This window comes from Meriones unguiculatus, chromosome X, assembly GCF_030254825.1.
Source record: "Meriones unguiculatus strain TT.TT164.6M chromosome X, Bangor_MerUng_6.1, whole genome shotgun sequence".
Classification (NCBI taxonomy): Eukaryota; Metazoa; Chordata; class Mammalia; order Rodentia; family Muridae; genus Meriones; species Meriones unguiculatus.
In genome coordinates this window covers 76,981,552-77,125,730 of record NC_083369.1, presented here as the reverse complement: position 1 = coordinate 77,125,730, position 144,179 = coordinate 76,981,552, and the positions used below count along the sequence as shown (strand labels likewise).

General features: G+C 42.8%; 1 protein-coding gene across 1 annotated transcript; it reads left to right on the top strand.

Moving 5' to 3' along the window:
* Positions 1-33,284: 33,284 nt before the first annotated feature.
* On the top strand, positions 33,285-130,620 carry LOC110544647 (rhox homeobox family member 1-like). The gene is made up of 6 exons (XM_060374599.1): positions 33,285-33,593; positions 44,277-44,376; positions 76,413-76,520; positions 128,183-128,606; positions 129,195-129,240; positions 130,430-130,620. Exons 4-6 carry the CDS (start codon positions 128,362-128,364, stop codon positions 130,523-130,525), a joined length of 387 nt encoding a protein of 128 aa, XP_060230582.1. The 5' UTR covers positions 33,285-33,593; positions 44,277-44,376; positions 76,413-76,520; positions 128,183-128,361; the 3' UTR covers positions 130,526-130,620.
* The last annotated feature ends 13,559 nt before the right edge of the window (positions 130,621-144,179 follow it).

Genomic DNA, 144,179 nt, shown 5'->3' with positions numbered 1-144,179 from the left:
CATCCTTCTTTTCCCCCTATGCCCCTCCCCTAGTCTACTGATAGGAGAGGTCCTCATCCCATTCTATCTGACCTTATCATCAGGTCCCATTAAGGCTCGGTGCATTGCGTTCCTCTGTTGCCTGGCAAGGCTGCACCACCCAGAGTGAGGTGATTAAAGAGATAAACATTGAGTTCATGTCAGACACAGCCCCTGCTGCCCTTTCTAAGGAAACTAGTTGGAAACTGAGCAGCCTATGAGCTTCCTCTGAGCAGGGGGTCTGTCTATCCATGATCCTTGATTGGTTCTGTTGGTCTCCTTGTGGAGGTCCTGTCCCCTCCAGATCTTTTTATCCCTTTCTTCTTCCATATGGTTTCCTGCACTCTGCCCAAAGTTTGGCTATGAGTCTCAATAACTCCTTCGATACCTTGATGAGCAGAGTCTTTCAGAGGCTCCTGTGGAAGGCTCCTGTCCTGTTCCTGTCTTCTACTTCCGATGTCTATCCTCTTTGCCCTTCTGAGTGAGGTTTCAGCCTCTTCCCTAGGGCACTCATTGTTGTTTAGCTTCTTTAAGACTACAGATTTTAGTATGTTTATCCTATATTATATGTCTAATATCCACTTAAATGAGAGTGAATACTGTATGTGTCTTCCGGCTTCAGGAATCCTCACTCAGGGTGATCTTTTCTAGTTCATGCAAATTTCATTATTTCCTTGATTTAAATTATTGAGTAGTATTCCATTTTGTAAGTGTACCACAATTTCTGTATCCATTCTTCAATTGAGGGACATCTGGGTTGTTCCCAGATTCTGGCTATTATGAATACAGCTGCTATGAACATGGTTGAGCAAATGTCCTTGTTGTGTGCTTGAGCATATTTTGGATATATGCTTAGGAGTGGTATCCCTGGATCTTGAGGTAGAATTATTTCTAATTTTCTGAAAAAGTGCCAAATTGATTTCCAAAGTGGTTGTATAAGTTTACATTCCCACCACCAACGGAAGAGGGTTTCACTTTCTCCACATTCTCTCCAGCATGTGTCATCCCTTGAGTTTTTTATCTTAGCCATTCTGATGGGTGTGAGGTGGAATTTCAGGGTTGTTATGATTTGCATTTCATAGATAACTAAGGACGTTGAGCATTGCTTTAAGTGTTTCTCTGCCATTTGATATTCCTCTACAAAGAATTCTCTGTTTAGCTCTATACCCCATTTTTAAATTGAATTATTTGTTTTGTTGGTGTTTAATTTCTTGAGTTCTTTAGATATTCTGGATATTAGCTCTCTGTCAGATATAGGGTTGGTGAAGATCCTTTCCCAGTCTGTTGTTATGTTCTGATGACAGTGTCCTTTGCTTTACAGTAACTTTTCAATTTCGTGAGGTCCTATTTATTGATTGTTGAGCTTAGAGCCTCTACTGTTGGTGTTTTGTTCAAGAAGTTGTTTCCTCTGCCAATGAGTTCAACTGTCATCCCCACTTTTTCTTCTACCAGATGTAGTGTGTCTTATTTTATGTTGAGGTCTTTGATCTACTTAGACTTTACTTTTGGGCAGGGCCATAAACATGGACATATTTGATTTTTCTACGTGTAAACAGCCAGTTATACCAGCACCATTTGTTGAAGATGTTGTCTTTTTTCCATTGTATGGTTTTTGGCTTCTCTGTCAAAAATTAAGTTTCAGAAGATGTGTGGGTTTGTTTCTGAGTCTTCTATTTTATTCCATTGATACACCATTCTGTTTCTATGCTAGTACCATGCGGTTTTTGTTACTGTTGGTCTATAGTACAACTTGAGGTCAGAGATGGAGATACCTCCAGAAGATCTGTTGTTGTACAGGACTGTTTTAGCAATTCTGGGTTTTGTGTTTCTAAATGAGGTTGAGAATTGCTCTTTCAAGTTCTGTAAAGAATTATGTTGGTATTTGATGGGAATTGCATCGAATCTGTAGATTGCGTTGGTTGTTCTTGTTTATTAAAACTAGCTCAAAAAGAATACATACTGTGTCAAGCAGAAATGGGACAGTGTGTAAATATGCTACCAGAATGAGCTCACTAAACCACTTCTAACAACTTACTAGAATATCTGCTTCTGTTTATATGATGGTTTGAATGAGACTAGCTCAAACAGGCTCATATATTTAAATGCTTGGCCCCCAGTTGGTGGAAGTATTTGAGAAGGATTAGGATGTGTGGCCTTATAGAAGGAAATGTGTTACTGGGGGTGGGCTTTGAGGTTTCAAAAGCTCACACTATTCGCTGTTTGCTTTCTTTCTGCCTTATTCTTCTGGATAAGAAAGTAAGCTCTCAGCTTCTGTTCCTGCATCATACCTGTCTGAATGCAGCCATACTCCCTGCAATGTAGGCCATTATAGCCCTCTGAAACTGTGATTCCCAAATACACTTTTTCCTCTTTTAAAAGAAAGAAAAAAGAAAAAGGGAACCTCTACTAAGAACATCTCCCCACCAGATTACCTTGTGGGCCAACATTAGTGCATTTTCTTGATTAGTGATTGATGTGGTTTCTCTGCCATTCGATATTCCTCTATTGAGAATTCTCTGTTTAGCTCTGTACCACATGTTTTAATTGGATTACTTGATTTTTTTGCTGTTTAACTTCCTGACTTCTCAATATATTCTGGATATTCGCCCTCTGTCAGATATAGGGTTGGTGAAGATCCTTTCTCAGTCTGTAGGCTGTTTTGTTCTCACCACAGTGTCCTTTGCTTTACAGATAATTTTCAGTTTCATGAGGTCCCATTTATTGATTGTTGATCTTAGAGCCTATGCTGTTGGTGTTCTATTCAGGAAGTTGTCTCCTGTGCCAAGGAGCTCAAGGCAGGAAAATGCAAATCAAAACAAACCTGAGATTTCATCTTACACCCATCAGAATGGCTAAGACCAAGAACTCAAGTGACAACACATGCTGGAGAGGATGTGGAGAAAGTGAAACCCTCCTCCGTTGGTGGTGGGAATGTAAAATTCTACAACCAATTTAGAAATCAATTTGATGCTTTCTCAGACAATTGGGCATAGTGTTTCCTCAAGATCCAGCTATACTACTCTTAGGCCTATATCTAAAAGATGCTAGTGTCCACAACAAGGACATTTGCTCAACCATGTTCATAGCAGCTTTATTCGGAATAGCAAGAATCTGGAAACAACCCAGATGTCCCTTGATTGAGAAATGGATACAGAGATTGTAGCACTTTTACACAGTGGAATATTACTCAGCAATTAAAAACAAGAAATTATGAAATTTGCAGATGTATAGTGGGAACTAGAAAAGATCATCCTGAGTCAGGTATCCCAGAAGCAGAAAGACACACATGGTATATACTCACTTATAGGTGGATATTAGACATATAATATAGGATAATCATACTAAAATCTGTACACCTAAATAAGTTACGCAAGAAGGAGGACCCTGGGTAAGATGCTCCATATTCATTCAGAAAAGCAAATGGGATAGACATTGGAAGAAGTTGATAATAAGTAAGAAGATAGGAGCCTACCACAGAGGGCCTCTGGAAGACTCTACCAAGCAGTATATTAAAGCACATGCTGAGAATCACAGCCAAACTTTGGGCAGAGTGCAGGGAATCTTATGAAGGAAGGGGGAGATAGAAAGACCTGGAAGGGTTTAGAGATATCCAAGGAAAACAACAGAACCAAAAAATTCCAAGCCTATTTGTCTTTTCTGAGACTGATACTCCAACCAAGGTACGTTCTTGGAAATAACCTGGACCCTTGCACAAAGGTCCTCCCTGTGGCAGCTCAGTCTCCAAATGGGCTCCCTAATAAGGGGAGCAGGGGTTGTCTCTGAAATGAACTCATTGGCTAGCTCTTTGATCACTTACCTATGAAGGGTGAAAAGCCTTACCAGGCCACAGAGGAGGACAATGCAGGCAGTTCTGATGAGACCTGATAGGATAGGGTTAGATGGAAGGGGAGGAGGTCCTCCACTATCAGTTGACTGGGAAAGCAGAGTGGGAAGAAATGAGGGAGGGAGGGCAGGATTGGTAGGGGATGAGTGTGGGGCTACAGCTGGGATACAAAGTGAATAAATTGTTATAAATAAAAAAATATATTAAAAATGATTGATATGGGAGGGCCCGGGTCAATGTAGACAGTTCCACCCCTGGGCTGCTGATCCTAGGTGCCACAAGAGCAATGCTGAGAAAGGCGTGTGGAGCAAGCCAGTAAACACCACTCCTACATGTTCTCTGTATCAGCTTCTGCCCCCAGTTTCCTGTCCTGTTTATGTTTCTGCCCCGACATCCTCAGTGATGAATTCTGATGTACAACTGTAAGCTGAGAGAAGCCATTTTGTCCTCAAATTGCTTTGGTTATGGTGTTTTATCGTAGCAATAGAAACCCTAACTAAAACAAACACCACCGCCACTCAGCTTGCTGCTGCTGCTGCTGCTGCTGTTGCTGCTGCTTGGGGCCTCTGGTCCTGAGTAAGGTCTGGGCAATATTTTATATGTATTTACCTCTACATATATAATCACCACATTCTAGGAATGAGAGTCATTCACATCTGGAGAGAAGTAAAAGTGTAGAGAAAGACAGAAATAGAGGCTAGAGTAAAGGATCAATGTGTCAGAGGACCAAGTATACTGGAAAGAAGATTCCAGGAACTGAAAATTCAGAGCAGTACAGGAAAGAACACTATGTGTCAAAGGAAAAAGCTGTTTCTTGTTCCCCAAACTTCACCAGAGCATCTGTTTCAGTTTTGGCTATATCCAGAAGCGATCCCTTGACTTCCTTGACTCTCAGGCTGCTGCATATAGTGTCAAAGGTCCCTTCCCTTGGGTTGAGGCTCCATGGGCTCAGTGTGGTGTAAGAGTTGTGTGCCTCAGAGGACTCTAGGCTGTGGGGCACAGCAACCTGCAGTCTGGACTAGAGGGCTAGTGAGCAACAGGCTCAGGTATTCTGCAGGTCTTATCACCTTGCTTTGGCTGTTTCCAGTTTAATGGCAGTCATCCTTCTCGGCTCCATCAGTGGTCATGTACTAGTCATGGTCTAGTACTTATGTTGCCATAGGGTTAAGTTGCTTGGATGTTCGGTGAAGAAAGCCAGGGTACCTGCTGAGAAAGTGCAAGGATCTTGGTGAATAAATTACTTAGCAAACACATGTGGATTCCTGGTCAGTGTTTACATCATCCAAACACACACACACACACACACACACACACACACACACACACACTGCCTTGCCTAGATAGACATCAGAAATTGTAGAAGTAGAGGAAAGAGGATGGGAGCCTACTATAGAAAGAGTCCACCAAACAGGGTATAGAAGCAGGTGCTGAGGCTGATGGCCAAACTTTAGGGAAAGAGCAGGGAGTCTTATGGAGGAAAAGGAGGTAGGGTTAGAGGGATACGGAGGGGACAGAAGCTTCACAAGGAGACAAACAAAGCTAAAGGATCTGAGCCTAAGGGCTCCTGCAGAGATAATGCACACCACCAAAGACCATGCATGGAGAAGATTTAGAACCCTTGCTCAGATGTGAAAGCTCAGTCTCCATGTTCTTTCCTGAGTAAGGGGAACAAGGACTGCCTCTGTCATGAATTCAGTTGCCCACTCTGATCACTTGTCCCTGGCGATATGGCCTTGTCCGGCCACAGAAGAATGAGATCCAGGCAGTCCTGATGAGGCTTGATAATTTATGTGCAGATGGCAAAGGAAGAGAACACCGCCTTTCAACAAACTAAGGCAAGGGAGTAGTGGGGGAAGTGTGATGGGGGTGGAACTGGGAGGACTTGAGGGAGAGAGCCTCAATCGGGATATGTAATGAATAAATAGTGGGGAAAAAAAAGGAAAAAATTAAAAATGGCAATTTTTCTTAAAGCAACAGGGAACAAAGATTGAGGGAAGGTCCAACCAACAATTGGCACAACCTGGGACCCACCCCATGGTAGAGATCCAGCCCCTGACACTATCAATGATGCTCTGCTGTGCTTGCAAACAAGGAGCCTAACTTGACTGTTCTCTGGGAGGCTCCAGCCAACAGTGGATAAAGACAGATGCTGGGACTTGCAGCCAAGCATGGGATGGTGCTCTGGGTGTCCTGTGCAAGTATTTGGGGAAAGATGGAAGGACCTGGATGGGGACAGGAGCCTCACAAGAAGACCAATAGAGATAACTAGCTGAGTTCCATGGGGCTTACAGAGACTGAGACATCAACTAAGGAGTATGCATGATCTTGGCTTAGGCCTCTTGCACATATATGGATGATGGGTAACTTGGTCTTTACATGGGGCACCTGGTAAGTGGAGGGGGTGGGGCTTTTTCTAAAGTGGACTCTAGTGCCTGCCTTTTGATCACTTCCACCTGGATGACTTGCCTTGCCTCAGGGGATAAAGATATGCTCAGCCCTGAAGTGACTTTAATATGATGGGGAGGGTTAATACGGGGGGGGGGAGCTCCCCTTTGATGCAGGGAAGGGGAGAGGGGAAGGAAGAAGGCAGGGACAGGGGAGGGAGCTGGAAGGAGAGGAGGGAGGAGCATATTTGGGATATAAAGTAAATAAACTGAAATATAATAAACACAGACACACAAGAAAGAAATGTTCAGCATCCTTAGCCACCAGAGAAATGCAAATCAAAATTATTGAGTGTCCATCTTTCACCAGTCAGAAAGGCTGAGATCAAAAACTCAAGTGACAGAGCATGCTGGTGAGGGTGTGGAGCAAGCGCAATACTCTTCCATTACTGTTGGACATCCTAACATGCACAACCACTGTGGAAAACAACCTAAAGGGTTATCAGAAAATTGGGACTATCTACCTCAAGACACAGCTATGCTACTCCTGGGCATATACCCAAGAGATGCTCCACCACACCACAAGGGCACTTGCTCAGCCATGTCCATGGAAATCTTATTTGTAAGAGCCAGAAATTAAAAAAAAAAACAAACCAAAAAACAACAACAACAACAACTAAATGTTCCTCAACTGAAGAATGAATGAAGAAAATGTGATATATTTACACAAGAGCATACTATATTTACACAAGAGCATACTACTCTGATACTAAAAACAACCACATGCCATTTACAGGCAACTGGGTGGAACTAGAAAAGATCATACTGAGTGAGGTAACACGGACCCAGTAAGACATGAAAGGTATGTGGATATTAGCCACAAAATACAGAATAAACTGCTACAATCCACAGACCCAAAGAAGCCAAGGAGGTCCCAAATGAAGATGTTGCCTCTCAGTCAGATCAGGAAATAAAGCACACATCTGAAAGAGATGGAGGGAGGGAATTAGATGAGAGAGGGGGTGGGAGGGTGGGGATCAGGAATTCATACAGCAGGTCCGTATATGGGGCAGACTGGGAGTATGAGACACCAATTGAAATTAAATGGTCTTTTCTGAGACTGACATTCAACCAAGGACCATGTATGGATATAACCTAGAACCTCTGCTCGGATGTGGCCTGTGGTAGCTCAGTAACCAATTGGTTTCCCATAGTGAGGGGAACAAGGACTATTTCTAACAGGAACTCAATGGCTGGCTCTTTGAGCTCCCCACCCCCCAAGGGAGGAGCAGTCCTGTTAGGCCACAGAGGAAGGCTTTGCAGCCAGTCCTGAAGATACCTGATAAAACAGGATCAGATGAATGGGGAGGAGGTCCCCCCATCAGTGGACTTGGAAATGGGCACGGTGGAGATGAGGGAGGGAGGGTGGGATTGGGAGGGAATGAGGGAGCAGGATATAGCTGGGATACAGAGTTAATAAAATGTAACTGATAAGAAAAAAAAAAATTAAAAAAAAAAAGGAAAAGAAATTAAAGCTCCATTTGAAACCTCACTATATTTTAACATAGGCTTACTCCATGACAGGCCTCAGTTCACTGTCAAAAGGAGCAGGCCTAAGTTTCCATTTCCCTAAAGTGAGTGATCATTTACTGGGGGAAAAAAAAACACAGAAAATGGGCAGCCAATATGAGGCCATCTCTTCCCCTGCTGGACTGTCTGCTGGACCATCTGACAGGAAAAGTAAGGCTGCTTAACTAGTGACCAGCCCAAAAGTTTGCTGACCACCTCAAAAAGTTGCCCACACTTTTTTGCCCGTGCTTGTAAGTTTGAATCTTCCAATCATACTCAAGATTACCTAACCCAGCCTGAAATTTCCCTTGAGTACCTGTAAAAGAAACCTCTGAGGTCAATTTGGGGTTCTTCACCAGTTTGCTTTGCATAGGCGAGGACCCGGTGCACTGGATTTCTGCAGAATAAAACATTCATTGCTGTTTGCATACTATTACAGTCTGGGTATTTTCTTCAACAAGCTCTGGACAGTAACACCAGGGGCAAACGTATTTCTCTCCCAATTTCATGTCCCCCTTTTTCAATAGCCCATGGATTATGCCCATATAGGCATTGGTGTAGAAAATTTCACAAATCATATTAAATCTGCAAATCAATTAAGTATTACAGATATTTTAGCAGTATATGCTCTTCCAATCCCTCAAAACAGAGATTGCGGCTTAAAGCCTGTTCTTTCCTCTTTTGCTCACTGATAGTCAAATACAAGCGAATTAAATTCCCCCAAACAGAGTAGCAGCATGAGCTTTTAAAAAGATTGGATTATATACTTCTTACAAGTGTCTCTTCCAGTGATTAATGATATTTATGGGTTTACTAGAACTTATTGATGCTTTTTTGCTTTCATCTGTTTTACAGATTTTATTATATTTTTGAATAATATTCTCTTTATTTGTGAGATATGATGTTCTTTTTTTCAGTTTATTTATTTTAAACACTGAGGGTGACTCCTCCCTCCTCTCCTCTCATCCCAGTCCCCCTTCTCCTTCTGGTCCCTTCCCCTCTCCCCTTCAACCCAGAAAAGGAGAGCCCGTTGCCCTGTATCAACCCTCCCCAGCAAATCAAGTCACATCAGGACTGAGCATATCCTCATCCCCTGAGGCCAGGCAAGGCATCCCAGTCAGGGGGAAGTGATCCAAAAGCAGATAATAGAGTCCAAGTTATAAACAGCTCTGCCCTGTCAATTCCCAAGTGACCCACATGAAGACCAAGCCTCTCATCAGCCACATATGTGCAGGAGGCCTAGGTCCAGTTTATGCATGCTCCTTACTCAATGTCTCAGTCTCTGTAAGCTCCCATGGGACTGGGTTAGTTGTTTCTTTTGGTCTTCCTGTGAGGTTCCTGTCCCCTCCAGGTTGTTCTATCTTTCCCCAGCACTTCCTCAGGACACCTGGACCTCTGCTCTATGCTTGGTGACAAGTCCCAGAATCTGTCCAGATCCACTGCTGGCTGGAGCTTCCCAGACAACTGTCAAGTTAGGCTCCTGTCTGCAAGCATAGCAGAACATCATTAATAGTGTCAGGGACTTGATCTCTACAGTAGGGTGGGTCTCTGGTTGGGCCAATTATTGGTTGGACTTTCCCTCAATCTTGTTCCCTCTTTATCCCTGCACTTCTTATAGGCAGAGTATTTTTTGGATCAAAGGTTCTGTAGGTTGGGTTGTTGCTCCCCTCAGTAATGCCAGGTTCATGGGACCCTCAGAGACCACCAGGAGAAGACTCAATGCAATAGCAAGAGAACTTTGTTACAAGAGCGATAAAACTTGGGACCCAAGTCTCACTGACACAGCAGTAGAGAAGTGGGACCTCGAGCTTTGAGTGAGCACGTTTTTAAAGGGAAAGTCTGTGTGCAGGGGGTTTCCATGACAGCAAGCAAGGGGACACATGTTTCCATGACAGCAAATGGGGGGGGCACATGCCTTGACCTTACAGGATTAGGTAAAAGTTAGAGGGGCAAGAGATTCCTTTTCTGAGGCACTTAATCACAATTTCTAAGGCACTTAATCACAATGGCTAAGGCATATAATCACAATGGCTATTTTTCTAAACTATATCTGAAACATTGGAGAGAATTTTCCCACCCGATTCTCCACCGTTTCCCATTGATTATTGCCAGGAGTGTGTCTCTATTTTCTATGAAGCATTTATTCTGTGATATTTCCTGAAGGCTGTTGCTAGAAGAGTTAATTTTGTTTTCTGCCAGGTGCACATTCTGTGATATTTCCTGGTACCTGAATTCAGCTCCCAGTCAAGATGGCTATCTATTTCAAAATGGAGTTAGACCCAGGCTAACTTGAACTCTTCACCTCCTTCTACTATTCCTGCCTGGATAGGAGGTGGTCACTTCAGTCTTCATGTCTCCCCCGCCCCCACTGCACCCTGTTAGGAGTCTCAGCTCGAGTCACCCCCATGTCCTCCCTGGAGCCTACTCTGTCGAAGGCCTCCAGAATGACAAAGAGATGCCCCCCTCAGTTTCCCTTTTTGTTCCCAGTCCTCTCACCTCCCACCCCCATTCTCCCCACATCTGATCCCCACCCTTGTTTCTGTCCCCATTCATCTCTTGCCCAGTTTCCTCTCTTCATCCACTTCTGCTGGCTATTATATGTCCCCTTCTGAGGGACATTCTGGCACCCTCCCTTGTGCCCTCCTTGTCACTTAGCTTCTTTGGGTCTGTGGATTTTAGTATGGCTATCCTGTACTGTAGGTCTCATATCTTTTTATAAGTGAGTATGTAACATGTGTGCCTTTCTGGGTCTGGGTTACCTCACTTAGGGTGATCTTTTCTAGTTCCATCCATTTGCCTGCAAATTTCATGATTTCCTTGTGTTTAATAGCAGAGTAGTAATCCGTCATGTGAATGTACCACAATTTCTGTATCCATTCCTCAACTGAGGGACATCTGGGCTATTTCCAGGTTCTTGTTATTATGAATAAAGCTGCTATGGACATGGCTGAGCAAATGTCCTTGTTTTATAGTGGAGCATCTTTCAGGTGTATGCCCAGGAGTGGTAGAGCTGGGTCTTTGAGGTATGGCTAATTCCCAGTTTTCTGAGAAACCTCCAGAATTATTTCCAAAGTGGATATACAAGTTTTCATTCCCACCAGCAATGGAGGAGGGTTCCCCTTTTTCCACATCCTCTCCAGCATGTGTTGTCAGCTGATTTTTTATCTTAGCCATTATGGCTGGTGTAAGATGAAATCTTAGAGTCGTTTTGATTTGTATTTCTCTGATGGCTAAGGACATTGAACATTTCTTTAAGTGCTTCTCCACCATTTGAGATTCCTCTGTTGTGAATTCTCGGTTTAGCTCTATGCCCCACTTTTTAATTGGATTATTTGATTTGTTATGTTTAATTCTTACGTTCTTTGTATATTTTGGATATTAGATACTATTATTCTTATCATTCCCTCTACTTTCCTACTTTTGACATTAGGTGATTTTTCTCTAGTGGTATGATATGACCTTCAATTGTGTATTTCATAGGTGTTTTCTCATGATTTCCATATGGCTTACAAAAATGTCTTATAAAGCTGATAATAAATGTCCGTTTTTCTGCTATAAACATGTATTTTATTACAGTACCACCTGAATATATGGTTAATGATGTCACAATTTGTTCATTCTTATTTTGTATATTTAAACACATTATAACATGTATTGTAATTAATATATAAAGTTTGTTAACATTAATAGTCAGAAGTAATGTATTGATTATTGATATTGTGTAAATGATTTCCAAATTGATTAAGAAGCCAGAACTACCAAATCCAGACAAGGCGACTATGAAAGATACAAATTAGATGTCAGTATCTTTACTGTGCATACAATCCATAGAAATTTCTTACTGCATTACATTCAGCAACACATTCAATTTTTTTTATTTTTTTCTTTATTAATTACACTTTATTGACTTTGTATCTAACCTGTGGTTCTCTCCCTCCTCTTGTCTCAATCCCTCCCTTCCTCCACCCTCAGCATGCATGCCCCTCCCCAAGTCCACTGTTAGGGGAGTACTTCTTTTCCTTCCTTCTGATCCTAGTCAATTAGGTCTCATCAGAAGTGGCTGCATTTTCTTCTTCTGTGGCCTGGTAATGCTGTTTCCCCTTCAGGGGGAGGTAACTAAAGAGCAGGCCAAACAGTTCATGTCAGAGACAGTCCCTGTTTCTATTACAATGGAACCCACTTGGATAGTGAACTGCCATGGGTTACATCTGTGCAGGGGTCTTAGGTTATCTCCGTACATAGTCCTTGGTTGGAATAGCAGTCTCAGGAAAGACCCCTGTGCTCAGATTTTTTGGTTCTGTTGCTCTACTTGTGGAGCAACAGTTCCTGTCCTCTCCAGATCTTACTGTTTCGAACTTCTTTCATAAGATTCCCTGCACTCTGCCCAAAGGTTGCCCATAAGTCTCAGCATCTACATTGATAGTCTGCAGAGCAGAACTTTTCAGAGGTCCTCTGTTTCAGGCTCCTGACTTGTTCTCTCTTTTCTCCTTCTGAGGTCCATTCTCTTTGCCTTTCTGGATAAGAATTGAGCATTTTAGCAAGAGTCCTCCCTCTTCATTAGTTTCTTTAGCTGTACAGATTTTAGTAGGTTTATCCTATATTATATGTCTCTATGAGTGAGTACATACCATGTGTGTCTTTCTGATTCTGGGATAGCTCACTCAGGATGATCTTTTCCAGAACCCACCATTTACCTGCAAATTTCATGATTTCCTTGTTTTTTATTGCTGAGTAATATTCCATTGTGTAGATGTACCACAATTTGTGCATCCATTCCTCCACTGAGAGATATCTGGGCTGTTTCCAGCTTCTGGCTATTGCAAATAAGGCTGCTACACACATGGTTGAGCAAATGTCCTTATTGTGTACTTGAGAATCTTTTGGATATATGCCTAGGAGTGGTATAGCTGGATCTTGAGTTGTCTGAGAAATCGCCAGATTGATTGCCAGAGTGGTTGTACAAGTTTACATTCCCACCAGCAGTGGAAGAGGGTTCCCCTTTCTACACAACCTCTCCAGAATGTGTTGTCTCTTGAGTTTTTTATCTTAGCCATTCTGATGGGTGTAAGGTGAAATCTTAGGGTCGTTTTAATTTGCATTTCTCTGGTGGCTAATGAGGTTGAGCATTTCTTTAAGTGTTTCTCTGCCATTCGATATTCCTCTGCAGAGAATTCTCTGTTTAGCTCTATGCCCCATTTTTTAATTGGATTACTTGATTTTTTGCTGTTTAACTTCTTTAGTTCTTTATATATACTGGATATTAGCCCTCTGTCAGATAAAGGGTTGGTGAAGATCCTTTCCCAATCTGTAGGCTGTCGTTTTATTCTGAGGACAGTGTCCTTTGCTTTACAGCAGCTTTTCAGTTTCATGAGGTCCCATTTATTGATTGTTGCTCTTAGAGCCTGTATTGTTCGTGTTCTGTTCAGGAAGTTGTCTCCTGTGCTAATGAATTCAAGGGTATTCCCCAACTTTTTCTTCTAAGTGGTTTAGTGTTTCAGGTTTTATGTTGAGGTATTTGATCCACTTGGACGTTAGTTTTGTGCAGGGTGACGAGTATAGATCTATTTCCATTTTTCTACATGTAGACTTCCAGTTATACCAGCACCATTTGTTGAAGATGCTGTCTTTTTTTCCTTTGAATAGTTTTGTCATCTTTGTCAAAATCAGGTGTCCATAAGTGTGTGGATTTATGTCAGGGTCTTCTATTAGATTCAATTGATCCAGCAGTCTGTTTCTATGCCAGTACCATGCAGTTTTTAGTATTGTTGCTCTATAGTATAGCTTGAGATCAGGGATGGAGATACCTTCTGAAGATCTTTTACTGTAGAGAATTGTTTTAGCAATTCTGGGTTTCTTGTTGTTCCATATGAAGGTGAGAATTTTTCTTTCAAGATCTGTAAAGAATCGTGTTGGTAATTTGATGGGAATTGCATTGAATCTATAGATTGCTTTTGGTAAGATGGCCATTTTTACTATATTATTCCTTCCAAGCCATGAGCATGGAAGATCTTTCCATCTTCTGATATTTCTTCTAATTCTTTCTTCAGAGATTGGAAAATTTTTTTCAAACAAGTCTTTGACTTGCTTGGTTAGGTTCACACCAAGGTACTTTATGTCATTTGTGGCTATTGTGAAGGATGTTGTTTCCCTATTTTCTTTCTCGGCTCTTTTGTCTTTTGTATACAGAAAGGCTACCGATTTTTTGAGTTAATTTTGTATCCAGCCACTATGCTGAAAGTGTTAATCAGCTCTAGGAGTTCCCTGGTTGAATTATTTGGTGTCACTCAGGTATACTATCATATCATCTGCAAATAGTGATACTTTGACTTCTTCCTTTCCAATCTGTATCTCCTTGATCTCCTTCAATTGTCTTATTGCTCTAGCTAGGACTTCAAGAACAATATTGAAGAGATATGGAGAGAGTGGACAGCCTTGCCTTGTGCCTGATTTCAGTGGGAATGATTTAAGTTTCTCCCCATTGAGTTTGATGTTGGCTATAGGCTTGCTGTATATTGCCTTTACTATGTTTAGATATGTGACTTGTATCCCTGATCTCTCCAATACTTTAAACATGAATGGATGTTGGATTTTGTCAAATGCTTTTTCAGCATCTAAGGAGATGATCATGTGGTTTTTACCCCTTCAGTTTGTTTATGTGGTGGATCACATTGATGGATTTCCATATATTGAACCACCCCTGCATGCCTGGGATGAAACCTACTTGGTCATAGTGGATGATATTTTGATGTGTTCTTGGATTAAGTTTGCAAGCATTTTGTTGAGTATTTTTGCATCAATGTTCATGAGGGAGATTGGCCTGAAATTCTCTTTCTTTGTTGGGTCTTTGTGAGGTTTAGGTACCAAGGTGACTGTGGCTTCATAGAATGAGTTTGGTAGTGTTCCTTCTGTTTCTATCTTGTGGAATAGTTTGAAGAGTATTGGTGTTAGCTCCTCTTTGAAGGTCTGGTAGAATTCGGCGCTGAAACCATCTGGCCCTGGGCTTTTTTTGCATGGTAGACTTTTGATGCTAGCTTCTATTTCCTTAGGGGATATAGGACTATTTAATTGGTTTACCTGGTTTCGATTCAGCTTTGGCATGTAGAATCAGTCAAGAAAATTGTCCATTTCATTTCAATTTTCCAAATTTTATGGCATATAGGTTTTTGAAGTAAGACCTAATTATCATTTGGATTTCTTCAGTGTCTGTGGTTATGTCCCCCTTCTCGTTTCTGATTTTGTTGATTTGGATAGTTTCTCTCTGCCTTTTAGTTAGTTTGGCTAAGGGTTTGTCTATCTTGTTGATTTTCTCAAAGAACCAGCTCTTGGTTTCATTGATTCTTTTAATTGTTTTATTTGGTTCTAATTGATTGATTTCAGCCCTGAGTTTGATTATTTCCAGCCGTCTACTCCTCTTTGGTGTGTCTGCTTCTTTTTTTTTTCTAGGGCTTTTAAGGGAGCCATTAAGTTGCTTGCATGAGATGTTTCGAATTTCTTTTTGAAGGCACTTAGTGCTATGAACTTTCCTCTTAGCACTGCTTTCATTGTGTCTTATAAGTTTGGGTATGTTGTGCCTTCATTTTCATTGAATTCTAGGAAGTCTTTAATTTCTATCATTATTTCTTCTCTGACCCAGCAGTCATTTAGAAGCTAGTTGTTCAGTTTCCATGTGTGTGTAGGCCTTTTGCTATTTTTGTCATTGAGGTCCAGTCTTAGTCCATGGTGATCAGATAGGATACAAGGGATTATTTCAATCTTCTTGTATCTGTTGAGGCTTGCTTTGTGACCAACTATATGCTATAATCAACGTGAATTTATCTCAAGTATACATGAGTTCAAGATATACAAAACTAAATTTGTTTGTGGTTTTTTTTGTTTGTTTGTTTGTTTGGTTGCTTTTGCTTTGTCAAGACAGGATTTCTCTGTGTAACCTTGGCTGTCCTGGACTTTGTAGACAAGTCTGACCTTGAACTCACAGAGATCTGCCTGCCCCTTCTTCCCTGAAAGCTGGGTTACAGGTATGTACCATCTCATCTGGCTACAAAACTGCAGATTTGATGACCAATATGCATAGAATACATGCCAGAACAATATGATCATCGTAATACATACAAAACAATCATTTGACAAAGAATAGATAAAGTTATGTGTTTAAATTCAGCAGGAGATGGCTAATACAACATGAACTCAATGGTACTTTTAGAAATGTTTTTGGAAGGCAGCTATGGAATATCGAATGGCAGAGAAACACTTAAAGAAATGCTGAACCTCATTAGCCATTAGGGAAATGCAAATCAAAACAACCCTGAGATTTTACTTTACACTCATCAGAATGGCCAAGATCAAAAACTCAAGTGACAACACATGCTGGAGAGGTTGTGGAGAAAGGGGAACCCTTCTCCACTGCTGGTGGGAATGTAAACTTGTACAAACACTCTGGAAATCAATCTGGCCCTTTCTCAGAGAACTAGGAATAGCGCTTCCTCCAGGTCCATCCATACCACTCCTAGGCATATACCCAAAAGAGGCTCAAGTACACAAAAAGGACATTTGCTCAACCATGTTTGTAGCAGCTTTATTTGTAATAGCCAGAAGCTGGAAGCAGCCCAGATGCCCCTCAACTGAAGAATGGATGCAGAAACTGTGGTACATCTATACAATGGAGTATTACTCAGCAATGAAAAATAAGGAAATCATGAAATTTGCAGGTAAATGGTGGGACCTGGAAAGGATCATCCTGAGTGAGTTGTCCCAGAAGCAAAAAGACACACACAGTATATACTCACTCATATAAACATACAACATAGAATAAACCCACTACAATCTGTACATCTAAACATACTAAGCAAAAGAGAAGACCCTTACTAATATGTTCAATCCCCATCCTGAAAGGCAAAGAGGATGGACATCAGAAGAAGAAGAAAACAGGAAACAACCTAGGAACCTGCTACAGAGGGCCTCTGAAAGCCAGAAGAAGAAAACAGGAAACAACCTCGGAACCTGCCACAGAGGGCTTCTGAAAGCCTCTGCCATGCAGATTGTGAAAGCAGATGCTGAGCCTGATGGCCAACTGATGGGCAGAGTGAATGGAATTGTATGTAAGAAGTGGGAAATAGTAAGTGCTGGAGAGGACAGGAACTCCACAAGGAGAGCAACAGAACAAGAAAATTTGAACACAGGGAACTTCCCAGAGACTCATACTCCAACCAAGGACTATTCATGGAGATTACCTAGAACCCTGACAATGCAGCCACTTCTGATGAGAACTGATAGACTAAGATCAGAAAGAAGGAGAGGAGGACCTCCCCTATCAGTGGACTTGGGAAGGGGCATGCATGCAGAAAGGGGGGAAGGGTGGGACAAGGAGGGGAGGTGGGAGGGGCTTATGGGGGATACAAAATGAATAAAGTGTAATTAATAAAAGTTAAATAAAAAAATAAAAATAAAGAAATGTTTTTGTCTTATAATGCTTTGTCTGGGCATTTTTTTTTTAATCCTTACAGGTCTTTTGCTTATATATTATGGATTCTGATTTTATGGACTTTCTGTGTGCATGTCTCTGTATCTATATGTCTTTCTTGTGCTTTTTATTTGGCTCTTTTTTTCTATTATTGTTTGGTTGGTTTTGTCCGATTCTGGTTTCTTTGTTATTATTTAATCTTATTTCATTGTGTTTTTGATACCTATTTGTATTCTAATAAGAGAAAGAAATGGTGAGGATTGGGATGGGTGGGGAGGATCTATTAGAAGTTTGTATAGGAGAAACCATAATCAGAATATATTGTAAGAAACAATTATCAATTAGACAAATTTCTGTGATACAGGAGACAGAGTTTATGACTAGAATTGAAGGAAAAAAAATCAGTGTTAAAAACTTAAAGCCTTTCATCTATAAAGAATAATACAAGGAAACTCACTCTCTCCACTTATTTTCTACATGGTAACCAAAAATCTTGGTCTTGGAAATTAGACAAGAGATAAGAAAAACAACCTGTCCCCATCCCCCAAATAAACCCAAAACTCCTGATGGTTACAATATAAATAATCCTGGAGGACATGGTAGGAGAATAACTCTGACACAAAAGGAAGAATACTACATGCTTCTACATGTATGTAAAAGTGGAACATATAAATAAAGTAGAAAGTTATTTCATGTAACTCAGTTAATTATTGGCAAAAAGAATGCTAAATTTCAGTTTGTTAGTAAGAATGAGTACAAGCAAACAATTGTATAACATGGTCTAATAAGCTAAGTCTGTACATGTATGCATACTACACTTACATATTACAATAGAACTTTTAAATTAATGTGACATGATGGGTTTTTTCCTACATCTGCTTATTCACTCTTATATTCTCCTCCTGTGGGACTCATTCAGTCTACCAAACGGTCAGTCTCCTTTCTGCTTTCCTATCACATAGATTCCACTATCTTCTCTTCCTTTCAATTTCTTAATATCTCTTAATTTCCTGCTCACTTTTCTTATTGCATGAGATACACACACATACACACCTGTACATACAAATTCATTAATGAATCTAGGTTCAACATGAGACTATGAGACCAAGTATGTATAGTATTTGTCTTCATGTATAGCAGAATGATTTCCATATGTATAAAAAACATATTATCTAAGAAAAATACATACAGATTTATTTGCCAATTTTAGGCATTCATAAAAAATTTAAATGGTTGTGGGAAACTGAAAAACAGAGATCAGAAGGAGTTTATAATTTTAACATTAGACAACTTAAAGTTTTAGGGAAAAATCGATTCAGGGAATGAGCAAAAATGAATGGAGCAGGGAATTGCTACATCCAGAAGTTTACTCTTTGAAAAAGCTATATGATTTCATAAGGTATAGTATGCTTCTGGATGATAAACTCTAAAAGGTTGAAGGAATCCTTCTAACAAAACATACATTAGTTTGGCACAATAACAGTGATCAATGGAGCCAGAAGTAGAAGGGTCGATGTGATTCTAGGAGAAGCCAGTCAGATCTTGAGACACACACCTATTATACAATCATGTGTGAAGCCAAGACAAGCAGATTACAAGTTGCAAGCTAGCATGGCCTACATAGAAAGAGACTGAAACAAAGTGAGAGAGCAGGAGGATTTATTTAAAAAAAAAAGAAGAAGAAGAAAGATGGAAAGAAAAAGACAGGGTGAGGCCAAATGCACATTAAGAGCACACAGGGGAGACTATGCAATCTAATGTTGGGGACACTGAATGTTTGGATTTGGGTGGGTGTTTTAAGGAAGTGTTGCCCATAAAAAAAAACCCCACTCTGAACTATACACTTAAGATTTATGAAATTAACTCTGTATGCTCAGTTTTACTCCTGACTCTCCCCTCACTCCATTTTACATAAATTAAGGATGAAGTTTGGCTGTATATAATAATTTGAAACAGTAAACACACTAAGACTTAACAATTTAAGACATAGTCATATATGACTGTGGAAAAAGTTAAGCAGATTCACTAGAAAGAGGATACATGTACATTTAGCACTTGGCTCAGACATTTACCAGAATGGGAGACAGATATTCATTTAACAAAATAAAACCAAAGTCCTTAAAATGAATTAACTAAAGCCATTTATCAGCAGGAAGAAAACTCAAGAACATGATTTTAATTTAAAAGGTAAATGCACAGCACTTATACAAACAACATTTGCAAAACATTTAACACACTATTGAGTGATATAGATATGTATATGGGTGGATATACATATACTTATGGGTGGGCATATATGTATATATAATCTATGTAGTGGGCTCTGAGAATACAAACTCATGATGGCAATAGTGTGCTTGCTGCTGGAATATGATAGGGTAATTTCTTTTTACCATAGTGATGTTTTATATATGATATCTCAAAAACATGGAAATATCTGGAACAGAAGGAATAAACATATTTGTTAATTTTAAGGGGCTGTTGCATGGGTGAGTATGTTGTATGGCTATCTGATGTGTCTCTTTATGTAGTTGTCAGCGTTTGTTTCAACTTCTCAAGATCATAAAATGGAAGAGATGATGATGAAAACAAGTTGAAAGAAGGTTGGAACAGGTGGGAGAGGCCCCCAGGCTAGAATGTTTACAAGCAAGCTTCAGAGACAGAGAAAGCAGCTTAGCTAGAGGGATTCTGAAGAGACCTTTGCCTCCGTGAAGACTGTCAGCATTTGCTCTCTGTAAAAACAGAAGGAAAGAAAGCTGAAGTTGAAACCCTATTGGGGGGGGGGGGTTCTACAACTTTAGCATGCACCAAAGTCATCTGAAGTGGTTGTAAGAAACACACTCTGGACCTTTCTTGGGAACCTGTGAGAAATGAATGTTTTATGAGGCGCGTTCTTGCTATAGCCAAGGCTGGCTTGAATCTGCATAAACCAGGATGGTCTTGTACTCACAGCAATTCTTTTGTCTCAACCACCTAAGGAGTTTTAAAAGGTGTGTACCACCACAACTACCAAATTCTACTGCAAATGATTTACCATTTCAAACAGCATTAATAACATTCATGATTCACAGGACTAGATCAAAATATCAATACTAGAAAAAAAGAAAGAAAATGATGTCAGCATAGAACTGAACATTTCTTTTGGGCTTCATGAGTACCAGTATGTGTGCGCAGACATACATGCAAGCAAATCACCCACACATATAATAAATTTTTGAATTAATTTTAATGAAAATTCTTTAAAAAGAAAATGAGTTTAAGTACTTTGTATTGGTACCCTGGTTGCAAGGAGGCAAAGAACTTATTTCTCAGTTGAGGACTGTCCAGACTTATCTTCTTACCAAGAGGTTGGAGAAAGAGTTGCCTACAGGTCGTCTTGGTAATGTATACTAAATGGTGTTTTACCTGTGCAATAGTCCCCAAACCTGTGTCTCCAGTCCAATCATTATTGAAACAGGAGACAAAACACAGCAAAACGTTATTCTATATGACCTCACAAACACTTTGTTAAATTGTGAGGGTCCATAGAAAAATGACATATAATAAAAAATTATCTGTATAGTAGAATCCTACATTGGAAACAGACAAACAACAACAAGAAACAACAGGTTAACAAAATGACTATATAGGTTCGTGAATTTTGATAAATGCAGTGAACTGATATAAGATATTAATAACAGGTAAGACTGATTGTGCATGTCCTCTCTACTTTTTCCCATTTGGGCGGGTCAATTTCAATTATTCTAAAATTAATATTTCATCTGAAAATATGAGTTTAGAGTTAAATCCTCAGTTTTCTCCCTATTTTTAGAGCCTAATGGCATGGTTTGTGAAGAATGAACAATTTCTAAACATGAGTTTTTTTGTTCAGAAATTTGTTCACTAATGTTTCAATTAAAGAACAGCAGTTGATTCCCCAGGTCTGATTGTTCAGAGCAAACAGAAACTAAAAATAGACAAAGGGGGATGTGCGTGATAAGATGGTAAAGCCTAAAAACAGTATCTATTCTGCCAAAGAGACAAAGCAGAATGTTCTTTTCTGTGTTGTAGAAAATGGTAGACAGAAGTATTGACTTGGTGGCTACTTCTCTGTTAATGTTGTATTACAAATAATTCAGGAATCCCAAGTGTATTCATTCCCTAGGTCTTAGTGCTCAACATGATGTACTAGGAGGTGAAAATCTGCTGCATGTAGAAGTATGTTGAGCAGAAATTACTCTGAATACAAAAATAACGGTAATTAACTCAACTTGCCTACTCAAGATATTAGTCAATGCTCTCAGAATTAGTGAAATGTGTAATTGTAGAGGTGTCAGGGGAGATAGAAAATTTAAAAACATGCACAGAGTATAAAAACTGTAGTTCATTTTCTGCCTGATATGGAATATTAAATACTTGTCTTTTTTATTTTGTGCACAGACAAGAGCTGGCAGAGGTCATGAATGTGGATGAGGAGAAAGTGAAGATGACGCAGCCTGCATGAGAAGTTTAGCAAGGTGTTCCATCTCACACCTGACCTAGGCCGTGGATGGCTTTGTTGTATGCACTGTGCAATTGCCGCGGTTTTTACTTACATTTTTTATGCTGACAAAGATTTAGACTATGGGGCCTTGGCAAGTAGAAAATAGAAAAAGAAAACTCTAGCTGCTGTTTTCTTCCCCGTGACCAGAAGTCACCGGTGTTCATAAAGTAAAAGCAAAACAAAATAACATCAATTCTCTAAGCATACACATATATATTTATACACGTATATCATAAATACGTGTCCTATAATTAATATTTGACTCTGTGACAAACAGGAGTCCTTCACAGGAGTGCTCTGTGTAGAGGCATATGGAACCTCGGGGTGACTTGGAAATTCTCACATGATTATAGGAAGGAGCAGGGTTGCAAGGGATTATGGCTATATTGTTACTAGACACCAGGTATATAAAGTTGGCAAAAATGAATGAATGGATGAGCGACTATGGAGGCAAGGGAATAAGGAAATTGTAAAACACACCTTTAGAAACTAAAGCCTGCTCAGCTAAGGTGAGTGTGAGGTGGGAATAAAGCTTGAAGGCCGGCAGGTTGGTCCTGCTTTCCTTGGAAAGGTCTTGCTGACTGGATGTGGCAGTTCTCAATATAAGTTTCTGGCATTATTCTCTCTTGTGTGCAGGAGAAACCATTGCCAAAGATTCCTATTAGGTTGATTGATCAGAAGGATCTATGGCTACAGAGTTCACGATCAGCCTGGAAGAGGTGAGAACTTGCTAAGGAGATAAAAATAAATAAATAAATAAAAATTGACCCTGAGCCTTTGCAGAGAGAGCTTGGTAACTACCTGAAGTTCATGTTGTAGAGGGTGTTAAATTATGTTTGTGGTGGTGGGTTGGAAACTAGGAATTATACAAGTTGGACTTGGGCTCTTTTGGTGTCCCAACTTGGTTACCTTTTCTGGTCATAACAGCCATACACCTTTTCTTGCATTCACAATAAGATACAGAATTTTCAATAAACTTTCATGTGTTCTTTTCCTTTACAGAAAAGGAAATGTTTTTACTAAATTTCTGCAAAAGGCAGATCAGGAGCAGGTGCTAGAACATATAATGGCCAAACCCTCTCGGAATAACTAGGGAGGACATTGTCCCTTAGTCTTTCTGGACAGCGTTATTCACTTTCCTTATTGTGTTGCAGCCTCTAGGCTCTCTGTCACCACCTTCCCTAGTACTTCTGTGGTCAATGTCCTAGCCTGCTGCCTCTCCATGTGGTTCCGGTGAAGAGTGTCTTGGGAGAAGATAAATGTGAGCTGGGATAGGAGGTCATGAAGATCATGAAATGAACATTTGGCTCTAACAGCTGCAATAGTTATATGCATCTAAGAAACAAGCATTTAAGATAAAACAATAACTCTGACCAGAACAAAATATGGACTCGGAACCTTGGAGGCATAGAGAGGGCCTAGAAACTTCTTGTTTCTAGTGCCCCAGCAAATGGAAGCAGCTTAGAGTGGGGTAGGGAGGGTGAGAGGCTGGTCTGATGTAGATGCCTTGCTTAAGGCACTCTTGGAGACACCCTGTTATCTTACACTCCAGTGTTCTTTCTTACTCATTACTGACTTCACAATGAAGGTGACCTCTTCAAAGAAGGCCCTTTGCTCACTTATGCATATAAACTTTAAATAGGAGGACATTCCATGACTTCTGTATTCTTCCTAACATAAGTGAACACATTTTAAGAGTAGCAAAGGCCCTGGGCATGGTGGTGCATGCCAGTAATCCCACCACTCAGGGAGGCAATGGCAGGCAAATCTCTGTGAGTTTGAGTCCAGCCTGGTCTACAAAGAGAGTCCAGGACAGCCAAGGCTACACATAGAAACTCTGCCTAGAAAACAAACAAGCAAATACAAAGACAAAAAAATGAGTAGCAAGGGGCAGCTGCACATCAGGTGGTCAGATGTCAGTATCCTATTGTGAGGTAATGGGACACTGTCAAGGACTTAGAGCCACTCATAACCTAGACATGCCATTCATTCCTGGAAAAAACATTAGAACTATTACAATTGTAGGGGAGAGGCTCCGGAATCAGCTGACTGTCTACTCTGACACACAGCTGATGCTCACTACGGGAGAGTCAGCAGCATGTGACCATAGATATTTTTAATGCCTTCTTTCCCTGTGGCTCTGGGAATGGAATCCAGTGTCACAGTTAGGAAGCCATCTACCACTGAACAATGCTAATAGCCATAAAGTATTTGAACCACAAGAAAACAGCTTCTACATCACAGCTTCACGTCTCAGGGCATCTGAGTGCTTGCTTGTTTTCTGCATGGTGATATTTATTATTCAACATGCTAAGCTGACCCCTTCCCCCTTGTGATTTCAGGCACAGTTTAATAACAGGACCTCCATATGGTGTGGGTAAAATAGGAGAAGCCAGTGCTTGCTTAAGTGTATAGGGGCTGAGTCTCAGGACACACTTTCTTGGTTGTCATGAAGGATCCCTAGAGAGCCATCCTTGTAGCCCCCATCCTAATGGTGCTTTCTGTGACTGATAAGAAATGTGAAGAGTAGGTCCTTATGCCTGGGAGCCAGGAACCAGTAGCTTTAGGCCACAGATCCCCTTTAATGGTGGTCCGCAGAGCCACACTGATGGAAGCACACCTGTTTTGTACATTTTACCTTCACTGTTAGTGTAGCTGGGGCTTTATTGGACTAGAGTTTTCATAAACGCCTGTGGTGAGAATTCTGTGGTGAGAATTCTCAGAAGCCCTGGGGTGGAGGAGGAAGTCTTCTCCCAGGAGAAGTCTCACCTCACAGCTCTGAGGAGAGTTTCACAGTGAATCCACATATGCCTGTGCCCCTCCCTTTGTTCTCTCTTGGGTCTTCTCTAGTTTTGGCTGACAGCTCCCTGGTAAACAAGGCAGCTCTTGACACCTTGAGTCATTCACACCGCTCATCATAGGGTCCATGTTCACAGGAATCATCACAGTGTCCTGCATATCGACTCCATTACCATGGATCCCACTTGGATACTGAATAGCCATAAGCTACCTCTGAACATTAATTTCTTATTTGAAATCATGATTAGTAGGGACAAATAAGGATTAACTAGCCTGAAAGCTGACTCTAACCCAAGGATAAAGTTTTCAAAGCTCTCAGACAGCGATTCTGCCCACTGCTCCAACAGCTGTGTCACATAGGTGCAGTTGGAGGCTCTGGCTCAAATACCACACCAGATTCTGGCATCAGTGTGCCCTGAGTTAACTCTACTCTCTCTAGTGAATGTTGGCACACTGGATCCCTTTGGCCTGGCTCTATTAGTCTATACCACAGCACTTACCATCCTCTAGCCCATTTGCTGTTTGCTCATATACTCTGCTACTGTCTATCAGTACCCTACAGTTGAAATGGAATTTCCATTTTCACATGTTTCATCACCTGTTGTTCTCCTAGTTGACACTTAGTCAGTATTCGGAGAGCCAGTGAATGCTGTAAACAGTCTATGGGTGACACCACCTGAAGGGCCCTCCTGTCAGTGGGCCTCCTTGTTTAATTTCTTAACTTGACCACTTGGAAGCTGTGCCCAAATATGTTTTGCATCTTTCTGATCCTTCTGAAGTTTACTTGTTACTTGCTCACAGCCTCTGGTGAGGGATTCAGGGAAAATAGATAGAAATTCACCCTGACATAGCCTCAGGTCTTTCTCCACCTTTGAAGGTATGGTAAACCTGTATTCTCGATAAACCAGTCACTAGGAAACGACAATGCTATCATTAATGCACCATTTCATGTGACATGTTGACACAATTTATAATAATATCATGTCATGAAAGCCATAAAAATCTGTTTGGGGAAGAATTGTTTCTCCCTCAGTAGAGGATTGCTCTTATAATTCCTTTCAGCATTAGCATGGAAGGGCTGGGGCTGATAATCCGTGTTCCTACTCAGTGAGCCCTGGTGCCTTCATTGTTTATCACATCCACTTCCTCCCTTAAAAATATTTTTTAAAACAATCCCCGTTATGCCTTTACCAAAAATAGTCAATAAATAATAATAATATCATTGGCTATCATAACACCACAAATCCCAGCCCAGTGACATCAGAGGCAGCAGAATCTAATCAATGATTAACATTAAGTGTGACAGTGCAATGATGCTGAAGAATCCAGCTCTGTGGTCCAGAAATGCTTCCCGAAGGCCACAGCTTGGAAAGGGCTTCCTCTGGGGCAGGGGCGGCTCTAAATATTCTTACCTACACACTTGAACCCTGGAGCTTCCTGACATTCCAGGTGCATGAGCCCCCTACCAAAGAGATGCTGCCTACACCTCCAAGGGAATGGTTGAGTTACTGGTAGTTTCCACCCCTATTACATGAGAAGAAGCAGCATTACAGGACTTGTAAACAGAATTGCCTCCCTGGATACTTAAGGACTGTGCACCTTCTATAACTTTAGGGAAGGAGTTTTCAACGTGTAGGTCGCAATCCCTTTGGGGGTGGCATACCGGATATCTTGCATATCAGATATTTACATTACAATTCATAATGTTAGCAAAATTACAGTTATAGAGAAGCAACAGAATAAATTTATGGTTGGGGGTCACCAGAACATGAGGAACTATGTTAAAGGGTTGCAGCGTTAGGAAGGTTGAGAATCACTGTTTTAGGAAAAGAAGCAAGAAGACTCTAGGAGACCACTGTAATCTGTGTGCTCTTGAGGCTGAGACAGGAGGATCACTCTGGGACCTAGGCTACCTGGTGAGACCCTGTCTCAAATAAGCAAATAAGTAAATAAACAAACAGAAAGACTTTGGATTCTGGTTGAAAGACTAATTGAATTTTCGACCTGCTTCTTGCAACACAGAAAACAAGGAAGCAAACAGTCCTGCTAAAAATTTCACAGAAAGAAAAACAGAAACCATTTCCAGGAGGGATCAAGAAAGACCTGGGCTGATCTCTGACAACAGCTCCATTTTCAGTTCTGTAATGTACAATCAGAATTCATGCTCACAACCATGACCCCACAACACCCTGAATTCTGAAACTCCAAGGAAAGAGTCAATTGCCTTCCTGACACTCTCTCTAGGATAGCAAAGGAAACCACACAGCTTAAAAAAATTGATACACTGCTAGGTAGAGTCTTTCAGAGGCCCTCTGTGGTAGGCTCCTGTCCTGTTACTTGTTTTCTCCTACTTCCAATATCCAACCCCATTGTCTTTCTAAGTGAGGATTGATCATCTAACCCCGGGTCCTCTTTCTTGTTTATCTTCTTTAGGTGTATAGATTTCAGTATGTTTGTCCTATCTTATAGGTCTAATACCCACTTATAAGTGAGTATATGCTATGTGTGTCTTTCTGCTTCTGGGATACCTCACTCAGGATGATCTTTTCTAGATACCACCATTTTCCTGCAAATTTAATGATTTCCTTGTTTTAAATCGCTGAGTAGTATTCCATTGTGTAAAAGTACCACAATTTCTGTATCCGTTCCTTTGTTGATGGACATATGGGTTGTTTCCAGTTTCTGGCTATTACGAATAAAGCAGCAAATGTCCTTGCTGTATTCTTGAGCATATTTCGGATATATGCCTAGGAGTGGTATAGCTGGATCTTGAGGAAGCACTTTTCCTAATTGTCTGAGAAAGTGCAAGATTGATTTCCAGAGCGACTGTACAAGTTTACATTCCCACAAGCAATGGAGGAGGGTTCCCCTTTCTCCACAACCTCTCCAGCATGTGTTGTCACTTGAATTTTTGATCTTAGACATTTTGATGGGTGTAAGGTTAAATCTCAAGGTCGTTTTGATTTGCATCTCTCTGATGGCTAAGACGTTGAGCATCTCTTTAAGTGTTTCTCTGCCATTCTATATTCCTCTACAGAGAATTCTCTGTTTAGCTCTGTACCCCATTTTTAATTGGATTGGGTTAGGGTAAGAGAAGTATCAATGTTAAAATAAAATAAAAATAAATTGGATGGCATTTGGGGGAAGACACGTGACATTGAACTATGGCTCCACATGCGCACACATTCATGTATACAGATGCCCATATATGACAATGTATACACACAGTAGCATTTTTTAAATGGAGCTCATGTTATGTGCATATAGTTGTCAATAACATCCAAATCAGTGAGTCTTTTCAATGTCAGACAACAAGATCCTAAATGCAAAATGAGGACTTTAGAGGGAAATAAAACTGTGCCCCTTTATCTGACATTGACCAGAGAATGGTCCATGGGCTTTTCTCACTTGCATTCTGAAGGTTAACTTCAGACCTAGGTGACTTTGTTTCCAACAGTGATTAAGCTGTTTCCACAAGTCGTCTGTACATTGCTATCCACAGACACAGTTCTGGCTATTAACATACATCTCTGCATCTTACTTTAGGAGTCTCCTTGGCCTCAAAGGGGTGTGCTGTGCCCCCCCACTCCTATATATGTGCCCTGAACAGTCAAGAGGAGGAGTGTTGCCTGAACCCACTTCTGCACAGGCACCAGCCATACTGTCATGTTAGAAACAGGCATTTTCTAAAGTTCAGGACTCCTTGCAACAACAATAAATTTTGGAAAACAGACAGAGGGTGTGCCAGAAGTGTTTTAGCCACTCAGGTCTTAAATTCTTGATTAATAATTCAATTCTTTATAAGAAATTAGGATGAAGCAATAGAAAGCTTATCCAAACTATCATGAAATGCATTTTCTAAAATTATTCCATTGCATTTTTAAAGGGTATATTTGTAAATGGTTTTATGAGCAATTTACCAGAAAATTAAAGTCTTTCAGTTAAAAAAAAAATCACTCCATCTCTCTGGAAAAGATATTTTCCCAGCCAGAGAAACTATCATTCATTCAGTATAGAGGGTAATCTGAAAATTCATTTCTAGAAAATTTGCCATACCCCTGGGTAAGAGAACCTTCCAGAAAGTGAATCAGCAAGAACTGGTGAGAAGAAGGGAAGAGACAGAGTTCCAAAGTAGAGATTTATGCAGTTTTAGTCTCCCTCTAGTTGCAGAAGTAGGCAGGCCCTGTTAACTGATGCTACAGTCATTCTCAGCTGAGCTCCCAAGGGCTTGTCCCTCAGTCCCATCCCAGATTTTCAATGTTAACCCTATCCTTTGGTTTCGATTTCTTTTCTCTTAGGTTGGCCGGCCCTGACAGCCTTGCACACTGGCACCAAGAACATGGTACTCAGCCCTATGAGGGTAACTCTAGTGATGTACAATGCATAAGCTGCTGGCATGCATAGTTCCTAACAACATTTATGTCACAAAGATCACAGCTTCTCCAAGTCCCTGAGATCCTTTTTAAATTAAAGATTCGTGGGTTTATTTTCCACTTTATTTTTACTTGCCATGTTGCTTCTTGCCTGTTTATTTATTATTTATTTATTTTTTTCTTCTGCATCTTTCCTGGTACTGTACAGATGGAGCTGAATGACACCAGCCATCATTAATACTTTCTAGAAAATGGAAGGGTTTCATTTAGACTGCTACCATTCCTTGGAGTTGTAAGGAGCACAGGGAGATCAGCTTCCAGATTATAAAACCACACATCTGATTTGGAAAGCCCAAACATTGAAAGCCTCTAATCCGTTCATACTTAGAGTCCCAGGACATAGGAATTTAGCAATAGCCTCAAGTCTACCCAGATAATGTCTCATGAGGTCACATCAATGTCATAAGAATACACACACAATCCCTGTCGACTCCAAGAATCTGCTGGCTGGAAATAAGCTCTCAAAGCACAGTGGAAAATACCTCCCAAGTTGAAAAGCTTGCCTTTCACTGAGGACCTCCATTCCATGAGAAGGAACAGGCTAATTTTTGAAGTGGTGATGTTTGCTTTGTTTTGAGTCTGTGTCTTTATGGTTTAAGTATTTAGGAGGCATAACCACCTAGTGTGTCGGTTTATTTTTGATATTGTAATTTATGCAACATTAATATGGGATGCCAGCTTCAGCTCTTATGCTTACACTCCAGGAGCCAAGTTGCATATTCTGCCAACTCCATTACATCATCTAAAAACCCAAACATTTTCCATTTGCACCTCACTACTGCCCAGCATACTTACAGTCCCTTCTTCTCCCAGGGTGCATGCTTGTGGCTCTCTCTCTCCCTTTCTTTCTCTCTCTCCACACACACACACACACACACACACACACACACACACTCCACAAGACTAGCGCACCTGAAAAGTAGACACTATATTTGAGGTCAAGGTTTGTAACTGCAAGTAATATCTAGAAGATATTACTACTGCTGTGTTGGCTAAAGGATGCCTCCATGTCTGACTTTCCTTTTTTTTTTTTTATTTTCCATTCAGACTGTTATGTAACCTAGTGCATGCCTGCAGCATATGAGTAGAGTGTCTGGGCCTTACTTGCCTCATTCCCATTAAATCTCCTCTGAGCAACACACAGGGGTTTCTTCAAGGAATGGTGGTGGGGGCTCTAGGAGGTTGAGGTATATGAGTTAGCAGGTCATCTTGTAAGATACACATTGCTTCTACTTTGAGTTTTTGAGCTTGGAGGGGGGGTTATACCAAATTCCCCGGCTTTATATAATTTGCAGTAACAGCAAGTTAGGGATTGTACTGGGTTCTGCAGCCTGCCACCCCATCTATTGCAAGAACACACCTTCTGGCAGAAACAACACCTGAAGATGGGGATGTTGTGCCCAGATCTTAGGGTCTCCAAAGACCACCAGTTGCTGGACCATGTATCCAAAAGCAAAGAGCTTATGTTTAAGCTCGGTCTCTCCACCATCACCAATGCAGTGGATCAGCGAGGACAGCCTGGAACAACTACATGGCAGGATTTTTATTTGGGTCTTGAGCAAGAACCCGGAATTCTCAGCCTAGCATTTACACAATTGGATGATATTTAGCAAGAGCAAGCTTGTTACAGAGTGATTGGCTAACTAACATAGCTAACATTAAGTGAGCTATTTACAGACCTCAGGAGTGTTAGGTCAGTGGGCTGCCCAGCACAGACGCCCCACCCTGAGATAAGATTCCTTCCCATCCTAGTGATTACCTCCAGGCTATTCCTTGGGTAGGGAATTTTGTGGTTTTCTTATTCCTGGGACTGGTGACCTAAGGCCTAATTCTTGGGACTGATGACTTTTGGTGGAAGGGGGTCAGGCCTGGTCCTTTCAGGGAGAGTCTAAAGGAAAAGGAAAGACACAAACTAGAAATCAGAGCCACTTCCTAGATACTCTGCCCCCATTCTTAAAAAAAAAAAAATCCAAACACAGGAAGGGGGTTTTCTCCAGCCTTTCTGATTAACAGTTACATAACCCACTCGCATTCCAAATAGACACTTTGCAGCTAAAAGCTCTGCACACAAACTTGCAGATCTATCTGGTAGTCCACTGAGGCCACTCCCCCACCCCCACCACAAGCCTTCACCTGGTTTTCCTTTCTTCCCCGTCCTTGTTGCCCCCAGTCCTCCGGTTCAAATTGAGCTTCAGTGCAGTCATTCCTAATTAATTAAATGGTGCCCCCCCCCGACTTCCTCCAGCACATATCATCCTGATGGCTTTTACTGTACTCAATTCCATGAATGGGAAAGTACCAGGACAGGAGGTGTGGCAAAGGTGGGGCGGGAGGGGAGGAATACTGTAAAACAGCCTGCAAGTGATCAGCCAAGTTCCTACCTCTAACTAGCACATCCAAGAAAAAGCAGCTCTCATTTCCTTTTCACTTTCCCCCCAGACTCCCTAGCACCAAACCTGACTGGAGAGACACTGAGTCTCAAGCCTCTGGGTGGCTAGCAGGAACCTGCTTCCTCCAGAGTGACAAGCTGTTGTGCTCAGTTCGTGAGAACTCCAAAGATCAGGAATAGACTCCGCTGTAAATACATGAGGGTTTTTATTATTGTTGTATATGTGTTAGAACATTGGACACAAACTTCCTGCAGCAGAAGAAGAATGAAGCCTGAAGTCTAGGGGAACAAGGTTGTTAAAGGGCAAAACCGCAAGCAGGGACTTACATGCTTTGGGGTAACATGATTGGGTAAGGGAAACTGACTTTTGAAATGATTGGTTTACTTTAGGCGCCAAACTTGGCCATCTGGGCCTGTTTCCTAGCAACTGTATAACTAGTGGGCAGGGAAAGGATGCATTAAGACTAGTTTCTTTTCCCACTGGACTTAATCTCCATTTGGCAGGCCTTTGTTCAGGCTTGTGCTTTAAACTTTAAAGGCATACCCATTGATTTTTAATTCTTTTGTCTCTCAATACATTATTTACAACCATAATTAAAGCTGCAGCTTCCTCCTGATCTTTACAAACTCAGGGAGCATTCAAATAAACAATCCCTGAAAAAGTGGGTGGGGATCCCACAGCAGCTTCTGACACCTTTTTTTGGGGTGTGTGTGTGTGCAAGTTTTAAACTTTTTATTTTTCTTTCTTTTTTCCATTTTTTATTTTTATTAATTAGAGTTTATTCACTTTGTATCCCCCCTGTAGCTCCCTCCCTCCTCCCATGACACCTTTAAGAAAGGAGTCATTCTTTCTCCCCTTCCCTCCCCCTCCCCAGGCCCATGCTGCAAGGCTGGGTCACTGCATGCACCACTTTAGGAAAATGCCTGGAAAGCAGCAAGCACTCTTTTCTCCCTGGTCTCCTCCTTCAGACACTCCAGACATCAACACAGAATAAACCAATGGCCTGGGGAGGGCTCCTCCTTAGCCCTGGCCAACCAGCTTTGAACTCTGATCACTCCCAACGTCCCCGCAGAAAAGCTGGGAATCGCAGAGAGGGTAGGATTCCCAGACAGAAATAAGTTTGGGTGCTTTTCTATGTTTGTTTGCTGTCGCAGTCGCTCCCTCCAATCATAGGTGGAGCACTCTACTACATAGCCGCCCTCCACAGGCTGCACACGCTCCCTGACAACCCTCTTTTAGGGCTGCGGGCTCTGAACCTCTTGCTACAAAGTTGCGCTTCTCAGGCACTCTGCTCCCCGCTGAGCAACACCACTGCATGCAGCGCCTGGGAACCCAGATTTCTCGGGCTTCTTCTTCAAACACAGCTCCAGCGCTACGGAGAAAAAGCTATCTGCATCTCCCCCTCTTAGCCCTGAGAGCGCCCCCTTTCCGCCCGTCCCCTGAGAGGGGGGACTCAAACAAAAGCCTGGACTCTTGCTGCTGGGGAAGGGGGAGTAGGTGAGCAAGAAACTCAAACAAAAATGGTAATGGAGGAAGCAAGTAGCCACAAACAGACCACCTCCCCTTTCTTAAAAGGACATTACCACTTTAAAGTTTCTTTAACCCCACTTCTCCATCGTAGTTTCTTTTTGGTGGGGGCAAAATCGTATTTAATTTGGACAACCCATCTTAACAGAAAACAAAATATAATCAAGGGGAGGTGGGGTTTGAGGCTCCCTGCTATCAACACTCTGGTCCATCCTACAAGCTTAGCACTGGCTTGCAAAAGTTTGCAACATTTGTTGATGTCCGCAGGGGAGGGGGAGGAGTGACGGCCCCTCAGGGCACGGCCAAGGGGTGGCAGGCGCGTGCACCGGTCCAGGGAACCCCAAGGTCGCCCGCTGACCAGGCGCTCCTCAGGGCTCCCAGTCTCCTCCGGACTTGGTGCACTGCCACCTCCGCTCCGCTATTGGCAGCAGGGTCACAGCTGTCTCCTACCTCGGCTGGAGCACACATAGCTCTGCGGGCGCCCAGTGCCCAGCGCCTCTTTCTTGCTGTCCGTGTTCTGGGTCAGCGGCGTCTCCCTGCAGCAGACTGCTGCTCCCTGGCCGGCAGGCTGCGTGGTCCGGAGGTGCAGGAGCTGACTCCATGGTACCCCACACACACCCGCCCTCGCAACGTAGAGTTCAGCAGAGATGGTGAGTTCTGAGATTTCCTCTATCTTCTATTTCCAGAGCGACTCTAAGGCACCAAAAAAAAAAAAAAAAGAAAGAAAAGAAAAGGAGACGGGCAAGAGCAGGAGGGGCCTAGACAGGCGAGAGCGCGAGAGACCACCCCAGTGGCAGTGGACGCATGTGATGCCAGGGGACGTGAGACTGGTTTGTCCACAGGCAGCACTAGCTAGAGCGTCTCCAGCTGGCTCCCCGCACCCACGTTCCAGACCCCAGACCAGGAGCCACCCAAGGCTGCCAAATTTGGGAGGTGGGGAAGAGAGAGGGAGTAGAAAGAAGGGTTGCCTCCTGCACCCCAATCTGCCATCTCCACTTTAACCCAGCTACAAAAAGGAAAGGTTGGAGAAGTGTGGCTCTGTCTACTTTCCTACTTTGGAGGGCAGTAACTGTGTGTCCCCTATCAGCAGCTAGCTTGGGAGGAGGAGACAAATCTGGTCTCCTTGGGGCACTTGCTGGTAACTGCAGCTCTCTGCACTCCTGGTCTGAGCCTGGGGAGAAACTAAAAGGGAATTACAAGCTGACTGACACCCCCAGGAAGGAGGAAGGTAGGAGGACAGAGGAAGGACATGGCCCTTTTTACTTTGGGATGCAACAGTCTGGGGTTTCCAGTCATAGATATGACTAGGTCTACAATAAATTTCTATGATTTTAGAATGCGTATGGCTAGTCAGTAACTAATGTTATGGAAAGATGTTTCTTTCAGCTTGTTTGCTGTTTTTCTCCGTGAATGATCCAGAAAATATTTGGCATTGCACTATTTTGTGAAGTAAACTTTGGCCAGTTTGGTGAAGGACTCTCTGAGCGCATGAAACAGGCCAAGCTGCATCTGGACTCCAGTGTGCCTGCAAGTTTTCGATTCTCATTGGTACTTTTGATATTAAAAGCACAGGCTCATCCACAGCAGACAGACATCCTGTAGAGGTATTACTATCATTTGGATAACAAAAAAAATCCAGATAATTAAAAAGTCTTATCTTTATAAGGCTTGATTCTGCATTTTCCTCCCTTTGGAGGACACGCTGGCTGATACCTAAGGAAAGCTGAGAATTAAATCTGAGTGCCTCCACCCCAAACTCCAGTGTGCAGTCCCACTACTAATGAGAGGGGTGGTGAAAAGGGAGAACGGATTTCTCTCCCTCAATAGTGAAGCCACCGTTTCCTTTTATTTCCAAAGGCTCTGATAAAATCAGAGCAGTTTTATAACCCCACCTGCTAAGTCTCTTTCTGTTGTTGGTGTGTATATGGTTTCAAAGCTGACCACTCTTCATTGGACAAGGAATAAAGGGTTCATCCCTGAGAGAGGCTAATTCTCCATTTCAGCAGTTGTCTGTAGTTCAGTGTCTTGAAACAGGACCTCTTCCACATTAACCTGTCCATTGATATCCCTATTGTTCTAGTCATGTTTATGTCATTTCTAAGAGAGGATGTTTCATAGCAGAGTTCTTGGATATTACAGAGTTTCTGTCCCTCTTCCACAATGTAACCTAAGCCATAAATACAGGAGCTGTGATGTAGATGTATCCATGGGGGCTGGCTTCCCCATGATCAATTGGTCTCTGCATTGTGTCCAGTTGTGGTTTTCTAAGTAGATCTATAATTGCTGTAAAGAGAAACTTCATTGATGAGGCTGGTGGTAGCTACAGTTACCTGTGTTTTTAAGGATAATATATAGAACGTAGTGATGAATTATGCAGTTGCAGCAAAGTGTTGGCAATAGATTCTGGTTCTATTCATTTGGTTCTTTTATGGTTCTCATTCAACCAATTGGAATAGGTCACTCTAGAAACATCTTCCAGAAAAGATAGATCAGGGAGGCCCTGCCGGCCTTCATCAATTAAGAGGCAGATCTCTGTGAGTTTTAGGGAAGCTTGGTCTGTACAGTGAGTTCCAGATTAGCCAGGACTACATAGAGAAACACTTTTTCAAAACAAAATGAAAAAATGACATAGAATCTGTTCCATGGGATCAGAGAAATATCCCAGAGGGATATGGAGGTAAATTTCTCCTAACTCAACATAGTCACTGCTTCTGCAGTTTAAAACAATGGGAAACTCAAGTGCTGTTCCCCAGGGAAAAAGTAAAAGTGAACTAGACACTCTTGACTGTCAGTCATTATTACTATAAGTCACCAGGATTGGTGAAGCATTTGAACCGGGAAGAGCACAGTGATTAGGTTTATTTTCTTTCCCTTCCTGGTGTCCTTTTGTGATCACTAACTAAGATTTTCCAGTTTCCCAGATATTTGGAGATACAAGAGCCTCCTTTAGACCCTGCTCATGGACAATGTTTGTTTAAAATGTTTGTTTAAATGTTTTAAACAATGTTTGTTTAAAATGATTATTTTTCCTTACACTTAGTTCTCTGATAGGCTCTGACTCAAAAAAGCTACTCTCTGTAGAAGAAATAAGTCTAAAGCCACTCTTTTGCTTTTCTGTTTCTTCTCCCCCCATCACTTCCCATCCAGGAGTCTAGGAACACCTCACCAGTCACAGGCTCCCCTCCTGATGTTGACACCACTTTTCCCTATGTTAAGGTAATTACAGAAAACCTTCGAGTTCATTTAGAGTCCTCTCACACTCCAGGCTCTAACTGTCTCATCCTAATGTATTTGCTAGGTTCCTTTAGTTCTTGGCTCTGACATCTGCATCTCTTTTTTGCAGTATTCTGTGGAGAGCTGTTTGTTTGTCAAGCTTCTTTGTTATTGAGTATTCAGTGAAAAACATATTTTCACCCTGGCCTTCATCTTGAGACAGAGATAAGAGGATGTTCCTCAAAGTTCCTTAAAACATGTTTGTGTGACCTTGGACCATATGTTCTACAGGGAAGTAGTTTTAGAAAACAAGTTTGGCAGTCCCACGAACTTCTTTCTTGTATTGATGTGGCTTGTTTTTGCTTTGCTTATCAAAAAGAATTGTGGAATAAACTCAAGGTTGCAGTCTTACTGACAGCCCTCTCGAGCTGATCCTGAGTGTAGTGTGACTTGTTTTAATTATTTCAGTCCTCACTCCCACCTCAGGAACTGTTCAACTCTGCCCTCAGGCTCTGGCAGTATTCATTCAGTATCAAACATGATTGCTCCCCACAAATCTTTGCAGTAACCTTCCAGATAACTGGCCTTCAGTCTCCTAACCACTCGAATCCATTCATTCTAAATAGCACTGCCAAGTTAATTACCCTGAACTACAAGCTCTCATTTCCCACCATGTCACTCCTATGCTTATAAGACTTTAATGGCTCCCCATTGCCTATCCAATTAGTTACAAACTACAAGGTACTCATGGTTCTACCTCACTTACCTTTTTATTTGTTGTGTATACAATGTTGTGTCTGCATGTACACCTGCATGCCAGAACAGAGCACCAGATCTCATTGTAGATAACTGTGAGCCACCAAGAGGTTGTTGAGAATTGACCTCAGGACCTCTGGAAAGCAGCCAGTGCTCTTAACCTCTGAGCCATTCTCCAACATATCTACCTTACTTATCTTGGCACTCCTGCACCAAGGATGGAAAACAAATCTCATCTCAGGTTGGTTGAAAAGGTATAGGCTGGGACTGATAATTGTTGTCTCCCATGGGTCGAAGAATAGGAAGTGTGGCAAGCATGCAAGTTTGAGTTTGCCAAACTGACTTCCATAATTCCTACATTAAGTCTACAAGACAGGGTGGGCAATGATGCTTCCTTCTGCCTCCTTGGTGTCCAGGTTGCATGTCTATTTTCTCTGAGTGCCTTCCCTGCTTCCCTGCTTTCTCTATTTACTGGCAGCTACCTTTTATTCAAGCTCCAGTTACATACCAATATTTAATCTATCTTGATGCTTCTTTTGATCTGTTGTTACAGGGTCTCTTGGAGTTGAATCTGGTCCCAGACTCCAGAATGACCTTGAATGTCTGATTCTCCTCCCTCTACTTCCTGAGTTCTAGGATAACTGGTATACATGGTCACATATAGATTATATGGTATTAGGCAGTGAAACCAGAAATTGATGCATGGTGTCCAAGTACTCTGCTAACTGAACCATATCTCCCTGTACCTCTTTTCGTTGTTCTCATCTTTATACTTTTAATTATTCTTTAAAATTTTCTTATGACAGTTCCATATATCTTAATCAGACCCACCTCCCCAACTCTCCTCTTCCATTAACCCCTCAAAGCTCCCTTTCTAACAAAGCTTGCCTCAGACTTTCATGTCCTTCTTTTAACAAACTGCCAGTTAGTGTCTTCCATATGCATATTAGTGTGGAGCCATCCACCAGCTTTTGGGCAACCTACTAGGAGCCACATCCCTGAAGCTAATGTCCTTCCTCAGCTGCTAACTGCCAATAGCTCCTCAGTTAGGGGAGGGGCTCACAAAACCCCATCAATGTGTAGCTTTCTTTCAGCATGCATGCTGGTGTTGGTCAGCTTGATCTTTGACTGGTCATCATAGAGGCTATGAGTCCATAAGTTCAATAGTCATGTCAAGCCAGAAGACGGCATTGCACAAAACTCTCACCCACCTTCCATCTTCCATGGTGTTTCCTCAGCCTTTGGGTACCTGAGTTGTAGTACCTAGCTGTACCCCTCCTAACACATCTAATACTGTCTTTGTAGGTGTTTCAGGATTATTTGAACATTTATATTATCTTCCCTGGGAGATGATAACCATTCTTTTTTGTTGTTTGTTTGTTTTTGTTTTTCAAGACAGGGTTTCTCTGTGTAGCCTTGGCTCTTGGCTGTCCTGGACTTGCTTTGTAGACCAGGCTGGCCTAGAACTTGAGACCCGCCTGCCTCTGCTGGTATTATAGGCGCTCGCCACCAAGCCTGGCTATGATAACAGTTCTTAAAGAGAATCACCTTGCCCTTGTAGGTAGTAGGCAGCCATTACAGTTAGTGGGTTTGGGAAATGGAACTGAACTATTCAGAAAATAACGTGTCCACACAGTGATCCCATTACACAACAAGAATGAGAGCCTGCACATTGCAAATTTCCATCACTTGGAATAAGACTTTCCTTCCTGGATGAAAGATTAGCTGACATGTATGGGCTGTTAAAATTTATATATGCAAAAACATTTACAGTTATTTTCTTGCATTTTTTTGGAGAGAGAGGAGAAAATAAAAATGATGGCAGCATATATCAGAATTTTCTTGGGAGTACGGAGCTTTCTACAACACTCACAAATACAAAGGACTCAGAAAATTAAAACTGAATGCCTAGACAAGTTTCTTTCCTTCTTTTTCTTTTCCTTTTTTTAAAATATATTTATTATGTATAATGTTCTGCTTGAATGTACTCCTGCCACCTGAAGAGAGTACCAGATCTTATTATAAATGGTTGTGAGCCACCATCTGGTTGCTGGGAATTGAACTCAGGACCTTGAAAGAGCAGCCGGTGATGCTCTCAACCTCTGAGCCATGTCTCCAGCCCCAGTTTCTCAAAATAGCTTCGAAAAGCTGAAGTAGAGCCATGTGCTGAAGTAGAATCTAATGAGAATGTAGTCCTCCTGGGCGTGTGACAAACCGCTTTCTGCTCCTGTAGAGGGTGTGGTCGATACCCAAGGCCACAAGAGCCCTTAGCCTAAACCCAAAAAGCAAAGCTTGGGCTGGATAACCTTTGTATTAATGTGATCTGACTGGCCCTTACAGCCTCAGGTTTTGGTATTCAGTCTTCAGCTGGCCATGGTATTTTGAGAGGCTTTTGAATCTATAAGAGGTGAGGTCTAGCTGGGGCAATTAGATCATGAGGTGTTGGCCTCTGGAAGCTATGGTGGGCACCTACTTCCTGCTGTATTTCTCTGCTTCGGTATCCATTATCATGGAAACAGCTTCCATCATGCAATCTTGCTGCCACAAAGGGAGCTACCTCACCCAGTTGTGTCTGGCCTGATGGTCTGAAACCCTGAGCCAAAATATATCTCTTCTTAAAAAAATATTTTCTTCATGTGTATTAGTCCTTTTGGTGGTAAGAGCAAACTCAAGCATGGTAGACTCACAGACTTGAAGAGGTAGAAAAGGAAATGGAAGCCTGCAGTAATCACGTGGGAAGAGCGGCCCACTCCATCTGATCCCACTGTTACCAGTGAGGAAACTAAAGTACAGAGAAGTGACTTCCTCATGGTAACCCAACTGATCAGGAACATTAATTAATTTTATAGGGATTGGTTGTTGAAATGACAATGGCTTAGATATGCTGGGTTAAATAAAAATATATTTGAATTATACTTAATTTCAGCTCTTTCACCCTTATTTAAAAGCTGACCAATATGAGCTGGAGAGATGGTACTTTTTCTTCTTGCAGACAGCCCAGGTTCACTCCTTAACACCCATTTGGTGTCTCACAACTATCTGTCAGTTTAGTTCCAGGAAATCCAGTGTCCTCTTCTGAGTTCTGAGGGAACTCAGCATGCATCTGGTACTCATACATACATTCAGGCAAAACACTCAGACACATAAGAGAAAGTTAAAAAAAAAAGTTAATCTGACCAGGAGAACATTTAGATTACTGTATGATTGACATTCTAGATCTATGAAGCAGGGCAGTGTAGACTGTTTCTGGCACACAGTAGGTATCTTAAAGATTTATTGAGAGTCACTGTGAAGGCTCAGCTACAGACACCCTTGAGTTAACACCTGTCTTTTCCTTTCTTAAAACTCTAATCGTGCTTCTGCAGTTTGCAAGGTATCTGGCTGGGTGCTAGGAGATGAAGCTCCTGTGTGTGACATGTAAGGAAGGTGAGACCTTCAGGCAATAGAGCTCCCTGCCCACCTTAGCAGTGCTCAGGGTTGAGGCTGAAGTCTGCTATCAATCAATTGGTAATGGTCTTCAGGGCTTGTGGCAGGGAGGGATGGGTCCTGGGCAGCTGGTTCCCTCTGATAATTTCTGGAGCCAGTGCTGTGGCGTTCCAAAACAGAAAAGCCTTTGACAGCATGTTGCCTTTCCTCCCCTGGTGAAGATCAGCTTATTGTGTGCATGTGAGTCCATTTCTGGACTGCCTATTCTGTTCCCGTTTGTCTGTTCTTTTGCAAATACCACACAGTCTGGTTGACTGCAGTTTCGAACTGCATTTTTTACTCCACACCATTGGTAAGGAGGGAAATATGAATGCTCCATATGGCTAATGGTCATTTTATTTGACAGTGCAGACTGCTCATTTCACATTTTAGTCTTTCACCTTCTGAGCCTCCTTTCCAGGGATATTCATTGATAGATATTTAGCTTCATAGACATTTAGCTTTTATGACCAGTTATTTCATTTAAAAAACACATGAAAGGCACAATAGAAGATTCTAAGACAAGTCAGGCAGACCATCTGCCCTCTGTAAGGACATAAGACAAGTTCATATGCACTTGAGCTTTAAGTCATGAGTTATTCAGAGCCAGGGTGTTGCTGGGCTGGTAGAATGATTGCCTAACATGCACGGGGCTTTGGGCTTTGTTCCCAACAGTGTATAAACGAGGGTATGACACCTGTAATCGTAGCACTTAGGCATGGGAGATAGATCAGAAATGCAAGGTAATCCTCAGCTACATATTGAGTTCCAGGCAAGCCTGAGCTACATTGGGCCCTATCTCTGAAACAAACAAACAAGTCAGCATTAAATACCACAGAATAGATTTAGGTAAAGTGTCTGAAAAATAGGTCAGTATAATAAAGCTTTTTTGAAAAACAAGCATTTCATGATTGGTATGCAAAATAATAAAAAGAATATAAAGTTGAGAAATAGTTATGTTTATTAAAAAGATGGGCTTTTTGAAAGAAGATTTGAGGTAGCTGGCTCTATTTTTATCCTCCAAATATGCTGGTTCATGTTAATTATCAGCTTGACAGAATCTACAATCACCTGGGAAATGGACCACTGGACACACTTTTGGGGAATAATCTTGATTACCTGAATGAAGAGGTATCACAGTTGGATCACAGCCTGTCTAAGATGAAGAAGGGAGGTTGGACACACATGCATCCATCCCTTGCTCTCTGTTTCTTTATTGTGGAGATAAAGCTGCCTCGGGCTCCTAAGGGTGTGTCCTCCCTCTCATTGACTGAGTCTTGAACTGTGAGCTCAAGTAAACCCTGTCTCCCTTATGTTGCTTTTATCAGAGTATTGTATATAGTGACAGAAAAGAAATTAATCATAGAATTGTAAGCATACACACACTTGTCTACTAAAAAACTGTGGACGGATTGTTCCTTGGCCAAGGGATGTATTGTTGCCTTTAGTATAGGTCAGGGCGATCAACTTAGAAATGCAGATTCTCGGGTCTCAACCTAATTTTCTGAGACTGAAAAGTCTTGAAGACATGCTTTCGAAATCTGTGCCTGGAACCAGACACTTCAGGTGTCAGTTCTTCCCAAAAGTTTGAGAAACACTATTGTAGGTCCAAGGGCATCTGAACCATAAAAACACAGATGCAGACACATGAATGCTCTAAGAGTGAGGTCCACACCTCTGCACCTGATGATTATTTGACTTGTACTTCCATAAGCTCCAGAATTCCCTGCAGCACACAAGGAATCTACTACAGTTGGGTCTAGGATAACTAATTATTTGGGTGGTAATTACACATAAAGAGCTTTTGAAAATTGTATTATCCTGGAGAGATTTGGGTAGAGATAAATTTGAATATGAGAGAGAGAGAATCACTATCAAACTTGCCTGCAGCACTAATGAATCAGGATATCGCTTTCATATTGAAAAGCTAGCAATTTAGGTGGAAGCCTGGTGAAACTGATGAAGAAATCAACAAGAAATATTTTCTACTTACTCGTTAGAAGGGTTACAAAGACTGCAGCTCTCATCCCAAAGTCTACATCAGGAGAACCATTATGGGTCAAACTTACCTTTAGAAATATTTCAACTGGGACTCTGTTTCCCCATAAAAGCATCCCTTCACCTGAAATAGGTTGACCATCTCATTATTTTTTTTTTTAAAAACTCCTTTCATGAATTTTTAAAGATATAATAATTCATTTAAAAATTTTTATATGTGTATCTCTACATATACACACAAGCATGTGAGTGCCCACAGAGGCCATTAGAGGATGTTCTAGAGGTATCTTGGGGACGGAGTGATCTCTGGAAACTGAATTCTGGTTATCAGCAAGGTCAGAAAGCAATGTTAACTGTTGAGCCATTTCTACAGCCCTCATCACATTTTAAGATATATTTTAGTTACCTCAAATACTTGTCTGTGTATGTGCTGTCATGATCATGTCTATGGAAATGCATTTATGTGTTCCAGCATGTTTACACATGTGTGGAAGCTAGAAAACAGTGTTATGGTTAGATACTACCAACGTTTCTTCTCTCCCTCTCTCTTTTTCTTAGTATCTCCCTGTGCTCTCTCACTCTCTTTTTCCCCTTTTGGAATTCCTTTTTGGCCTGCCAGAAGCCTGTCTCTGCCTCCTCAGAGTTAGGATTACAAGTGAGTGCCACCACACCTCGCTTTAGTATGTGAGTTCTGGGAATCAGACTCAGGCTGCCTCGCTTGCAACGCAAGTCTTTTACTCCAATTGAGCTATGGCCTCAGTCTGCAGCATGTAATTCTTATACACAACAAACATGTTCTCCCCACCCCTCAAACTTTTCAGCTTGCATCCTAAGCACTGACTCTCTCTCTCTCTCTCCCTCCCTCCCTTCCTCCCTCTCAGCAATCCCCATCCCCGCCAGTATGTGTCTGTGTGTTTCTTAGGCTTGGTTCTGTGTGTTGACTCAATTTTCTTTTTTCTTTATCGCTCTTGTTCTTTTCCATGTAGTGGTTGACTGAAGTATTCATTTCTCATAGTAAAAGCACATTGCACTAGAGAGGAAGTCCGTCTTCCAGGTAAACCTTACCTCTCTTCACGTTATGGAAGTCCACTGGCCTAAAGAAGTCCTCTGGTTTAATCCAGAATTAAAGAGTAGAGAAGTCATTTGTGATCACCTGGAGGCATTGCCCATCTCTGCCACCATGAAGTCAGTGATCTACAGCACCAGTAGGAGGAGAGCCAGTGGTAGAGGCCAACAGTCCAATCACTCCCGTGACTTATCTCTTACATCATTACCTTTCAAGCTTGGCTGAAACTAAGCATCTGAGAAATAATAGAAAGCACTGGTGCCTTGGTCCCACAACTTTGGATTTTATTGGCTTGGGGAGCAGCCTAAGCAGGGGCATAGGGAAATCTCCTTAGGTGATCTGTTGAGTAGTTGCCTGCCAAGTCTGAGAATCACTATTGTCCATCCAAAAGGTATCAAGGAGCCCAGGCTGGCCAAGACATGGCCATGTAGCCAAGGATTACCTTTAACTCCTGATTCTTCTGCCTCTACTTCATAAATTCTGGGATTATGTGTGTAGACCTCGCTGCCTGATTATGCTTTGCTGGAGATAGAACTCAGGGCTTTGTGGAGGCTAAGCAAGCAGTTTGGCAATCAAGCTGTGTCCTCAGGCTCTCAAGTGTTATTGATTAAACAAACATAACTTTGAGCACCGCTTTGGGGAGGACCCTTTTCCCATTCATTTTCACAGCTTCTCTTTTAAGACCTGGAAAAATGAAAGCACATTTCAGGTGTAATTTCGTTTCATTCTGGGGAGCAGCCTCAGGTCAAATTCATGAAAAATATCATTGGGCATTTTCTTAGTATTGAATTTTAATGAATGCTGGTGACTGTGTTGGTTTCTTATCCATTGCCAGAGTGAAGATTACAGTGTGGTACTCATGGTTCCATTTCTCCATTTATGGAGAAGCTGTGAAAACTTCCGGAAAAGTGGAGACTTAACTACAGCATCTGGAGGTAGGTTCTGCATTCTGCAGTCATCAGCCAATCAGAGGACTGAATGATTTCCCCAAGCCCTCTAGAAATTCCTTTTAGCTGCCTAAAGAAAATCTGGTGCTACAGAAGACTTGGGCTGCTGCTGTAGCTCGCTTGAGTGTGTGCCTGACATGCCCAAAGCCCTGGGTTTGATTCCCAGAACTGTGTAAAGCAGGTGTGGTGGCACCTACCTTTTAATCCCAGCACTCAGTATGTGAAGACCGGAGAGTCAGATGTTCAAGGTCATTTTTGGCCACAGAGGGTGTTCAAGGCCCACCTGGGACACATGCAACCCTGTATCAAAACCAAAAGAAACAAAAAAAAAAAATGTTGAAGGGTGCTGTGTTATAAGCTAAGACTAAAGTCATGAGTAGATTTAGTAGTCTGAATTTCACACTTCATATATATGTGAACCTTAGAGATGGTGTCCTCCCCCTCCCTCTTTTCTTTCCTCTTTCCCTCTCTCCTTCCTTCCTTTTTCCTACCCTCCCTTTTTTCAGTGCCTTCTGAAATTCCAGCTACTGTGCATATGTGAAAATTATGTGACCATTACAAAGGTTCATATAACTATTTTTGAGGTCCATGTAAAGATTTCTTCCTGGGAAGTTGTTTTCTGCTGTCTGTTAGGTTAATTGATCTCAGGGCAGAGCCAAAACAGAACCTTCACCATCCTTTGCAAGCCAGGCTTCCTCCCAGGGGACTTGCTGTCACTTCCAGACCTCAGAAAAGCTGCTGTTTAAATCTCCCTTATCCCATCACTACTTTTGTTTTGTTTTACAACTTTCAGTTGGGATCTTTGTAAATTCTCTGTATGATACCCCCAAAGCAAAGCTATTGCATTATACTCAATTTTCTGATTGTTTATCTCTGTGAAAAAAAACAAAAAAACAAAAAAACTTGCTTTCACATTTACTTGTGAGCATGTGAGAGCATGCTCACACCATGGCATGAATATGTCCCTTGAGGACAACTTGTGGGAGCCTGTTCTCTCCTACCTTTATGTGCTGAGCCATCTCACTGATCAGGAAAAATAATAACTTAAGGACCTGATTCTGCTTTAGAAAATTACAAGGTTCTTTGAGAGAGCGTCTAGACATGGTGAGAGAGCGGCAGCTTCTACAGTTTCCCCGAATGCTGTCTGGTTGACAATAAATCTTCATTTTGCATATTATTTCCCCTCTCAATTGATGGGTGGCTATAAGGATGCATGAGATTCTGAATAACCAATCAAATCATTAATTTTTGGATGAAATTCCAGGATGGGTGTCTAATTAGCAATGCATATGCTGATTTGGGGGAAGGGAGCTGGCTGTAGAGCCATAAAAATGTTGCTGTCTAAGAAGAGGAGGGGAAAGTATCTGTCTCCTCCATGAGTCACCTTGAACATACTGGATGCACCACTAAGTCAGTGACATTCAGCTTGACACCTATTTCACATCCAAAAGTTAAATCCACAGATATTTTATTCCTTAGGACATGTTGTCTGCCTTGGGTCTACTCAGCTGTCACCCTTCACATTATTCTGTTATGATAACATGACAAAAAAGGCTGCACTGATGAGCTGTTACCACCCAGCTTGTTGTGGTGAGAGTGGGATAAGGGAAGAGTAGGAGTGGGGGTAGGGGTGGAGAACAAAGGTGGGGATTGGAGAACTGACAAAGCGAAAGCTGTATGACTTTGGAGAAGTTACTGAAAATCTCTGAGTTTTAACTCCATATTCATGCCTCCACCCCTGCTCCCACCCCCACCATGAGATGGATTCAGTGATTTCCAAGCCCCTCTTGCAAGTCAACGTCCTAATGAAAGTGTAGTTGGACTGGAGGGATGGCTCAGCCAGTAAAGTGCTTGCTGTGCAAGTACCAGGACCTGAGTTCAACCCCTAGCACCCATGTAAAACAACCCAGGAGAAGTGTGGGGAGTTTCTATTGTGTAAGAGCAGTGCCTTGTCTGTATCTCAGCACCTACCTGTATAGACACCCAAGAATTGATGGATAACAAGAAGTGCTAATACTCCATGCTCAGCTCTTTTATAAACCTTATTAGAGTCTTTGACTTGATGCTTACTGTGACATCACAGAAAAGATGCAGCAAGGATTCCAGCTTTATAGATGGGTAAAGTGGAGCACAGAGGCAAAAAACCTATCAAGAGTGGAAGTAAGACTTAAACTAGATAATCAACCAGGCATGATCAACTTTTCATATTGCAACAAGAGACTGTAGTTCAAGATTGACAACTATGCAAATGAGCTACAAAAACATCACAAAGAAATCTCAGCAATGAGGTCTCTAGCTCATAATGTTTCCATATATTTTATAAAACTGGAGATGATCCCAGAATGGCATGGTACCGTTTAATCTTAAACTCCTTTGCTCATCTGGCTGAAATCCCTGCAGTGGGAACAGGGGAACATGTCACTTCTTTCAGCTCCCAGTGGGATAGAGGACATTTGAACAGCAGGTCCCAATGATTCAGAGTTTTCTTAGGCTTGGTGGCAGTCCTAGAAGCTTTCAGCAGGACCTAGAGCTTGGGTGTTTAAGCATCTCTTTAAGAATGTTCCTTCTCACTCCTCTGTGGCAAATAACTTCCCCAAACCACTCCATTCTATAGACTCTTCATAAGGATGAGATATGGTACATGTATTGTGGTGTGCAAACATCAAATGGTAAGAGACCCTCACAGAAAAGGCTGTGTCAGCTTCAGTGTTCACTGTGGGTCAATAGTCTGCCTTTCAGTTGCTCCCAGTCACTGCAGGCCACCAGACCAGGGGAGATCATGTATGGCCTCTTACAACTTCTACTTGAGAGGTACTCTTTGCCGGTCCTGTCTGCATTGACTGAGCTGAGTCACAAAAGCACGTCTGACTCAAGGGAGCAGGAAGGATGTGTCCTTGGATTCATGGGCAATGGTTGGGAAAGCAACATTAACAATACGCCACAATGGATATCCTTGTGTAGGGATTTTTTTAAGAGTGGTTTCCAATCATATTCCTAAGTGTACATGGAGAAACAATGAGTGATGAGTATATCTTCGTGTGTGTGTCTGTGTGTGTGCACACACACGAGCGTGCATGCAAGCGCATGTGTACATATGCATGTATGTGTGTTTTAGAACTGAAGATGGACCCACACTTCCCTCTTTTTGATAGTAAAAAATTTTGGATCTATGTCCATTAAAAAAATTCACATTGCCATAATAACAAATCTAAAGGTAAAAGAAGGGAATTGAGGTTTCCATTCAGATGACCTACATCATGTCAGATCAGATGTTCCATAATAGAGGCACAAATAAAAATGAGGAATTGCTACTACTCTTGAGACTAATGAATGTAAAAGCCAATGAAAGACATAGTCAAGTTAGTAAACATATTTATTATAAAATCTTATGGCATAATGACCAAGTACATACACTTTAAAATGAGGAATAAAAGAATATCTGAATTTGCATTCCCCTCATGACACATTTGTAATCATAGTGGTTTCCAACACAGGGTATAAGAGAGTCAAAGCAGACAACCCATGGGAAGCGTTGTATTGGCTTTCTCTTTGTTTATCAAAATACCTGACAGAAGCAAGGTGAGGGAGAAAAAAGTTACATTGACTCCTGGTTCATGGGGTACAGTCCACCATGTTGGGAGAGCATGGCAGTAGGCAACCATTCCACTGGCAGCAGAAGTTTCTGACAGGGCTTGCTCCCTGCTCAGTGTCCTGCTCAGAAAGCAGGAAGTTTGTACTGGAAGAGGCTCCTGGCTGTAATTCTGAAGGCCTCTCCTCAGTGACCCACTTCCCCAAAGTCAGTCCTCACCTAAAGCTCTCACAGCCTCTGAAAGCAATATGCCACCTGCTACTGAACCAAGGGCTCAAACACAAGAGCCTACAGGGACATTTTATAGTAAAATCACAACAAACATTTTTGCCACATATTAAGCATCCTGTTCAAGGGACTTATTCCGGTCACAGGGGTCCTGAGGGCCCAGGATTGGAAGCAAGAAGGACAGTTTCCTGGCAAAAGAGTTCTTGATTGTGTTTCAGAAGGTAAATGGGTAAAGAAATAAGAAAGTTAGAGATTTTCTCTTTGGCAAAAGTAAAAATAAACAAAAAACAAGACCAAACAAACCAACAAACCTGAATAAAACAACAAACAAGAAAGACAACACACTAACCAGGCTAAGTGTGAATCATAATCAGAACTTTCTGGGTATTAACCAACCATGCTACTTGCAAGTGTTGGGACCTGGGGTGAGTAATTTCAACTCTCAAAACTTCCATCTCCCAACACATCCATCAACCACCCATCAGGACAACGTCATTCTATGCCATGTTGGATTGACTGTGGTGGCAATGAAGAACTGCTGAGCTCCTACAGGGAAGGCTCTCTGTGCATACTGAAATGTCCCCCATGCCTCAGTCTCACAAGCTTGGAACATTCACTTCCATTCTACACATTGTGAGTTGAGGGGAAAAAGCAGATTCATTGCCTAGGATTGGGGCCATGGAAGAAATTGTTACATTTGTCTTGAGTCTTAAGTGTTAGCCTCCTTGGGTGCAAAAAAAAAGGTAGCTGATTTATAGTTCTCATTAAAGTTAAGAAGCTGTGGTTTGTGCCAGATGAAAATTAAATAATTAGCATGGGATGTTCAATTCTAGCATCCCTGGCCAACTGTCTTTTTTTCTATAAATGTGGGCCCCAGGGGATTAGTGAAGGATGTAACTGCAATTAAATAAGGGTATAAACTTTGCAGAGAGCTGTCAGGGCAGAGCCAGAGCTTGGCTGGGATCTAGTCAAGAGCATCCACCTCTCATGATGTACGCCAAGAAAAAGGGTACCTGAGTGCTGTGCATCCCTCAGGTGCATCCATTCTGAAGGCACGAGAAATCAAAGGAAAGAGGTCCTTCCAAAATGCTATCTATGAGGACAATTGTTGTAGAAAATATCCCCAAGGAGTATGAAGTTTCCTTTAGGGATCCAAAGTCACAGAAAAGTCAAAACACAAAAGACATAACGAAGAATGTGTGTATGTCAGATTATCTGGCTGTTGAAAATCTCGGCAAGTAAAGTTGCTTGCCACCAAACCTGATGACCTGAGTTCAATTGTGGGCATAAGGTGGTACAAGAAGAGAACTGACTCCTATAAGGGTTGTCCTGTGTCCTCCACACACACTGTATTGCATAACCCACCATACACAAAAATACACATAAAACAAATTAACTAAAATTTCATACTTACTTCTATCAAGCCTGAACATGGAAATATATCCCCTGTACAAACATTTATTGAATGTTTATCTTGTTCTAGGCCCAGTGTCAAAGTCCTGTGGATATAACACTGAATAAAACATGGGTTTTCCTTGTGTTATATTCCTCTGTATAATTGAGACTAGACTCAGCTTTAAGTAACAGAAATCCAAATTTAAAAAAGAAAACCACATCTTACTCTAGTTAAAAGATAATTCTGTTTATTCAGTTATCAGTTTCATGAGAAGATACCTGTTTCTTGGGTTATATATTTCATGAAGTCAGGGATCAGGCTTCAAGTGCCCTATTGATCTGGTCTTTTTATCATGGTGCCTTCAAATTCAATGAAAGTTACCCGCATTGTTTCCTTTTAAACTCACCCCACATGGTCCAGATGTTTCCCAGCTCCAGGGCTAATATCTGTCGGGTATTTATTGTCAATGGTCACAGACCATACCAAGAATTTAGGCCTCTATTTCTAGGAAGGAAGGTGGGAACTGATTTGGATAGATAATTAATTACTTTGCTTTAGATTAAAAAGCTGACTTTGCAGTCTCATTTATAACCAAGTCACTGAAGTAGACATTTTCCTGTGGCAGGAAGACATAGCCCTGGGCACACATGCCTTGCATGGGAATTTTATCTTGATTACTTCCATTCAGATTCCTAACAGCTAAAAATCCCATCTGAAAAGCATGTCAGAAGATAATTAAAAGACCAGTGGAAAGGCTAGAGCGATGGCTCAGTGGTTAAAAGCACTTGCTACTCTTCCAAAGGATACAGGAATCAGTTTCCAGCACACAGGGCAGCTCACATCAGCTTGTAACTCCAGTTCCAGGAGATCCAAAGCACTTTTCAGGCCTCTGTAGATACTTGTATGCAAGTGGTGCACATACATACATGCAGGCTTTCCTTCCCTTCCGGCCCCTTTTCTCTTTACTTCCAAGGATATCCCTCTGAGAGACAACAATTATTTAACCTCTTAGAAGAAAAGAAACTTAAATATTTACCTCATTCTATGTATAAACATGAATCTCATAGACATTAAAAATAAAACATAAGAAACCATGAGTGTTTTCTGTAATTAAATTTAAGATTTTACATATCTTAAATTTAGTGGTAGAGAATGTTACAATAGTGCCACAATCTAGTAGCAGATAGCACACAATATACACAAATATAATGAGAGCACAGTCAGGGATCACAATTAGGAAATATGTTAAATGTATGTATATGAATATGTCTATATATGATACACATGTAGGATTATCCTTAATGGAAGAAAAAGATAAATATTCCACAATGAGAAATGACTACAACAATTCATGTAATATTTACATTTAACTTATAAGAATTCAAACAGCTCAGAAAAGAAAAGAAGAAAATAAAAATGGGGACCCCTTTGTCTATTGTCCCACTAGATAGGCCATGGATTAGAGTGTGCATGAGACACAGCTGGTGGTAGTTTTTGAATGTGAAAAGACCCACAAAGGCTAGTGTGTTTAGACACTTACTTGCTCTCAAGCTGGGGCCATTATTTGATAAGCTTGTGGAACCTTTAGGTGGTGAAGCTTTGCTGGAGAAAATGAGTCACTAAGCCAGGCCTTGAGATATTTGTAGCCCTGCCCCACTTCCTGTTCATTAGCCCCACTTCCTGAATGAGGATGCAATGTGACGGATGCCTGTTGCTCCTGTCACCATTCCTTCACTGCCTGTCGCCGTGCCTTCCAGCCATGATAGGCTTTAGTCCAACCTGTGAGCCAAAGATTGTTTTTGTTAGGATTGCTTATCACACATACCAGAAAAGAAACTCCAATAAATGGCAACCTGCCTCTTATGTGCACTGTAAAGGACCAATGGTCTTCAGAAGTCATCTGGACTTCATTCAGCTTTATACTTTTTGTTTGAACTTAAAAATTGTCAAGTGGGTACACTGTACAACACCCCTGCCACACAGAACTGTAGAGGAATCAGGCATGCAGAATTTTCCAGTCGTAGCCAATGAGAAATCTAATTTGATGGGAGATCCCCCCCTCTCTCTCTCTCTCTCTGTGTGTGTGTGTGTGTGTGTGTGTGTGTGTGTGTTGGGAGGAGCGTGCATGTGGAGGTTCAAGTACAATCTCAAATATTAATCCTTAGAAGCCATTCACCATGGTTTTTGAGGGCTTTTGATTGGCCCAGGACTCTCAAATAGGATAGGTTGGCTATTGGAATGAACTCACCCAGTGTTTGGGATTATAATGGTCATCACCACACATGTTTTTTAACATGGGCACCAGGTGTTGAAATTTTCAAATTTTCATGCTTTACACAGGAAGTGCTTTATCAGCAGAGCCATTTTCTTAGCCCAAGGCTTATTGATGGCCATGGGATAATGGGTGAACTTCAACAACCCAGGAGTCACATGAGAACTATAGCTTGTTCTACAGGCAGAGAACTGATTGCAGCAAAGTTGAGTACAAGTCCATGAAGCATTTCAAAGATATGTGTGAACAATAGGTACAGCTATAAACCAGAAAAGTGTGCCATCTGACCAAACCTAAGCACTGCAATTGTGCATCTCAGTGGGGCTGTGAATCTATAAACAAGGCCACTTACTCTTTTGGCTGGTGTTCACCAGGCCTTTGTGGCTTTGGAGAAAAAAATAATTAAGCCAATTCTGTCTGTATATGTTTAAGTCTGAGCTTAAGTGGGATTTTCTGGACATATAGTTCCAATGTTAATAGTCAGTACCATTCTTACATATTGGCTAGGCAGTACTAAGCTTGTATCATTCCATCCTCAATGACTTATTCATTTCCCAAGATTTATTTTGAGTATGAATATTTTGCCTCTACATGTGTCTATAAACCATACATGTGTCTGGTACTCATGGAGGATAGATGGTCACTCCAAAGTGCTACCCACCATACACTACACCCCACATGTCAACACTGCAAGTCACACCTTCTCTCTCCTGGCTCCCATGTTTATCTCCCTCAGAGTCCTAGACCACAACACTCTCCGTGCTGCACAAGGCAGGCTGTTATCAGCTGGCAAAGGCCATGATCCAAAGGAGACAGTTATCAGCTATGGACAAACTAAAGCCCAAATTAAAATTCCACAGTTGGGATTAAAACAAAAGCATATTTACATAACGTAACTGAGTTTAGAAAGAAACCCAAACTCCCATTACAAACATCTCTATTAAATGTTTTCTTCTATAAGTTGTCTCCGTCACTGTGTCTCTTCCCAGCAATAGAACAGTGGCTAAAACACACAGCAAGTTCCCCATAGGAGTGTTGTAAAGATTAAATGAGATCTTCCATGCCAACCATGTCTGCACACACACCATCCAAACAAAGGATAAAAACAATAACTTTGCACCAGGACTGGTGATGAATATTTCCAGTACCTGACTCTAGATGTGAGAATAGAAGAGAAACTCATGAGCTGAAGGGTGACAGGCTTTGATAAAGCAGGATGAAGTGTGAAATGTGATAGAAGAAAGAGACAGGAAGATACAAAGGAAGTAGGTATTATGTAGGTTACAAATGGGGGCAAAGTGACATAACCTAAATTGTAAGAGGAATTCCAAGATGCTACAGGAAGTGTTAAAATATCACAATAAAGGTCCAAATCTTTTATATTGCCTCATAAAGCCAAAAAAATACAACATAATATCCCAGTAATTAGAAGTAAGATATGGCAGAAGTCCAAATAGTATAGTCATATATCTAAAAGTGAACAGGTATTTCTTGCCCATTAAAGGGAAAATGTTTTTAAAATCACATATACTGTAAAATCAACTGCATGCTATCCAAAAGATACACTTTTAAAACTAAGAAATTTAACACAATGATCCTTAAAAAATGACTCAACCAGGTAAAAGGAGACAATTGGAAAAGAGAGATTGCATTCTCAGTAGCAAAGTCATCTTCAAGGCAGACAGCATTAAAGGAGGCTAAGAAAGACACAGTATAATGTTAAAGCCACATTCTACAGGGACCGTGGGGCAGGTTGGAATACTTTGTTCTTGCAAAATGTACAGGAAGGCAAGAAGAAAAAAGTCAGTAGCAATAATTATTGCAGGCCCTTTAAAACAGTGTTTTCTCCCAATGTGAGATGGATCAAGTGGATAAAGTACAGGAAAGATATATAAAAGTCTAATGTTTCAACAGTAACGGTCTGTGTTGCATGCATATATACATATGTAATGTTTGCGTGTGCACATGCATGCATACATATAGCATATAATATTATACCTACCTATAGACAGTATATGTTCTTTTCAAGTATATGTGCAAATTTCACCCAACAATCACCTACTTAAGCCCAAAGCTGGTCAATAAAACAGAAATATTAAAAACCATGCTGATCAATCACAATTTAATTCAGCTATGAAATAATGTCCTCCACTCCCCTGAAACATGCACTAAACAACTAGTTGGTTGTAGGAGTAATACTCATGGCAGTCCTGGAAAAGAATGGCATCATTACATTACATACAACATTACATACGTTACAACATTACATATAAGAATATTGGCATAACTGAAGTAATGAATTACAGGAAACTAAATGTCTACTGTCATAAATGTCTAGATTAATAAATAGAAAAGAAAGAATGAAAATGCATTAAATTTCTGACTGTGAAAGCTAGAATAAAAACAAAATAAACAAATAAAAGAAATCATGATAAAGGCATAATTAAAGGGACAGTAAATCTGAACAATAACTCAAAATTTTGGCTCTTTGGGAGGGGGCAAAGAAAAATTTAAAAAAACACCAACAGACAATAAAATATAAGAAAATGGGAAATTCAGATATAAAACAGGAAATAACTAGATAATCTCTGTACCAATATAGAGAAAATCACTAAAAACCACGAGACAACACTTTATACCTCTAGGCAGACAGAGGTGAAAAAATAGAGGGCTTTAAGAATCTATTAGACAAACATAGTTTAATAAACTGAGTTCAGTGGTCATAACAGCTTACAAAAACAACTTTTCATAGAAGTGGCAAAAATCAAATAGCTATACTCAAAGAAGCATGAGACATATATAATTTTAAGAAATTCTAGTAAGCCTGTAGAAACTGGATACTTCCAAAGCAATAGAATTGATTTAGAGTTACAGTAAATAAAGATCACCTCTCGAGGGCTGTGGTGAAGGAATACTGATATACTAATACTAAAATATACTTTTTAAAGCTTAAATAAAATGTTTACAGTTTATGCTGTTCTGCTGTGAATAGGATATTCCCCCCAACAGGCATGGACCCTAGGTGGAAAAAGTAGGCACTCAGGAGTGTGTTTCAGAGTTCTACTTTTAAAATATGTATATATATATATATACATATATTTATTTTTTAAATTATGTGTGTGTATAAGTGATTCCAGTATCCAAGGCAGCCATCAAATGTCCTGGAGCCAATGGGAACTGACCTCAGGTCCTCTGAAAGAGCATATGCTCTCCTAAGAGCTGAGCCATCATCTTTCCAAGCACTTCAAAATCCAGTCTTCATTTAAAGGAACTCTTATAAAAATATGAATGAATGGAAAGTTCCTTAGTATATCAAGTGGCATATAGAATTGATTGTTGGTCAGAGTTCTTCAAGACAGAGTTTCGAATGTCATATTAAAATGAAAAGAAGTTCAGAATCTCAAGTTCTCCAAATCACAGCCTCAAGATATAAAAATTCTAAATGTTAAAATCTTGAACCACAATCCTGAAAACTCAATGTGCATGGGGTGGGATTGGGTCAGAAAGGTTATATAAGAGGGATAAAAAGTGAATCGTGGGGAAGGAGTTGGCTGCGGCACATGGCAATGATGAGCAATTCAGTCTAAAAATGTTTCATTTGTCTGCACTGGCATTCTTTCCAGATGAGGGAATTCCAGAAGCTTTGAATGAATTCAAACCCCATTTGCCTGAAAAAGCCCGAGTTGTTACTGCCTGGCCCCTGGATTATTTTGTGTATGGTAGGTTGATCAGGGAGACGCTTCTGCAGTGGTGCTGCCGTCCCATCACCAGTGTCGCTCTCGCTCTGGCCAGTTTTGTGCTCTGTGTTTAAGCACCCGTGGAATGGAGTTCTGAGGTCCAAGCACAACACAGAGCATGGCACCGGAGACAAAGGGCTTTGGACTTCCTAGGTACCAGATTCCAAGTGCTAACTTCTAAGGAATAGATATACAATCACTATAAATTTCATGCATTTTTTTCCACAATTCACAACACAGGATCCCCATGTGAAATGTTTAACCAATTCTACACACTCTAATTAATGTGCTGCTGTATGGAGCTAAGTACATAATTTTAATCTTGTTGGCTAAAAATATTTAAATTGTATAACTTGGTTGTACTCTTTGTAACAGCACATAGACAGTGAAGAACACTTTCAAAAAGTAGAAAGAGCAAGAATAAGAATGACCTATGTGCCGACAGCAAAAGAGTTAGCACACTTAAAGGATATAAAAATGAGCCTAGAGCTACTGCACTGAACACATTTCAATTCTGGGAAGAGAATCATGGCTGGGATATTCTTTTTCCTTATGTATTCAGTAGAGTGTTCTAGTATTCCAAGGATATATAACTAAATACAATAAGCCACCTAATCACTATAATATGCTGCAAATACTAACAGACATATGGACTGGTGTCCTAGTTTCCAGGGCGAGGCTCTGTCACATAGAAAGCTGTGGCTTCTTCAGTGTCTGAGTAGTACACCCACAATATCCATGGTCATCCATCTATTAATTTGTTCAATAAATATTTATTGACTTAGAGATGTCAGACATTCTAATAAATACAGGTGGTGAAGCTTCAATACAACATAAGTATTCCTCCACAAAACTCATATCCTAATTGCCATGAAAGAAATAGCAAGGGCTAAAGGAAGCATACGTTTGGGAAAGAACACAAAGCTTAGGCCATTTTGGAATTGGAACGCCAAACACAAAACAAAAGTGGTTCTAAAAACAAAAACTCAAAATACTAACCAGTTAAGAAAACATACTAAACTTCTGAAAGCCAGATACAACAGCAGATGGGTGCTGAACACACTGTTTATTGAAATCAGTTAATCACCTTAAAGAAGGTGATGGTTGTTTGGTAGATGTGGGTATATGGTATAAGGGGCTATAACAATCACCAGAGGATACTAAGTTTTAGAGTAAGAGCCATGGCTATAGAGGACTGTGCCAACAGCACTTCCAAGGCAGATTTTGGTCATTGACTCAAGAGGAAGAGTGACGTGTATGAGTTTCCTGTTTCCGAAAGGGAATCTTGAGATGGGGATCACAGCACACACTACACAGAATACAAGAAGCTGAGGGTGTGAAATAAGGGAACACTTCCTTCACTTTGCTAAATTCAGTCAGTCAACCTATCACTGTGGGGAACTGGGTCAGCTCCAGTGGATTCTGGACAAGCAGAAGGTCACCCATATGGCACCTATTCCTTGGCTTATCTTATTTGCACACCCATCACTGACTCTTAGAAGCCAACGTAAACCCTCAGTCAGAGATATGCAGAGAGTAACTGACACATTCTGGAATCTCCTATGAGTGGCCCCAGGAGAAGTAGGTGTATCCAAGTGGGGAATCCTACGGGGTCTACCCATGGGCAGATGGGGAGTGAACACAAAAGCCCCAAATGGACCATTATACTCAGTGCTGGATTCCTCTGTGGTGACTTCCTACAGCCACCTCTGGGCATCTGGAACAGCTTCTTTTCCATGGACCAAAACAATGGCATGTTTGAAATTTATACATTGCCTATGAATCAATGAGGCTGATGTTCTATCACTATTCATAAAGTGCATGCAATAATCACTTGCATAACAGAGAACTTATGTTGCATAGAAAAGCTGCCTAAAGTTATAAAGTGAGAATCCTGTAATTGTGGTTTCTTTTAGAAAAACAGAAATTTATAAGACTACTGTTTGAATTTAATCCCAGGTTTGAAAATAAGGGGCTGCTTCACAGCAGGTGACTATGATTTGCTTTGTCCTCTAGCAGAGGTGTAGTTTACCCAGCTGCAGATTGTTTATCTGAGCATGTGATGTTTGGAATTCTGGGAACTTTTTTGTGGATAGATAAATGCGAGGGCCTGGAGAAGCAGGGTTGCTGTTGGTAGCTGGTTGGTGATTGGATGCTGTTGGTTGCTGTTTTCAAGTAGTTGTGTGCAAAGAAATGACAGGAAGAAATTATATATCCTGACGGCAAAGATCAAACTTAGTCCATGGAACTCAATACTCAGCAGGAAGTCGTCTAATGATAATTTTGCCCCCTTTCCCAGGCAAATGCCAACTTCATTGAGACCACCTCCAAATGGGTGTCTTTTGTAGGGAATCTGCAGCCAGAGTCTACACTCCAGTGTTGCAAGTGCTGTGGCAGAGTGAGTTACAAGATGCAGTGTGTCCCCAGAGGCAGTTCCCAACTCCTCTGGGACTATAGTAGTTTTCCATTCTTGTGACCCCAATATCTGATATAATCAAATAAGATTTATTTGGATTCACCACAGTCCATTGTGAACAGGATATGATGGAAGAGCTATGGTGGAAAGAGTGTGTGAAGAGGAGGTGTCTTTGCTGGTTCTCCAGTAGTTCCCCTTACCGTTTCTTCTGTTCAAGTCTCCAGCTCCTCCTGGAAACACCCTCACAAACATGCTTAGAGGAGCCCATAATTCTAAAGCCAGTTACACCGACAACAAAGACTAACCGTGACAGAGGCTCGGGGAAGAGATAAGGGAAGTCATGTCCTGAAAGAGGTGGTAGTAACAGGCAGATGTGTGGAGGGGAATAAATATGTGAGGACCCATGAAGATATATGGTCCCACTATGTGAAGATAGATCACTAAGACCCTTGGACTTCAAGCCTTTGGCATAAGAAAACAGAACATGAGGACCCCAGAATTTAGGTCCCGAGAGAACCAACTGCAGCCCTAAGGTCCCAGATCCATCTCAGCTCAACCGAAGAGCTCAAGTGGCTGCAAGCACTGAGAATAGCGACAGCCCCTCCTGTCTCTGAGATCAGGGTCCTGCCGTGACCTTGCCTATCAGATTAGGTAGGAATCTGAAGTTCTATTTACCGTATGTGGTCAGCACATTTCCCATGGCGCTTTCCATGAGAGGCTCAGGCTGCTTTCCTGGCCATTCTCCAGGTAGGTAATTATCTTGCCTCCTGTTCTAACACCTCTGTGGTTTCAATTGTAGGAGAAAGCCTTCCTCAATCCCATGGGATAGACTGCTGCTACCCAAAGGCTGCATTCCAGAAATCTGTTAACTTCTGCCCCAGAGCTTGGTTGCCATTCACAAGTGGGAGAGGATGTCTGAGGACAACTTGGCCATATGCCTGTCTTTCCTATGAGAAGTGGAGAATTGGGACTAATTTTCTGATCAGTTAAATATAACATGTAATTTCCCCCCCACGTCCCCTGCTGACTTCATTTAAAAAATACAAAAACATGAATTATTCTGAGGAAAATAAAACAATCCTAATTCAAAATTACTAATATAAAGCCTGTATTCTTTAGTCTTGCTGTAGGAGCATACTGTTTGGGTAAAGTGGCCAGGAATACATATGATGGTCAAATTTTCTGCCTTTGACATATCTGAGAACAGGATACCTGAGCTAAGATGAAAATAGAAAAGCTGTTTATATGTCTTCAGGACTGGAGGTATTTCAAATTTCAGATATTTTGAATTTTGAAATATTAGCAAAGAAAGAATGAGATGTCTTGGGCATGGTAGCCAAGTCTAAGCACAAAGTTAATTTACATTTCATATATTCTTTATGTACACTGTACAAAATTGTCAAAATATGATAATAGTGTTGTGCAATACTTTTAGCACACCTACATTCTGATGATGACCCATTGCATGAGGTCAGGTGAGGAGTTTTTTGTCTGTGATATTATAGTGACAACAAAATGTTCTAAAGTTTGAAGCATGTTAGAGTTTAGATTTGGGAAATATATATGCACAACTTGTACACTTATCATCTATGTATATAAGTCATCTACTTATCTATTTTTATCTACTCATCATCATCTAACACCTGCCTATTATCTATCATTTACCTACCGATTCACCACCCACCTATACCTATTATTTGTTTACCGTTTTTCTCTATCTATATTATCTATCATCAATCTATTGTCTATTTCTATTAAATATCTTCCAATTATTTATCATCTATCTTCTGTGTATCTAGCTATCATCTATCTTTATTACTATATATCCATTTACATACCTACCTATCATCTCTCACTCTTGCATAATAGTCTCTCAACTCCTACAAGGAACTGTTAATGTGTGGCTGTCAGAACTTAACTTGGACCCTGTTGCTCTTGACAGTTTAGTTAGTCAGGGAATAGTTTTCAAGTTCCTAAAACTGCTTGGGAGTGAGTTACCTAGGAGACACTATGTATGAAGGCCACACATGCCTCTGGTCTCCATTCACATTCAAGCTATAAAACAGCCTAAAAGAACAAGCTCTGAAAGCAGCCCTGGGTTTCAGTTCTGATGCTGCTTCCTCTGTGACCCCGTACAAGCTTGCAGTCTTCTCAGCTCCACAACTTTGTCATCTGTGAAATTCAGGCAATAATGTTTGCATTTTTGAAGAATTCAAAGAGTAATAGATTCCAGGCGGTACTAAAACAGTCTGTCACTCAATGAGTGTTTACAGTCAGCACTATTCTAAAAGCCACCAGACATGCATACAGAACATGACCCATGGCTAGTCCCTCTTTCATCCCCAGCAGCATAGTGAAGGTCTGGCACTGTGCAGCCATGTGCTTGTTTGTTCAGAGGTTTGGTTCTGTAGCCAGACAAACCTAGACTAGAAGCCCATCTTAGTTTTGTTACTTGTAAGCTCTATGGCTCTAGACAAAGTAAACTAACCTCTCAGAGTCTTGGTATAGAATATATTCCTATTAGTAATGCAGTCTTAACAGCACTTGCCACCAAAAAAGCATGAAGCAGGGCTTGGAGAGGTATCTGAGCAGTTAAGAGCAAGTACAGCTCCACAGAGGTTCCCAACACCCACAACAGGTAGCTGATGGGAGTCTGTAACTCTAGTTCTCAGGGAGATGACACCCTCTTCTGGCTCTGAAGGCAAATGCACTCATTTGCAAATACACAGAGACATAAAATAATAATAAAAATATATCATGAAACAAATTGCTACTAGAGTAAAACAAAGAATATTTGTGTAGACATAGGAATTACTCAAAGATATTTTTTAACTTGTTATTAGGTTAAAAAGTATTGTCTGGGCTCGTGAAATGGCTTAGTGCCTAAATGAGCTTACTCCCAAGCCAAAAGACCTGACTTCGATCTCTGGGATCCACATAGCAGAAAAAGAGAACCAGCTCACAAAAGCTGCCCTCTGCATCCATGTGGAGGCATACATGTACATACAATGGCATACATTTACACACACACACACACATACACACACACACACACACACACACACACACACACTATTAAAATGTATGGCCAAAAGTATGAAATTCCCTGTAATAATATAATAACCCAGTATGTCATGAAAGGCAGCAGTCTTGGGACAAGGCTAGGCCACCTTAATGTCAAAGCACACATGTGCCGATTTGTCTGCTGGCAGTGCTGGTGGTTTTCACTAGGGATTGCATAATTTATTTGCATGAAAATCTAGGAACATTACTGAAATAAAATCATCCCTCTACACATCAGCTTCTTGAAAGCCCGGATAATGCTCTTCAGTAACTGTACATTTTTAACACTTCCAAGTTTTTAATTTAAATTTATTTTTTATAATTTATTCATTTTACATCCCGAATGTAGCCTCTTCCTTCATATCCTTCCAATCTTTTCCTCCCTCCCTCTTCCCCCCTCTTCCCCTCCCTAAAGGGGGAGTCCTCCTCCCCTACCATCTGACCCCAGCTTATCAAGTCCTTTAGGACTGCCTGCATCTTCTTTCTTTGTGCCCTGGCAATGCCTCCCCTCCCAACCAGGGGGAAGTGATCAAAGAGCTGCAACAGAGTTCATGTCAGAGATAGCCCCTGCTCGCCTTAGTAGAGGACCCACATGGAGACTGAGCTGCCTATTGGGTACATCTGATCAGGGCATCTAGGTCCTCTTTGTGCATGGTCCTGAGAGAATGCATCAGTATCTGCAGACCTCCATGGGCCCAGATTTGTTGGCTTTGTTGGTCTCCTATCCACTCTAGGTCCTTCTATTCCCCCACTCTTTCCTATGACTCTCTGCTCTCTACCCAAACTTTGACTGTGAGTCTTAGCATCTGCTTCTATACCCTGATGGGTGGAGTCTTTCAGAGAACTTTTACGGTAGGCTTCCATCCTGTACCCTAGGGCTCCTCCATGTCCATCATGCAAATGTAGTCCTGAATCCCAGGTAGCATGCTCTCGAGCACTGCTTTCTGCTTACTGGCCCTCTGCCTGGCTCTCCTAATGTTAAACCACATCTGAATGCAAGGAACAGGGACTGTCTCAGTGTGCTGAACACACTGATATTCTGAGCTGCACAGCAGAAGCTATTGTCTTTTATTAATATATTATTATTATGTCATCATCATCAGTGTGTGTGTGTGTGTGTCTGTGTGTCTGTGTGTCTATGTGTCTGTGTGTCTGTGTGTGCACGCACATGTACACTAGAACAACTTGCTACAGGGCATGCTTTTATTCCCCTGCTCTCCAGAACTCATGGAGAGGAGAATCCTAATTTTAAACACCCACAATTCTCAGTACTGACAGAGATGTCAAAGGCCAGGCTCTTCAAGGTCTCCCCTGAGTACCTTGAGACTAGGCCTGGACTCTGAACTTCTGACTTTGTGTCTACCTGGTCCAGGTTTAGCTCAGTCAGTTGCGCTGTCCTGCATAGCCGAGCACTCTCAACGTCCTCACCATTGTAGACACCCAGCAGAAGTCTGGAAATGCTGGCCTGACTGGGGCCAAGTCCTGTTAGCTTTGTTCACCCAGAATGCTCGTTACAGAGGTAGTTTTCTGCCTACAGACCCCCTCCCCCGCTGCCCCACCTTGTTGTTGTCTATGAATTCCACTTTCTCATGCTGCATTTTAGTGAGTGCCTTCAATCTTGGCCCATGCTTTAAGTCCTAACTGAAAAACTTGCTAGTCTGATCTCTTCTTACACCACCCCAGGCCACAGATCTTACAGTCCAGTGTCTAGTCAGGATTCAGAGGTAGGCTGTATGCTCTAACCTTGGGCTAGCCCTGACCCTGAGCTCAGTTTCCCTTCCTGTACTTATCTTGATAGCTCCCTGGGAATACAGCATCCCATTCCACTGCTGATTAAAACATAGGAAATGTTTTCCTTTCATGCTGCTTTGCTGTGACTTTGAGAGAATCTGACGAACTATAGTGGGCATCTCAACCCTAGTCCTTCATTCTTGTCCATTGACTTAATACCTACCAAGTAATCAAATTCCTATAGGATCACTCCAGTCAGCTTATGTGAAATCTGCCTAGGACAGACTTGACTCTCAAGGTGTTCTTGAAGTCTATGTTTATGAGTGTTTGTCTGCATGAATGTCTGTGCACCAGGAGACCAGAAAAGGATATCTGATCTTTTGCAACTCAAATTGCAGATGGATGGAAGCTGTCCTGTAGGTGCTGGGAACTGGACCGTGCATGTCTGCAAGAGCAGCAGGTGCTCTTAATCAGCACCATCACTCCATCTCCTTTGTTGGCTGAGCTTTTTCTGTGTCTGATTCCATTGCAGCAGAACTTGAAGCACCCAGCTCTGTCTTAAATGTGTTAGCCTTCTCTAAACCTGTAGCAAGAATTCAATGAGTATTGTGAATGTCTACTATATATCACACACCTACTGTTTGTTTTCATGTTCTAAATATAGTGTTAGAGCAGACTCACTCTAGAGGAGCAAACTCACTTCACAAGACAGATTTCTTACTAACATTGGTAAGTGCACGTTTATAAGCATGCCACTGTCCTCGATCTGTTTCTTAGAAATATAAGGCTGATGGGGAGGGGCCACTGGATTGCTGAACTTTCTGAGACTTATGTCCATAACTGGGCTTTGATGAGCATCAAATACAGCTGGAGTATTCCAAGTGGCAAGAACATGAAAGCTGCCAGACATGGTAGCACATATCAGTTGGGAGATGGAGGTAGGAGGATCAGGAATTCAAGATGGTTTTTCAGCTCTATAGCAAATTTGAGACGGTAAGGGCTACATGAGCCCATATCTCAGGAAACAAAGAAAATCGTTAGGTTCAAAGGAGACTCCAATTCCCCAAACTCCAAAAGGCAGTCCAAATATCCAGAAGCGGGCTCATTCTGGACGATAGGAGGATTTTTAGTGGTTAGATAAAAGCCCCAGGATTCTTTGGTCCTCCATGGCTCAAAGATTTTCTTTTTGGATCTTCCATATGTGGGCATTATTTCCTGACTCCCAAAGCTGGAGTGACTTTCCTTGGCCTTAGGCCTTTCTGCTTCACGTGGTCTGAACAGGAGATCACTAGCTTCATGAAACTGCTTTTTGAACTTCACTGACCTTTTCCTACTGATTTCCTACACTTTGGCAAGATGTTTTTGAGGGTAATATGTCAAAGGCCAGCTTTGACTTCACAAGGTAAACTGAGGTGGGGCATAGAGTTGGTGCCTGACCTCTCAGTAGATGTTTCTCTGAGAATGCAAAGCTTGATTCTCAGGGCCAAAACTCCCTGTGGTTGATGGCTGCGGGCTAGTACTGCTTGTAGCAGGGGGTGGGGGAAAGAAACAAGAAAAGAAAAGGGGGCAACGATCATACACTCATACATACATACTTGGTGGATGAAGTAAGCTTCAACAAGCTCCAACAACTTTATTTTTTTCTCGAACAGCTTGTATATTTTATCTTCTAAGCAGATAAAAATTATGATGTGATGACATTTTATTTTTTCTTTCAGTGAATGATCATGAAAAGAACAGTATGTTTTACAATATCTTTACATGAAAAACATTTTATGTATTACAGGTGAAGAAAACAAATTATTCCCAAGAACCCCATACATTCATAACTAAGCAACCTGTTATAGGTTAACAAAGTGTAAGCAAGCAAGGTAAATTTTTTTCATCTAGTTTCTCATTACTGGCAAGCTGCAATTTGTGATTACAAGAAAGGGTTAATTATCTTAAAGAGCAGTCTCATAAAAATTGTAAAATAATTGCAAATCTACCCTAATTACTAGAAGAAATCATGAGAAGAAAACTTGTTATGAACAGCATGGGTGGCTAATTTTTTAGGTATGTGAAAAAATTCCCTTTTGTCTTTCTCCAGAGCAAGGATGAACCCTAGACATGGTCCAAACTACTCAGCAAAAGGTGTTCTGGTTACCAGGTAGGGTACCACTGAACACTGATTCTTTCTTGTCTTTCCTGTATCTAGTTTTCCTAGAATTAAACCAACCCTGCCATCAGGAGAAAGCACTTGCTTAAATAATAAACTTTTAGTATCATCTAAAAGTATCACATGTGTACATTTATATGCCAACAAGATTTTACTGAGGTTTTCTTTTCCTGTCACGGGTACTGGAAAATACTGTTTCATTGTAGTTGTCCACTGCCTCTGGCCCTTACAGCTTTTCCATCCCCTCTTCCATGATGATTCCTGAGCACAGGGAGGAGTGGGTATGATATAGATAGCCATTGTTGTGGAGAAGTGTCTAAAGACGCCTACTCTCCAAGTGTTTGTAAACTAATAAAAGAAAACAAGTGATGTTCTGCCCCCTCAGTGCCTTACTTGATGAGGTTTCCACAGGCTCACCCATGTGGACTCTCTCAAAGGCTTCTTCTTTCTGATTGCCTCCTTTCTCTCTCTCTTTTATATTATTAATTGGAGTCTTTTCCCTTGTAACTATGTTGTCTGAAAAGTCCACAGCAACAGTGTATTCATGTTAGCAGTGGTCACAAGTGGAGAACCACAACCAATTCTCCAGGGAGATAATTGTGGTGCAGCTAGGCTTAGCACCTTGATTTCCATGCTTTAAAAAAATACATGTGTGTGTATGGCATTTGTCTCTCTGTGTAATTATGTGTAGTGTGTATGTGCTATGTGTGGTGTGTGGGTTATGGTGTGTGGATGTTGTTTGGTGTGTGGATGTATGTGTGTTTGGTGTTTCTGTGTTTGTGGTGTAGTGTGGGTTGTGATGTGTGTGTGGGTTCGTGTGTGTGTGGTATATGGCTTTTGGTGTTTGTGGTATGCCTTGTGTGTGTGTGTCAAGGTGTGGTGTGGTGTGCTGTGATGTCGTGTGGTGTGTGTGTGTAGTATGTGATGTGTGATGCTTCTGTGTGTGGTCCGGTCTGTATGTTTTTTTTCTGTGTTTGTGGTGTGGTGTCAGCTTTGTGGTGTGTGTGGTGTGTGTGTATACTGTGTGTTTGTGTGGTGTTTCTGTGTTTGTGGTGTATTTTGTGTGGTGTGCTGTTTTGTGGTGTATTATGTGGTTTGGTGTATGGATTGTGGTGTGTGTGGTACATATGTGGAGTGGTGTGTGTGGCTTTTCTGTTTGTGGTATGGTATGTGGGTTATGGTGTGTGTGTGGTGTGTGGGTTTGGTGTGTGTTTGTGTGTATAGTTTCTGTGATGTGACTTGTATGGTGTTTCTCTTTTGTGGTGTGCTGTGTTATGTATGTGGTGTGGTGTGTGGATGTGTGTGTGCTCTTTCTGAGTTTGTGGTGTATTTTGTGTGGTGTTTTGCTTGTGTGGTGTGTGTGTGCTGTATTGTGGTGTATGGGTATGGTGTGTGTGTGTGTGAGTGTGTGTGTGTGTAGCTTCTGTTTGTGATGTGACTTGTATGGTATTTCTGTTTTGTGGTGTGCTGTGTGTGTTCTGTTATGTGTGTGGTGTGGATGTGGAGTGTGTGTGGTCTTTCTGTGTTTGTGGTGTGTTTTATGTGGTGTGTTGCTTGTGTGGTGTGGTGTATGGTGTGGAGTGTGTGGTGTAGGGTGTCTGTCGTGTGGTATGAGAGTTGTGGTTTGTGGCCTGTGTGGTTTTACTGTGTCTGTGGTATTTTTGTGCTGTATGTTGCTTATGTGGTATGTTGTTTGTGTGGTGTATATGTGGTGTGTTTGTGGTGTGTGTGTGTGTGGTGAGGTGTGTGTTTGTTAAGTGTGTGGCGTCTCTGTGTTTGTGCTGTGGTGTGTGGGTATGTTGTGTGTGTGGTGTGGTATGTAGGCTGTGGTGTGTGTGGTGTGTTTGTTAGGGTAGAGTGATGCTAAAAGAGGGACCAAACTTGAGTAGCAAGCAGACAACAAAAGGCATTTATTATGCAGGAGACCAGAATGCTTCCACCTTTACAACAAGGTGTCTCCAGCTCTAGAGTGCTGGGATTATATTCATGGCTACTACATTCAACAGCTCTTGCAATCTTTTATAAGAAAGTTTTTGGCATTGAGCCTGGCATGCCTGGGGACTATATCCTTGGCCTTGTGCTTTCTATGCAAGTGCTCTTAGACCTGAACCTGCAGCCACTGGGTCGTGCTAGCTCTTACGTAATTCTCGCTATAACTATAAAGTAGCATCTAATGCAAGTGTACACAGATATAAAGTTTACCTGAAATTAGACAAAAGTGGTGCGCGCCTATAATCCCAGAACGTGAGAGATAAAGATAGGAGGCTCACATATTTGAGACCAGCCTGAGCTTCATAGCACATTCAAGGCCAACTGTGTCAGGTATGTGCAAACTTTTGACATTGTTACCTGATGTTGTCATCTGCAAATATGTTGGTAGATTTCTTGGGGTGCATGCAGTTTATAGGCTACATGTTGGACACACCTGGAACTCAGTATGTACTTAGTTGGAGTAGCTTGTAGCTTGCTGTTGGCTTCTGCAGATTCTGAGTTGGAGAGCCCTGCAGTTCCGGAGGTGGAGGTAGAGCTTCTCACCCATGAATCACTCTCTTCCCTATCCAGGGTCCCATAGTCTACATTAGCATGTATCCAATCATGGGTCGGCATCCTGGTTTTCCGGTTGACATCCTGTTGCTATGGGCTGGGCACCCAAGGTGGAAAAGTGAAAGCTTAAGTGAGCAGGAGGTGTTTGGAAGGAAGGCATGGATGGCCCGTGGGCAAGTAGGGCATAGAAGGAGCCTTCCAATTTGCAATGCAAGGAGTACTTTTGCCCTGGTGAATTATCTTCCTAGGGAAGGAGTGGTGATCGAATACGGGAAACGATTGGTAAGAAATAACAGTAGATCCCCAATAGCTTTGGAGGCTTTGCAGAAATGTGTGGGAATACCTCAACCTTTTTTACTCAGGAGTAAGAAAATATTTCCCCCATAGCTCTGGAGTCCTTGCAGAAATCTGTGGGCAATACCTCCTGGTCTAGTGCTCCACACTGGGTCCCTGCTACTTGGCACAGAGCTGACTTTAAGCTAACATGTTTATCGGGGGGTGGGGGGGCGGGGTGGGGGTGGGGAAGATCTTCCTTTGCGCTTTCACAAAAGCGAAGTTAGAGTGTGTTGAGATGAGGAAGTGAGGGGTCTGAGCAGAAGATTAAGTGTAAGTGGCAGGGCCAACAGTCTGATGGGGCAGATCCTGAGTGCTGCCAGGTCTGCATGGATGGGCATGCCCACTGTGTGACTAATTCAAACCCTTCATGGCTATGAGATAGGGTCAAAAGACATCCAGTTCCTATTGAATGTCCCTCTGCACCACTGGGTGCAGAGTTGTATTTAGAAAGTTGTGACAGGAAGTTCTCTGGGTGCCACCCAAAGCCAGAAGAGTGGACACAATAGTACTGTAGCTCACTGGGTGTTTCTTGAAATTGTAAGTGATGATAACTTAGTCAGGAACTGTTTTAAGAAATTGCAAGAGTAAAAAAAATATTTTAAATATTAGTCTGTTTCTGAAACCTTGAGGAGGGGATAATTTAGAAATACAACTTTTAAAGTGTCAGCTCCTCGGGGGGAGAAAATTGTGCTAGGAGTAGGAGGCAAGAGAAAGGTGCTTCTTTCTGGTCTGGATTCTTCTGTTCTCTTTGAAGCAGGAGGACCTCTGGAAAAGCGGCTGCCAGTGCCCTATAGTTTCCACAAATTGGAGGACAGTAAGTGAACCTGGGAATTGCCTAAATGAATGCACTTTGTTGTTTCCCAAGAAAACTGACAGTAGTTTCTTGGAAATTTCTCCCAGAATTCATCTGGGTATGAAATCCAATGTGGCTAGACCAAGGTCTGTCTGGATAAATGCTGTCTTTCTGGATTGTCCTTGTCCTTCTTAAACATCTGTAGTGCAATATGGTCAGGGTGAAGATGAAGACGTCATAACAGGGGAAAAGAGAATGTAAGGGTCAGTGCAAACCTATGGTGTCGTTTGACAAGCTTCTGTGATACTAAAAGCCTATGGATGGTCACTCGGTGATGTCACCCACAGGATACCTTGTCATTCTGTTTAAAGGGCATTTCCTTGATGACTGCCACACATACTGAACTACTCCACAAGACACATGAGGCAAATAAACTGAGAATCTATTTATTTCAAACACAAGTGCTTAGGGATAAAGATGTAATAACATGTTGGTAGAGAAAATATGCAACTGCAAGCAGCTCCTGGTCAGGGGCATCACACCAGGGCTCCTGCACGATCTCAGAGAGAGCTGGAGTCGGTCCCAGGAGGATCACCACCACTAGGCTCTGGCTGACCCTGCCCTCTCCACATCTGCTTTCTTCTCTTCCTAAACCATCTCTACAAGGAGAGGAAGATGGATTTATTTGGGATAGTAATTGGGATTAATCACAAAGTATTCAGTTAGTTAATTACTCAATTAAATATTCAGTCAAAAAACACATGGTGTCCCATTAGTTAACTGCAATAATTTATATTAATATAATTTAAGTATTATATGTCACAGAAGATCCTGGGTTCTCAGTCCTCTAATTCTGTGAGGGGCCAAGGGCTAGCACAGGGTCCAGCTCATGTCTAGAATGGGGGGGGACTGGCTTCTGTCCCCAACACTGCAAAACAGTCGCTGGACAAATGTGCAAACATTGCATGCTTTAATTCTCTCTGTATACCATACCATACCATACCATACCATACCATACCATACCATACCACAGCACACCACACCACACCACACCATAGCGTACCATACCATAGTCTGGAGGACATTAGCAGAATTTTCAGGCAGACGCACTGGCACTCTACAGAGAACTATAATACCACATTATCTGTGTGGCTTCACTTGACACATCAAAACAGCAGGAGGGCGAGGCATATGGACTCTATGCTTTCCCCATTCCCATCAGTCTCTTCCTAACCATCAGCTCTATGGGAGCTGAGTTCCACCTGTGAACTAACCACATACTCAAACTGACCCTGTAAGTTATGTGCCACAGTACATGTGCGCATGCTGCATAGCGAGCCTTCTAATTCCATTTTCTATGCACACAGACCACAGGCTTCAAATCTCTTTGGGGAAGCTGCAGAGATGACCCAAGGATTAAGAGCATTTGCTGTTCTTGAGGACCTGAACTCATTTCCCAGCACTTATGCCTCGTGGCTCACAGTCACTTGTAACTCCAGTTATGGGGTAACAAATATAGGTGTGTGTCACACACACATCTGGCAAACACACAAACACACACACACACTTTCAAAGAAATCTGTCTTAAAGAGTCATTTTGGGGCATGGTGAGACAAACACAACAGTACAACCTCAGTAACAGGGCAAACATGTCCTAGACCTGAGGGAGCATTCGAGAGGCCATGTTGTCAAACGGCTTTCTGTTGCTTACTCACCTGCAGTTTGTCCTCCGTCACACCCATTAATAATGCAAGATGTTTCCTGAGTGAAAAATGGCATATGGTCAGTGTTTGGCATCACAGAAGAAGTAAAGCATGAAAAAGACTCTTAGTAAAAAGTTTGTCTCAATCTCCTACCCTCTAAGACAGTCAATTTCTACAGGCCAGTTTAATACTACAGCAAGGTGCTATCAATAGATATAAACTCTAAGCACATATCTAACATGCAATTTAAAAACACTACTAGAGAGAGCAAAATCCTCTAAAGAAATGCTCCCAACACTGGGTGTGGGGGAGCATAAGACAACCTCCAAATAAAACACAATACAAAAGAAGAGCTACAAAAACAAACGCACACATGAAGAACCCTTGTGAGGATGTTCACCATGGTGGAAGGATAAACACAAATAAAATAAAATGGGTTCTTGGAAATTACCTGAGGATACCTAAAGTTCAGTTTATACATAATGATATCCAACATGGTGATCATTATGAGGAGCAAATGATGTTTCATTTGCTTCATTTAGTGTGTGTCCTTCTGTGAGAGTGTGTGTGCCTGTGTGCCTGTGTGCCTGTGTGCGTGGGTGCGTGTGTGTGTGTGTGTGTGTGTGTGTGTGTGTGTGTGCATGATTGCCCATGGCCAAAATGTACTTGTGGAAATCAGAGCAGAAAGGACTTGGTTCTCTCTGGATCCCAGGCCAGCTTAAGCCTTTACCTGCTGAGCCTTCTTGTCAGTCCCAGAAAATAGAGTGTTAAAATCACACCAGGCACAACATGAAGGTTATATAATCTCTCAATGCTGACCACACAATTCTGAATTTCCAGCTAGAGAGAGACTTAAACAAGAGGTTCCCTGCAGGTTCCAGGTCATCCTGGCTACAGAGTAAGACCCTGCATAAGAAAATCAGAAGAAAAACAAAACAAAACAACAGAACAAAACCCAGGACTAAAGCATTGGTGAAAGGGTCTCCTGGGGAGTGGGCTGGCTTTAGTCACATAATTGAGGATGACCTTGAATGTCAGTGCTAGCTCCCTCTACCTTCAAGGACTGGGATGACACACATGTGTGGTTTGATAAACATAGATTATTTTTTCTGTGATGAGATAGGGTTCTTCTCTGTAGCTCAGGGCTTTAGGAACTCACTCTCCCATCACACACGCTGTATCTCAGGGTTGGCCTTCTCCATGCTAAGATTACTGGGAGAAGTCACCATGGCCAACACTGATTTTACCTTTATGGACAATTGTCTTTGGACAGGACACAAAAAATGTCCAGAAAAATGCCAAAAACAGCAATGAAGTGAAATGTGCTGATGTGTTTACAATTGAGAAACATAAAGCAAAAATATACACTTGTACAAACTTGTCAGCATTGTAAACAAAGACAGAATGTCACCCCGTATTATCCCAACCACACCTCAGTTTCTTGGGCCTGTCCTACCAGGACCTTACTTAGATCCATGGACACTGACAAAGGTTTTGACTTGGTCCACCTAGACACCACATGAGAATAGTTCCACTTCCAGTTTGCATAGCTCCCACTCCCATTCCTGAACCCAAGGAGAGTAAGGCGGGGCTCTGGCAGGCCGGCTTTTGTGGGTGGCTTCTAGTTCTAGAGGGCAAAATGGACACCGACCAGATTACTCAGCAGATAAAGGTGCTAGCCTGCTAGCCTGGTTTTGAACTTCTAATGCACACCTCGGAAGGAGAGAACCAAGTCATTCAAAGCTGTCCACTGACCTGCAAACATGAGGCACAGATCCTCCCCCCAAGAAAAGACCCTCAGACAAAAACACTTTAAAAAGTAATTGAAACTGTGCAATAAGTAAAGACAAGAAGGACAACTGCCAGAGAGCCTGAGGCCTCTCTGTACCAGCTTGCTCCTCCTCTAATGACCTGAGGCCACACAATCTGCTTACCTTTCTTCAGCACGGAGATAGTGATTTCTCTGGAAAATGCGCTCCAGGTCCTGCAACTGCTGCTCAGTAAACCTGTCATGGAGGCGGCGGCAGGGCACCAGCACTGGCATAGGCTGGACCGTGGACACCGAAACTGGCAAAGGCTGTGCAGGGGGCCCTGCAGTTGGTGTGGACTGCATACAGGCCATGCAGACCGGCATTGGCTGTGCACCACATGCTGGCATATGTGGCATGCGCGGCACCCTAACTGGCATAGGCTGGGCATGGAGTACAGAAACTGGCATAAGCTGGGCATGGGGCACAGGAACAGGCATAGGCTGTGCCCAGAGCACAATTACTATCACACACTGTACATTTGGCACAGTAAATGGCATAGGCTGCACATGGGGCACAATAACTGGCATAGGCTGTGCCCAGGGCACAATAACTGGCATTTGCTGTACATTTGGCACAGTGAATGGCATAGGCTGTGCATGGGACACAGGTTCCGGCATAGGCTGAAGCCGGGGCATAGTGATTGGCATTCGCTGTACCTGGTGCCCCATAATTGGCATTTGGTGTACATGACATACAGGAACAGGCATAGGCTGTATCCGGAGCACAGTGATTGGCATAGGCTGCACCTGGTGGACAGGAACGGGCAAATGCTGTGCCCGGGGCACATTAACTGGCACAGGAATGGCCACAGACCGTACACGAGGTACCCTCACTGACATAGACTGTGCACTTGGTACCACAAGTGGCACATGCTGAACACGAGGCACCAGCCCTCGCACAGGCTGCATACCCTTGGTGCCCGACATACCCTTCCGGACTGGCCTGCGAGGCCGACGCTTATTCTCCTGCCTAATGTGGCTGGCACCCTTTTGGGTCCAGGCGTCCCTGAAGCCCGAAGCGCCAGCAGCAGAGGGACCTCCTCCACTTTCCCCCGCCGTCCCCAGTTCTTCTACTCCTCCCCCTTCTGCTGCTAGGGGATCACACCCTGGGGAGTCCTGACCACCATCTTCCCCATTTCTTCCCTCTCCAGCAGTCGAGAGCATCTGTGCCTTCGGACCTGAAAGTGAGGAAACAGAGAAAGATCATGTGCGAAGCCGCCATGATGTCAAGGCGGGATAAGCCAGCAGCGCCTGTCCAGTCAGCTCTGAGGGATCCCTTCCCTCACGGGCAAGGCCAACTCACCACTCCTGACACCCACTGACCTTCACAGTTTTCCTCCTCAGACTCCACACTAGGCGGGCAGTTGATATCTCCACGCTCCATGAGCTAACGGCTGTTGAAGTCACTTCAGGCTTACAGTTGCTCGAGCATCGACAGCCTCGGAGCCGGAGCTCCCCACAGTTCCGGTTGGAGAGCTTCTCTACCCGCTAGGATCTTTTCCCGCTAGGGGACAGTCAGGGCGGGACTTCCGGGCTTCCAGGGTTAATTGACAGTTGCCGTTGGTTGACTCTCAGAGGTGGAAAATTCTGAGAATATTTGGAGCTGTGATCAGTAGGATGTGTTTTCAGGGAGAGGACAAGTTGGATGTGAAAGGGGCCCTCCAATTGGCAACTCCATGAGTTCTTTTGCCTTGCTGAAATATTTAACAAAGAAATGGGTGGCAATCAACTACGGGGACTGGATTGGCTGGAAGTAACAGGAGATACCCCCTTAGTTCTGGGGTCCTTGCAGAAATGTGTCCGCAAGACCTCCTGGTCTAGTGCTCCACATTGGGTCCCTGCTACTTGGCACAGAACTGACATTAAGCTAACGTGTTTATCGGGGGTGGGGGTGGGGCCTTCCTTTGGGCGTTCACAGAAAGTGAAGTTACTTTTTTTTTTTTCATCGGTGCTCTCCCTAAATTATAGGAGCTTGGGCAGGGCTGCAGGGCCTGCTGGCTGCTCAGAGAGAGCAGACTGCGGTGCATCCTCACCAGGGCTGCTGGGGAGTTCAGCCGCTCTGCTTATGCTTTGAGAAGTGCTGGTGAAAGTTGTCAGAATTGACATACCTCTGCTGAGGGTCCTCATATTTGTCTCAAAACATAAACACACACACACACACACACACACACACACACACACACACACACACACAGTTAGGTTCCAGAGCTTGCTGAACAAAACACCCCAGATTCAAATAGTATGCAAACAGCAAACAGCAATGCGTGTTTTATTCTGCACTGGGTTCCCTGCCTATGCAAAGCAAAATGGCGAAGAACCCAGAAGTTCACGGGTTTCTATTATAGGTTCTCAGAGGAAATTTCAGGCTGGGTTAGGTAAACCAAAATATGATTGGACCATTCAAACTTGTAAGTGTGGGCAACTTTGAGGTGGTCAGTAAACTCTTGGGCTAGTCATGAGTTAAGCAACCTTATCATTCCTGCCAGAAGGTCCAGCAGAGGGTCCGGCAGAGGGTCAGGCAGCCTCTGCCATTTTCTGTTTGTTTTTTTTTTTTTTTTTTTCCAGTAAATGTTAACTCACTTCAGGGAAATAGAAACTTAGGCCTGCTCCTTTGGACAGTGAACTGAGGCCTGTCATGGAGTAAGCCCAGATCCTATCCAGTGGGTCCTCAAATAGGGCTTTAATTTCAGTTGAGGACACACACACGCACACGCACACGCACACGCACACACACTGCTAATGTCTTCTCTGAGTAGTCAAAATGTGAAGAGCTGGCCCTTTATGCCCTGGTCTTCATCTCAGAACTGCCAGGCAAGCAGGCCCTTCAGTGAAATGTGGCTAGCCTGATCACATGACAGCCACCTTTTCCAACATGTTCTGTTCACTCTAAAAATAGACCGGTCTTAAATGTGAGTGCCCTTGTATTTGGGGCATAGATGTTCAGGTTTGTGATGTCTTCTTGATGGAATTTTCCTTTGATGACTACCAAGTGACCTTCCCCATGTCTTTTGATTAATTTTGGTTTAAAGTCTATTTTATTAGATATTAGAATGGCTACTCCTGCTTGCTTTTTTGGTGCATTTGCTTGGAAAACTGTCTTCCAGCCCTTTACTCTCAGGTAATGTCTATCTTTGAGACTTAGGTGTATTTCCTGTATGCAGCAGGTTATTGGATCTTGTTTACACATCCATTCTGTTAGTCTGTGTCTTTTTATTGGAGAATTGAGTCCATTGATGTTGAGAGAGATTAATGACCAGTGGCTGTTAGAACCTTTGATTTTGTTGTTGGTTGTGGTAGTGTGTTTGTGTTCTTGGCCACTTTTAGTTTTGCTGTAGTGAGGTTATTTATTTCCTCTGTTTTCCTGAGTGTAGTTAAGTCTATTGGGTTGTATTTTTCCTTCTAGTATCTTCTGTGAGGCTGGATTTATGGATAGGTATTGTTAGGATTTTGGAACCAAACCTGCTTCTGGGTTGCCTATCAACCTATGATGTCATCATGTGTTGCTGGCCAGGTGGCCACACCTGGAAGGTGTGGTTACCTTGTCTCTTAAAGAGCCCAACTGGCCATGTGGTCCCCCTCTTGGTCTCTCTTGCTCCTGGCCTCTTCTCTCTTGGTCTCTTGGCCTTCTCCCCTTTCTCTATCAGGGTGCCCCCACTCTCTCTTTCCCCTCTCTCGCTCTTTCTCCCCATTATGTCCTGCTCTCCCTTCTCTTCCTTTCTTCCTATCCATCTAATAAACCTTCTTCATATAAAAGATCTGTTGTATGCCTAATCGCCATGATTTACTATATCCCATAACATTACATTGGTGCTTTGACTCAGATGGGTCCACTGGCTTTGCCAGACCCTTTTAAACTCCTCTGGGACAGAATGGATGGCTACAATGGATCTTTTTTGCTCTATGTCTAAAAATTTTTACTTTTCCTCAACTGTCTTGCTGTGCACAGCATATGTGTCCTACTGCCTACAGCCGAAGGTGGCCTCTCAGCTCCTGCCATGGTGCTACCTGCTGCTTGAACTTGTTCCAGGCCCACAGCTATGGCTGCTGGGCTCCCCCTGAGGTGGCAGGGTGCAGTGGTGGCAGCAGCAGCTACTCAGACTTGTCCCCTGCCAGTTTGCCGAGCCCTGGAGATTCACGCCTTGCCAAAATCGACTTAAAAAGGTCACTGGCGCTCCCTAACCTCAGCCTAAAAACCTTTATTTTCTCTCACTGCTTTTATGCGCACACCTGCTCTGGTGGTGGCTGCAGCGGCAACTCGCCACTGTGCGGCGTGGACTTGCTCTTCACCAGTGTTCTGACTCCCAGAGACTCGCACAGCGTGAAAAATCGGCTTAAAAATCTGTCGAGCTGCTTCAGGTAAGAAATCTCTAAATAAATTTGCACAGCTGCCAGAGCTCCCTTAATCAAGGTTTTAAATCTTCTTCAAGATGATTGTTGCCATGTTGGTTTCGGGAAGAAATGGGCGGAACCATAACTTCACTGTGACTCCACATATCTTTGCCCACCATTTTGACTCAGGGCAATTGGGCTCCGCCTTGCCATGCACTCGCCCGTCCCCCACCAAGCCACTTTCCTTTCGCACTCTGGCTCTCAATAGTCTAACTACTCTAAGGTGTTACTTTCAAGCTTTAAAAATATCTTTTCTTCCTGGTTTCTGTATGTTCTGCTCTTAAAAATTATATATATATTTTAAATGCTTTAAATCCTTATCTAATGATTTATATAATTTTCTCACTGGGTTTACATTTACAAGACTTCCTTAATCATAACTGTTTATCATTTAGACTAGGCCTCAGCAACAAGCCTCATTTTAAATTGGTATGGATTTTTATAAAAATTCAAAGTTACATTTTACTATCTATAATTCAACCCTGCTTCAAAATAAATTTTATATAATAATAAAATTTCAGAGTTATAAATACCTATTCCAATTAAGTTGGTTTAAAATATATATCTAACTGCCTATGTCTTTTCAGTTTCTAAATTAATAAATGCTGTTGCTGTTTCCCCTGGTTTGTGCTGCCTATGATCTGGATTCACCACTAGGCTTTTTGGCTAATGGGTTTGCTTTAATAAATTCAAATGTAATTTTAAAATTGCTTTATACTGTTCTGCTAAATTGTTAGTTTTAAAACTCATAACTCAGGTTCATTACCACATACAGCATTTTGCCAATATTCTAAATTAAGATCTATTAATTTTAGAAGATTTATTTAAGTTAAAACTTGGTCGTTGTGCTGTATCTTTACTATCAAAAAGTTAAAATATGCTTGGTCTTGTTTTCTTAAAATGATATTGTTGTTGATCTATATTATAGCCTTAGACTTGTATAAGCTATAAACTTTTTATATACTAAATCCTACAAAAAACTCTTGTGCTCTCACTTTCATGGACTATATTTATGGCAGCTGCCTCAACAAGCTATGACTGTTTGCTGGAAGACTAGCCTCTGGAAGTCAAAATGCTCCCATGCAGGTTTGTCCTCTGTGCCCAACCATGGAGGTTCAACCAGCACAAGAGCCATTGACACTTCCAGCTTTTCAGCTCATTGGCCTGGCAGAGGACAAATATATGGCTCCTTGATTCAGCGACCTCCACCTCTCTCACACAGCCCAGAGTAACATTACAGGTCTCTTTTGGCCTCACAGTGAGGTCCCACAGACATATTGACTACTTCTGTGTTGGGAGACTTCAGATGCCTTCCCAGTTCTCTTTATATGCAAGAGACCAGGCCTTACACCTAAGTCGTAGAGCTGCTAGTGTCAGGCCTACACACAATATGCTTTGTTACCAGACTCAAGAAACAGGCCTAAATGTAACCTTGTACCATCCCTTTATTTAACTAAAGAACGATAAATGTAATAAATGTTCATAACAGTCTCACCTATGTCTCATGGTAAATAACTAGATACAAAGCCCCCCTCCCCCACCAAAGCCACCTGGCTGGCGACACATGATGACATCATATGTTACTAGGCAACAAAGAAGCAGGTTTGGTTCCAAAATCCTAACATTCCTCCCTTTTTCTGTAATTAAAAAATGAGGAACTTGGGCTGCTTCTCATGTAAGGTAAGTTAAAGTATATACATTTAGGTTCATTGGAAGCAGCTCTTGGTTGTCGTGCAAGGGATTAAGAGAGAGAGAAGAAATAATAGCAACAAAATGGTCAGATTATATGGTCGAGAAGAGGAGGGGAAGCCTCTGCCCTGGAAAATTTAGGGTAGAAGGTTGCCAGTAGAGCCATGCAACGCAGCAGGTAGGGACTGAGGACTGCTGGGAGAACCTGGAGCTGCTTGTCTTGGTCCTGAAGCACAGCATTTCAGCCTTTTGTTAATAATAAGTGAATAATGGGTGTAGATTCTCTTCTGGCTACTTCCTGCTGACACTGGGGGCGGTGTAGGGAGGTCAAAAGCTGAAATGCTGGCCAAGTTCAGGAAGAACAGGCTGCTTTGATGCTGTCCAGGGTCTGTGAGAACATTCATGGCTGGAAGGAAAAGTGCAGGTCCCGTTTGTTGGAAGTCTGTGAGGTCACACTAGAACACTTGTAGCTGCTTTGGTGCTGATGTGGATGTAGGAAACATCTGGGTCTGACAGGACACTGAAATATATATATATATATATGAAAAAGATGAAGTTAAGGAGGTTATGGAGAAAATCCTTTAGGTATATGTTTGGGAGCGAACAGATATGGATGGTTTGGATCAAAGAGACTTGAGCATGGGAACCTCCATTTACCTGGGTTGACCTTCATTTCCCCAATCACTGGCAGTAATTAAAAAGTATTTGCTCTGGATCTATCATTGAGGCAAGGTTTGGTTACAGAAGTGTGTAAACTTAGAGGCCCTAGTGCTAGTAAGCACCAGGTGTAGAAACCTGAAATTCTCCAGAAGACATCCCAGAGGAGAATCTGGAGGAACAGGCATCTGGACATTTCTCATTGGGAGGCAGAGAAGTCAGTGACATTCCAGAGGCATCCCAAAGGCAAGATATGACTCAGTAGAGATGGTCCTACCTGGTCCAATAGCTCATCAGCTTTTAGCCAGAGACCAGGGGCACAGTTGCCTGAGGGAGCACAGTCCACCTAGGGCTAGGATTTTCCTGTGCGAGTAAGAGTGGGGAGAAGGGACTGTGTGCGAGTGGGAAGCTCTCCCAAGAGAAAAGAAGCCCTAAATGTATGTCAGCAGAGAGTCAACCATAGCCAGCGAAGACTATGTCTGAGGGGGGATCCCTCCGTCTCAAAAGATAATGGTAAGTTGCTGGATGTTGAACAGTCAAGATACCCCTACAAAGAGAGGCATTTTATGCTGATAAATGAAATGAACTCACCAATCCAGTGGCTGGTCAATGAGGAGAAGTCACCAATCCAGCCTGTGTTGCATGCAGCAGATAGCAATCTGGTAACCAGGAAAGGAAAGTTCCAAAACCAGGGAATGGGGAAGAATCCCACATTTTGAGATAGGCAGTAAGTGTAGTACTTATCTGGAGCCCAATTGACGTGAGAGGTGGATTTAGGTGATTTACTGCAGATCATAAGAATTACTCTTAAGTTTTATAAAGGGGATAAAACTTTAGACATGTTAACATCACAATTGTAATCTGCACTGAAATATACATTGTAGAAAAAGCAGTGGACATATACATTTGTGTTAACAGCATAAGCATTCTTTAAGGTGAGCTCTGAAAAGGCACAAGCCTTACATGAATTAAAAGGGAAACTCACTTGATCTTAACTTTTATTATAAGCATCATTATGGAGATTTAAAATCTTGAGCTTGGAACCATGATGGTGGTTGGTTTCTTGAAATTTTTTTGTATTAGACTTAGATTAATAAATTAGAGCTGCACTGATAAAGGTCAAAGTTCTGGACAGTCAATATAACAGTAGCATAGCAACAGGAGGAACTATTAAGCAATTTTAGCTATTTAAGATATCTTAAAATACCTTAGACCTTGTAGCCATTATAATTTGCATTTATCAATCTTAAAACATTTTTTAGGCATTTAAGTATTTATAACTTGTATTTGCCAACCTTAAGATGCTTTTTTAGACTCTCAATCATACATAGCTTACGTTTACCAATCTTAAGGCATTTTCTTAGACTCTCCCTTATATAAAAGATCTGTTGTATGCCTAATCGTCATGATTTAATATGTCCCATAACATTACAGGTATTGCTCAAATTTGTTTTTGTCATTGAATATCTTGTTTTCTCCATCTATGATCACTGAGAGTTTTGCTAATGTAGTAGCCTGGGCTGACGTTTGTTTTCACTTAAGGTCTGCATGATATCTGTCCAGCCCCTTCTGGCTTTCATAGTCTCTGTTGAGAAGTCAGGTGTGATTCTGATGGGTTTGCCATTATATGTTACATGGCCTTTTTCCCTTGCAGCTTTAGTATTTTTCTTTGCTCTGTATACTTACTCTTTTGATTATTATGTGGTAGCAGGATTTTCTTTTCTTTGGGTGTTCTGTAGACCTCTTGAATGCTTATAAGTCTCTCCTTTAAATTGAGGAAATTTTCTTCTATATTATTGCTGAAAATATTTTCAGGACCTTGAAGGCAGGAATCTATTTTTTTTTCACTTCTATTCCTGTTATTCTTAGGTTTTGTCTTTTAATGTTGTCTTGGATTTCTTCGATGGTTTGTGTCAGGAATATATTTAGATTTAACATTTTCTTTCATGGATACATAGATTTCTTCAAACATATCTTCCACACCTGAGATTCTTTCTTCCATCTCTTGTTGTCTGTTGGTTATGCTTACCTCTGTAGTTCCTGTTTTCTTTCCTAAGTTTTCCCTCTTCATGATTTCCTCCGTTTGTGTTTTCTTTAATTTTTCCAATTCTATTTTCAGATCTTGAAACATTTTGTTAATTTCCTTCACCTTTCTGACTGTATTCTCCTCTTTTTCTTTCAATTCTTTCATCTGTTTGTTTAAACATGCCTCTATTTCTTTTATTTCTTTCAGCGACTTAACTATTTCCTCCCTGAAAGCTGCAAACTGACTGTGTCTTCCTGTATTTCTTTATGGATGGCCACACTCTGTCTGACTTTATCTTCCTCTATTTCTTTACAGGTGGCCCTAATATGTTTGGCTTTATGTTCCTCTATATCTTTACAGAATACCATAATCTGTTTGATTTTATTTTCCTTTGTTTCTTTATGCATTTTATTTGTTTCCTCAATTATCCTCTTCATAAGCATAGATGTAACATAATCTTCTTGAATTTAACTTATCTTAGGGTGTCCATGGCTACTTGACTCTAGATAACTGGGTTCTGGAGATAGGATATTGATTTTGCTTATGTTGGTTATGCTTTTACTCTGGCCTCTACCCATCCAGCTGTCTCAGGTGGTGGCTGTTAGTTTCTGGTTCCTGCTAAGATCCTGGGGTGGGGAGAATCCCTTTGGCAGGAAAATGCTTGTTCCTAAGAAAGGCCTCCTCAGCTTTTTGAGTATAGTCACCAAATGACCAGTGCATTTCAAGAATTGCCACAGCTCACCTCGGGCATATGGACCTATGTGGTAACTGTGGTTGTTGGTAGTCAGAGGGGCTCTCTTCTCACCAGGAAAAGTCCTGGACACAGCTGCCCTGATGCTGGGTTTCTGGCTCTGAATTTAGTGAACTGCTGCTGCTGCAGATCTTACAGTGTGTTTTCTGGGCACAGCCCCCTTGAAGAACCAGAGAGCCCCATGGTTTGCTCAGTTTGGCTAGCAAGACAGGTTGTGCCTTGGGGCAGTGTCTGTGTGCTGATTCCGTGGATCCAGGTTTTAAAAATAGACCATATAGTTGATCAAAAAGCAAGCCTCAACAGATACAAAAAGATTGAAATAATCCCTTGTATCCTATCTGACCACCATGGACTAAAGCTGGACTCAACAACAACAGAAATAGCAAAAAGCCTACACACATATGGAAACTGAACAACTCGCTATTCAATGACAGCTGGGTTAGGGAGGAAATAAAGAAAGAAATTAAAGACTTCCTAGAATTCAATGAAAATGAAGGCACAACAAACCCAAACTTTTGGGACACAATGAAAGCAGTGCTAAGAGGAAAGTTCAGAGCATAAAGTGCTCTCAAAAGAAAATTCAAAACATCTCATACAAGCAAAGTACGTGCTCACCTGAAGGCCCTAGAAAAAACAAAAAGCAGACACATTCAAGAAGAGCAGACAGTTAGGAATAATTAAACTCAATTTTAAAATCAATAAACTAGAAACAAAATAAAACAATTCAAAGAATCAGTGAAACCAAGAGCTGGTTCTTTGAGACAATCAACATGATAGACAAATCCTTAGCCAAACTAACTAAAAGACAGAGAGACACTATCCAAATCAACAAAATCAGAAATAGAAAGGGGGACATAAAAACAGACACAAAAGCAATCTACAGATTCAATGCAATTCCTATGAAATTACCAAAACAATTCTTTATAGGCCTTGAAAGAAAATTCTCAGCTTCATATGGAATAACAAGAAACCCAGAATCGCTAAAACAATCCTGCACAATAACAGATCTTCTGGAGGTATCTCCATCACTGATAGCAAGCTGTACTATAGAGAAACAGCAATAAAAACTGCATGGTACTGGCAAAGAAACAGGCTGTTGAATCAGTGGAATTAAATAGAAGACTCAGAAATTAACCCACACACGTATGGACACGTGAACTTTGACAAAGATGCCAAAAGCATACAATGGAAAAAAGATAGCATCTTCAACAAATGGTGCTAGTCTAACTGGATTTCTACCTGTAGAAAATGCAAATAGACCATACTTATCACCCTCCACAAAACTAAAGTCTAAGTGGATCAAAGACCTCAACATAAAACCAGAAACACTAAATCTGTTATAAGAAAAAATGCAGATGAACCTTGAACTCATTGGCTCAGGAGACATCTTCCTGAATAGAACACCAACAGCACAGGCTCTAAGATCAACAATTGATAAATGGGACCTCATGAAAATGAAAAGTTTCTGTAGAGCAAAGGACACTGTCATCAAAACAACACAACACCCTATAGACTGGGAAAGGATCTTCAGCAATATATCTGACAGAAGACTAATATTAAGAATAGATAAAGAACTCAAGAAGTTAAACAACAACAAATCAAGTAATTCAATTACAAAATTGGGTACAGAGCTAAACAGAAAATTCTCAATAGAGGAATATCGAATGGCAGAGAAACACTTAAAGAAATCCTCAAAGTCCTTAGTCATCAGAGAAATGCAAATCAAAATGATCCTGAGATATCACCTTATATCCATCAGAATGGCCAAGATGAAAAACTCAAGTGAGAACACATGCTGGAGAGGTTGTGGAGAAAGGGGAACCCTCCTCCACTGCTGGTGGGAATGCAAACTTGAATATCCACATTGGAAATCAATCTGGTGCTTTCTTGAAAAATTAGGAATAGTGCTACTTCAAGATCCAGCTATATTATATGTCTAATATCCACTTATGAGTGAGTATATACCGTGTGTGTCTTTCTGCTTCTGGGGTACCTTACTCAGGATGATCTTTTCTAGTTTCCACCATTTGCCTGCAAATTTCATGATTTATTTGTTTTTTAATTGCTGAGTAGTACTCCATTGTGTAAATACCACAATTTCTGTATCCATTCCACAACTGAGGGACATCTGGGTTGTTTCCAGGTTTTGGCTATTACAAATAAAGTTGCTACGAACATGGTTGAGCAAATGGCCTTTTTGTATACTTGAGCATCTTTTGGATATATGCTTAGGAGTGGTATAGCTCGGTATTAGACACATAATAATATAGGATAAATATACTAAAATCTGTATACCTAAAGAAGCTAATCAAGAAGGAGGACTCTGGGTAAGATGTTCAATACTCATTCAAAAAGGCAAAGGAGATGGACATCAGAAGAGGGAGAAAACGGGGAATAGGACAGGAGCCTACCACAGAGGGCCTCTGAAAGACACTGTCCTGCAGGGTATCAAAGCAGATGCTGAGACTCATAGCCAAACTTTGGGCAGAGTGCAGGGAATTTTATGAAATAAGGGGGAGATAGAGATACCTGGAGGAGACAGGAGCTCCACAAGGAGAACACAGAACAAAAAATCTGGACACAGGGGTATTTTCTGAAACTAATACTCCAACCAAGGACCATGCATGAAGATAACCTAAAATCCTTGCTTAAATGTAACCCATGACAGCTCAGTGTCCAAGTGTGTTCCCTAGTAATGGGAACAGCGACTGTCTCTGACATAAACTGATTGGCCTGCTCTTTAATCACCACCCCCTCAGTGGGGTGCAGCCTTGACAGGCCACAGAGGAAGACAATGCAGCCACTCCTGATTAGAACTGATAGAATAGGATCAGATGGAAGTAGAGGAGCACCTACCTAACAGTGGACTCGGGGAGGGGCACGGATGGAGAAGAAGGAGGGAGGATGGGATTGGGAGGGGAAAAGGGAGGGAATTACAGGTGAGATACGAAGTGAATAAACTGTAATTAATAAAAATAAAAATAAAATATATCTTAACTGGTTGCTTCAGTTAGGAGTACCCAGTATCCAAGTCAGTAGGCTCACTGGATTCAGTGAGGGGTTCCCTGTACTCTAGCTTTAGGGCATCTGATACTCTCTTCTAACCTCCAAGGATACACACACATACATGATGCACATATGTGTGCTCACACACACCACAGAGAGAGAGACAGAGAGAGAGAGAGAGAGAGAGAGAGAGAGAGAGAGAGAGAGGCAGAGAGAGATGAGAGACAGACAGACGGACAGAAGGGGAAAGTGAGTATTAAAAGATTTAACAAAGCAGTGCACACACCTGTAATCCAGCACTCAGAGAGGCAGAGGCAGGAAGATCTCTGTGAGTTCAAGGACAGCCTGGTAATAGAAAGCTACTTACTCCAGGACAGTCAAGGCTACGCAGAGAAACCCTGTCTCAAAAACAAACAAACAAAAAAAACTACAAAAAATTAGCAAAACTTTAAAACAAAATCAGACCCTACTCATCCTTTTTCTCAGCTACCCATCCCTAAGGTTTCTCATCCCAGGTTTTAGAGTATATTATTCATAGTAATAGGCTTTAGGCATTACCTGAAGGTTTCCAACTTGATTCAGGAAATACAAGAAGAAAGCACCTTCTCTGCCAGCTGACAAGGCTCCCATTCTGAATCCGCTCCCGACTGTTTAGAGGAGGGGGCCGGACAGCCTGGAGTCCTGTGGGTGCTTTCCTTCAGGGCAAGGGGGAGGAACATGTACAGCTAAAGGCCATACTGGACCAGCCCATCCTCCCTGCCAACTGGGTACCAGGCAGTGCAATCTGCTAACTGTGCCCACAAGCTGTGGGTAGTGACTTTCTTGGAGACAGTTCTCCAGCTCCTGTAGCTATGACTAGGTGAACCCAGTATAGTGGGGGGGGGGGGGCTGTGTGTCCTCAGGGTGTAGACTCTTTATGCACTCAGGAATTGGCTCCTTTTGCTGCCAGACTTGTCTCTTGGTTGACACTGCTAGGGCCACTGTCCTCATGGTTCCTGTTGTCAGTGGTGAGCCATTATGGCCTTCCCCTCTTACTTCTCTTTCTTTTCTCCCTGCTGCTACCACTGTCCCAGCTCCTTACAAAGGCTCATACCATACACCTTCCTCATCTTCCTCTCTGCCCTTCAAGATCACTACTGCATAGTTTTATGTCTTGGGACCCTTGTGTGCCTGCACTAAAAAAGGGCTCTGAAGGTTTGGAAGGTTGTGTTTCTGAAACAATGGCTGAAGGAAGACAACAGGCCCCCGAGGCTACATCCAAGGCCTCACTCTGTTCTCAGAGCCAGGTCTGGCTCAGAATGCTTAGGGCACAGGGCAAGACTTCCACTTTCCCAGACATTTAAGGGCCACCCTGGAACCAAGAAGCTGGCAGTTGCCAAGCTGCTTTGCTGCTCTTTCAGTTCACCTAGTTTGCTCTCAGTGTCCTCCTTCTGAGGGTAGAGTGATTCACACGCCAGACAAAAGGGGAAAGACCGTGTTTTAATGCGTTCTCAGACATTTTAATGTGAATGTCTCCAGAAAGCTTGTCACAGACCTCTCCTGCTCCGTTTCTAAACATCATCACAACTGCATTGCAAAAGTGTTCTTGGAGCAAATGTAAGCCTCCTTCCCCTCACTGCCAATCCTGGTTCTGTGTGTAAATTCTGACCACTGCTGTCCTGGACCCCCCTCGCCCACCTCTCATGAGCAGCACTGCATTTGCAGGCTACCTGCTTAAAAGGGAGAAGTGTTCCCACTAGTGGCATAGGAGAGAGTCCTCTTTCAGGTCCAAGAGCCCTTTGTCTCCCACTCTATAGTTTTTGAACTTGGACAGTAATAGTACAATGGAGGCTTCATTAAGTGGGGGTGCACGAGGATAGAACAGGGTAAGAGGTCTTTGTTTGGGTGTTTTTTCTTTTGCTTGTAGTCGTAGTTGTTCACAGGTATGGCTAGACCAGTCTTTTTTCGGAGGACTGCTCTCCAGCAAGGACCATTGCATCCCATCATCTAGACTTCCATCTTGGCCAGGATGAAAACATTAGACAAACCGAATGGCCTGAGTCTACTACAGGACTGAAACATTGTTGGTTCTCATAGGGGTGGGGGTGTTGCTAAAGGAAGGTTGCGGTGTTATCTGCCCTAACAGGGCTATTCAGGACTTTTTTCCTGCAGTTGTATGGCTGGAAGCCAGAACTTCACACATGTTAAGCAATTACTGTACCCTCAGTCCCTCACTCAATTTGAACAATACAAAAGGAAGGGCTTCTTTGTGTGGGATCTCGGATCTCACTGGTGGGCCTGAGCATGTAACTCAGGGGAAAAGCACTTGTCCTAGCAAACATGAAGCTACAGGTTCATTCCCTAGTACCTATAAGAAAAAAAAAATAATGAAAACCTCAGTGGTTATGTACAAATGTACATGTTTTTTTTTGTTTGTTTGTTTTCTGTTTGCTTTTATATTGGCATGCTTTTTAGTGAACTAACTGAACCCTTTATTCTTTTGAATGTAGAACTGGTTTAAGATTAGGAGTTTTTTTCCAAGTCCCACCATTTACCTGCAAATTTCATGATTTCCTTTTTTTTTATTGCTGAGTAATATTCCATTGTATAGACATACCACAATTTCTATATCCATTTCTCAGTTGAGTGGCATTTGGTTTGTTTCCAGATTCTGGCTGTTATGAATAAAGCTGCTACAAAGATGATCGAGCAAATGTCTGTATTGTGTACTTGAGCAACTTTTCGATATATGCCTAGGAGTGATGTAGTTGGATCTTGAGGAAGCGCTACTTCTAATTGTCTGAGAAAGCACCAGATTGATTTCCAGAGTGGTTGTACCATTCCCACCAGAAGTGGATGAGGGTTCCCCATTCTCCACAACCTCTCCGGCAAAGATCATTCTGGGTGAGGTTTCACAGAAGCAGAAAGACTCACAGGGTATTTACTCATTCATAAGTGGATATTAGACATACAATATAGGGTAAACCTACTAAAATCTGTACACTTAAAGAAACTAATCAAAGAGGACGACTCTGGCTCAAATGCTCAATCCCCATTCAGAAAAGCAAAGAGGATGGACATCAGAAGGAGAAAACAGGAAACAGGAAAGGAGCCTGCCACAGAGTACCTCTGAAAGGCTCTACCCTGCAGGGTATTAAAGCAGATGCTGAGACTTATGGCCAACCTTTAGGCAGTATGCAGGGAATCTTATGAATGAAGTGGGAAACAGTAAAACCTGGAGAGGACAGGAGCTCCACAAGGAGAGCAACAGAACCAAAAATAATCTGGGAAATCTGGGCAGAGGGGTGTTTTCTGAGACTGATAATCAACCATGGAAATAAACTAGAACCCCTACACAGATGTAGGCCATGGCAGCTCAGTGTCCAAGTGGGTTACATAGTGATGGGAACAGGGACTGTCTCTGACATGAACTGATTGGCCTGCTCTTTAATTACCTCCCCCTGAGGGGGGAGCAGCCTTAACAGGCCACAGAGGAACTCCTGATGAGACCTAATAGACTAGGATCAGAAGGAAGGGGAGGAAGACCTCCCATATCAGTGGACTTGGGGAAGGGCATGAGTGGAGAAGGAGAGGGACGGGAGGATTGGAAGGGGAGACAGAAGAGGCTACGGGAGGATACAAAGTGAATAAAGTATAATTAATAAAAATTAAAATAAAATATTGAAAAAAGATTAGGAGAGTCAGGTACAGAAGAACTAGGAGGAGGAGAAGGATCTGGTCCCCGCAGCAACTGTCCCTGAAGATTTTAGCGCAACATTTGAGTGCCATCCTTGTTCCACAGCAAGGTGGGGATGGCCTCTTCTTGTGCCACCAACATGTTGACCACATATGCTGCCGTGACAACCCTTACTTCTCAGCAATTCTTTCATCAATAAAGAGGTGCATTCTCAATATGCATGGCCCCTTTCCCCTGTGATTACGAAAACAGTGATGTAAATATCTTAGTGATTCTAGCATCATGTAAATTCCTTTTAAACAGAATGACAGAAAGGTACCCTTTCACAACATGGCATGATTGAGTCACCTTCAGTAATTCCTACACGTCACAGAAGGGCCGAAAGTACTTCGGTGATGGATTACACTGACCTGCACTTTCTCCTTTGTCACCTTGTCATTGTGCTGCCTTTGACTCACCCTGCCACTGTATGTCAAGGAAGGGCAGGATAAACTCCTGCTGATAATCAGTGTTTTCCCCGATGGGGCTCAGTTCTGCTACTATTTGCAAGTCCATTACAACACTGTAAATGACTGGAAGGTGGGCAGGCTCTCTGATAGTGAGCTCAGCACTGCTGGAGGTGCCTGCTTGCAAGGCGGCTCTGATGAGCTGTGAGGTGGGGTGAGGGCAGTGAGAATAGCTAAGTGGTGACCACGTAGAGCCTGTTAGGCTCCAAACCCGGTTCTGTAGGGAGTAAGAGTCCCAGATCCACCTCTGCCTTTGTCCTGGCAACTCGACATTATTGTTTCTCTTTAGTCTTGGAGAAAAGTCTGTTAGGTTTCAGACCTGGGAAAAAGGACCAAGGTGTGACTATCTGCCATATCAAAGTGGACTCTGCTGTCAGATTCTCCCAGCATCCCTCAATTTCTACCTGTTTCAGGGTCCTCCTGGCTTGCATACCCCACCCCATACCCTGGGCTCTCCAGCTCAAGGGAGTTTCCTGTATACTCCAACTATTTTGGTTACCCAGCCTTTTTGTACCTTTGGGCCTCCTGGATGCTGCCCCTGGTTCCCCTCTCTCTCCTATCTTCCCTCTCTCCCCTCACCTCTGCACATGGCCTCTGGTCATGCCCACTTTGGCTAAGTCTCTCTTTCATCTACAATAAACCTTCTCCTCCACCACATGCTTCCTTTCCTTTTTTGTTTCTTTTTTTTCTTTTTTTTTTCTGTTTTTTTTTTTTTTTTTTCATTCAGAGTCCACAGCACTCTTTACATTGTCGTTCCCCTGGGGTCCACTAGGGGGCGACAGGCACTCTTGACATAGTTGTACCCCTTTACCAGAAGGCAGCAGGTAATCTTGATTCTGTCTTTTCTTTTTTGTTCAAGAGGGGGCAGTAGGCACTCTAGACATTGTCATCCCCGTTTTGTCATGTCCTGGGTGGTTTTATGTCAACTTGGCATAAGCTGGAGTCACTGGAGAGGAGGCAGCCTCAACTGAGAAAATTCCTTCATAAAATAAGGCTGTAGCAAGCCTATAGGGTGTTTTTCTCAATTAGTGATTGACATGGGTGGGCCCAGTCCATTGCGGGTAGTGCGAGCTCTGGACTGGTGGTCCTGGGTAGTATAAGAAGCCATGGGAAGCAAGTCAGTAGTCAGCAGGCCTCTGTGCCATCTGCATCAGCTCCAGCCTCCTGGTTCCTGCTCTCACATGAACAGTGATGTAGACGTGTAAGCCAAATAAACACTTTCCTCCCCAGTTTGCTTTTGATCATGTTGTTTCATCATAGCAATAGTAACCCGAACTAGGACAGAAATTGGTGCCAGGAAAATGGGATGTTGCTGTGACAGACCTGACCATATGTGGAATGACCGATTGTGGAAGGACACTGGAACTTTTGGTGAGGAACCCACTGAGTGTTCAAAGCTTGGTGAGCTGTTCTGTGGGAGCTTGGATGATAACAATGTTGAGAGCAGTGCAGATGATGGAGGGCTACCTAGTGATATTTCAGAATGTGTTTGAGAGTCCCTCAATGACTCAATCAGGGCCATTTGCTTTCCTGAGTTAAGAATCTGTGGTTCTGCTTAGCTGCGACTCAGTAATCAGCTTGATTTAAAATTTACCAGAACTATTACCTTCGTTTTGTTGGGACAATTGAAGCTGGTCAGCAAGAGCTGAGAAATTAGTGGTCCTTAAGAAGAGACCGGCCTCAGTGAAGTGCAATCTTCTGGTAAGTGTTTCCTCAGAGACAGCACATGCAAGCTGTATTCCAGCCCCCCCCCCCCCAAGGTTGTACCTCATTCTGACAGAGGAACTTGGTTATATGAGAATCACTCAGGTATTGGTAGTTTAGGAAGCATGCAGGGGTCATGGAGAACAGCTGAGGCTTGGCAGTGTGTGGCAGGGATGAAGTCCCCAAGGAAAGCCCAAGAGAGGCTACTGGTGAAAGTTCAGCCGAGTCGCAGCAAGAGACCCCTTGTTGAACTTTGGACAAAAGTGGAAGTCAAGCATGCCTGTTGCCCCCTCATGGATTAAGTGGAAACAACGCTGTCAAGAGAGCCTGTCACCACCTTGTGGACAAAAGGGAAATGACAGTCAATAGTGCTTGTCATCTCCTCATAGATTAAAGGGGAATGAACAAAAAAATAGTGCCTGCTGCCTCCTCAAGAAAAAAAGGATTGACAAGGTCAAGACCGTCTGCCTAGACCCCCTCCCCGGACTAAAGAGGAATGAAAAAGTAAAGAGAGCCTATTGCCCCCGACAGACAAAAGGCAAGTGACAACAAAGTCATCAGTGCCCCTTGCCCCCTCACACACAAAAAGGGTCTAAGCCAAGAGGGCCTGTTGCCCCCTTGTGGAAAGGGAACAGGGAACAACAATGTCAAGAGTGCTCTAAAAGGGAACAATGTTTGCTGTCTGCATTAGTGGACTGAGGGGGAACCGTTTCTTTCCTCCCCCCCCTTTGTGCAAGTTATTATTTTTTATTTAAACTTTAATTAAGTACATTTTAATAAGCAGTGATTGCTAACAGTACAATACTGGTGGAGTACATATAGAGACACTGCTTGTGATTATCATTTCTAGAATTGTATAACCTTTATTTGTATCAACAACAACAAAAAGATGTTAGTCCTTTTCTCGGTGTGGATCATGGAGGTATGATTGATAAATTTATCTGTCCCATCCTCTTTCTGCCACTATAAGTAAAACAGTTGATATAATCAAGTTAGAAAGATGCAAACTCATTTTCGTTCACAATTTCAGGTATTCATCTATGATCTGTTGGCTGCTTGGGTTTTAGGCTTGTGTTAGGACAGCACATCATGTTAAGAAGCAGATAGCAGACAAAAAAAGCAGCAGATTTTATGGCTCAGTTGAAAAGGAAAGGCGATACTCTTCAAGTGCATATCTCAGTGACCAAAATCTTCCCACTATAACACACATTCTAAGGCTCCACTGTTTTCTAATAGTACCAGAGGGTGAAGACTAAGTTTTCAACACACTGGCCTTAAGAGTACATTCATGATTCTAACCATAGGAATGCATGTGTAAAGTGTTGATAATATCTCAAATAGTTAAAATGTAAATGGTGCTACTAAACCCACCTGTGTGATATTTGCTATACTAATAAGTTAAAATTCAGTTTATTACAACCACAACAGTGTTTTTTGACCTATATATAATAGCATATATTATATATCTACTATTTTACATATCATTTATATTCTATTTAGCATCTATCTGCTTTATCTACATATCTATCTGCCTATCATCTATCTATCTACCTATTTACCTATCAACTCTCATTCTATCTATCTATTTATCTATCTATCTATTTATCTATCTATCTATTGCTCTATCCCTTTACCCAATCACTAAGAGTCACAGTACTTCTTACTGCTGTACCTGGAATGAAGGGCATTATAATATTTACAGTCTTCATTGGAAGCCACTGAAGCCACCATCCTCTACTATTAGATTTGATGGTATCAACTGAATGCGTGTCAGTGGGTTCATTTCTAAATGCTCTGAATACGTGGATGCTATGCCCCTGTCAATTAGAAATTGCCCATACCATCTAATTGTGTTTTTTTTGGGGGGCGGGCCTCTGGCATAGAAACTTCCAAAGTATCTAGTCATTCCTCTCAATTGTTGATACTCCCCCTTTCTACTTACCTACCTTAGTCCACTCTACTTACCTTTGAAAATGAGGGCCAGTTTTCACTGTCAGGAGAGTAATGCTTCTTTCAACTCTGGGTGAATAATAACCTTTCTGACTAGTAGGCAGACACAGTATAGGTAGAGCTTGGACTCTTTTCTCCAAGTAGAAATTTCTCCGCAGTGGAAATTAGACAATTTAAACTGGTAGACAATGAAGCTGAGAAAAAGGCAACAAATTCAACCAGTGATCACAGAGAGTGTGGATGAGAGTGTGATAGAGGTGGTAGATGTTCCAGCATCTCCTCACCTTTAGAGTCCAGTGTCTTACCTGACCTCAGATTTCAGCATCTACATTATTTTTATTCCTTTGTAATATATTTAAATTATTTTTAATTTATATATATAATTTTTATTTTTAATTTATTGTTAAATTTATTACAGTTCATTCGTTTTGTATCCAAACTGTAGCCCCCACCCTCCTCCCCTCCCAGTACTACCTTCCCTTCCCTTTCCTCCCCATATGCCCTTCCCCAAATCCACTGATAGGGGATGTCCTCCTCCCATTCCATCTGATCCTAGCCTATCAGGTCTCATCAGGACTGGCTGCATTATCTTCCTCTGTGGCCTGGTAAGGTTACTTCCTCTCAGGGGGAGTTGATCAAGGAGCCAGCCACTGAGTTCATGTCAGAGACAGCCCCTGTTCCCCTTACTAGTGAGACAGCAAGGGGGAACAATTTCAACAGGGCCTTGTGTGGTTCCTATTTTCTCCATGTCCTTCTATTTCCCAACCCCTCTTCTTCCATAAGACACCCTGCACTCTGCCCAAAATTTGGCTGTGACTCTCAGCATCTGCTTTGATCCCCTGTTGGGTGTAGCCTTTCAGAGGACCTCTATAGCAGGCTCCTATCCTATTTCCTCTCTTCCACCGCTTCTGATGTCTACCCTGTTTGCCATTCTGAATGATGTTTAAGCACCCTCCCTAGGGTCCTCCTTAGTGTTTAGCTTCTTCAGGTCTGTAGATTTTAGTATAGTTATCCTATATTATACGGCTAATATACGCTTTTAAGTGAGTATATACCATTTCTTTCTGGGTCTTTCTGGGTCTGGGTTACCTCACTCAGGATGATCTTTTCTAGTTCCATCCATTTGCTTGCAAATTTCATGATTTCCTTGTTTTTAATAGTTGAGTAGCATTTCATTGTGTAAATGTGCCACAATTTCTGTATCCATTTCTCCACTGAGGAACATCTAGGTTGTTTCCAGATTCTGGCTATCATAAATAAAGCTGCTATGAACATAGTTGAGGAAACATCCTTGTTGAATGGTGGGACCTCTTTTGGGTATATACCCAGGAGCCCTATAAATGGATCTTGAGGTAGTGCTATTCCCAATTGTTTGAGAGAGCGCCAGACTTATTTCCAAAGTGGTTGAACATGTTTGCATTCCCATCCGCAATGGAGGATGGTTCCTTTCTCTACATCCTCACCAGTATGTGCCAACCAGTATGTGTTGTCACTTGAGTTTTTGATCTTAGCCATTTTGATATATTTTACAATTATAAACTTTAATGACATCAAATACCATAAAACATTATGGTTTGTTTAAAACAAAGATAAAAAACAATGATCTATACTTTTTGAGACCTTCACTACATAGCCCAGGTTAGCCTTGAAGTTGTAATCTTCTTGCTTGAGCCTCCCAAGTGCACAGATTGATAACTGATTGAATTTTCCCATACTTTATTGGGGACATATTTACACTAATGATATTATTTGTTATTTTTCTGTAGTTCATATTCACCTTACTGAATGAAAAAGAAAAAGAAAAAGATGACTGCTCCTAGGTATGATGAAGAAGAAAGTTTATTGTAGTAAAAGGGAGACATAGCCAATATGGCCATGAACAGACTGCCCAGCAATGGAGAGATGAGGGAGGAGGTATAAAGAAACCTATAAATAAAGATAACATAGATATCTTTTGTTTGATATAAATAACAAAGAAAATCATGTCTGGAGAGGGGAGCTGGAGAGAGAGGGAAAGCAGGAACATCATCCAGGAGAAGCAAAGGTACACAGAACATGTAAGCAAAACTGTTGGATTATGTAGGGAAGAGCGGCCCAGCTCAATACCTGGGATGGGGAGTTCAGGATGGGCGCTGGGGTATGCTACCCAGGAGGACCCTGTAACAGGTAGGGGCTGAGGGTCATTGGGAGAACCTTGCAGCCACAGTCCACTTGGATGTGTTCAATAGGCACCTCAGTTAGCCCTTAGTGCCAGGTTTGAAACCTAACACTTAACAACTTCCATTTTTCATTACATGCATTGCTAGCTTGTCTGTTTCAAAACTGGCATGTTTGCCGTGGACCAGCCCAGTTGGGTCCCACAACCTCGGAGAATCAGAGGTTCAGATATCAAGTTAGACACAGATAGGCGGATTGACAGAGACCACACCAAGTAGTGTTTTGAATCTGTTGCTGCGATTTACTGAAGTCAAGGTAACACTTACATAGTGATTACATAAAGAAGCATCTTGGAATTGACATACTTCCCGGAACATTCAGACTTTTTACCAACAATACAAAGTTTACATTTTAACTGAAAGGGCAACCTGATATAAAGCAGTATCTACAAAAAATCTTGGCCTAAAAGCTTTTTAATCAAAGCAAATACAAAACTTTAAACTCGTGGCTGTTTATGCAGTTCTATTGCTGCTAATTAGTGAGGAGTAGGCCAGGGGCTGTCATTGCCCTCCGAACCAAGTAGGCTAAAGATTTACAACCCCCCTAGAGATAAGCACTGAGGGGAAATTCCTCCTCTTTGTCTTGCTAAGGATTTACAATCTTCTTTTAGAGATAGGATGCTTGAGCTAAAACTCATAGTATAATATAAAATAAATTATATAATTATTATATAATATATAATATAAAACCTTCTGAGCTCCTATGTTTGCCTATCTTCTTTCTGACTCATCATAAACAACAGTATTTGGTAATGGTTTTGAGGTAGTTTTACTGCGGTGGGAATATTCAGAGCATTTATCCTAACAGATCCTGATTAAACATTTTCTTTAGAAAGCCCTAAAACTCTTGTCCCTTTATTACCTACAATGTTTGTTTGGTTTTTCCACAAGCAAATCCTGATGCTGAATCTGATTTATTACCTCTCCTAAAATTTTATTTTCCTTCCGCTCTCATTTGCTAAAGCTTTTAGTAATCTATGAGAAATGTGTTTCCTTGAATAGTTAACTGTACTGTTCCAATAATCATAGAGAAACAGCAGAAAAGCTCATGAACCCAACCCTGCAACCGAGGAAGTGTGGGACTCTCAGAATACATCTTTTTTGCTTAGGTGGCCATGGTAGGGTTTTTTTTTGCCAGTGACCTCCAGGGAGCTTATTTCTGAAGAAAACATATCTCCCATCTAGTAGCACAATCTATCGATATGCTACACTGACAACGCTGGAGAGGGTAGAGCACATGATGAAGGAACTTGATTTTTTTAATGTTTAAATTTCTGTTTAGTGGTCTTTTTACTCCTTTTTGTGACTAAAGCCATGGATGGTAGAATTTGTCAAAGTAAAAGTCTAAGGCAGTCATTGAGGCAAACAGTAAGCAATCCTATTATCATCTTGTTGGGAAGAAGAAGTCAGACGGAAATTGATGCTGTGTTTTCATAGATATATTTTGTTTCAGACAGGTCCCACTATGTAGCCATGGTTGGCTTGGAACTTGCCATGTAGGCCAGCCTGGCTTCAGACTTCCAGAGAACCACTTTCTTCTTTCCCCCAAGTGCTGGGATTCTATTCTGGGCTCCCACAAATATTTCTATGTATATCGTTACAAAAACAAACAAAAAACCCAGAAGGGTAGGCTGGAGAGATTGCTCAGAGGTTAAGAGCACTGGCAGCACTTTCAGAGGTCCTGAGTTCACTTGCCAGCAACCACATGGTGACTCACAACCATCTCACAACCATGAGATCTGGTGCCTTCTGCTGGTGTGCAGGTCTACATGCAGACAGAACCTTGTATAAACAATAAACAAATAAGTCTAAACAAACAAACAAGAAGCTGTGCCGGAACCTTTAAGGAAGAAGGGGGACATAGGAAGACTTGGAAGGGACAGTGACACCCCAAGGGGAACAACAGAGCCTAAATACCTGGACCTAGGATGACCTGCAGAGACCAATACTCCAACTAAGGACTATGCATGGAGAGGAACTAGACTCCCTGTTCAAAGGAAGACCATTGGCTGCTCAGTTTCCCTAGTAAGGAGTAAAGGGTTGCCTCTGACTTGAATCAGTGGCCAGCTCTTTGATAACCTTCCCCTGGATGGTGCAGCCTTGCCAGGCCACAGAGGAAGATGATGCAGCAAACTTGATGAGACCTGATAAGCTAGGTTCAGATAGAAGGGGAGGCTGTCTTTCCCTATCAGTGTACTTGGAGAGGGGCATAGGGGGAGAAGAGGGAGAGTGTGAGGGACTGGGAGAAGATGAGGGAGAGGGCTGCAGCAGGGATACAAAGTGAATAAATTGGAATAAATAAATATATATATAAAATTAAATTTAAAACAGAAACAAAAACAGAAGGGTGACAGTAAAGAGGGACAGAAATATTAACAAGCTTTACCCTCAACTAAAAAAAAAGATTAAAATGAATTTACTAATAAACTTACTCAGGAAATATTAAATTACATAAAATAAGAAACCAAATTGGATGTTCTCTGCCACAATCATCACTTTAAGGCAGGTCGATGACTAACAGCATTCACTTAAACACTATAGGGAGTAAAAGGAATAGAGTTATACTTCTGACTTGATGAAAAGTGAAGTTTGCTGAAGTTTTGCTTTTACAAACTTGCTGCCTATTCATTAAAGACCCTTTCACTTATCAGAAGAAGCAAGTGTTTGTCAGCCTGTGTTGGAGAAGTTTCCTTGGCTGTTAGTTGCTACACAGGGAGCAAGCCTTGCTTCTTTTAAGATAACAGGAACTGTGATGTCTGTCTCTGTGCATTGGCCAAATTGCCCAAGAATGTGATTTGAAGATAATTAAAAACCGCAGTTTCTCCCTGCTTCTGTAAACAAGCTTAATGGCTCCATGTAGGCACCAGCTTGACTTCTCCACGTTCAAGGAGGTGTTGTTGTCGGCAACGGAGCTTTGCCATCGTTTTGTGGAGGGTACCTGTGTCTTGGAAACAGCCTGTGTTGGTTGGGGATTCCTATGGAAGCCCTTTGGCCAAGAACTCAATTATGTGTAACCCACTCGTTGCACTGGAAGCTTCATTTGGTGTCAAGAGATGTCTCGTGCATTATTTGGTGATTTTGGTTAGATTGCCTTTACACACGTTTTTAGGAAGCTTCTACTGCATTAGGTTTCCATACTACCCCTCAGATGGCCCTTAATTTTAGCTGTCTCTCTGTTCATTCCCTCTCTTGTCCACCCTTCTTTCCTCCCTTGACTCTCTCATTCCAGTACCCCCATCCATAACTCTTCTAATTTCCTTTCCAATGAAGACCTATCCTATCCGTCCCCCCAGTCCCTTACTGTATACCTGACCTCTGTGATTCTACAGATTGTAGCTTGCTTGTCATTGACTTAACAGCTATTATACACACATAAGTGAGCGTATACCATATTTGTTGTTCTTTGCATGTGCATTTCATGATTTCATGCCTTTTAACATCCAATTTGACTTCAGGCTCACTTCACGAGATGGAACCCATACCTGACACTGCTTGGGTGACAAGAACCTGAGTCTACATAGCCCAGAGATCTAGAGTGAAACCAAATACTGTTGTTTACTAAAAGAATGTAGCAGTAAAATGACTTCTAATGACATTCTGCTATAGTCATAGATGAGTGCCTTGTTTAGCCATTGTTAGAGAAACCTCCTCTTGCAGCAGATAGAAGCAAATACAGAGACCCACCGCCAGACAATATGCAGAGAGTGGGAGAACTTAGAACACTCAGCCCTGAATGGGATGTCTCCATTAAATCCCTTCCCTCAGGGTTCAAGGATCTCTGCAGGAGACAGAAATAATGTAAGAGCCCCCCCGGGGGGGACGGTGGAGGACACCAAAGAAACTAAGCTCCCTAAATCAACAGGACCAGAGTACACATTTAAACTCACAGAGACCAAGACCTGCATGGGACTGCACCACATGGGGTCCTCGAGCTAAAAGGAGAAATGGACACATGCCCCACCCCTATCCCAGAATCAATCTCCAATTGATAACCACTTGTGAACGAAAATTTTGTTTTCTCCAAGGGAGTCTCATTGGGGGAACAAGCCACTCCTAAGCATAGGCAGCATGACCATCAGTTAATGGCCAAGAGAAAATGAACTCAATGGCATCTTTGTTAGGTTCCTTGTCTCATAAGGTCATGTCAGAGCTTTCTCTTCTTTTTTAAAATTTTATCTTTTTCATCTTTAAAATGTATTATTTTAATTTTATTTCTCTCTTTTTAAAAACCCTACAGGTCCCTTGCATGTATATAATGGCTTCCGGTTTACTGATTTTACTGGATTTCTGAGTGTGTGAATGAGTGTGTCTCTGTGTCTATATTTGTTTCTTGTTTCTTTTCTTTCTGTCTGTTGGTTTAATCCTATTCTGAAGCATGTATGCTTTCTAGTGAGAGGCAGAAAGGAGGTGGATCCAGATGGGAGGGAAGGTGGGAAGGAACTGGGAAGAGTAGAAGGTAGGGGACTTGTAATCAGGATATATTATGTGGGGGAAAAATCTGTTTCAGTATAAGGGGAGAAAGACACCATGGGGGGGGGGGGAGACTTGCTTCAGTTGCTCAGAAAATGTAACTTGAGGTGAAATCCTAGAGTCAGCAGTAGATGAAGGTTTATACGTAAGAGCACACTGCCTGAATTCTCCTTTTATAAGTTGCAGACATCTTTTAGTTGAGCCTGACCCCTTAACCACTAGCTAGGATTATCTCTGTCACCTGGCTAAAGAATTTCTGCTGGGTTACTTCTCTCAGGATTATCTTTTCTAGTTCCCACCATTTGCCTGCAAATTTCATGATTACCTTGTTTTCAATAGCTTGTGGCAACCAGAGTGGGTTCGAATTAGCCAAAATGAGGTGCTGAGCGTGAGCAGTGGTCTCTGGTAAATAAAATTTTGCCTTCTGACTTTGCAGTCAGTCAGCCTCTGAAAGACTGACCTTGGCAAGCTTTGCATTAGGGAGCTCTATTCTTGGGAACAAGATAGACAAGCTCCGTGCTGTTCCTGGGCACAAGAGTAAGCAGGCTCCGCGCTACCATGGGAACCAGATAGCTGGTCCCATGAAACCTTGAGCTACCCTGGAACCAGATACAAGCTGATTCCATGCAACCTCGAGTGAATCCTCAGAGAAGCTGCCAGCTGACACATATGGATGTTACAATAAAGAAAGTTCCTTGTTTTCTCCTGCTTTTATATAGTTGGCTCTCCCTTCAATAAATCGGCACCTTGATCAATGACTTGGTGTCCTTCTTCGTGTCGCCTTGTTCTCTCTGTCTCCCAGCCCTCTTTCAGGAGGTATCCAAATGTGGCTGCGGACAGCCACAGGTTGTGCCGAAACCCCGGGGACCTGAAACGGAGGCTCAGCTGAGAAAAGTTATACTGACCACAGGAGTACACACAAATCAACTGACTAAGGTAATAGTCAGGTGGCTGTCATGGGACAAGGAACTAGTAGGATGGGATTTATCAGTTCCCTAAAAGAGGTTCTTAAAACACGAGGAGTACATTTTTTTTCAATGCAGTTTATTCAGGAACCTTGAACAATCATCTGACCCTGGGGAAAGCCAGCCCACAGCTTAAATAGCCTCTGGATAGCCAACCCAGGCGTGCCACGTGGGCAATGCAGATAGGTCCACATACATGGAAGCAAGCCAGATCCTCAGCCTTAGCCAAATGTGGAATTGTTCCTGACAGAGAGCACTCACCATCGGGAAGGTGGAAGGCGGAAACCAGCTCCATCTTTAAGGCACAGCATTCCGCAGCTCTCTACAGTTCCCCCTTTTTGTTTTAGACGCATCAGGCAAGAGTAGAGGTCTGATCTCTGATATAAGAAATAAATTGGGACTTTGTACCGATGTTCATTTAGGTGTCACCCACCCAAAGAGCATCAGACCCGTCCGATACCTTTTTCTCAGAGGCGGGACCTGGGGAATCAACTCGCATGCAATCAGACATGCTCTTCTCTGGGTCCAAAGCGGCTGACCCTGAGTGCAGTGCTTAGCCTCGCATCCTGAGCATAACATTTTAGCTTTTTATGGTATCCAACCATGCTTGGGGAGAATGTCCTGTTTCAATGGCTGTAAAGGCCTGAATGATCATGGCTGCATCACACTGTTGTGAGACTCTAATCTTGCATATATACCACAGGCAAACCAAGGAGACCAACACCAGAAGGCCTGCTAACGCTCCCATGCCTGCCCATTCCTTCAGATGATTCATGGCTGCAGCAATCCATGATGATAATCCTGTGGCTAGTCCTGCGTCCACTCTGGTAGAATTTACTGTGACAATGGCCACTCTCAGCTGCTCCATCGTAGTATCGAATTCTCCAGTCCAATTACCTAAAATATAGCTCGACAATTGTTTAGACAGATTTGCAGCACAGGAAAAATTCTCATGTTATATGCTAGTGACTCAAAGTCCAGCATATTTTCATTGACAGCCAAGTTGAGCGATTTGCCATAGGGTATCAATTTCTCCTGCAAGAGGTCAATCCTCTGATTGAACACCATCAAGCTTCCTTTTAGTTGAGCATTAATTCCTTTATGTACAACTAAGGCATGAGCTACATTGGCTAAATGATTATTCAGGGTCTGAGAAGTCTGCCCAGTATGACTCATGGCTAATGCCCCGATGGTAGCTCCAACAGCTGCCAATGAGATGGTAGTAACAATGGTGGCTGTAGTCCCAAGATCCCTTTTCTGTCTGAAGAGAGTCATAGCGTGAGGGGCATCAATGGGCACAGGCACCCAGTGAGGCATGCAAGTAACCAGGGCATACCTAAATTTACTAGCATTCCAGCATTGGGCAAAAAAGCAAGTATCATTACCACAATTACTTGGCTCTATCTGGCTAATAAATGAATAAAAATGGGGGATATAGACAAACAGGTGTGGGCTTATAGGAAATATTATGAGAAGCCTTAACCCCCTCGTTGAAACATCCTGCGTCAGTTCTAGAACTAGCAGTGGTGGTGTCCGAGGTCTGAGTAGGTTCAGGAGACCATTGCCCCCAGGGGCGAGACGTGCTCCATGCCAATTGACTAACTCCATGTTTTCCTCCACTTTTGAAAGTCATTTAAGGTTCTTAAATTATTTTTTCCCTTTTTTTTAAATTTTTTATCAATTACACTTTATTCATTCTGCATCCCCCCATAATCCCCTCCCTCCTCCCCTCCCTGTCCCACCCTCCCTCCTCCCTCTGCTTGCATGCCACTCCCCAAGTCCACTAATAGGGGAGGTTCTCCTCTCCTTTCTGATCTTAGTCTGTCAGTTCACATCAAAAGTGGCTGCATTGTCCTCTACTATGGCCTGGTAAGGCTGCTCCCCGCAAGAGGGAGGTGATCAAAGAGCAGGCCAATCAGATTATGTCAGAGGCAGTCCCTCTTCACATTACTATGTAACCCAATTGGACTCTGAACTGCCCTGGGCTACATCTGTGCAGGGGTTCTGGGTTATCTCCATGAATAGTCCTTGGTTGGAGTATGAGTCTCTGGGAAGTTCCCTGTGTTCAAATTTTCTTGTTCTGTTGCTCTCCTTGTGGAGACCCTGTCCTCTCCAGCTCTTACTATTTCCCAGTTCTTACCTAAAATTCATTTTAAAACAAAAACTTTGCAAAGCTTTTGGATCAGGTAGATTATTTTTGTCCCTGGTTTTCAGAAAGTGGAAGTTTAAATTTAGCTATGTGGGACAGAGTTGGAACAAGGTTAAGAGGACAATAGGCTGGAGCTACAACTTTTGCATTGTGGGCTTTAATAAATGAGGCTCTTAAGGCAGAAAAATCAGATGCAGATACTAAGGAGTCTGTGGACTCAGTTAGAGCCCACTTGCAAGAAGTTAGAAAAAAAATGTCCCAACATGAAGATGAAAGAATGTCTCAGGGATCTTCTGATCCAGATGATTGGGTGGATCTGGCTGAGACTAAAAAGGAAAAGGAGCCTCATATGAGAAAAAAGAAAAACTTGTATGGGTCAGCCCAGATTCAGGAGGATGATACTAGTGAGGAAGAAGATTTAGATTCAGAGGATGAAGCTGACTTAGAGAAAGAGATTGTTAAATATCATAATCCTGACTGGCCTCTTCCTAAAACCAGAGGCCCACCCTCCTACAAGGAGTTAGTTCCATTTAAACAAACTAAAAAGAGACATGATTTTATGTCACCTATAGAAGAGGTTATAGACAGGGCAAAAGGAAAAGGGGAAGATTTTTCTGTGTTTCCAATGGCATATCCGGTGGTAGAGGTTATGGATCCAAAAGGAATAGAATTAAACAACATGTCAGTATTGAACTTAAACAGCTTAAAGAATTAAAGAGAGCTGTTTCACAATATGGAACCACAGCTCCCTTTACTGTGGCTCTTTTTGAAACCATAGCAGATAATAACTTGACTCCCTTAGACTGGAAGACTGTTACACGTGCAGTACTGTCCAGAGGAGGCTATTTGCTGTGGTCAGCAGATTTTAGGGAATTTTCTCGCAGGACTGCCACACTTAATTTTCAATCTGGAAATCCTGCCTGGAATCAAGATATGTTATTAGTAGAGGAAAAATATGAAGGAAATTATAATCAAATTAATTACCCTCCTGCTGTCTATACTCAAATTACAGCTGCAGCCCGTTGTGCCTGGCAAAAATTACCCTCCAAAGGAAAAATGAGTTCAGTATTAGCCAGTATTAAACAGGGATCCTATGAACCTTTTCAGGAGTTTGTGGACAGATTGTTAAAAGCTGCAGGTGGGATTTTTGGAGACCCAGAAAGGGGAATCCAGTTTGTGCAACAACTGGCTTTTGAAAATGCCAATTCAGCTTGTAAAGCTGCCATTCGGCCCTATAGAACCCAAACTGACCTGTCTGGGTATATTCGTTTATGTGCTGACATTGGACAAGGATTTGCTATGGCTGCTGCTTTAAAAGGTGTCACTGTTCAGGAAATGTTTATGCAAAGAAATAAGCAAAGAGGGAATTGTTTTAATTGTGGACAGACTGGACATACTAAACGAAATTGTCCTATGCAATCTCAACCTTGATCTCCAGGTATTTGCCCTAGATGCAAGCGAGGAAAACATTGGGCCAATAAATGTAAATCTAAATTTGATAAGAATGGACAACCCATTCCAGGCCCAAGACAAAATGACCAAGGACAGAATCAGGGAAATGTGAAATGGGTCCAGCCTTGGGCTCCCAACTCCCAGCATCGGGTACATGGGGCAATGAAATTTTTACCTCAGACTACCTCAAACCCCTTTCTTCCCTTATCAGAGCAACCCCAAGAAGTGCAGGATTAGACCTCAGTTCTACCACCAACACAGTATTAACACTTGATTTGGGAGTCCCGACTCTTCCTACTGGAATATGTGAACCCTTACCAAAAAATTCTTTAGGACTTATTCTTGGACGAAGCAGTGCTACAGTTAAAGGGCTACAAATTCATCCAGGAGTTATAGACCCTGATTATCAAGGGGAAATTAGGATTATGGCTGCTTCACCCCATGGAATTTCAGTCTTTCCTGCACATATGAGAATTGCTCAGATATTGTTGATTCCTACAGTGCCCCTAAAGATTGCTGTTCCTAAGCCTGAGAGAGGTTCTAAGGGTTTTGGATCTACTGGAGCCTGTTGGGTTCAACAAATTTCTAAGGATAGACAAAAATTAGATTTGTGAATTAAAGAGATTTAGTGGGCTATTGGATACTGAGACAGATGTATCCATCATAGCTCAGGAGGCCTGGCCTGCTTCTTGGTCAAAAAAACCTACACTTACTCATCTGCAGGGGATTGGGCATTCCCAAAATACAGAACAAAGTGTAGAGTTGCTTTTTTGGTGTGATGCAGAAGACAATTCCGGATATATTAGACCTTTCATTATTCCTGGCCTCTCTGTTAATTTATGGGTAGAGATATATTATCACTGATGGGAGTTATGATGTGTTCACCTAGTGACACTGTTACGTTACAAATGCTTAAGCAAGGATATCTCCCTGGATGAGGAATGGGAAAAGATTCTCAAGGTGCTCCTTCACCAATTACTGTTAAGGAAAATAATAAAAGAAAAGGCCTAGGGGCTTTTTATTAGGGACCACTGTAGAGCCTGCTGCCCATGCGGAAAAGATTGATTGGATCTCTGATGATCCTGTATGGGTTGACCAGCAGTCCCTTACGACTGAAAAATTGCAGGCTGCTCATGATTTGGTTAAAGAACAGCTCCAGGCAGGGCATATAGTTCCCTCTAATTCATCCTGGAACAGGCCCATTTTTGTAATTAAAAAGAAATCCGGCAAATTTAGATTATTACAAGATTTTTAAAAAGGTGAATGAGACTATAATAATTATGGGAGCATTGCATCACCTAGTGGGATTCCTCAAAACACTTACAAGATTATTTTAGATTTAAAAGATTGCTTTTTTTCCCATTCCTTAGCATCCTGAGGATTGCCATAGATTTGCTTTTAGTCTCCCTTCTATTAACTTCAAGGAACCTATGAAACGTTATCATTGGAGAGTGTTGCCACAGGGCATGGCAAATAGTCCTACTTTATGTCAACAATTTGTAGTTAATGCTATTAGTCCAGTACGGAAAAAGATGGCCTTCTATTTATATCATTCATTATATTGATGATATTTTATTAGCCTCTCCTATAGCTCAAAACATTATGGCTTGTTATACAGATTTGTTTGAGGCTTTATCAGAAGCGGGATTAAATATTGCTCCCAAAAGGTACAAACTAAGATCCTTATAGTTATTTAGGTTTTAATTTATTTCCCCTAGCTATTAAATATCAGAAATTACAAATTAGAAAAGATAATTTATTGACCCTTAATGACTTTCAAAAATTATTAGGAGATATAAATTGACTTGGGCCATATTTGAAATTAACTACTGGACAACTTATGCCATTATTCAATATTCTTGAAGGGGATACAGCTCCTACCTCCCCCCGAATATTGACTCCAGAGGCTTGAGATGCATTATTGTTAGCGGAAAAGCTTTAAAAGATCAATTTTTGACATAATGGGATCCAGACACTCCTTTTCTATTGCTTATATTTCAAACACAGTCAACTCCTACTGGATTGTTACGGCAATTTAATCCTCTATTGTGGATCCACTTGTCAGCTAGTCCCAATAAGGTAATTTTGCCATATTCTGCCCAGTACCTCATCTTGGGGCTAACTCCAGGTCAGCTATGGCAGATGGATGTGACTCATTTCATGGAATTTGGGAAATTAAAATCTATCCATGTAACTATTGATACCTGTACAGGATTTATTTTTGCTACCTTGCATTCTGGAGAAGCTGCGCATCATGTTATAGATCATTGTTTGGCTGCTTTTGCTGTTCTTGGTGTACCACACCAAATTAAAACTGATAATGGCCCAGCTTATGCCAGCAAGCCTTTTCAAATTTTTTGTAAAAAATTAAATATTAAGCATATAACAGGTATGCCATATAATCTTATGAGCCAAGGCATGGTTGAATGTGCCCATGCCACCATTAAGATGTATTTACAAAAGACAAAAAAGGGGGAATTATGTCCTCCTCTTTCATCCAGAGCTCAATTAAATCATGTACTTTTTATATTGAATTTTTTAACCTTGGACAAATATGGCAAATTTGCAGGTGAACGATTTTGGCACCCTGAAATGGCACGCCATTATGCCATGGTTAAATGGAAGGATCCTTTAAATAATTCATGGCATGGACCGGACCCCATTTTGATTTGGGGTCCAGGATATGTTTGTGTTTTTTTGCAGGATGAGGACGCTGCTTGATGGCTGCCAGGCAGACTGGTGCGACAAGTGGATTATATCAAGGAACAAGATCATTCCTTGAGTGGTGATATTGCTGATCCTGCTGCAGCTGATTCATCCAGTGAAGAATGAATTAAATCTTTGGGTCCTAGTGACCAACCCCCCTATTGTTCTCCCTGTGCATGTTAGTGCACCTTTGTTTCCTGCCTTGTATTCTAGCAGTAATAGCTTAGGTTTGCCTTTTCTTCCGTAGATACTTATACAGGTATTTCTGGGTTTTATAATTTTACTGATTCAGTTTGTTTTAAACTTTCTGGCTCATTTATTGGGAGTTCTTACTTTAAACTTTATCTCCCTTGTGTTCAACTTTACTATGGAAGACATGCCAATACTTATCAGCTAAAGCCAGATTTGGGAAATGAATTAATATTGACTGACCTTCTAGTTGCCATTGGCTATTCTAATTTAACTGATCAGCCTGCTTTGGTAGACTTATCTAGTTGCTCTGAAGGAAGTATTTATTCTACCTCTGTAGGTCTTCCTTTACCCTGCGTTTATTGTTTATCTCCTCATCAGCCTTTGCAGGCATTGAATAAACCAGGATTATGGGTCAGACAACACACTAACCCTGTGGCTGATGCTAAAGGCATACCTATGAAGTAATCCATGGGTAATGGGCCCATATTACTTATGTGGAAAGTTGAGTTGCATGAATATTAGATCTCTCTGCTTTTTGAACACGACCATTGTAGAAAATGGTACTGTGCGTTTTAATGCTATTACAGGTAAACCTTTTTCAGCAACTCCAAAAGTTAATCTTACTCTTTCTCCTGTGAAGGTTCATTTAAAACCACCTTTTTTCTTTTTACTAGTTAATAGTCCATTGGTATCTGCAGAAATTAATTGTTCTATAGCCTATTGCAGAATTTCCTCCTGTTGGAATATTACTTTTCCTTTTGCAGGAATTGTTAAAACACCTGCTAGCTTGTGGGTACCAGTTGTTTCCCCAGATCATTATCATAAAGTTGGACTTATGGCTGTTACTACATTTAAAAGAGATTTTGGCATTACTGCAGCTATTACAGCAGCTATTATAGCCACCCTCACAAGAGGAGTTACGGCAGCAGTGGCTCTTTCTCATAATACCATTACTGCTGCAGCATTAAATCAGTTAGTTAATACCACAGCTACTGCTTATCAAACTCAGTTGCTTCTTAATAATCATTTTCATCAAGCCATTTTGGTTTTGCAACAACAAATAGATTTGTTGCCTAAAAAAATTAAAGTAGTAAAAAGCATGTCTAAATATTCCTGTGATCCTCGTTATGGTAAGTTCTGTCTTACCCCTTTCTCTGTTACTAACATGTCTTTAGCTAGACAAAAACTTTTTGCTCTTATTAAGGGCCAATGGGACTCAGAGTATGTACAATTATCTGCTCAACTTGCTAATGATCTTACTAAGTTATAGGAAATTGTTGTGGAGCCACTGGATATGGATTCTTCCTTTCTGACACGAGTCTGGGAACATTTTAAGAAGTTTCTTGATCCATCCTGGATTTTCATTTATGTATGTTTGGCTGGTTTATAATTGCCAGATGTGTCCACTCAGCTTGACAGTGCCAAGTTAGATTCAATGATACTACGCTCAAAGTCCTTTTGGCCATTGATCAGCAGCATGCTGTAAATCCCTTGCCCTAGATGGGGGTTTGGCTTGCCCAGCTCAAACTTCAGCTTTAACTTCTCCTTTCCTGTGTGATGGGCCGGTTAGTAAATGACAGGTTCTGGGTGATCAGATACTTACCAACCTAAGACAAGGAAATCCCTCTATAAGTGGGATTCTCCCATGACAAGTAAGATATTTATTGGGAATCACCACCACCTAAGACAGGCACAGTCCTTTTGTTTTAATTTGAAATGGAGGAATTGTGGCAGCCAGAGTGGATTCAAATTAGCCAAAATGGAGTGCATATTTGGTGCTGAGCTTGAGCAGTGGTCTCTGGTAAATAAAATTTTGCCTTCTGACTTTGGCAGTCAGTCAGCCTCTGAAATACTGACCTTGGCAAGCTTTGCATTAGGGAGCTCTATTCTTGGGAACAAGATAGACAAGCTCCATGCTGTTCCTAGGAACAAGATTAAGCATGCTTTGCGCTACGCTGGAAACCAGATAGCTGGTCCCATGAAACCTTGAGATACCCTGGGAGCCAGATACTGGTTCCATGCAACCTTGAGTGAATCCTCGGAGAAGCTGCCAGCTAACGCATATGGATGTTACAATAAAGAAAGTTCCTTGTTTTCTCTTGCTTTTATATAATTGGCTCTCCCTTCAATAAATCGGCACCTTAATCAGTGACATGGTGTCCTTCTTCATGTCGCCTTGTTCTCTCTATCTCCCAGCCGTCTTTAAGGAGGAATCCATGTGTGGCTGCGGGCAGCCACAATAGCTGAGTAGTATTCCATTGTGTAAATGTACCACAATTTTGTATCTATTCCTCCATTGAGGGACATCTAGGTTTGTTGTGGTAAATAAATGGTATTGCCCAAATAGTGTTTATTGTTAACCCAATAATTATTACAGCAGTATTATTTAACCCACTATCATAATCAATATGGCACAGACACCTATTAGATTTTATAGTTGCCTAATAAGACCTTAGGCTGGGCAAATAATTCCATTTATGCTATCTCAATAACTTCACCACCTACCTCCCAGCACCCATCCAAGGCCATCTGCCCTAACCATTCTTATCTGGGCTAACTTCCATCAATAATCTCATAAATACTTGCTTATCCATCATCTAGATTGATCCTTTCCACCCCATGTTCAGAGTCCTTCTTCTGGGCCCACATGGTTCCTTTTCCAAGATTAACCCATTATGACTTCCTCCTCTTTCCTCTTTTCACATCTGTCTGTGATTCCTGCTGTGATTCTCCAATCCCCAATGCCTGGGAAACTTATTCACGCCTACCTCCTTCAGTCCTGCCCAGGTACAGGCCTTTTATATTTTTTTTTTAAATTAACCAACCAGGTAGGTTTACATAATAGGGATAGGACAATAACCAGATCTTGAGGGTCAGTAATTATCATCAAAACAAATACAAGCATCAGACCAAACTAAAACATAGGTTGTTTCCATATTTTAGCCATGAACATAAAGCTGCCATGAACATAGTTGAGAAATGTCCTTGTTGTATGGTGGAGCATCTTTTGGTATATGCCCAGGAATGGTATAGCTAGATCTTGAGATAGAACTATTTCCAGTTTTCTGAGAAAGCACCAGATTGGTTTCCAAAGTGGTTGTACAAGTTCACACTCCCGCCAGCAATGGAGGAGGGTTCCCCTTTCTCCCCCTCCTTACCAACATGTGCTGTCACTTGAGTTTTTGATCTTAGGTATTCTGAGAAGTGTAAGATGGAATGAAAGACACACGAATATACTCAATTATAAATGGAAATTAGCCATATAATACATGATAACCATACTTCAATCCACAGACCTAAGAAAGCTAAAAACAAGGAGTTCCCTAGGGAGGATGCTTAATTCTCATTCAGAAGAGCAAATAGAATAGACACCAGAAGTGGCTGAAGATAAGGAACAGAATGAGAACCTACCACAGATGTCCTCTGAAAGACTCCACCCAGCAGGGAATCGAATCAGATGCCCAGACTCACAGCCAAACTTGGGACAGAGCACAGGGAATCTTATGAAAGAGTTGGGGGCATAGAGCGACCCAGAGGGGACAGGAGCTCCACAAGGAGACCAACAAAGTCAACAAATCTGTGCCAGGGGTTCCTGCAGAGACTGATGCACTAACCATGGACCCTGCATGGAGAGGACTTAGACCCTCTGCTCAGGTGTAGCCCATAGGCAGCTCAGTCTCCAAGTGGGTTCCCTAAGCAGGGCTGTCTCTCACATGGACTCCATTGTTTGCTCTTTGGTCACTTTCCCCTGGTGGGGAAGCTTTGCGTGGCCACAGAGGAAGAGGATGTAGGCAGTCCTGATGAGACCGTACATTGACCTGCTTAGCACATTCATCTTACATGATGACCTTGATCTTCTAGTGTAGGAGGCCAGCTGCTTTTGTGCAGCTGCTGGACCCTGGGCACCAGAAACCACTGGGCAAGAGCTCCAGTGCCCGGTCCTCAACAGCCAATAGTGTTTCCAAGATAGCTATGACAGTACCCTCCAAGAACCAGGTCATACAACCCCAGCCATCCTCCCATTTCTAAATTAAACCTTTGATAAGGAAGGGGAGAATCCATCTTGGTTTAGGATGCTGAATACGATAGAAGGCAAGCAACATAAAAATCGACATACCATTGTGGTTTTAAACTACACTGTGTAGTGTAGCTTCCTTCGTGTCACCCTGTGGTGGGAAAGCCACCGCCACATCTCTTCCTGCAGCTCTTCCCTAGAGGGCACCACGATGAACAAGGCTCCCAGAATTAATCACTTGCTCTACATTCTTCCATGTCTAATATGCTGTGATGTTCTCTCTCTTTATTTTGTGTTACTGTGGGTTGAATCTAAGACCTTCACCCTGCTAGGTAAGCTCCTACTTTATCTCTAGCCTGAGAAGTTGTATTCTCTTGAAATATTGATTAATCTTTACTTCATGTGTATAGGTGATTTCTTACATGTGCACTATGTGCATGTTTGGTGCCCACAGAGGTCATACGAGGGGGTTGGATTTCAGGGAATTGAAGTGACAGATGCGGTTGAGTGCCACCATGTAGGTGCTGGGAATCGAACTTGTGCTGTCTGCAAAGGCAGCAGATGCTCACAACTGATGAGCTAGCTCTCCTAAACTCATTCTCCTCCCCTACCCATGCAACTTTTCCTTCCCAAACCCACCAGGCATGGATTTCAGTGGAGGGTGGTCAACACACCAGAGGCCCCATCCTTAAATGAAACTAATTCCCCCCTTTCCCATAGCTATCATGTGCCAACAGCTCCTTAGCTAGGGCTGAGACTTCATGTCCACTTATCCTCAGGTTCTGGGTTCATTGCAGTAGAGGGGTGGAAAGACTGCAAGAGCCATAGATGGTGGGTGCTAGGGGCGTGACTAATAAGAAACTAGTCAGCTTTGTCAGTCAGACCACGTGTGTCAGTCATCTGAGAGGAAAGCCTCGACTGAGGCGTTGTCTGGATCTCATTGGTCTGTGGCCTTCTTTGTGGGGGATTGTCTTGATTTTTAATTGTTAACTGGTAAAGGAAGACTCAGACCATGGTGGGTGTTGTACTCTGTGTGTCTGAGCAACATTCCTCCATGGATTCTGCTTCAAGTTTGTGCTTGACTTCCAGCCCTGACTTCTCTCAGTGATGGACTATATAACCTATTAGTTGCTTCTGGTATTTGATCACAGCCACAGCAACAGAAAGGAAACAGAATGCCGTCCTCTCATAGCAGAGGGCAGTGAGGAACTGGTGAATGCAAGTAAGGCATCTAGACCCAATGTGAGGCCGACTCCCTTGAACTGGAGGGAAGCACTCTAATGTCACCTTCAACCATTATTCGTAACTTTACAGTGGATAATATAGTTCAGTATAAACAGAGGCAATGGATATATATCAGAGAAGGAGGTGACAGAGTACGATAGCTATTCTTTGGGTACATGTTCATTTATGTGTACATGTGTGAGGATATGCATGTACTTGTGTGTAGGTACATGTGGAGGTCAAAAGTCAAGATTGGGTTTCTTCATTAATGCTTTGACCACCTTTTTGAGGTCTTTGTTTGTTTGTTTGTTTGTTTGTTGACTCACTGTGTAAACCAGGTTGACCTTGAACTCTGCAACTTGAATTAAAGACATGTGCTACCACACATAAACTAACTTATTTTTGAGACAGTGTTCTTCACTGTCACCAACTGGCTGGACTGCCTGGCCAATGCGCTCCAGGGTCTCTGCTCCTCCAGCACTGGGGATTAAAAATGGGTACCACCATGATTGGCTATTGTTGGGGATGTGAACTCAGGTCTTCACGCATGTGTGGTAAGGACATTATTGACTCAGCTGTCTCTCCCACTGAGACATCTTTCCAGGTCCCAACTTTTGTTACTTTGATATAGTCTTTTGACAGATTTTCAATGTACTCGTGTATGCTGTATGCACAATCCATTACTGGTGGCAGTAGAGTGGATGAAAGTGGTGACCAGGGTCTTTTGGTTAGCAAAAAGATTCCTCTAAAAGCATTCTTTCCAAGAGACATTGGCTGTGTGCTTCATTGGCTGTGTCATGTCATTTGTTCCTGCCTGGGTCAAACTGTGCTTCCTGCATTTTAAAGCATTACCACAGGAGGGAAAAGAAGACAACAGAATCTTGACAGTCCAGGGTTCATCGGTCATCACACATGCAGGACTCTGTGCTTGCCAGTTTGATTTTCCTTCTGAGTCATAAACAGGATTGGAAGAAGCAGTTGGGAGATAGTGGCCAGAGGACTGCTCTTATAGCTATGAGTTCTGCTCTATAAATATGAGGGACCCTCACTGTAAGACATCTGAAGAAGGGTGGAGATGGGGTCTCCCAGAGACAACTGAAGCAGTGATACAGAGTGCTGGCTTTGTGGATCAGCTAATGACTTTGTTTGGTGCATGTTGTCCCAGCCTGTGATCATCAGGCCATGTCATGGTTCTCTTTGTATATATGCTGAGACTCAGTCTGATCTGTTAATAAATAATTGAAAGGTTGCTCTGTACCTGAATCAAAAGACTCCCCAATACATCAAAACAACAGTTTATAGAAGGTGAAATACTTTTGAATATAACTTTCAGGACTATTTTTTTCTTTCACGTCTCAGATTTCTTCTGCATTCCTTTTTTGTTTTTCCTTTTGTTTTTTGTTTTTGTTTTTCAAGACAGGGATTTTCTGTGTAACAGCCCTGCTCATCCTGGGACTCACTCTGTAGACCAGGCTGGCCTCGAACTGGGAGATCCTCCTGACTCTGCCTCACAAATGCTGGAATTAAAGGTGAGTGCCACCACTTCCCTGCCGTGAATTTCTTTCCTAATCCCCCTATATTTTGTATATTAATAAATCTCATCTACACATGTTCTTTTTTAAAACATAATTTTTAAAACATAATAAAAATTTTAAAACATAATAAAATCCAATGTATCAAAACCACTATATACAAACGGAGTAGTTGCTGACTTGGCTGTGTTGGATCTGAATGCCGTTGATAGAGAGGAAGAAGGGCCATGAAACCTGGGTAGACCACCCTCCACTTAGACCTGCAATGTGATGAGAGTAAATACTGAAGTACCAGGACCCAAGCTAATCTTGTTGGCTTTGCCTGCTATACATCTTCTATGTACTTATAGAGGGCTTTTGTCTGGCTGTGTTTTCTTTCAGTTTGTTGGGGAACCTAAGGAAAGTTTATGTTTCTCTGTTTCACTTTTACCACCTGTAACACAATGACATTTGGGCATTATTTCTGGACCTGGGCAGGGCCTAATACTCGACAGAGCAGTGGACAGTGTATCTTGGTGTTCTTCAGACTCTGGAAGGAGAGGTTTACTCCCACTTAGCATGTGGGACATTAAAGGCATTGTCTCTGTGGGCAGATGACCTTGCACCCATTCCGTAAAGGTTGGCTGTCTGTAGGACCTTCAGATCTGTCTCCAAAGAGGACGACCTTATGTGAAAGAAGAGTGACTGAAGGGAGGGCTGCCTTCCTATCTTGCAGTGACTTGCTGCAGTCTGTATGTGCGTGCATGTGAGCCCAGCATAGTGTACCAGCATCCCTTGCTCAGTGCACCTGATGGATGCCTACTCACTGGTACCACTCCCACCACGCATTACTGCAGGAACTGTCAACTTTAGAGTGCCTGTCTTTTAGGAATGCCTGCTGATCAACCCCCAGAAGACCAGACCCCATCGTCAGCAGCGTAGTATTGCTCATGGTACTTAAGGGAATCCATGGCTGTGTGAAAAGACAAAGGCCAGAGCCTGAGCAAGGCTGAGGCAGCCATCTGCCTCTTGGAGTGTGGAGTCTGAACCCCAGCAGAAGCATTTTTCTCATGCCTCGTTGTGGCCATCTTGCTACTCCAACATTGCTGTATGGTTTTCTTGTGAAGACCTGGGTGCAAGTATTGTAGCTGAGGATACTGTACCTGGAAACCACAGGCTACTGCGTTAATACGTGAGAGTAGAGGCTGACTTTCAGCCCTGTGATCCCTAGCAAATCCAGGGCCAACCACCTTTGCCACAGTGAAGCTAAGGGAGTTGTCAGAGTGGGGTTATTCACTGTTTCCCCAGTCTCTGGAACCTCAGATGGCACGGCCTGCTTATAGGCTGGCACGAGAGTCCTGACACTGGGGTTGTGATCACTGGCTTTTGGGTTAACTCTGATACTGGCCAGGGCTACATCCACAGGTGATGTGGGTGCCCTGAAAGCAATATTTCCTGTTCTCTGAACTGGGTGGCCTCTGCCTATTCACTGGGCACACCCTCATGGCAGGTCACTCAGCCATTCAGTCCCTATTAAGCTTCCAAACTCTGAGACTAGGGCATCTAGGAGGAAGCAGGGTCACCTTCTGAGGCAAGAAGGTGGGGTCAAAAATCTCTCAAGAATCTAACTGTATGGGCCAGGTGGAGTCTACATAAGGAGTCACAGAAGGTCTCATGGCATCTTCCAAAGGCAGGTACGCTCATGAGAGTGCTGTCCTCTCTAGCCTCAGATAGCTCCCATGCCTCACTTTCCGCATCTCTTAGGTGGAAATGATAGTAATTGGCATCACTTCCCACACAGGCATTGGTGCTTAGAATAGAGCTGGTCTTTCTCCATCAGCCCTGCCGCATGCCTGGACAAACAAACTGAAAAGAGATCAACAGGGATTTTGCCTTTGTCCTGCTGGGCTGTAGGACCAGATGGCCATGGCACGAGTCCTTGAGGGCTGCTTTCCTAAGTTACTGGCTGGTAAGCTGAACAGGTCCTTTTGCTTTAGCCAAATGGAAATAGTGAATACGCAACAAAAAACGGTTGTTACTGTGTTTAATGCTGCAACATTACAGGAGAGAGAGAACAAGAAAATAATTTCTTGTAAACTCACTAACAGCCTAAGCGGCCTGCTTATGTCACCTGAGAAGAAATATTTGGCTCAGTCACAGTGCTGACTCTTAGCCCCTATTGTAGCCACAGTGGACTATGCTTGAATCAATCTTAGCCCTTCTCCTTTAGCAGGACCACACCTCTACCAAGGCCTCTAGGGTAAGTTCTCCACCATCTTGTTTAGGTGGGAAAAGTTTTAACGTCTTCTAGAGTTTGTTGTGGGTAACAGGGTGGAAGAGTCTAACTCAATCTGTTCGAAGAACTTCTGGAGGAAGCTGCACTTTCAGGAGCCAGGACAATCAGCTATGATCTTTCCATAATTCTCTCACAGTGTCCTCTGAGCATGGAAGACTGCGTGGCAAAGAAGAGACTGCCTGGCTTTCTGACAGTCCATTTGTTCAAGGCTGTCTACACAGTATGGGAGAATCCTGAAGCTGCTGCTGACTAGGGATCTTGGTCCCATTTTCCAACCTCTTTGCATTCTTACTGGAAAACCAAGCATTACAATGGTACCTAAAGTTAAAGATCTTACACTTGCTACTAGTAGTGCTTGTGAGAAACATTTTCATACTGTTTTGGTAGTGCTTTAAGAGACCTTTGCCCTGCCTCAAAGAGAGGTAAGTCACCTGAACTATATCATGTAAGTTCAGACCATGCCATGCTGTCTGTCTGCCTGGGACACCACTCTCCTCTTTGGGTCAGACTTAAAACTTTCAGCCCAGACTTAAAACAATGCCATTGGGAATGGCATTGCTTTTCTGGATATCTTCATGTGGGAGGTCGAGAGAGGTAATGGGTTCTGCTTGGTTCTCAGTGTTCCCTGGGGCTGGTGGGATGACCAAGAGCAAGCAGCTCCTATCCAAGGAGGCTTTGTTGGGAAGAAGGCACAAAAATGTGCCCTGGGAACCTGAGCATGTTCTAGTTGAGTATGTGGGTGCCTGTTGGCTAGTGCTCTATGGCACTCTGCACTCTCTCTGCCATGGTGGGTTCAAGGGTACGAAATCAACACATGGTAGATTCCAGTGCCGCTAAGAAGAAGCCTGCGTCTGTGCATATTGGTGGGAGAAGCCATACAAACCTCTCACGAGGCTCCACTATGGGTCTGGACTTCCCAGCAATGCAGCCTGCTTGGATGGGAGTTAGATTCATCTGGGTGAGCATCGTGGACAGTACCTTTGTGTGTGCTGTCCTCCAGTTTGTTTTGGTTGTCAGTGAAGCCAGGGAGCACTGCAGAGCCTGAAGTCTGGCCCCTTTGCATTGCCTGAGTTATAAAGCTATTTATTTCCTGTGAATCAAAACATTCCTTCCCGGAGAGAGATGGGTAAGTGGCTCATAAGACTCAGCACTCAGGAGGCAGAGGCTGGTGACTCTCAGAGTTCAAGGCCAGCCTGGGGTACAGAGCAACTTCCAGGGCAGCCGGGGCTACACAGAGATACCCTGTCTCAAAAAAAAAAACACAAAAAAAAAACAACAATAAAAAGCATACAGGAAGCTAAGGAAACATACTAAGTTGAAAAGAATCACAGCCTTCATATTCAAGGGTTGTAAAATAAGTAAACGAAATTCTGGGGAGAAAGGGAGAAAGGTACCTGAAAATTGGACAACGAGCTCCAGAGGCACAGCTATCATGAGCTATCACCTATACTGTGGTGGGACTTTCAATGATACAGCTACTTTTGGGGGACCCACATTTTTTCTTTAAAAAAAGTTTATATTTATTACAGTTAACGTCAAATAGAAATAGTGAATACGCAAGGAAAAACACTGTATCCCAGCTGTAGCCTCCTCCCTAGTGCTCTCCCTATCTTGCTCTCAGTCCTTCTTCTCCTGCCTTGCCCCTCCCCCAGTGCACTGAGAGAGGAGGTCCTCCTCCCCTTCCCTCTGACCCTAGCCTATCAGGCCTCATCAGGACTGGTAGCATTGTCTTCCCCTGTGGCCTGGTAAGTCTGCTTAACCTCAGGGAGACGTGATCAAGGAGCCAGCCACTGAGTTCATGTCGAGACAGTCCCTGTTTCCCTTACTAGGATACCCACCGGGAGACTGAGATGCCATGGGCTACATCTGGGCAGGGGTTCTAGGTTATCTCCATGCATGGTCCTTGGTCATTGTATCTGTCTCAGAAAAGATTCCTGGCCCCATATTCTTTGGTTCTGTTGCTCTTCTTGTGGAGTTCCTGTCCCCTCCAGGTCTTTCTATCTCCCCCTTCATTCATAAGCTTCCTTGTACTCTACCGAAAGTTTGTTTATATATCTCAGCATCTGCTTTGGTACCCTACAGGGTATAGTCTTTCAGAGGCCCTCTGTGGTAAGATACTGTCCTGTTCCTGGTTTTCTCCCTCTTCTGATGTTCATCCCATTTGAATTTATCACTGACGATTGAGGGCCTTACCCAGGTTCCTCCTTCTTGTTTAGCTTCTTAAGGTTCCAGATTTTAGTACGATTATCCTATATTATATGTCTAATATCCATTTCTAAGTATTTACCATGTGTGTCTTCCTGCTTCTGATGTACCTCACTCATTATGATCTTTTCTAGTTCCCACCATTTGCCTACAAATTTCTTGTTTTCCTTGTTTTTAATTGCTGAGTAGTATTCCATTGTGTAAATGCACCACAATTTCTGTATCAATTCCTCAGTTGAGGGACATCTGGGTTGTTTCCAGATTCTGGCTATTACAAATGAAGCTACTACAAACATGTTTGAACATATATCTTTGTTGTGTACTTGAACATATTTCAGATAAATGCCTAGGAGTGCTATAGCTGGATCTTGAGGAAGCGCTATTCCTAGTTGTCTGATAAAGTGTCAGATTGATTTCCAAAGTGCTTGTACAAGGTTACATTCACACCAGCAATGGAGGAGGGTTCCCCTTTGTCCACATCCTTTCCAGTATGTGTTGTCACTAGAGTTTTTGATCTTAGCCATAATGATGAGTATAAGGAAACAACTCAGGGTCGTTTTGATTTGCATTTCCCTGATGAATAAAGATGTTGAGCATTTCAAGTGTTTCTATGTCATTTGAAATTCCTCTATTGACAGTTTAGCTTTGTACCCCATTTTTGTTTTGATTACTTGATTTGTTGCTGTTTAACTTCTTGAGTTCTTTATATATTCTGGATATTACCCTCTGTCAGATATAGGGTTGGTGAAGATGCTTTCCCAGTCTGTAGCTGTCGTTTTGTCCTGAAGACAGTGTCTTTTCATTTACACAAGCTTTTCAGTTTCATGAGGTCCCATTTATTGATTGTTGCCCTTAAAGCCTGTGCTGTTGGTGTTCTGTTCAGGAAGTTGTCTCCTGTGTGCCATTGAGTTTGCTGCTCTTCCACATTTTTTCTTCTAACTGGTTTAGTGTATCTGGTTTTATGTTAAGGTCTTTGATCCACTTGGACTTTAGTTTTGAGCAGGGTGATAAGTATGGATCTATTTGCATTTTTCTACATGTAGATATCCAATTAGACCAACACCATTTGTTGAAGATTCTATCTTTTTTCCATTGTATGGTTTTGACTTCTTTGTCAAAAATCAGGTTTCCATAGGTTTGTCGGTTTACCTCTGGGTCCTTTATATGATTTCATTGATCCACCGTTCTGTTTCTATGCCAGGACCATGCGGTTTTTCTTACTGTTGCTCTATAGTACAGCTTGAGATCAAGGATGGAAATACATTCAGAAGATCTTTTATTGTAGAGTATGGTTTTAGCAATTCTGGGATTCTTGGTATTTCATATGAAGTTAAGAATTTTTCTTTCATGGTCTGTAAAGAATCATTTTGGTAATTTGATGGCAATTGCATTTAATCTGTAGATTGCTTTTGGCAGGATGGCCATTTTTACTATGTTAATCCTTCCAAGCCATGAGCATAGGAGATCTTTCCATCTTCTGATATCTTCTTCTAATTCTTTCTTCAGAGACTGGAAGGTTTTTTCAAACAAGTCTTTGACTTGCTTCGTTAGAGTTACACGAAAGTATTTTATGTCTGTTGTGGCTATTGTGAAGTCTTTTTTTTTTTTTTTTCACCTAATATCTTTCTCAGCCCATTTGTCTCTTTTGTACAGGAGGGCTACTGATTTTTTTAGTTAATTTTGTATCCAGTCTCTTGGCTGAAGGTGCTTATCAGCTCTAAGAGTTCCCTGGTAGAATTATTGGGGTCACTCTTGTACACTATCATATCATCTGCAAATAGTGATACTTTGACTTCTTCCTTTTCAAAGTGAATTTTCTTGATCTCCTTTAATTGTTTTATTGCTCTAGCAAGGACTTCAAGAACTATGTTGAAGAGATACAGGGAGAGTGAGCAGCCTTGCCTTGTCCCTGATTTCAGTGGGATTCATTTAATTTTCTCTCAATTTAGTTTAATATTGGATATAAGCTTACTGTATATTGCCTTTACTATGTTCAGGTAAGTGTTTTGTATCCCTGATCTCTCCAGGACTTTAAACATAAACCAGTGTTGGATTTTAACAAATAATTTTTCAGCATCTAAAGAGATGATCATGTGCTTTTTTTCTTTTAGTTTGTTCATACGGTGGATCACATTGATAAATTTCCATATATTGAACCACCTCTGCATACCTGGGATGAAGCCTACTTGGTTATGGTTAGTGATATCTTTGATGTGTTCTTGGATTCCATTTGCGAGTACCTTGTTGAGTATTTTTGCATCAATATTCATAAGGGAGATTGTCTTGAAATTCTCTTTCTTGGTTGAATCTTTCTGAGGTATTGGTATCAAGGTGACTGTGGCTTCATAGAATGAGTTTGGTAATGTTCCTTCTGTTTCTATTTTGTGGAACAGTTTGAAGAGTATTGGTGTTAGCTCTTCTTTGAAGGTCTGTGCTGAAACCACCAGTCCCTGGGCTTTTCTTTTTGCGGGGGTGACTTTTGATGACAGCTTCTATTTCCTTAAGGGATATAGGACTATTTAACTTATTTACCTTGTTTCAATTCAGCTTTGATAAGTGGAATTGATGTGACCCATCTCTTTTAACCTCTCACATATGCTCCTGCTTGAAAACCCCTATACATGGACTGGTTCACTGGGTGTAATCACATACTTGGTTTTCCATAGGTGAGTCTGTTGACAGTAGTAGTTTGTTCATATCTCCTCAGAAAAAGTCACAAAACTGGCCTGAGGTCCTACGGATGAGGGAAAGGTACCTGAGCAGATTGAGGACAAAATTTGGCTTTCCTTGAAGTGGAGATGCAGCAATGACCTTCAACATGTAATCAGGTACCTGAAGCCCTGCTTCAATGATGACTTGAAAACATGCATAGAACCTTGAAAGGCTGCAGCAGAGAGCAGGCCCAGGTAGGTGGCTTAACTCAGCTGGATGGGGTAGATAGAAATTAAAGAGACATCCCCAGTGCTGATCCTGATGACAGTAGCAGGAGGACCCCCAATGGAGCAATCAGGGTTTTGCAGCAGCAGCTGAGGTTGGAAAAGCAGCTGAAGCAGGAGACCACTGGGTGTGAAAGCAGTTCTACCTTCACGGCCCCATGGAGCAAACAATGGCAGGCTGTGTTTGACAGCGCACAGACAAAATCAATTGCACTGTCCCAGAGGAAGACTGAGGCAATCAGAAACAACCAAAACGAACCAACCAGGCTGGTCTTGAACTCACAGAAATTCTCCTGACACTAACTGGCTGAATCAGATCCTTTTGTTGTTGGTGGTGGGATTTTTTTGTTTGTTTGTTGAGAAAGGGTCTTGCTATGTAGCTCTGGCTCTCCTGAAACTCTGTACCTGGGCTTGACCTAGGCCTCCTACGAGTATGGAGCATCTTTTAGAATCCAACTCTCAAACAGAATCCAATTCACAAGCAGCCCTTGGCTCTGTCTTGGGTCTTGGCACCTAGATGGTCATCAGAGAACGAAGATGTCCCTGAGGCCTGCTAGAGACAGACCCACTGAAGACCATACTCAGACAAAGGGAGTTCTTCCAGTTTCCACGGTTACTCTGTGAGATTCTGCTTTCCTTTGAGATCCACTGTTTCTGCCACAGCCTCTGAGACTTGTTGCTTCTGCCACAAGCAGAACAATTCCTCCAGCCTTTGAGACATGCCAGAAACGGGAGATCTATCACTTCTAGTAGTCCGCAGTTTGATCTCTACAGACTTGCTCCAAAAAGGACTGCTCTCAGACGGCAAGCTGAACCCCTCTGACAGCTTGCTGCTGTGACACTTGTTGATGGTGTCTTGACTAGGCACCCGGAAGCCTGATGAGAACTTACTGCTGAAACACTACCAACACCTCTCAACCAGTTGGTGTCCTCTTTCTACTTCCCCATTCAAATGTCCACTCTGTCTTTTAAAGTGTTCTGCTTGACAAATAAATGTTCCTCGTGTTTTCCTTTCCCTTCACTGACAGTCTGCTTTATCCCTGGAGGGAAGGCAAGCCATGAAACCAAGATAAGAATGGACCATCTCAGGGAAAATGGTGGGGAGCTTGTGGACTTGGTCTCCCAAAGTGTGAAGCATCTTGTTCCTAGTGAGTACTGTTGGGGTGGTGTCAGCAGGGACTTGTGGAGGACACTGCTGCTCCATGGCAGTTAAATGGGGCTAGGAAGGGAGTTAAGCAGCCTGTAGGCCTAAGGAATCCAGAGGTTCCTGCCAGCTGTGCAAGCTGTGGGATGGGAGACCAGATTCCTTAGCATTTGGAACTCCTGGAAATTGGTGAGAAATTGGTGCTAGGGTTCCTGTGGGCACCTATACCTTCATCCTGCCAGCAACACTCCTCCAACTCCTGGAATTCACTCACTTAGCAAAATGTTGGCACATTGCTGCTATGTGGTAGGAAGCAAAATGCCCACTCTCTTAGCCTCAGTAGGCTTGGAGTTGGCCCAGGTACACTGGTGGGCTGTGTGTTCTTGCTTACCTGGGGGCAAGTCTACCTGCTTGAATGCTTCCTTGCTTGCAGCATAACCCCTTTGCTCATAGAATCACACCCAGAACTAGACAGACCAATAATCCCCAGAGGTCCTCAGGGACCCCCAACTCAGAAATAGGATGTGCTAGTAGCAGTATTGAATCACGGGAGAGATAGGAAGGAATAGGGCTTCAGCGCTGAGTTAAAAAGTAGGCCACGCCAGGAAGAAAACCAGAAAGAGTAAAGGTAGGCCAAGGAATGATGTCTATTGACAACTTCAAGTGGAAACAGAGGTCAGGGAAAGGCTGGGCTGGGCTCTGGCAAGGGCAGTGGGCGACTGGGCAGTGTCTGAGCAGGAGAGTGGAAAAGTTAGGTTTGGAGTTTGGAAAAATCACCCTGACTACACTTGTGAGAGCATGATGGTTTCTGCAATCCATCTATCCTCAGGTCAGATCTTTGCCTATGGATAAATCCCCTGATGCTGGATATCAATGTCTTTCCCAGATTTCTGGTTAGATATAATTCTGCAGTGACTATCCCTGCCAAATCAATGCATGCTGAGCTACCACAAGCAATTTTTGCTAGTAAATATCCTTGACGGTCATCAATGAAGTCGAACGCCCTTCCTACCCAACCAGGGGACGATCATAGAGCTTGGAATGACAGTCCAAGGAAAAACAGGCTTCTAGAACTCAGAGCATCAGGGGAGCTGATGTGGTCAACAGTCCACATGCCAGGAACTATTTATCATAAGGGGCCATTGTTACTGGTCTCTGAGGCCCACAGAGGCAGATTTAATATCCTAGCATTTCTACAAGGGCCTGGGTTTCCTTCTGTACACTGAACCCTTGTTGTCTAGGCTCACCTTACATGTAAGAAATCACCACCCGTGGTCCTGCAGCCTGTGTGACTCCTGTGCTGATGCACACAGTCAGCCACACTCACATCATCACATCTTTATCCCCCTGAATAGTCTTCTGACTATCCAGCAGCCTCTTTCCAGGGTCCTCCTGGGTGCCTCCAGCTCCAAACACCTCCTTGGGGCTCATAATTTGTACACCTATGTCCCAGCCCTGACTCATTTTAGCTGGAAAATTGCCGCAGCTTGTCTCCAGACCCTCTCCATATCCACCAGAGTTACCCTTCCCTGTACTCACTTCAGTCACTCCATCCTCTCCTCCTTTACTGTATTATCCTCCTAGATGTCTACCCACCCAGCTCCCAGTCCTCATCTCCCTATAAATCAACCCGTGTCTCTTTCAACCATGTGTCTCTCACAAACGTAGCAGGAAGCCCATGTAGGAGGAGACCTGTGACCAAGGACAGGACCTGTGGCCTGAATACAGCATGCCAGAGGGGTTAAGTAAGAACGCTCCGGGGCCTGTGGCTGGAGCCTGTACACTGACCTTACATGCCAGAGAGGTTAAGCAGAAACACTCCAAAGTGATGTGGCTGATAGAAAGAGAGGGTCCCCGACCTGTTGCTCATTTCCTGGTTCTGAAAGAAGCTCACTATTCATTATCCATCCACAAGACACCAGCACACCCCCCTACCCCCTACCACATGCACGTACACTGGCAGGCATGCTCGAGAGAGCCATAGACAGAGTGACAGGCAGAGACTGAGGGCAGAGACAGAGAGACAGAAAGAGGAAGAAGAAGGAGGAGAGGGAGGAGAGAGAGAGAGAGAGAGAGAGAGAGAGAGAGAGAGAGAGAGAGAAGCTCCAGCTGCAGTTCAGATGAGCTAGGCTGGCAGCATCTGACATTCATGTCCTGGGGGGCTAGAAAGACTCTACAAAAACCTGGTTATCACTTGAAGGGTTGAAAGCTCAGACCATGGGTGCTGAGTAGAGAATAGAAAAACGACATAGTGAGCTATGACTAAGTGGAAAGTGCAGGGGTCAGTGTATACTGTCCTATTAACCACCAAGGCCTCAGAGGAGAGCCAGTCTGGACACAGCCAGGTCACAGAGTATCAAGTGTTCCTAACAATGCTGACCAGAGGTTTTAGAAGAGTTCCCAATCTAGAAAACTTCCTCAATTATTATTGTTATTATTTCTGTATGTGATATTATATCAGAGTACAGATAAAGTTCATTAAAGAACTTATTCTCCATCAATCATCACCTTGACTTTGCTGAATTGCTTCTGAAATCGCCGATTTGAATTTTCTTAATGCTTTCATACTAAGCTTAACATTGTCTTGGGTTTTGATTAGGAAGTTACTCCAGTTCTTGTTTTTTTGTTTTGTTTTGTGTTTTAACTCATGCTCATCACTAAAACAGGCTTCCAATTAACTTGTGTTTCCTGGCTCTAACTTACTTTGTAAAATGTTTTGAAACATCTTCTTTTTGTGCATTCCATACTTCTGAAACTATTCTTTTTTAAATTATTTTATAATTTATTCATTTTGGATCTGAATTGTAGACCTCTCCCTTGTCTCCTCCCATCCCACCCTCCCTCCATGTTCCCCCCATTCCATTTTCTCTAGTCCTCAGAGAGGTTGAGACCTCCTCCTCTACCATCTGACCCCAGCCTATCAACTTTCAAGACTGCTTGCATCCTGTCACAGGCTCATTCTGATAGTGTTTGTAGGGGAAGTGACTTTCTGTGCCTAGATGTGCTTGACCCAAGGACCTAGGGTGACCCAATGACATCCACAATCATCAAAGATCAACCTTGGGCACTGGCCCCAAACTTGGTGTCTCACACCTGTGAAGGTGGAAGACACAGGAAATAAACAATTCTGGATGCAAGCTTCACCAAGAACAACTTCAGGAAAGGGGGAACCTGAGGAAAATTTAGGGAAACTACCCAGACTAGGTAGATGATGACACCAAAATGTAAAAGTGCCATTGAACTCTGTCATCTAGTGGATTTTGTTTTTAATAGGAATGTGGCAGAGTCTGGAGAAAGGCTGAGGTAGTTGTTAGGAGATGGCTTACTTCTCTGGGATAGACAGTCTCTTAGCTGAGACAATGGACGGTCCACATGGTCTGTCCCTGTTCGCCTATTGCCCACCTGGTTAGTAATGGCTGATCCAAACCTCCCCCTCTATGCCCCTTTGCTCATCCCTGTCTAAAGCTTTGTTATTTGCTGACTTTGACTTCTGCTAGCTATTGTGTGGTGCTATAACCTCTGACATTTCATCCCGCCCAATTGTCTTTTACTACTCATCTCTCTTCTCATGGCTACCAAGAAGCAGCTGCAATTGTTCTTCCTATTCTCCTGGACTCCAGGATGGTCGTGATGGGCTGTCCTGAAACAAGGGTGGGAGGCTGTCTTAGAAGCTGTCTTTACTTACTCCCACAATTAGCTGTGGTAGAAGCCCAGCTATATTAGAAAACAATACTACCACATGTGCTTTCCCTAAGGACCTGGTGGGCTGCCAGGCTGGATGGCACCAGCGGCAAGCCCTGTCCTTCTCTCATTGTCAGTTTGGCTGTCTCATGCTCAGTCTGCACAAACTCTTTGTTTCTCATCCTAGTGATTCTGGTTTGACTCTTTCAACCCTAACCCTTCTTTTAGCCCCAGCATCTCTACAGCATATGTGAGCAACTTGCAAATTTGAACATGGGTGCTTTCCCCTCACTACCAACAGAGACATAGATCGTGCATCAGTACCAACCCTGGATTCTGAGATAAATTTCCCAGGATGCTGACTCGCAGGGTTTAGGGGAAGCAGGTAAGCGGTCACATATTCAGTATAAAGCACTTAATTGATCACATATTCAGGGTGCCCTCAAGTCTTCTCATTGCCTTCCCTTTCTGCAACGCTCACAGGACACTGGGCATCTTCTTTTACTACTGGCAATTTCCTCCCTGCGCTTAGCAAAGGAGTGATGGAGAGGGATTTGGTCTGTGATGATGGACTCTGCACACTAAAAGATGGATGCCTTGCTATATAACCCAGATGAGCCATTGAGGCGATGGGACTATATTTTAAAGGAAAACACCATGTCCTGCTATGCTCCAAGCTGTTATCTATGTCAGGCTGGAGACCAGAACTTATCTCTGCCTTTACACTTGAATCTCTTAGCTGTGTTGTTCCTATCTAGGACCCAGGGGACTTACTGTACTCTGCTGACTCCCTAGGCTGTCTGCTGCTAGCCTGCTGCCAGCTGCTCAATCCTACATATCCTTGCAGCTACAGGAAACCTGCACCCACGCTCACCTTTTGCCATGGAACAGCAGACATATGTGAGCGCAGTTTACTGCCTTGTGTGATTTTCTTTTAAGTTATTGTCTATGACTGACTCTTTGGGACTAAAATGCATTGATGAAATCTTGGGGCTCCTCCTTGTTGGTTACGTGCTCAAAGCTTTAGGCCAGTGGTTGTCAACATTCCGAATGCTATGACCCATTTGACCCATTAGTACAGTTTCTCATGTTGTCGTGATCCCCAGATAGTAATTTATTTTCATTGCTACTACATAACTGTAATTTTGCTATGAATTGTAATATAAATTTTGGGTTTTCAGATGGTCTTAGGTCGTCACTGTGAAAGGAGACATTGGGCCTTCTAATTGGTGGTGACCCACAGGTTGAGAACCACTGCTTTAGGTTAAGGACTATGCTTTAAGGTTTGGAACTTCCACAATAACTTTCCTGGCTGTCTCTGCCCATCATAGTTATTACACGAGGGACCTACTCTACACACAGCTTTTTCCTGAGGGATGATTTTCAGCATATGTTTATGTCCACACGCAGACTTATACATAGACACATTCACATGTAATCACTCATGCAAAACCACCTATAAACCAACACCCTACTGTCCTTCAGGCCCCTTGTGAACACAGCCTGTCAGGACGATCTTGCCCCGGCCTTCCCACATATGTGCCATCACACTGGACTTTTCAAGCAGCACAGGTGAGGTAAGGGCACAGTGTACATCAGGGCAAATCACTATGTGGAGCATCAATGATGGAGTCTAAGTTGTACTGCCTTCTTAAAGCATGTGTTTTGCCATTTTGTTTGATGGGCATTTGCATAGTTCAATTAGTCAATGGGGTTCAAGGGCCTGATGAGCTGCAGAAGGTCTTTATGTTGCTCCCTGTGACAGAATTTGAACAGTTCAGCCTTACCCAAGGCTAGAGGTGTCTGCTAAAGAGCAACTTGGAGCCGCTCACACATTTACTACAGTCCTTTTTAAAGCACTCTCTGGTCTTTGCAATCTTAAACTATGCCTGATTTTGCATCTCAGAGAACAAACTCACAGGCACTGCAGATTGGAAACATTGTAACCTTGCCCAATGCTAGAGGTGTCCGCTAAGCAGCAACTTGGAGCCGCTCACCCATTTGCTGCATTCCTTTTTAAAGCACTTTCTGGTCTTTGCAGTCCTAAACTATGCCTGATTTTGCATCTCAGAGAACAAACTCACAGGCACTGCAGATTGGAAACATTGTAATTTGGCTAAGGTTTCAGGAGAGAACCCTTCCGGGTCGGGTCGGGAATCAGAGCTGTACTTCCGGTGCTGGAACTGTGAGCACACAGAGTTTGAAGCTCGCGGAGTACGGAGTAGGTCTGAAGGAAAGACTCCCGGGATGGACGCTCGTCAAGGCTGCTGCCTCAGTTTCAGAAGGCTGCTGGGTCAGGGAGTTGATGAAGACCAGGAACAACAGATTGGTCAGTAAACTTCTCTCCGGACCTTGGAGTTGTCCGGGAAGCAAATGTGGTGGCAAGACCAGTGGACTTGAGTGTCGGTTACCCAGCTCTACCTGTGTCCACTCTCCAGGCTTTCCAAAGATCCCTGGGCTACGATTCTCAGATCTTTATCTTTCTGCTTTTCTCTCTTTCAGGTGGGAATGCAGTGGTCTTCTCGGAGACTGGAGAGGAAGGAGGCAAGCAAGGGCTTGTACAGGTCAAGCTTTCTCAGGGGGAATTTGCTCAGGGCAAAGTTGCTCAAGAAGACCTCGCTCAGTTAAGTCCTACTCTGGAAGACACGGGAGTAGTAAAGGAGGCTGAAAATAAAGAAGAAATGGAAGGAGAACATGCTGGCATTGGTGCTTCTGGCTCCGTGGATGAAAAGATCCACCAGAAAGAAATCCCTAGCAGCAGTGATCAGCCACAGCCTCAGCAAGAGGCTGCTATGTCTGAGGACAACTGGAATCTACTGGATGAAGACAAGCAGCCTCCCAGGCGCCGGCCCAGGTTTACACTGTCTCAACTGCAGGAGCTTGAGCGCCTTTTCCATGAGACGCGCTACCCAAGCTTGCGAGCAAGGTAAGCAGGGTGCCCTGCTTGGCGCCTGCGTCACAGGCAGTGCAGCCTGGTCTGGGGTGTTCTTTGGCTCTTCCCGGCTCTCTGATTTACTCCAGAAACAAAGCCACCCGGCTCCAACCCACCGCCTGCAATTAGGTTCTGAGGTAGGGAGATAAGGGCTATGAACATTGGGAAATAATGTTTTTGTTGCCCTGTTTTAGTGACACAAGTTTGGGAAATTTAGATAATGCTTGTTCTTATAAATACGTTTCTGGAGGAATGGGTGAGAAGCCCGAGTTGTGGCCGGGAAATGCAGGAGATATTCCACCTTGTATTAAAACTTTGCTAATGGTTTTCATCACGGGTACTCTCTTAACTGATTTTCACCTTTTAAGTACATCTGTGTTTTGGGGTGTTCCGTTAAATTTGGTCCCTAAAAGAAGCCTGTTGCTAAAGCGAGCCCTAAGGTCAATGTTGAGAATAGTGTCTGTGTATGTACACATGTGCTTGCAAGGAGTATGGACCCCAGCATTTGAAAGCAAAACGAGCATGTCCTAACACACTTTATTTTCCCCACAAAGCCTAAATGTTGGAAATTTTTCCCTTCAGAAAGGATCTTGCAAGATGGATGGGTGTGTCTGAAGCTGATGTGCAGGTAAGTATTATGAAAAAAAAAAGTATTTTGCAAGGGCCCGACATCCGGTGATGTTACTGTCTAGACAGGGAAGCTTAGCAGCACAGCTGAACCCTGAAGGGGCCTCCCAAAGTTGCCAGACCAGTACACAGCCCTGCTAGCTTCAAGATGATGCAAGACCTCCATCTTGCCAGGAAATGCCGACTGCCCCAACTAAAAATCTAAGATGGCTAGAGGAGTCATTTTCCTCTCCCTCAGTAGACATAGTGTGTCTTGATGACATTCTGAAGGCCATGCTGCCCACATGGCTCAAAAAGGTAAAGTGATTGTGTTCTTACCAACCTTCATCGCTGTCACAGAGAATGTCTCAGAGAATCTTTTCTCTGACTCTCCTTGCTTTGGTCTGTAAAGGCAGATTCCTAGCTTAGTTCTCAGACCAGTACTGGGGTCAGGGACTTCAAGCAGCCTATGGCACCATTACCTGTGTTTTGCTGGCTGTGAAGGTGCACTCTGACCACCATTGCAATCACCCCTGCCTTTCCAGATCTTATGCCCACAAGGGAAAAGGCCTGTGGACAGTATTCTGGGAAGCCAGGCAGGAAGCCTGAAGCAGGAAGAGGTGTCCTTTGTGTCATAAAATGTGCTCTCTGGGTGTTCACAAAAAGCTAGCATCGTGGATGGAATCCTGAGGGGCAGCCTGTGGCCTTGATATGGTTCTAACTCTCTTTGATACTTTTCCACAGCAAGGACCAGGAACACCCCCATCTAGATCTGCATCCTTTCCTAAGGGAATGCAATAATCATATCAATGATGGAGAGAAGAGGCAATGTTCTGGGTCTGTTCTGTGGCTGAAGGACTGCAAGTGCCATTACATGTCCTAAGGGGCATGAGTCTTGGGGGATGTTTTCATTGTTTCAGTGAGAATGAAACCTGTTGCTTCCAGCAACATATTCTGAGCAATCAGTATATGCTGAGGTACCTTTTCAACCCTTCTTGGGGTTACACCAGTAAAAAATTAGTTTCCAGGCCATCAGAAGATTTAAGTGCTTCTTAGTAGCTCAGTACTAGAGCACATGCCTAGCATACACCAGTCCCTTGGGTGGGTTCCAAATACATTCCAAAGTGCCAATAGAATTAACCCGGGATACAGAGTTACAGGATGTGTTCTTCAATGCCTAGTACTAAAGCATCCCTTTCTCCTGTTTGTAGGATTGGTTTAAGACCAGGAGAACCATTTCCAGAAGAAATAATAGATTGGTGACGTTCTACAGTATGCCACCTGGTGCCCAGAACAATGCTTCCTAAAGGTTTTGGAGCAGCACTTGAGTGCCATCCGTGTCCTGGAGCCAGATGAGGATGGTTTCCTGTCGTGCCACCAATGTCAGGGCCCCCTTGCTGGCCACGACAACCTTTTCTTCTCTACAATTATCTTAGCAATAAAGATGTAGATTCTCAATATGTTGGTTCCATTCCTTTTGGTGTTGCTAAACTGTGGGTATGTGTATTTGATGGAGAGTAGTCAATCCCAGAAATGGCATTTAAGCAGAATGGCAAAGAGGTCTTGTTTCCTGAGGTGATGCAGGGAAGCTGGAATCACTATGAGATGCTCTGCCTCTGTGAGAACCAGTTCCTTATTAGGACAGACAGGTTGGGAAAGTTCCCAATGAGAGGACAGCGTGTTTCTAGACATGTCTGGTCCCACCCACACTGCAGTAGGTCCCAGAGGCTAAAGCCAGGTTTGATGGGCTGGAAGAATGGGAACGTTATGTGTGCTGCCCTTCCTCTCTGTGGACCTGCAGGGCACGAGGAGCCACATTGGCAGGAAAGGGAGAGGAGTATCTTTCCATCCAGGCCTGAGGATTCTCTCTCATTTCCTCCATTCCCGCTGAGGGAGCACATGGTCCCACCCTCACCTGTTCAGACAACTTGACTGCTGTGTGTCCTGTCTGTATTTTGTCACCTGCCTGGTGGAGTCCCCAGTCCTCAAGATTTAGTATTTTTGGTGACCTTTGCTTCTATTCAAAGTGTATAAGCAAGGATGGGTGCTTAGCAGTGTTCCAGAATACTCAGTGCATAGAGAATTCAAAGCACCGTTTCCTTCCATATGGGAAGATGCTGGTCCCAAGAAACAAAGTTCATCTTAGTGAGAGAAAGAGACGTAACCTATTCTTAGAGCCCCACACTTAGAACACAATCTTGTCCCAATATCCCCATCTCCAGTCCTTGCAAACCATAGTGTACTTTCTCTCCTGTGAATATGAGAGCTCCAGGAGACTCATCAGCTTGCAGGCACATGATGTCTTGCTTTTGTGTCCATATGATGTCTCCCAGCATAGTGATTTGAGGGTCCTTCCTACTGTAGCATGTCTCAGAATTGCACTACAGGCAGGTTCATGTCCCTGAACCTGATGTCACCGCACTTGTCATGTCTAGTCCAGTTAATCACATCTCCCGGTTCTACCAATATTCCTCCAATCTTCCTCAAATTTCCCTGTGCCTTGTGAGCAAGGGGTATGAGAGAAATGTCCCATTCAGACCTGAGTCCTCCACTGTGTTTTATTTGATGCACATTGTCTAGTTGTGGGGCTCTGTATTGACTCCCCATACTGAAAGCAAAATCTCCTCTGAGCTGGCCAGGAGACGTTATGAACATGGCAAAAGCTGGCAGGCCCCAGCAGCCTTGGATCCCCTGGTTTATCTTTGCTCCTCCTCTAGAGGAATGAAATCCAAGTAGAGCTCCTGCCCTCAGCTTGTGCATGCCTCATTGAGCGCCACACTTCTCTCCTGCCCCATGGGGATTTGGGATACCCTGAGAACTCTTCTTAGTCTTGTAGGGGTGGGGAAGGGGAAGGCACTGTTTTTTTTTTTGTTTTTTTTTTTTTTTGTGTGTGTGTGTGTGCCTTCAGACTGTTTGCAGGGACTCTGAGCTCCTGACTGCTTCCACCTTCCACTCTTTCTACTTAGGAAGACCACCCCTTCACCAGGGAGACTTCCTCCTCCTTCCTGACCCCCACCCCCTGCTGCTGTAACTGCAGCTTCCATGCCTCACAGAGCCCCAGCTCCTAACTGACTTCCTGATGGTATGTTAGGAGGTATGTTCAGAGTGCTCCCTGGTGGCAGAAAGTCCTTTAAGTGCACGGCAAATCCAGCAGTAAGAGAGTCAGAGCCACTGCCAGTGGTGGCTCTGAATTCAGTAACTCCAAATCCCCAAGGTAGGCCACCAGAAGCAGACCATGGCACCTTCCTGAAGAAGTGTTATATGGATGGAGAAATATTTATCAAATTTCTTCAGGGAATAGCAGAAAGGCTTCCCTCCTCTCTCTAAGAAAATGAACTCTCCTAAGAAAATGAAAATATTCTCCCTGTAGTTCTCACACTTGGAAAATCAGAGTAAGAGACATTGGTTCACTGGGGGAAATCTGGAATCAGCAGAGGAAAGATCCTGAGGCTAAAGTGTGATGTTCCAGCAAAGGGTTAATGTCCTGAGTTCCATTTGGACACTTGCCAACAATCTTCCAAGTACAAACTGTGGGGTCCAGACCGACATGAGTGCCAGGCTGCCACATCCAGTGGCATCAGTCATCCTACTTGGGCCAAGGCTCCGTAAAGTGACCCTGGCAGTGTCATAGGTCCTCATCCACCTACTGTGAATTGTCATCCCGTGTTCTGCCCTGTGGAATGGAGATGTGCCTTTGACCCTGCTCCTGGGGAGACATGAGGAAGTGTGGCCGAATATATACTAAACCCAGATGAAGTGATTGAGCTGTTTGTTTCCTGTGTCCCAACCAGCTCTCCCCTATCACGAAATATTTCACCTCAATTTCAAATGTCGTAGGTCTTCAAGAGCCTTGCTGTAAGATAAAATGTTCCTCTTGGAGGAAGTTGTTACACAGCCTGCATACCGAGCAGCAGGGCCAGGTCAGGTTGAGACATGCTCTAGGTGACCACATGCCTGCCCTCAGGTTCTGACTGGCCTTCCTTCCATTTAGATGAGGTGTCACTATGTTCTAGGTCAGAGTGCTGTGCAAGGGACCATTTTGAGTGTGTCTCTGAGAGGTCACTTTCATAAAACATGGAGAGAACTTGAGGGGGGACCCATGTTGAAAGGGTTTCTTGGATTCTGATGGGCTGAGTACACTTGACTGTTTGGGATCTGTGTCTAAGGGAAAGAGATTTCATTGACACGTAGGAGGAGGGAAGCCTTTCTGCTATACCCTGAAGAAATTTGATAAATATTTCTCCATCCATATAACACTTCTTCAGGAAGGTGCCATGGTCTGCTTCTGGTGGCCTACCTTGGGGATTTGGAGTTACTGAATTCAGAGCCACCACTGGCAGTGGCTCTGACTCTCTTACTGCTGGATTTGCCGTTAAAGAACTTTCTGCCACCAGAGAGCACTCTGAAAATCCACCAAACTAGGGTCAATCTTCAGCTACTGGATCTTTCTCTGAAGCCATTTTAGCCAGAAGGAGCAATGTTCCATGCCCTTCCTTCACAATAAGAACTGGTTTATTTCTTCCAAAACAGAAACGACCTGCTTCACTGAGCTAATAGGCACAATTATTCAACAAGGTCTTCATATTTCTAGGCATTGCTGTTCATATTTACAGGTTGAGCTAATTGTCCTGGAATAAACTTAGAATTCCTGTCAGCTGTCCAGCCATCCTACAACTCAATACACAGCTAACCCTACAGCTGTAGTAGCTGTTTCTTTGGAATTAATAAACTAATCATGAGCCCAGGCATTTCTGTGCACACCTGTGCTCCTTGAGAGGCTGAAACCCTAGGATAGGGCAACTGTAGGCCAGCATGATGTAATAGTAAATAGTAAGTGAGGTTCAGGCTAGCCAGGGTCCATGTCAGACTGTCAGAACACAAAGCAAAGAAACAAACCAAAGGAAAATGTTGCATTTTCTGCCTCAGGTCCTATTAGCACCCTCACCCTAACCTGCAGCACCCTGCAACACCTTCGCTGAGAGCAGTCACTCCTCCACAAGACCTGCACACAACTTCTACTTCTTGTTTACTTCCTCAATGTGTCTATGGTGCCTCCTCTGCCCAGGTATTGTTTGAACACACCCTCAACCCTACGTGGTTTACCTGCAGTACAACACGAGGAGCGCAGGTCCCTATGCATGGCAGCACTTGCAGAGCTGAGAAGTACTAGGCAGGACGTTGCACAAGGACCCTGATGCAGATTCTTTACAGCAATCCTGAGGAGTTCAACTTTTTCCAGGGTGGCATTGGGTGACTTGTGGTGTTGTGCTGGCCAAACACTGCGAGAAATAAGATCAAGATTCTTCTGTTGAAGGTGGGTTTCTGTGACTGGCTTGTGCATTCAGAGTCCTTGAAGACTCTTGCATACACACAGAGACATACAGAGGTGACCCCACCCACTGAAACTCATGTCAGGCAACATATGAAATGTGCAATCCGGAATCATGAGAAATTCTCCAGTAGTTCACCCGAGGCTGGTGTACTTACTGTGATTTTCACTCCTTCCCAATACTGCATGTTAATATCAACATGCATTCTCCCTTAGATCCTTTCCCAGGGTCTTCTGTAGTGACCCTGAGTAGTGGCCAGGGCAATCGGAGGGATCTGAGCAGGTGTCCCACAAGTAAGATTCAGTGTCAGGTAGAGCCTGCTAACACCACCTCCCCCTCCTCCACAAACCATCCTATGGGCCATGGCCTATTCCTTCCTCACTTCAGAGGCCCACTCGCCGGGACAGGAAGCAACCAGAGAGCCAATGGCAGTCTTGAATCAGGAGGACCTGAGCCTGTTCAGAGAAGACATGAGAAGTGTGTGTGTGTGTGTGTGTGCAAGTGTGTGGGGCTGAAGAGATGGCTCAGCAGTTAAGAGCACTGACTGCTCTTACTGAAGACCCAGGTTCAATTCCCAGTACCCACATGGCAACTCACAACTGTCTGTAACTACAAGATCTGACACCCTAAGACAGACATACATGTAGGCAAAACATCAATGAACAATAAAGTATATAAAATATATAAAAATTATTATACTTATTATATATAATCGCTGCATATACGTGTTTATATATACATGCAGTACAAAAGAAGCAAACAAGTGTTTGTGTTCAAGAAAATATTAGGAACCTCAGAGAAGTATGACAATTCTCACAGCTTTTACCTGCAGTTCTCAAATAGTAAACAGTATTCAGCAGTAGCCCTTGCGAGGAGGATGTGCACTCTGCTCTCTCTGAGCAACCAGCAGGCCCTGCAGCCCTGCCCAAGCTCCTATAATTTAGGCAGAGCTCCGATGAAAAAAAAAAAAAACAGTGTAACTTCACTTTCTGTGAACGCCCAAAGGAAGAGCCCCCCCATCCCCGATAAATGTCAGTTCTGTGCCAAGTAGCAGGGACCCAATGTGGAGCACTAGACCAGGAGGTCTTGTCCACAGCAACTGTCAATGAACCCTGCAAGCCCGGAAATCCCGCCCTGACTGTCCCCTAGGCGGGAAAAGATCTTAGCGGGTAGAGAAACTCTCCAACTGGAACTGTGGGGAGCTCCAGCTCAGAGTCTGACAATGCTTGAGCAACTGTAAGCCTGAAGCAACTTCAACAGCCGTTAGCTCATGGAGCATAGAAATATCAACTGCCTGCCTAGTGTGGAGTCTGAGGAGGAAAACTGTGAAGGTCAGTGGGTGTCAGGAGTGGTGAGTTGGCCTTGTCCGTGAGGGAAGGGATCCCTCAGAGCTGACTGGACAGGAGCTGCTGGCTTAGCCAGCCTTGACATCATGGCGCCTTCTCAAGGCCTTAGGCCCAATCACATGATCTTTCTCTGTTTCCTCACTTTCAGGTCTGAAGGCACAGATGCTCTCAACTGCTGGAGAGGGAAGAAATGAGGAAGATGGTGAACAGAACTCCCCAGGGTGTGGTCCCCTAGCAGCAGAAAGTGGAGGAATAGAACTAGAGACCATGGAGGAGAGTGGAGGAGGTCCCTCTGCTGCTGGCGCTTTGGGCCTCAGGGACGCCTGGACCCATTAGAGTGCCAGCCACATTAGGAAGGAGAATGAGTGTTGGCCTCAGAGGCCAGTCCCGGAGGGCATGTGGGGCACTGAGGTTATGCACCTGTAAGAGTGCTGGTGCCTCGTGTTCAGCATGTGCCACTTGTGGTACCAAGTGCACAGTCTATGTCAGTGAGGGTACCTCGTGTACGGCCTGTGGCCTTCCCTATGCCTCACATAAGGTCTGTGCCAGTTAATGTGCCCCGGGCACAGCATTTGCCCGTTCCTGTCCACCAGGTGCAGCCTATGCCAATCACTGTGCTCCGGATACAGCCTATGCCTGTTCCTGTATGTCATGTACACCAAATGCCAATTATGGGGCACCAGGTACAGCGAATGCCAATCACTATGCCCCGGCTTCAGCCTATGCCGGAACCTGTGTCCCATGCACAGCCTATGCCATTCACTGTGCCAAATGTACAGCAAATGCCAGTTATTGTGCCCTGGGCACAGCCTATGCCAGTTATTGTGCCCCATGTGCAGCCTATGCCATTTACTGTGCCAAATGTACAGTGTGTGATAGTAATTGTGCTCTGGGCACAGCCTGTGTCTGTTCCTGTGCCCCATGCCCAGCCTATGCCAGTTTCTGTACTCCATGCCCAGCCTATGCCAGTTAGGGTGCCGCGCATGCCACATATGCCAGCATGTGGTGCACAGCCAATGCCGGTCTGCATGGCCTGTATGCAGTCCACACCAACTGCAGGGCCCCCTGCACAGCCTTTGCCAGTTTCGGTGTCCACGGTCCAGCCTATGCCAGTGCCGGTGCCCTGCCGCCGCCTCCATCACAAGTTTACTGAGCAGCAGCTGCAGGACCTGGAGCGCATTTTCCAGAGAAATCACTATCTCCGTGCTGAAGAAAGGTAAGCAGATTGTGTGGCCTCAGGTCATTAGAGGAGGAGCAAGCTGGTACAGAGAGGCCTCAGGCTCTCTGGCAGCTGTCTTTCTTGTCTTTACTTATTGCACAGTTTAGATTACTTTTTAAAGTGTTTTTGTCTGAGGGTCTTTTCTTGGGGGGAGGATCTGTGCCTCATGTTTGCAGGTCAGTGGACAGCTTTGAATGACGTGGTTGTCTCCTTCCGAGGTGTGCATTAGAAGTTCAAAACCAGGCTAGCAGGCTAGCACCTTTATCTGCTGAGTAATCTGGTCGGTGTCCATTTTGCCCTCTAGAACTAGAAGCCACCCACAAAAGCCAGCCTGCCAGAGCCCTGCCTTACTCTCCTTGGGTTCAGGAATGGGAGTGGGAGCTATGCAAACTGGAAGTGGAACTATTCTCATGTGGTGTCTAGGTGGACCAAGACAAAACCTTTGTCAGTGTCCATGGATCTAAGTAAGGTCCTGGTAGGACAGGCCCAAGAAACTGAGGTGTGGTTGGGATAATACGGGGTGACATTCTGTCTTTGTTTACAATGCTGATAAGTTTGTACAAAGTGTATATTTTTGCTTTATGTTTCCTAATTGTCAACACATCAGCACATTTCACTTCATTGCTGTTTTTGGCAATTTTCTGGACATTTTTTGTGTCCTGCCCAAAGACAATTGTCCATAAAGGTAAGATCAGTGTTGGCCATGGTGACTTCTCCCTGTAATGAGAAGACAAATCCTGGGCTAAAGTGTGTGTGATGGGAGAGTGAGTTCCCGGAGCCTGAGCTACAGAGAAGAACCTTATCTCATCACAGAAAAAATAACTTATGTTTATCAAACCAGACATGTGTGTCGTCCCAGTCCTTGAAGGTAGAGGAAGCTAGCACTGACATTCAAGGTCATCCTCAGTTATGTGACTAAAGCCAGCCCACTCCTCAGGAAACCCTTTCACCAAAGCTTTAGTTTTAGGTTTTGTTCTGTTATTTTCTTTTGGTTTTCTTCTGATTTTCTTACGCAGGGTCTCACTCTGTAGCCAGGACGGCCTGAAACTTGCAGGGAACTTCTTGTTTAAGTCTCTCTCTAGCTGGAAATTCAGAATTGTGTGGCCAGCATTGAGAGAGTGTATAACCTTCATTTTGTGCCTCGTGTGATTTTGACACTTCATTTCCTGAGACTGGTGAGATGGCTCAGCAGGTAAAGGCTAATGCTGGCCTGGGATTCAGAGAGAACCAAGTACTTCAAGCCTTGCTCTGATTTCCACAAGTACATTGTGGCCATGGGAAACCATGCATACACATGCACACACACACAGGCACACACACTCGCACAGAAGCACACCCAGTAAATGAAGCAAATGTAACATCATTTGTTCATCATGATGATCACCATGTTGGACATCATTATGTATAAACTGAACTTAAGGTATCCTCAAGTAATTTCCAAGAACCCATCTTCTTTTATTTTTGTTTATCCTTCCACCATGGCGAAAATCCTCACAAGGATTCTTTATGTGTGTGTTTGTGTTTGTAGCTCTTCTTGTGTATTGTATATATTTGGAGGCTGTCTTATGCTCCCCCATACTCTGTGTTGGGAACATTTCTTTTAGAGGCTTTTGTTCTCTCTATTAGTGTTTTTAAATTGCATATTAAATATGTGCTTAGGGTTTATGTCTATTGATAGCACCTTGCTGAAGTACTAAACTGGCCTGTAGAAATTGACTGTCTTAGAGGGTAGGAGAGTGAGACAAACATTTTAATAAACTTAAAGAGTCCTTTACATGCTTTACTTCATCTGTGATGCCAAACACTGTCCATATGTCATTTTTCTCTGAGGAAACATCTGGCATTATTAATGGGTGTGACGGAGGACAAACTGCAGGTGAGTAAGCAACAGAAAGCCGTTTGACAACATGGCCTCTCGAATGCTCCCTCAGGTCTAGGACATGTTTGCTCTGTGACTGAGGTTGTACTGTTGTGTTTGTCTCACCATGTCCCAAAATGACCCTTTAAGACAGATTTCATGAGTCCTTTCCCAGTCTGTTGGCTGTTGTTATGTTCTGAAGACAGTGTCTTTTGCTTTACAGAGCCTTTTCAGTTTCAAGAGTTCCCATTTTCTGATTGTTAATTTTAGAGCTTGTGCTGTTGGTGTTCTACACAGGAAGTTGTCTTCTGGACCAATGAGTTCAAGGCTCTTCCTTACTTTTTTTCTAATAGATATAAAGGACGCAAGAAGTTAAAAAGCGACAAAACAAGTAATCCAGTTAAAAAATGGGGTATAAAGCTAAACATAGAATTCTCTGTAGAGGAATATCAAATGGCAGAGAATCACTTAAAGAAATTTTCAACATCCTTAGTCATCAGAGAAATGCAAATCAAAACAACCCTGAGAGTTCACCTTACACCCATCAAAATGGCTAAGATAAAAAACTCAAGTGACAATATATGCTGGAGAGGATGTGGAAAAAGAGAACTCTCCACCATTGCTGCTGGAAATGTACACTTGTACAGTTTGGAAATCAATCTGGCGCTTTTCTGACAATTAAGAATTGTGCTGCCTCTAGATCCATCTATACCACTCTTAGGCGTATTTCCAAAAGATGTTCAAGTACACAACAAGGACATTTGCTCAACCATGATTGTAGCAGCTTTATTTGTAATAACCAGAACCTGGAAACAACCCAGATACCCCTCAACTGAGAAAAGGATACAGAAATTGCGATACATTTACACAATGGAATACGACTCAGCAATTAAAAATGAGAAAAACATGAAAATTTTAGGCAAATGGTAGGAACTAGAAAAGATTATCCTGAGTGAACTATCTCAGAAGCAGAAAGACACACATGGTATATACTCAGTTATAAGTGGATATTAGACATATAATATAGGATAAACATACTAAAACCTGTACACCTAAAGAAGCTAATCAAGAAGGAAGACCATAGGTAAGAGGATCAATCCTCACTCAGAAAGGCAAATGGATTGGAAGAGGGAGAAAACAAGGAACAGGGCAGGATCCTACCACAGAGGTCCTCTGAAAGACTCTACCCAGCAGGGTATCAAAGGAGATGCTGAGACTCATAGCAAAACTTTAGGCAGAGTGCAGGGAATCTTATCAAAGCAGGGGGAGATAGAAAGATCTAAAGGGGACAGGAGCTCCACAAGAAGAGCAACAGAAACAAGAAATTTGGACCCAGAGGTCTTTTCTGAGACTGATACTCCAACGAAGAAACATGCATGAAAATAACCTAGAACCCAGGCATAGATGTAGCACATGACAGCTCAGTATCCTAATGGGTGCCCTAGTAAGGGAAACAGGGACTGTCTCTAACATAACCTCAGTGACTGGCTCTTTGATCACATCTCCCTGATTTTGGATCAGCCTTGCCAAGCCACAGAGAAAGACAATGCAGCCAGTCTTGAGACATGATAAGATAGTTTCAGATGGAAGGGGAGGAGGACCTTCCTTATCAGTAGACTTGGAGAGGGGCATGGGAGGAGATGAGGGAGGGAGAGTGGGACTGGGAAGGAATGAGGGAGAGGGCTACAGCTGGGTTACAAAGTGAATAAAATGTAATTAATATAAAAAATAAAAAATTTAAAAATATATAAATAAAATAGATTTCTTTGAAAACTGTGTGTGTGTGTGTGTGTGTGCGTTTACAGATGTCTCTGTATGGTGCACACCTATATTTGTTACCCCATAACAGGGAGTTACAAGTGACTGTGAGCCACGAGGCATAGGTGCTTGGAACTGAATTCAGGTGCTCAAGAGCAGCAAATGCTCTTAATCCTTGGGCCATCTCTGCAGCTGCTTCAAAGTGATTTTGAAGCCTGTGGTCTGTGTGCATAGAAAATGGAATCAGAAGGCTCACTATGCAGCATGGGCACAAGTACCATGGCACATAACTTACAGGGTCAGTTTGAGTATGTGGTTAGTTCACAGGTGGAACTCAGCTCCCATAGAGCTGATGGTTAGGAAGAGACTTATGGGAATGAGGAAAGCATAGAGTCCACATGATTGGTCCTCCTGCTGTTTTGAAGTGCCAAGTGAAGCCACACAGATAATGTGACGTTATAATTCTCTGTGGATTGCCAGTGTGTCTGCCTGAAAATACTGCTAATGTCCTCCAGACTAATTATTTAATTGAGTAATTAACTAATTGAATACTTTGTGATTAATTCCAATTACTTTCCCAAACAAATCCATCTTCCTCTCCTTATAGAGATGGTTTAGGAAGAGAAGAGAGCAGATGTGGAGAAGGCAGAATCAGCCAGAGCCTAGTGGTGGTGATCCTCCTGGGACCGACTCCAGCTCTCTCTGAGATCGTGCAGGAGCCCTGGTGTGATGCCCCTGACCAGGAGCTGCTTGCAGTTGCATATTTTCTCTACCAACATGTTATTACATCTTTATCCCTAAGCACTTGTGTTTGAAATAAATAGATTCTCAGTTTATTTGCCTCATGTGTCTTCGAGTAGTTCAGTATGTGTGGCAGTCATCAAGGAAATGCCCTTTAAACAGAATGACAAGGTATCCTTCTGTGGGTGACATCACCGAGTGACCATCCATAGGCTTTTAGTATCACAGAAGCTTGTCAAGCGACACCATAGGTTTGCACTGACCCTTACATTCTCTTTTCCCTTGTTATGACGTCTTCATCTTCACCCTGACCATATTGCACTACAGATGTGTAAGAGGGGCAAGGACAATCCATAGAGAAAGTATTTATCCAGACAGACCTTGGTTTAGCCACATTGGGATCTAGCCATATGAACTCTGAGAGAATATTTTTGTGCTTTGGTTGTTTGCTTGAGATTTTTTGTTTATTTTGTTTCTACAGTGCATTTGAAATGGACAAAGTGTTAATTGTGCTGATGAGTTTTTGTTGCTGTTGGTAAGTAGACACAAGCTAGAAATAACTGGAAAGAGAGGATCTCCATTGAAAAATGTTTCCATCCTGTAAGCAATTTGTCGGCATTTTCTTGATTTATGATTGATATGTGAGAGTCTCTCCCTCTGTGGGAAGGGCCACCCTTAGCAGAGTATCCTGCACCATATAAGTGTAGGCTGTGCAAGCCATGAAGAGGGAGACACTTCGCAACATGTCTTCATGGCCACTGCTTCAGTTTCTGCCTCCAGTTCTCACATGAACTTTGCTCAACAGAAGAGAATACTCTAAAATGAAATAAACCCTCTACTCTCCAAGTAGCTTTTGTTCATCACAGCGACAGAAAACAAACACTCATAGCAGAAGATGAACTGATAGAAACCACCCAAGCATTTCTAATGTTCAGTTAGCAAGGGACATGGTCCAACCTCCTGATTATTGGGTAAATTAAACACTTATTCAAGCATATTTTCATTTAGTTTATTTCTGTTTTTCACTTATGATAGGGTGCACACATGTGAAGGATAGAGGACTTATTTAGTTAGTTCTGTCCTTCAGTATGACCCCTGGAAATCAAATCTTGGACACAAGTGCTATTATTCACTGTGCATCGCTCCATCAACAAAAATGAAATTTTAACACCACAGCAGGAACAAAATAAAGGATCTTTTTAAATTTATTTATTTTTCTTAATTACACTTTATTCACTTTGTATTCCCCCATAAGCCCCACCCTCCTCCCCTCCTGGTCCCACCTTCCCTCCCCCTTCTTCACGCATGCCCCTCCCCAAGTCCACTGATAAGGGAGGTCCTCCTCTCCTTCCTTCTGATCTTAGTCTATCAGGTCTCATCAGGAGTGGCTGCATTGTCATCTTCTGTGGCCTGGTAAGGCTGCTCCCCCCTCAGGGGGAGGTGATCAAAGAGCAGGCCAATCAGATTATGTCAGAGGCAGTCCCTCTTCCCATTACTATGTAACCCACTTGGACACTAAACTGCCATGGGCTACATCTGTGCAGGGGTTCTAAGTTATGTCCATGGCTGGTACTTGGTTGGAGTATGAGTCTCTGGGAAGACCCTTGTGTTCAAATTTTCTGGTTCCGTTGCTCTTTTTGTGGGGTTCCTGTCCTCTCCAGATCTTACTGTTTCCCACTTCTTACATAAGATTCCATGCACTTTGCCCAACAGTTGGCCATTTTTTAAAAACTCACCATGCTGGCTGCACAGTCCTGAATTCTTAGCATGAGATAGGCTGAATCAAGCAGCTCCATGGATGTTCCAGAAGGAAAAGAAATCATAGGCCAAATAAAGGAAAAGACAAGAAAAAGACAATCTAGGTCTCAATTCCCAGCATGTAGGGTCTCTTGCAGCAAAGTCTAAGTATGGCCTTGGATTTCTGATCTACCCTCCCGTACCTGCCAAGTGCTCTGATGACATGTGCACCATTACACCCAGCTTGTTTTTATATACATTTAAAATTTTTTTAAAGTGGAAACAATATATTCACGTTTATTGCACTTAAATGTATGCATGCAGAAAGAGCAGTTCTAAAGGGGACATGTCAAGTCACAGAGAGAGGGTTCTTTGATGGGATTAGTAGTCACGCTTATCTAAGGATCTATGGCTAATGTTTATAATGTAGAACTGCTAGTCTATCAAAGTGACGGCAGTAGATTCTCCTCTAAGGTCCATGACGCCACTAGCCCCGGGGTGATGGTTGGGTTTCTAGTACCAGGGATGATTTTCATCCTGTGGTTGACCTCTCAGAGTCCAGATAGACAGCTGTTGGTTACCACCAACTTGTGAGTGTCGCTTCTTACACCTCTATGCATATTTCATGCCGGTCATTGCTGAGGTTCAAAGGTGGTGTGGTCAGGTGGGTAGTACTGTTACTTGCTTCCCTCCCTTCGCAGCTTGCATTGCACGTTCTTGTAGCATGGAGGCTAGACACAGAAGGGGACTTTCATGCTCCCCCCAGCTGCTCTATGGTGTCTTCAGCAATAGGGATTCACCTTCAACCTCTGAGTGGCAGCCAAGGGCAGCAGAAGTCGTCTGTATTTTGGGAGCCGTCTGCATCCCGAAAGCCCTCAGCAGCCATTCAGAAGGACGCTTCTTGGATCTGGTGCTGGGGTCATTGTGAGTTTTTTGATAATTTTGTAAAATGCATGTTGATCATATTCCCTC

What these genes read in the sequence shown, in the direction of transcription:
- LOC110544647 (XM_060374599.1), top strand. Translation starts at nt 128,362, where the DNA reads ATGGAAGGAGAACATGCTGGCATTGGTGCTTCTGGCTCCGTGGATGAA. An exon ending in TACCCAAGCTTGCGAGCAAG is followed by an intron (nt 128,607 to 129,194) that starts GTAAGCAGGGTG and finishes TTTTCCCTTCAG; the next exon opens with AAAGGATCTTGCAAGATGGA. An exon ending in TGTCTGAAGCTGATGTGCAG is followed by an intron (nt 129,241 to 130,429) that starts GTAAGTATTATG and finishes TCCTGTTTGTAG; the next exon opens with GATTGGTTTAAGACCAGGAG.